The sequence below is a fragment of the Lepus europaeus genome, chromosome X, assembly GCF_033115175.1.
Source record: "Lepus europaeus isolate LE1 chromosome X, mLepTim1.pri, whole genome shotgun sequence".
Lineage (NCBI taxonomy): Eukaryota > Metazoa > Chordata > Mammalia > Lagomorpha > Leporidae > Lepus > Lepus europaeus.
Genome location: NC_084850.1, coordinates 131,833,650 through 131,955,545, shown reverse-complemented (window position 1 = coordinate 131,955,545; position 121,896 = coordinate 131,833,650). Strand labels below are relative to the sequence as shown.

Genomic DNA, 121,896 nt, shown 5'->3' with positions numbered 1-121,896 from the left:
TGTCCCGGTTGCCCCTCTTCCAGGCCAGCTCTCTGCTGGGGCCCGGAAGTGCAGTGGAGTATGGCCCAAGTGCTTGGGCCCTGCACCCTATGGGAGACCAGGAGAAGCACCTGACTCCTCTCTTGGGATCAGTGCGGTGTGCCGGCCGCGGCGGCCATTGGAGGGTGAACCAATGGCAAAGGAAGACCTTTCTCTCTCTCTCTTTTTTTTTTTTTGACAGGCAGAGTGGATAGTGAGAGAGAGAGAGAGACAGAGAGAAAGGTCTTCCTTTGCCGTTGGTTCACCCTCCAATCAGCTCCGTGCTGATCCAAAGGCAGGAGCCAGGTACTTATCCTGGTCTCCCATGGGGTGCAGGGCCCAAGGACTTGGGCCATCCTCCACTGCCCTCCCAGGCCATAGCAGAGAGCTGGCCTGGAAGAAGGGCAACTGGGACAGAATCCGGCGCCCGACCGGGACTAGAACCCGGTGTGCCGGCGTCGCAAGGCGGAGGATTAGCCTGTTGAGCCACGGTGCCGGCGAGTCCTTTCTCTCTGTCTCTCTCTCTCTCACTGTCCACTCTGCCTGTCAAAAAAATTAAAAAAAAAAAAACTTTCATTAGAATTCCTCAGGGAGCCTGTGCTTGGGTTGTTTGTGCATGTTGCTGGTGGTTCCTCGCTTTTGGATAAAGGCATCTGGTTGGTGGCTGCGGCCTCTGGACTGTGATGTACCACGCTCCCGGTGAAGGCAGGGGAGCTGAGCTTGAGCTTGAACCATGGCCAGTACAGTAGTAGCAGCTGGACTGACGGCTGCTGCTGCAGGATTTGCAGGCCGTTATGCATTGCAAGCCATGAAGTATATGGAGCCTCAAGTAAAACAAGTTTTTCAAAGTCTACTAAAATCTGCCTTCAGTGGTGGCTATTACAGAGGTGGATTTGAACCCAAAATGACAAAACGAGAAGCAGCATTAAAACTAGGCATGAGCCCTACTACCAATAAAGGAAAAATAAGAGATGTGCATCGACAAATTATGCTCTTTAATCACCCAGACAAGGGAGGACCTCCTGATATAGTAGCCAAAAGCAATGAAGCTAAAGATTTGCTAGGAGGTCAAGCTAAAAAATGAAGTAAATATATGAATTTTCAGTTCATGTTAGCATGAGTACATGAGCACCAACTTTTTATTTTAAGATTTATTTATTTATTTGAAAGTCAGAGTTACACACAGAGAGAAGGAGAGGCAGAGAGAGAGAGGTGTTCCATCCACTTGTTCACTCCCCTGTTGGGCACAATGGCTGGAGCTGCGCCGATCTGAAGCCAGGAGCCTGGAGCTTCTTCCGGGTCTCCCATGTGGGTGCAGGGGCCCAAGGACTTGGACCATCTTCTACTGCTTTCCCAGGCCATGGCAAAGAGCTGGATTGGAAGTGGAATAGCCAGGACTCAAACCGGTGCCCATATGGGATGCCGGCACTCTAGGTGGCGGCTTTACCTGCTACGCCACAGCACTGGCACCTAGCACCAACTTTTTATAATACCTCAGAGGTACAATTTTTAAAAATGATTTAGAACAAGCCTAAATCGGATCCTTGGTATAATTTTTTTCTTTAAATTTGAAAAATTTAAATCAGACTTTAGCTGATTATCCAGTAATTATGGACAGATCCACACCATTTGAATTGGAATGTTGTTCGTTATTCATTTAGCAAATAATCTGGTACCTCTATGTACTCTAAAAAGCAATCCCCTCTCAAGGAGACCTCCAGTCCAATGGAAGATTAAGAAAATGGTAATTACACATGAAATATAATGATAGAATTAGCACAAGCTAATAAAGTATGGACTCTTAGAACTGGCCCAGCTACTTGGAACTTTAAAAGTGAATGTAGGGGGGCTGGCACTTTGCCACAGCGCCGGCCCCACAAGCCTCTTGTTCTAAGTTGAGGCATGTCCAATGTCTAATAATAAAGTGGTTTGAATGTAGTAAGTCCTCAGGAAATGCTTCACTGATGAATGAAAATTTTCTGTTGTCACCAAGTTTATCCCAGGGTAGTCTTGCTCCTGTGGCTGCCCAGGGTCTTCACAGTATTGCAGAGTGAACCCACTACCAGAAAACTCTCTGTGAGGCCACAGGAAGGAATATCACTTTGGCATGGAGGGTTTTGCTCTTATCTGAACAGATTCAAAAAAGTCATCAGTGCACTCGACGTATTCAGAGCGACTCTTTCTCAGAAAGTATGTATTGAGAGTTTTCTGTGTATCTGGCATTCTGCCAGGCACTGTGAATACAGCAGTTCTATGGGCATGTTCCCTGCCCTGACTTTGTTTACCACTTGGCTGAGGCAGAGTCCATTAGCCAAGCCACTACACTGAAGAGTGGGGACTGGCCTGGGACGGGAAGTCGTATAGTGTGCTTGGTATGTATACCAGGGGCAAGCCCGGCTTCCTGGGGGGCCTTCTCTGAATGCCCTCTCTCAGAGGTAGCTACATATTAACCAAGCTCTTAGTCCTGATGTATAAAGTCAAAATCCACTGCTACAAACAATGAGCAACCTAAGAGTCTCACAGCGTGGAAATGCACACATCTCTACATTCTCTCTGTGGTCAGAGCCATGTAGGAATCCTGATGACAATGGGGAAGTTGGGAAGAAGTCACAAAAACTGCTACTGATCAAAGGCATTAGGTTAACATAACTGGGGCCTCCACCCCCCACACAGGGTAGCTTATTCTTGAAGTTCTCTTTTTGACCAAGATTCTGAGTCTTCCAAACATTGCAGCCTGACCTTCCTGACCCTCTCCCCAGGTTTCTAGGTTTCCACTCTTTTGATGGCTACATTGCCTCTTTAGATATGCCAATACCTTTGATTTTGTTTTAGGGCATCATGAGGTCTGTAACTTACTGTTAGCAAAGATAGAGGAGGAAGAACAGAAGGAGGGGAAGGAGGAGGACAAAGAGGAGGATGTTGTATTAGGTCAAAGGCTGTTCATTATCCTTCTCAGGACTTCATATGCCAGGTGGTCAGCTAGTCACAGAATCCATATTCTATATTCTAGCCACTGCATATGCTTCTGTTAGCCATAGTTCAATCAACATCAGAGTCTTTGCTAAGTAGTAACATAGGTAGAAATATCTTTTTCATTGGTAAAATTAGTATTACCATTGTAAGTGGTGTTAGAAATGGGCTCGCATTAGTTAAATCAGTGATATTCAAAATATGTACATTGTTGGCTGACGCCGTGGCTTAACAGGCTAATCCTCCACCTTGCGGCGCCGGCACACCGGGTTCTAGTCCCGATTGGGGCGCCAGATTCTATCCCGGTTGCCCCTCTTCCAGGCCAGCTCTCTGCTATGGTCCGGGAGAGCAGTGGAGGATGGCCCAAGTGCTTGGGCCCTGCACCCGCATGGGAGACCAGGAGAAGCACCTGGCTCCTGGCTTCGGCTCGGCGCAATGCGCCGGCCGCGGCGGCCATTGGAGGGTGAACCAACGGCAAAGGAAGATCTTTCTCTCTGTCTCTCTCACTATCCACTTTGCCTGTCAAAAAAATAATAAAAATAAAAAAATATATGTACATTGTTTAAAATATGTGACAGTCTTGTCACCCTTGCATTAACAGAGTATAAGACTTGTAAATCTTCTGCTTGTTCCCTCTGGGATAATACTCTAGGCTAAATTTCTAAATCGCCCCTATGTCTAGCTATGAACTCTGAGGGTTCCAGTTCCCTGATACTGGCTATATGGCCAAAAAAACTCCTGCCTCAGTAATAGTGGTGAGTCTGCTCTGAGTGCTTTGTATTTCATGTAAATGAAGGTAGAACCACCTAACAGGTCAAGGAGTTGGGACATAATTGAGCTCAGCTTACTATTTATAACAGTTGTTTTGTGCCTGCTTGTTCAAGACTTTTTAAAAAATATTTATTGGGACTGGCATTGTGGCACAGTGCTTTAAGGCCCCAGCCTGCAGTGCCAGCATCCCATGTGGGGGCCAGTTAGGGTCCCAGCTGCTCTGCTTCCAATCCAGCTCCCTGCTGATGTGCCTGGGAAAGCAGCATAGGATGGCCCAAGACCTTGGGCCCCTGCACCCACGTGGGAGACCTGGAAGAAGCTCTTGACTCCTGACTTCAGATGGGCGCAGCTCCGGCTATTGCGGCCACCTGGGGAGTAAACCAGCGGATGGAAGACTTCTCTCTCTTTCTCTGCCTCTGCTTCTTTGTAACTCTGCCTTTCAAGTAAAAATTAGTGTTAAAATTTTTTAAATTTATTTTTATCTACTTGAAGGGCAGAATGACACACACAGACACATATACAGACACATACAGTAAGAGAAGTCTTCCATGTGTTGGTTCACTTCCTAAATGCCTTTGGGCCACACCTAAGCCAGGAGTCATCTTGGTCTCCCACATTGGTTGCAGGGACCTAATATTTGATTCATCACCTGCTGCCTCCCAGGTGTGTTAGCAGGAATCTGGATGAGAAGTAGAGTAGTCAGGACTCCAACCAGGCACTCCAGTATGGGATGCAGGCATCCCAAGCAGTGCCTTATTCTTAACCTGCTGTGTCAAAGTGCCTGCCCCATCAAGACTTTGATAAACAGTTGAATAAATGGACCCATAAGAATATTCAGGTTACAGGCCAAGCCCTTAGGGAGCTTGGAGAAACTGCCCCCTATTCAACAAGGAGCTGTTGTTCTTATGACCTTTACCCTCCTGGCAGGCACAGTTCTTCACAGAGATAATACTTCCTGAAGCAAAGGTCAGAACAATCAATAAAGAAAGAACATGGGGTGCCCCTTCAATACTTGAGAATAAGGAAACCATAGCTCTTGAAGACCTAAAATGTAACCCCAGCAATGGATCCTGGCTGAGATAAGCAAAGTGCTTTCCAGAGCCTTGGGCTAAGGCTTGACAGTAACCTCTCTGGAGGCCTGTAATATAACACTTTAATGAAAGAATGGGTCTATCAAAAAATCAGGATAGCCAGATCCAGGGAAGAAGAGAGTGATCCAAGACCCAGAGAGCCAGGCAGAAGCTATCCTTTCTCTCACTTTGCTTTGGAAGTTACTTTCCTGCATTCTTCTGCTTCTGCTATGCTGTATTTCTTAGAAACAAAATCTCTAAGTCTGGCTCACATTCAAGGCAAGGGGAATCAGACTCCATCTTTTGAATGGAAGAGCATCAAAGACCTTGTGAATGGATTTTAAGAGCAACAGAACCTATATTAAAGAAATTACAAGAGGGGCCGACACCTGCAGTGCCGGCATCCCGTATGGGTGCTGGTTTGAGACCTGGCTGCTCCACTTCTGACCCAGCTCTCTGCTATGGCCTGGGAAAGCAGTGGAAGATGGCCCAAGTCCTTGGGCCCCTAAACCTGCATGGGGGACCCAGAAGAAGACCTGGCTCCTGGCTTCAGATCGGCATAGCTCCGGCCGATGAGGCCATCTGGGGAGTGAACCAGTGGATGCAAGACCTCTCTCTCTTTCTCTCCCTCTCTCTCTCTCTCTCTCTCTCTCTCTCTCTGTGTATGTGTATAACTCTGACTTTCAAGTCAATAAATAAATCTTAAAAAAAAAAAAAGAAACCATGTGGGAGACCCAGATGGAGTTCCCAACTCCTGCTTTTGAGAAAAAGAAATTATAAGAGCAACTAGTTTTTGTTTTGTGATGTTTTGAATCAATTGGTAAATTGTGTTTTTTCCTATTTTCTCAGCTGTCAAGAAGCTCAGAATAAAAATTTGGCTCACCTCCAGCTTGTGTACAATCCCTTAAGATATGTATATAATGAATTCAACTTATCACGACACCATCTTGTTTTCCTATCTTTTCACTTCATTCTCATTTCTTGGTATGTGCACGCATGTGTACATGCTTGTGTATACACACATATGCATATATGACATGGTATTTATATATTTATCTATATATATAATATGTTAGGTCACTTGTATAGTTCTTTTGTTTTTTTTCCCTTTTTTAACAAAAACTTTTTATTAATATAGAGAACAGATTTCATGTATTTCATAGAAACAATTCTAAGCAGATAACCATATTTCCCTCCCTCTCTCCTTTCAATTCCTCCTTCCTGTCTTCCTTTCTTTTTTCCTTTAATTCTTGAAATAACATACTTTCAGTTTACTTTAAAATCACAGGCTTAATATACCACTAACCATCATGTTCAACAAGTAAAATGTAGAAAGATCACTGTTCCATGGGAATATAGACAAGGGATATAAAAATAATTTTTTGGTGAACATAACTATTCATTTTTTTTGTTCCATACATACTTAAAGACTGCCTAAACTCATGAAGTGAAAATATTTGCCATCTCACCACTCAGAGAAAACACTATGAACATTTTGATGAATAATCTTCTAAACATCTATTAACATAGTCTCAGGTAATTTTACTAAAAGGAATCTTTTTCTCTAGATCAATTAAAAAGTGCTTATCATTTTAGTAGTCATATGGTATTCTATTGTACCATCATTTAACTATTGTACATTTGGTCACTCAATTTCCTGGAGAAATGCGTTATGATAGATTCCTTCTGCATCTTGCTGGGGCTTATGTCTTTAAGAAGGTGAGACAAGGTGACAGAGACCATCAGCTTTATAGAGGCTGGTGTATGGCCACCTGCCTCAAAGCTGTACTGAGGTATTCTGCTCTTAAACAGATGAATGGTAATTTTTCCAAATTTATAAATGTGATGAAATTAATGGATGGAATTTCTCCAATGTTGAAATTTGCTCTCATATGTTATCAATTTTTTGGTGCCTGCTACCACTGTTTTGTATTCAATTGTTATAAAAAATGGCATAGAATTTGCACGTTGATGAAAAGTTATTTAAGACAATTCTCGTATGTTAGGATTTCATAATGGTGTGTGACTTTCAGAGGCTCTGCCATTAGAGATTTAATCCCATCATATGGAAACAGTAAATACTTCCGAGGAAAACTCTTCTCCTTCCCAATCATATCAAGAAAAAAAAAAACTGATTCAGCAAACCGAGTCTGTAGAAAAACTGAAGTAATGAAATGATTGGCAGAGAAAAGAGGATACAATCAACATGAATTAGGGTCCAGCTAAGTGCAGAGAACTGTGCGAGAAGTCCTGGGCTGAAGGCTCAGCCAAGGTGAATAGGAGGCAGCCCCCATTCTGTAGGAGGGGGAGACAGAGAAGCCTTAGTAACTCTGGTGGAAGGGCAGGACTCCAAGCCCCAAACCTCAAATTCTGAGATCTTTTACAGTTCCCGCCATGAAAATAGCGAAGTATCTTTCCTTATCAGCAAACCATTCGCACTCAATTTCAAAAAAACAGCAACAAAAACAAAAACACAACAAAGCGTCCCTGGCCCCGCTCCTTCTCAAATACTGGAATATATTAAAAGTTTCCCTGAAGGATAATGTGTACCTTCCGGGACCGGGACATCGCCCCCAGAAACTACAAGACCCATTAGGCTGTACACACAGCACAGCGCTTACTCTCCCATTCTCAGGACGCCGTGTTACGCTTCAGTGCCGTTGAGGGTCTGCGAGTCGTGGCTGCGCTGCCTGCTGGGATTTGTAGTACGTTTTCGAGTCCTTTTTCGGGTCCGCGCAGACTCTCATGGCCTCTGTCTGCCCTTCGGCCCTCGCAGAAGCCCAGCCCAGAATTCAATGCTCCCCACCCCCAACTCGCTTCATCCCCTCAGGGGCCAACCTCCTCCGGTCACGTGGGAAGATTACCATACGGCGATAGGCCGGGAGGGTTTGAGGGCGGGGCGCAAGGCCCTGAGAGGTTCCGTGCCTCTCGTCGGGCCGCTTGTTTGGCTGCTGCCGTCACCTCATGGCGACGCGGGTAGAGGAGGCAGCGCGGGGAAGAGGCGGCGGCGCCGAGGAGGCTATTGAGGCCAGCCGGGGTGGACGGCGACGCGGCCCGCGACAGAAGGTCAGTCGGGGGGACGCCCTCGTGGCTGGACCGAGGGCATGCTCGGGCTACCCTTTTCAGGATCCACCTCCTCACTCTCTCCGGTTTACCTTTAGCCATGGGGCGAACATCCGGCCCTTTTCCCTCCCGGGGTTGACGACAGTGGGAGCAGGTGCGGGGGAGGTGGGACCAGGATGGATAGGGGGGGAAGGAACGACTGTAAAGATTCAGGGGTGTGACGCGGAGGGGGGAAGGGCAGGGGCGCACCCGAGTCTGAGGGGTACGGAGTGCCAGGCAGGGGCGCGCCAGGTGTGACAGCCACGTGCGGGAGGCACTGTTGGGCCCCGGGCGCCAGGTGTTCGCTCAGCCCCTTTCGTCACCGTGCTCCCGGCGCCGGGCGCTGCCGTCTTGCGGCTCAGTGGGATCACGGCTCACCCTGCTTGGACCCGGCAGGTGCGCAAGGCGCGTTGCGGGATGTACGCGGGCAGCTCTGGTGAGGCTGTTGCGCAGTAAGATAACCGCGCGGGAGCCGGAGCTGCGCTTCGTTCTCCTTCCCCCGCCCTCTGCGCTCCCCGCAACTGCGCGGACAGCGGGCCGGTGAGTGCCGTGGGACCTGGGGGTCACTAAGCTGCCGGGACCCAAGCGCTGGGGCTCGCCTGCGTGCCACAGGCCTGAATGCACGTGGAGCCAGAGATGGAGAGGCGATGCCAGGGGACCTTGGTCCCGCAGACTTGGGAGCAGTGCTGCCTGATAGCTGTGTTCCCAGCTCTGCTGCCCTCCTCCCCACCACCCCTTCTTTCTTTCTTTCTTTTTTTTTTTTTTAAATTTGGTGAACGGAAACTTGAGCGCCTCCCTGACCCTGGCCTTTGGTCTTAATCTGGGAGACTGGCTGGACCGTTCCCCTTGCCTTACTTGACTCACGTCAAGGAGTTTTCAGTGTCTCCCTGGATACAGGAAAAATCGAGACCTTTTTCAGAATGGGAGAATTCCACTTGTTCTGGCGCTCAGTGGGTGGAGTTTGAAAAAGATTGCACAACGAATAGGGTATGAGAGCTTTCGGTGCCCAGGAACGGAGCCCTGCAGGGAATGGGGCTGAGAAGGTGGAAACACTGTTTTTCCTTGCAGGTGAACTTACTGAAACGTTCACCTCGTTGGATCGCCTGCTTGGTCGCACGGGGCTATGTAATGTTGCTTAATTACGTATTTCAGTACTCTTAAAAATCACTCCTGTATGAAATTACGAAATATTTTTTCTTAATGTGATTCATGAACTTCAAAAGGGAGAACAAAGGTCTGGTTTTCATCTGAGCAAAATGTCAAAAATTAGCTTTTGGGGGCCTGTTTCTAAGGTCAGGTATTTTGATGTCTGTGCACGAGTGTGTTGCGACTTCTCAATTACGTCTCTTTTCTTTCTCTCCCTCTCTTTGTATTCTAAAAGAAAGATCCAGTGCTTGCAGGACTGAAAAAGAAGCCGTGGACCGAATGTACTGTAGGGATTCAACTCTGACACTTTCGACACTTATTCCCTTGGGGGAGGGAGCCAGTCTCTGTCTGATTTGGTAGATTCCCCAGGGGAGAACTCTGATAAAAAGCCACTGCAATTGAGGACATAAGTTCCCTTTTATGCCACTGGCATAAGGACAAAATATCGGTGAATTAGGAATTGAGGTTTAATCAACTAGTATTTTAAATGACCAAGATAAGAGGAGGTTCAGAGCTCTGGTTAACAGCTGAAAATGAATAGTCATAAGTATCTCTCCGGTCTTAACTTTGCTTGCCTTACGCCTTCTTTCTTTGCTCATGCATTTCTGCGCATCTTTGTCCTTTTGACATAGAATTAAAAATACATCGTTAAATACTGGTTTTTGAATTTTCATTAAGAAATTGGTTGAATACATTGTATCTGCAAGAATCATTTTTTAGTTACTTCTTTATGACCCTTATTTTTTTTTTTAATTTTAATTTCCTCTCGGTCACTAGCTGGAACAAATTGTGTTTTGAAAATATTGAAGGAATTAATGGTAAAGTGACTGTTTTGTCATTATTTGGTTACATTATGGGACTTGAAGTGAGGAACAGTTGGTAATGGGATTTATTGGCTCCTGGTAGGTTTTTTTTGTTTTTTTTGACAGAGTGGACAGTGAGAGAGAGAGACAGAAAGGTCTTCCTTTCCGTTGGTTCACCTTCCAGTGGCCGCCGCGGCCGATGCGCTGCAGCCAGCGCACCGCGCTGATCCGAAGCCAGGAGCCAGGTGCTTCTCCTGGTCTCATTCGGGTGCAGGGCCCAAACACTTGGGCCATCCTCCACTGCACTCCCGGGCCATAGGATTAGCCTAGTGAGCCTAGTGGCTCCTGTTGGTTTTAAGCAGCCTAGTCACTCAGTTAATTGTGACATTGTTTCCCAACTATATCCATTTGAATGGTCTCTTTTTTTTAACTTTTATTTAATGAATATAAATTTCAAAGTACAGCTTATGGATTACAATGGCTTTCCCCCCCATAACTTCCCTCCCACCTGCAACCCTGCACTCTCCCGCTCCCTTGAATGGTCTCTTGAGGTAGCTTTTTTCTTCTGAAGGTAATATTACAGTAAATCTATAAGGATCTCTTTAGGAATTGTCTAAAACTGCTGGCATGGTAGCCACTAGCAACATGTGGCTAATTAAATTTGTTAAAGTTAAAATCTAAAATTCTGGGGACTTGCATTTGGCATAGTGTTTAAGATGCTGCTTGAGACACCCACATTCCATGTCAGAGCATCTTGAGTTTGAGTCCTGGCTCTATTCCCCCTTCTGGCTTCCTGTGTACACCCTGGGAGGCAGCAGTTGATGGCTCAAGTACTTAGATCCCTGCCACTCATGTGGGAAAACCAGAGAGAATTCCTTGCTCCTGGTTTCTGCCTGGTCCAGTTCTAGCTGTTGTGGGCATCTGGGGGAGTGAACCAGTGAATAGATCTCTGACTCTCCTTCTGCCATTCAAATAAAAACAAATTTTAAAAAATTAAAAAAAAATTCTGTTCCTGAGGCGTGCTAGTCAAATTTCAGAATTTCAGTTGTTCCAATAGGCAGTGTGTCTAGGGCTACTGTCTTAGAGCAGATCTTAGAATATTGCCAATACTGGGGCTGGCGCCACAGCTCAACAGGCTAATCCTCCGCCTGTGGCGCCGGCACACCGGGTTCTAGTCCCGGTCGGGGCGCTGGATTCTGTCCCGGTTGCCCCCCTTCTAGGCCAGCTCTCTGCTGTGGCCCGGGAGGGCAGTGGAGGATGGCCCAAGTGCTTGGGCCCTGCACCCGCATGGGAGACCAGGAGGAAGCACTTGGCTCCTGGCTTCGGATCAGTGTGGTGCGCCGGCCGCGGTGGCCATTGGAGGGTGAACCAACGGCAAAAGGAAGACCTTTTTCTCTGTCTCTCTCTCTCACTGTCCACTCTGCCTCTCAAAAAAATAAAGAATATTGCCAATACTGCATAAAGTTCTCTTGGACAACATGGGGAGAGAGATCTTCCATTGATGGTTCACTCCCCAAATGGTCCCGGGCACTTTTAAGAACATCAAGCTTGGGCCTGGTGCTGTGGCTTAGTGGGTAAAGCTGCTGCCTGCAGTGCCGGCATCTCACATGAGTGCTGGTTTGCATCTTGGCTGCTCCACTTCTGATCCAGCTCTCTGCTATGGCCTGGGAAAGCAGTAGAAGATGGCCCAAGTCCTTGGGCCCCTGCACCCACGTGGGAGACCTGGAAGAAGCTCCTGGCTCCTGGCTTTGGATTGGCGCAGCTCTGGCTGTTGTGGCCATTTGGGAAATGAACCAGTGGATGGAAGACCTGCCTGCCTACCTACCTACCTACCTACCTATCTACCTCCCTCTGTCTGTCTCTCTCTGCTTCAGTCTCTAACTCTGCCTTTCAAATTTACTAATCTTTTTTTTTTTTAAGAACATCAAGCTCTTGGGCTGGCATCCCATAATCGGAGTGCCAGTTCAAGTCCCAGCTGCTCTACTTCTGATCCAGTCTCCTGCTAATCAGCACTTAGGGATGCAGCAGGTGATGACTCAAGTACTTGGATCACTGCCACCCATAAGGGAGGCTTGGGCTGTTGTGGGCATTTGGAGAGTGAACCAGTGGATGGGAAATCTCTGGCTTTCTCTTTCTTTGAAATAATTAAAATAAGTAAATAATAACTAGGAAGAATTTAGGAATATATAATGACATATTTCTACCTTTATCATGCGTAATAGTTTCGTTGCGCTGAAAATCTATGCACCTGTTCATCCCTCTGTTTCTTCTCATGCTGAAGGCAATCACTGATCTTTTTACTGTTTCCATAGTTTTGACTTTTCCAGAATGTCTGAAGTTGATTTTTTATCAGACTTTTGCTTATAAATATTAATCATTTAATTACTATTAAGCTTATTTTTAGGACCTTGAACTATTTGAAAGGATAAAAATATATTCTACTTTGGCTCAAGTTTAAAAAAAAAAAACCTCACATTTACTTAGTGCTCTGTAGTTTTTATGGCATATTTGCAATTTAACTCTTTTAGCATCAGTCAGATGCTGTGGAAAGCCATCAGTTGCCCTCTTCACCCATGACAGACTTCTAAGCAAGGTCAAATAATTTGCCCAAGGGGTGAAGCTGAGTCTGGAACCCAATACCCTTTCATCTGCAATACAGTAATAAGTGGTGTAGTAGTGGGTAAATAGTATGGATTTTAGAGTCAAGACTCTTTGGCTCTCTGCCACCTAATAGCTGTGTAACATTCAGCAAGTTTCTCAATCTTGTAAGCCTCAGTTGCATCATCTGTAAAGTGGGGATGATGCTCATATTTACAACACAGGATTATTGTGAAGAGTAAGAGTTGATTTGGCACACTGCAGGGCTTTGGAGGAGGGAATATATGAAAGAAGCTTGTTTCTCTTGCATTAAGAATGCTATTAATTTTGTAAACTCATTTTCTAACCTTTGTGTTCTCCCCTCTTCTTAGAATTTCTCTGTAATAGACATACTGAGGAGAAAATAGGTCAGAGTTGGGCAAGAGTATAGGATCGAAAGAAACCATTTCATTAATCTGTTTTTCTCCGCATTTGTCAATTTGATGAACTACCTTCTGGCAGAGATGAAATAATAAGAAACAATGATCTTTTACTTAAAACAATGTTTTCTAATTATATTGCCAAACGTTGGGAAACTTCATTTTTTGTAGGAATCAAACAGGAAAAATAGTAATGAAAACAGACCAGATACCACACATTCCTTTATTTTTTAATTTTTTTTTAAGATTTATTTACTTATTTGAAAGAGTTAGAGACAGATGGAGTGACAGGGATCTTCATTCACTGGTACACTCCCCAGATGGTCATGATGGCCAGTGCTGAGCCAGGCTGACACCAGGAGCCTCTTTGATGTCTCCCAGCTGCGTAGCAGAGGCCCAAACACTTGGGCCATCTTACACTGCTTTCCCAGATGTGTTATCGGGAAGCTGGATGGGAACTGGCATCGCAGGCAGCAGCTTTACCTGCTGTGCCATAACGCTGGCCCTATACACATTCCTTTAATAATGCCACATTTTCATATCATAATATGCCACGTTTATCTGTTATTGGAAAGTTTTTTGTTATTTTGGAGATTTATTTATTTGAAAGGCAGAACAATAGAGAGGAAGAGACAGGTTTTCCATTTCTGGTTCATTCCTCAAGAGGCCACAACAGCCAGGCTAAAGCTAAGAGTCAGGAACTCCACTCTGTTTTTCCATATGAATTACCAGGGCACAAGCCCTTGGACTGTCATCAGCTGCCTTTCCTGGTGCATCATCCAGAAACTGTATCAGAAGTGGAGCAGCCAGGACTCAAACTGGGATGCCTGTGTCTCAAGCAGTGGCTTAACCTATTGCGCTGCAGTGCCAGTTGTATATGTTTATATTGGTCTTGACTGGAGAAGTGTCTGTTTTTAATTTGAAAAGCAGAGTGACAGATCTTCTGTCTACTGGTTCAGTCCCCAAATACCTGCAACAGCTGAGATTGGGCTGGGCAGGAGCCAGGAACTCAATCTAGGGCTTCCACATGGGTGGCAGGGATCTAAGTACTTGAGCCATCACCTGCTGCTTCCCAAGTTATGCATTAGCAGGAATCTAGGTTGGAAGCAGAGCTGGGTACTTGCAAAAAAAGCCACTCCAATTCGTGATGTGAGCATCTTAACTGCTGTGGCAACTGCTCACACCTTGACAAGAGTTTTATTTGGGAAAGTATATGTCCTACCTATATGACATAAAACTGTGTGATTTGCTTTTGTGGGATTCTTCACAGGATTCGCTATATAATAGGTTGTTCTGATTTATGCTTTTCAGAGTTAGGTTTCAAAGGAAAGAAATTTGAGGACTCAAATTTCATTTGTTTCGTGCACTTTATTAGGCACTTGTAAAGTATGCGTGCATTCTAATATCTCCTTAACTGCAAAGTTGATGATATTCCAAGGTATAAGAATAAAGATAAGATATCTGGGATTCAGTTAAAAACAAACTTGCTGGCCGGCGCTACGGCTCACTAGGCTAATCCTCCGCCTACAGCGCCGGCACCCCGGGTTCTAGTCCCAGTTGGGGCGCCAGTTCTGTCCCGGTTGCTCCTCTTCCAGTCCAGCTCTCTACTGTGGCCCAGGAGTGCAGTGGAGGATGGCCCAGGTCCTTGGGCCCTGTACCGGCATGGGAGACCAGGAGGAAGTACTTGGCTCCTGGCTTCGGATCGGCGCAGCGCCGGCTGCAATGCACCAGCCATAGCGGCCATTTGGGGGGGTGAACCAACGGAAAAAGGAAGACCTTTCTCTTGTCTCTCTCTCACTGTCTAACTCTGCCTGTCAGGAAAAAAAAAAAAAAAAACACCTTGCTTAAATAACAGCTCATAGTTGGTGAAGTGTGCCTAGAGTTGGTATATAATTGTGTATTTTTTTTATAACTGTGTAATTGATTGTACAATCATTGTCCCCTACTCCATGGGCAGCTTCGGCTTGCTTAGTAATTTTAACCTAATTTCCCCCCAAATTGCCTTTGCCTCTTCACAACCCTACCCTTAACACCTTTTTGTTAGGTTCCAGTGTGTTAAATAACTTTTAATTAACAAATATGTCAGGTTTTTTGAGGATTTATTTATTTATTTGAAAGAGTTACACAGAGAGAGGAGAGGCAGAGAGAGAGAGAGGTCCTCCATCGGATGGTTCACTCCCCAGGTGGCCGCAACAGCCAGAGCTGTGCCTATCTGAAGCCAGGAGCCAGGAGCTTCCTCCGGGTCTCCCACGTGAGTGCAGGGGCCCATTATCCCTACTTTCCACTGCTGCTCTACCAGGAGTAATATTTACTTGCTAACCCACCACTTTTTCATTTTCCTTTTACTCCTACTCTTAGAAAGGTCAGGGTGGAGTGGTTTGGTAAGAAAGATATTTTTTGAGAAGTTTTTGAGAAGCACATTTCTTAAATGATCTTTTGGGTTGAAGTTTGGGCCATATTAAAAGTGAAAATGTATACATTTATAAAATATCTTTATTCAAATGCTATTGTAACAGTTCTGTGTCAGCAACGAGCATATTTCAGTGGCTTTGGGCATTAAAATCTTTGGTTTCCTGCTCCTTTTGCTGCCCAAACAGGTATTTGGGCTAATATAGGTGACTCTTAGATTGCAGACGATTACTGGAGTACAGTTTTAGAGCTAGAAGTGATTTCACAAATCATGGTATCCAGGACTCTTCATTTTTGTAAAATGAACAGCCATAGAAGTGAAGTGTGAAATGTAATGCAGTCGTCATCTTGTAGTTTATATTCATTATATTTAATCTTACAACTCAAGAAGGTAGGTACCATATGTTCCCGGTTTATCGATAACTGAGAAGCTCACCTCCCTGTGGCTGCACAAGAGGTAGTAAGTGATATAGCCAGAGTTTGGGCTCTTTGGGCTCCAAAAATAGATTTTTTTAAAAAGATATTACCCTATAGTTTTTAATGGCATGTTTGCACACGCGTAACCATTCCATGCATCTTGTGTTCCTACCACATTTCTTAAAAGATAATGAAGGTCAAAAATCTTGACTTTAAAGCAAAAAGCGAAAGAAAAAACCAAAAATGTTAACTGAGCAAAACTTAGTGGCAGATAAAATGAATAATAGTTTTTATAAAATTAAACCAAATTATGAAGAGTGGAGTTGGGTAATTAGAGAATATTGAAATGTATTGTGATCCAGGGACCAGGCAAGTTTGAGCCATACAAATTTCACTCAGGTCCTACATTGACCTTAAGATATATGATATAGGAGGTATGTTGTGCTGTAACTCCCTGCAAAGGTACCTCCCAGTGTAATTTTCTTTAATTGAGAGGTAGAGTGTAGAGAGACCTTTTTTTAACTTCTCTTGAATAAAGTCCACACAGCCTGGTGTTAACAGAGCTGGAGTAGTCTGGGTAAGTAGGACAAGTAAAAGACTGCTTAATGTTTCAAAGGTGCATCAGGATTGGTTCACATGGAGCTGGGAAAGGGTGACTTCATAAAATTGGGACAAGGATGTTCCACTTAGGTAACCCATAAATGTAGAGGACCATTTTACATACAGGAGTCTGTGGCTTGAAGATGCTGGTTTTGTGACCCAGCCCCTGCTCTGCAAAATAGGTCAGCAACGAGCATATTTCAGTGGCTTTGGGCATTACAATCTTTGGTTTCCTGCTCCTTTTGCTGCCCAAACAGGTATTTGGGCTAATATAGGTGACTCTTAGATTGCAGACGATTACTGGAGTACAGTTTTAGAGCTAGAAGTGATTTCACAAATCATGGTATCCAGGACTCTTCATTTTTGTAAAATGAACAGCCATAGAAGTGAAGTGTGAAATGTAATGCAGTCGTCATCTTGTTAAAAGAAAGGTGATACAGAGTCTCATAGAGTTGTTACCAGTAAATGCACAGTCTGAGCGCCTGCTGCTACCACAGAGACTCAGGCTCAAGATACTGTCCTCCTGAGACCTTTTCTCAGACCCTTTCTCACTCTCGGCTTTTTCACTAGTAGGGGAAATTAGTTTCCCTCATACCGTAGTTTACTATTAGTCTGCACCTCTTTTTTTTTTTTTTTTAACCATAGCTTTTTTTTTTTAATTTTTTAAAAATTTTTAAAAAAATTTTTGACAGGCAGAGTGGACAGTGAGAGAGAGAGAGAGAAAGGTCTTCCTTTTTGCCGTTGGTTCACCCTCCAATGGCTGCTGCGGCCGGCACACTGCAGCTGGCGCACCGCACTGATCTGAAGGCAGGAGCCAGGTGCTTCTCCTGGTCTCCCATGGGGTGCAGGGCCCAAGCACTTTGGGCCATCCTGCACTGCACTCCCGGGCCACAGCAGAGAGCTGGCCTGGAAGGGGGGCAACCGGGACAGAATCCGGCGCCCCAACCGGGACTAGAACCCGGTGTGCCGGCGCCGCTAGGCGGAGGATTAGCCTGTTGAGCCACGGCGCCGGCCTAGTCTGCACCTCTTTTTAAGTTCCTGTTTACCTAGTAATGCCTCTCTCTGCTCTTGGTCCTCTTACATATGGTGATAATCCCTTTGGATTCTTTCACTGCTAACCAGTAGTAGTTGGGACAACTCCTAGAATTCATCTTGCCTCCAGTTGATGTTTCTCTTCAAAACTCCATCATTGCTCTGGCTTCACTCATTTGTTTGTTTATTTTTTAGATTAACAACTTTATTGAGAAATATTTCACATACCATACAATTAACCCACTTTAAATTATACAATTCGGTGGTTTTTAAAATATTCAGTTGTACTTGTTTCTTTCTTTTAAAGATTTACTTACTTTCTTGGAAGGCAGAGTTACAGAGAGGCAGAGGCAGAGAGAGAGAGAGAGGTCTTCAATCCACTGGTTCACTCCCCAGATGGCCAGAATGACCAGAGCTGGGCTGATCGGAAGCTAGGAGCCAGGAGCTTCTTCCAGTTCTCCCATGACCATCCTTGGAGCAGCCGGGACTCGAACCAGCGTCCATGTAGGATGACGGCCCTGCAAGTAGCGGCTTTACCCACTCCGCTACAGCGCCGGCCCCAACACACTTGTTTCCTTTTAACATAACCTTTGGACTGTTACAGAGAAAGATAAGAATTCGGTCACTGTTTTCCAGGACTGTGGACATAGTACAGTGCTTAAAATTACCTTGTCATCAAGGTAGTTGGTCCATCACACCTATGTATAAGATAGTTCTGAGGATTAAATAAGGAAGTAGATAAAATACAGAGACGTCTGAATGAGTCAGAGCAAGGAAAGCCAAGGGAAAATGTTCATACCAGTTGTCTCTCACCACCCATTTGGGTTATACTGGTTGGTGCACTTGCCCTTTTAACAAAAAGGGGGAGAGAGATGCCTGCTTGTCAGGTGTAGTTTTTTATTTTTTTATTTTTCAATTTTGTTTGGTGTAGTTGAGCTAGAGGAAGTGATACTCTTCTTCCTCTCCCACCTGGGCACGGGGCATATGCTCTAGAGAGGGATCTGCCTGGTTATTGGTGCAAAGATACGGCCCCCTCTCTGATCATGATTTAAATGAGCTGGCCTTCTAGTCTCTCTCCATCATTGTTTCTACTGCAACCAGGACAGCAATTCTCAAACTTTTTGATTTGGGACTCATTTTACATAGTTAAAAATTTCTGAGAATCTCAAGTAGCTTTTGTTCATGTGGGTTATACCTAATATTTAACATTAAAAATTAGAATTATAAAATTAAAAAAATTAACTGATTGTACTAGTTTTCCATTGCTATGTAACAAATTACCCTGGAACTTAGTGACTTTGAAACATTTATGATTTCACAGGTAATATAGATTAGGAATCTGAGTATGGTTTAGCTGGATCCTCCACTTCAGGGTCTTTCGTGGACCACAGTCATCTGAAGGCTTGACTGAGAAGGACCTACTTCCTAACTCACTTGGTGGTTGTTGGAAGGATTTAGTTCATCATGGGTGTTTGGACTGAGGCCCCAGTTCCTCATTAATTATTGGCCTGAGACCTTCTTTGGTTCCTTGCCACAAGGGCCTTTCCAAATACATCTCACAACATGCAGCTGGCTTCATCAGAGCCAGTAAAAGAGTGCCAATGTGAGACAGAAGGAAGTCACAGTGATATCCCCCACTTTCTGAATTCTCCATTAGAAGATGGTCACTAGGTTCAGCCCACATTCAAGGGGAGGGGATAATACAAGGTTTTGAATATCTGGAGGATCATTGATATTTTGGGGGCCTATGTCACAAGCTGCCTACCATTAACAATCCCCATGAAGAACCAGAAAGAAGGAACAGGAAATTGAGACTTGATGTGTTTGAGATCCAGAAAGATTAATATTCGGTCTGGAAGAAACACTTTGGAGAGTGAATCTGAGCAGAATGACTTGAGATGCCAAGAGACATGCAGAAAATCCAAAGAAAGATAAGGATATTGTGTGCACCAAGAAGATAAGAACCAGAAGGCACTGGGATGGCAAACATATTAAACAATGAAATTGAAGCAGGAAAAATATGATAGTTGAGTGATAAAATTGGCCAGCGCCGCGGCTCAGTAGGCTAATCCTCCACCTTGCGGCACCGGCACACCGGGTTCTAGTCCCGGTCGGGGCACCGATCCTGTCCTGGTTGCCCCTCTTCCAGGCCAGCTCTCTGCTGTGGCCAGGGAGTGCAGTGGAGGATAGTTGAGTGATAAAATTAAAAATAACTGGTTTCCAGAATAAAAGTTTGTTAGAAAAGTGTTTTTTTTTTTTAAAACATGTTTGTCCATCTCTTTAATGAATGCCTTACTAGAAGGCTGGTAAATCTTTTTTTTTTTTTGGACAGGCAGAGTGGACAGTAGAGGGAGACAGAGAGAAAGGTCTTCCTTTTTGCCATTGGTTCACCCTCCAATGGCCGCCGCGGTAGGCACGCTGTAGCCGGCGCACCGCGCTGTTCCGATGGCAGGAGCCAGGTGCTTCTCCTGGTCTCCCATGGGGTGCAGGGCCCAAGAACTTGGGCCATCCTCCACTGCATTCCCTGGCCACAGCAGAGAGCTGGCCTGGAAGGGGGGCAACCGGGACAGAATCCGGCGCCCCGACCGGGACTAGAACCCGGTGTGCCGGTGCCGCAAGGCGGAGGATTAGCCTACTGAGCCATGGCGCCGACCAAGACTGGTAAATCTTTTTGACTGCTTCTGCAATCAGTCTCCTGTAATTTACCAGTTTAGTTCAAGTATATGAAGACAGTATGGCTCACACCTGTATGTATTTTGAATAGGGAGCGGTCTTTTTAAATAATTGTGGAAATTCTTTGATTCTATTGATCTGTCTTGCATCTTTTAAAGAATCTTTTTTCTTATGCTACATTTTGTAATATCATCTATTAGTCATTTGGAAAATACTAGTTTACTGAATTGTGTTGGTCTTTTAAGTGTTGACAGATTTCATTATAAAAATCATATAGGGACCGGCGCCATGGTTCACTTGATTAATCCCCCGCCTGCAGTGCCAGCATCCCATATGGGCGCCAGTTCTAGTCCTGGCTGCTCCTCTTCCAGTCCAGCTCTCTGCTATGGCCCAGGAAGGCAGTAGAGGATGGCCCCAGTGCTTGGGCCCCTACACCCACCTGGGAGACCAGGAAGAAGCACCTGGCTCCTGGCTTCCGATCGGCGCAGCGCCAGCCGTAGTGGCCATTTGGGGGGTGAACCAACAGAAGGAAGATCTTTCTCTTTAAAAAAAAATTATATAAACACAGTTAATAAATCACCACTGATCACATCAGAGAGGTCTTTTTAAGAGTTGAGAAGCTGTCAAACTGATGGTAGCAAATAGTTTTCTCTCTTTTTTTTTTGACAGGCAGAGTGGATAGTGAGAGAGAGAGACAGAGAGAAAGGTCTTCCTTTTGCCGTGGGTTCACCCTCCAATGGCCGCTGCGGCCGGCGCATCTCGCTGATCCGAAGCCAGGTGCTTCTCCTGGTCTCCCATGCGGGTGCAGGGCCCAAGCACTTGGGCCATCCTCCACTGCCTTCCCGGGCCACAGCAGAGAGCTGGCCTGGAAGAGGGGCAACCGGGACAGGATCCAGCGCCCCAACCGGGACTAGAACCCAGTGTGCCGGCGCCGCAAGGTGGAGGATTAGCCTGTTAAGCCACAGCGCCGGCTAGCAGATAGTTTTCAGAAAGTCTATTTTTTGCTTGAAAGCTCGAATTGTATCATTGACAGTGAATTATTTTGGCTGTTTGCCTTGAAGTGACAGACTCTCTTCTTATATTTTGGAGAAAATGTTTGCAAAATAGCCAAGTCTGAGAAAACAATCATAGTTTATCTTTAAAACAAACAGGCCGGGCTGTGGCTCAATAGGCTAATCTTCCGCCTTGTGGCACCGGCACACCAGGTTCTAGTCCCGGTTGGGGCGCCGGATTCTGTCCCGGTTGCCCCTCTTCCAGGCCAGCTCTCTGCTGTGGCCAGGGAGTGCAGTGGAGGATGGCCCAAGTCCTTGGGCCCTGCACCCCATGGGAGACCAGGAGAAGCACCTGGCTCCTGGCTTCGGATCAGCGCGGTACGCCGGCCGCGGCTGCCACTGGAGGGTGAACCAACGGCAAAGAGGAAGACCTTTCTCTCTGTCTCTCTCTCACTGTCCACTCTGCCTGTCAAAAAAAAAAAAAAGAAGAAGAAGAATGTACCATCCTGGGGCCGGCGCTGTGGCATAGTGGATAAAGCTGCTGCTTGTAGGGCCAGCATCCCATGTTGGTGCCGGTTCGAGTCCCATCTGCTCCACTTCCGATCCAGCTCTCTGCTATGACCTGGGAAAGCAATAGAAGATGGCCCAGGTACTGGGGCCCCTGCACCCACGTGGGAGACCAGGAAGAAGCTCCTGGGTTCGGATCGGTGCAGCTCTGGCTGTTGTGGCCAACTGGAGTGAACCAGCAGGTGGAAGACCTCTCTCTCTTTCCCTCGCCTTCTCTCTCTGTAACTCTAACTTTAAAGTAAATAAATAAATCTTCCAAAAAAAAAAAAAAAGATTGTGGCATCCTAATTATTGATTCAACTGTTTCATTTTGCTAATGGAACAATTCAATAATCTTAGCAACCACTGTAGAGTTACACTTTTTTTTTTTAATATGGAATGCTTCACGAATTTATGTGTCATCCTTGCTCATAGGCCATGCTAATCTTCTCTGTATCATTCCAATTTTAGTATATGTGCTGCCGAAGTGAGCACGAGTTATACTTTTTATTTGCTAAAGATTGGAAGAACATTCTAAACAGCATGTTCAACATGATTTTTTTAAAGATTGATTTATTTATTTGAAAGAGTTAAAGGAGGAGAGGCAGAGAGAGAGGTCTTCTATCCACTGGTTGACTCCCCAGATAGCTGCAACAGCTGGAGCTGTGCTGATCCAAAACCAGGAGCTTTTTCCGGGTCTCCCACGTGGGTGCAGGGGCCCAAGCACTTGGGCCACCCTCTGCTGCTTTCCCAGGCTATAGCAGAGAGCTGGATTAGAAGTGGAGCAGCCAGCCTCTTCCGATCCAGCTCTCTGCTGTGGCCTGGGAAAGCAGTGGAAGATGGCCCAAGTCCTTGGGCCCCTGCACCCACGTGGGAGACCCGGAAGAAGCTCCTGGCTTCGGATCGGTGCAGCTCCGGCCGTTGCGGCCATCTGGGGAGTGAACCATTGGATGGAAGACTTCTGTCTCTACCTCTCTCTGTAACTCTGTCTTTCAAATAATTAAATCTTAAAAAAAAAAAAAAAAGAAGTGGAGCAGCCGGGACTTGAACTGGTGACCATACAGGATACTGGTGCTGCAGGCAGCAGCTTTACCCACTAAGCCACAGTGCCAGCCCCTAGCATGATTCTTTTGATATGTATTGTGTATGTGCTTGCCTGGGGTAAAATATACCTAATGTAAAATTTGTCATTTAACCGTTTTTAGACACATAATTCAGTAGCAGTAAGTATGTTCACTTGTTGTGCAACCATCACCACCATATATCTCCAGATCTTTTTTGTTTTCCTAAGCTGGAAGTGTATGCATTTAAAGGACTACATTTCTCCCTCCTCCAAGCCCCTTGGCTACCACTGGTACTCTGCTTTATTTTTTAAATTTTATTTATCTCATTTATTTGAAAGGCAAAAAAAGAGAGATCTGTTTGCTTATTCATTCCCTAAATACCCACAACAGCTGGGGCTGGGCTGGGCTGAAGTCAGAAACCTAGAGCTTAATCTGGGTGTTGCGTGTGGGTGACAGGGACCCAACTACTTAAGTCATCACCTTTTACCTCTCAGGGTGTGCACTAGGAAGCTGGATTACAAAACTAAGATTCAAACTCAGACATCCCAATAGTGTCTTGACCATTCTGCCAAATACCTGTCCCTGGTATTCTGTCTATCTGCTGTAGGTACCTTATATAAGTGGAATGGCACAATACTTGTCCTTAGATGTCTGGCTTCTTTTATTTAGCATTATGTCTTCAAAGTTCATCTGTGTTATAGCATGTGTCAGAATTTCCTCCCTTTTTAAGGCTCAATAATAGTTTATAGTTTACATAAACCACATTTTGTTTATTTATGGATGAACACTTGGATATTCCTCATGATTAACTTTATTTTTAAAAAATGTTTATTCCTTTATTATCTCTTTTTAAAATTTTTTAATTTTCATTTTATTTGAACGGCAGAGACACACAGATCTTCTATCTGCTGGTTCACTCCTCAGATGCCTGCAACAGCTAGGGCTACAGCAGGCCAAAGCAAGGAACCTGGAATTTCTTCTAGGTCATCCACGTGGGTGGCAGGAACCCCAGTACTTGAGCCATCACCTACTGCCTCCCGGGGTGTGCTTTAGCAGGAATGTTGGGTTCGAAGTGGTGGAGCTCTGACTCAAATCCAGGTACTTGGGATACGGGTGTCCTAAGTGGCATTGTGTCACTTACCCGTGCCATGATTAACTTTAAATGTGGTTCTTTAGGGCATCCCCTATAGAAGCATCTGCCTGCATACCAGATTCAATAAAGGGAGCTGTTTTCCCTATGCTGCTCCCTAGTTTCTTCTATGCAATGGGGTATTCTCACTATCTTAGAATTCTAAGTGTAAACTAAATAACATATTTGAAATGAGTTCCTGGCACACAGTAATTAGTCATGTTATATTTTTTCCTTCTTCCTTTTACTCAAAACTTAAGTCTTGTATATACTATGATAGCTCTCTTTTGTGTATTCCATGTGTCTCAAACAGTAAGCTTAGATACTGTACTTGGAAATAGTTAATTATCCATCATTGAATCCTTTTTTTAAAAACTAGTAATTTTGCAGATGTCCTATCCATATTCATAAATTGAGGCCAGTTTTTTTTTTTTTAATTTTAAAGATTATTTATTTGGAACCAGAGTGACAGGGAGAAACAGGGGGCAGGAGACAGGCGGCGGGGGATAGATCTTCCTTCTGCTAGTTCACTTCCCAAATGGCTGTAATGGATAGGCCAAAGCCAGGAGCCAGGAACTTCTTCCAGGTCTCCCATGTGAGTGCAAAGGCCCAAGCAATTGGGCGGACTGCTGCTGCTTTCTCAGGTTTATTAGCAGGGAGCTGGATCAGAGGTGGAGCAGCCGGAACTTGGAACTGGCGCCCATATGGGATGCAGGCATCTCAGCTGGTGGCTTAACCCATTCATTATACCAGGACACCAGCCCCTGGCTTTTTTAAAAAAATTGACACATAATAATTGTATGTATTTATGGGATACAGTGTGGTGATTTGATACATGCATAATGATCAAATCAGAGTAATTGACATATCCATTACCAAGGACTTTTATCATTTCTTTGTGGTGAGAGCATTGAAAAACCTGAGGCCAAGTTTAAATGGAATATTTCTGTTTTCAGAATTGATTTTAGCGGAGAAATAAATGAAGACTCCTTATAAAATGTCAAGCTTAGTAGTAGAGCCTACTTCAATTGTAATCTGGTAGAAGGACATGGGTGTGAAGATTTGGGGGAACAGACCAAAAAGACTTGTTGCCTGATACTGCCTTTGGAAAGGAGAAAACTCTTGAAGAATGCTTATTTGTTAGTGTATTTCCTATCAAACGGTTCTTTAACAAACTCAGACCTTTCCTTTCCACTATGCTTATAGTCAGGAACTTTCCTCCTCTACTCAGTGGTCAACTAATTTATTTAAAGGCATTCTACCTTTCTCCTAAAGATGTTTTCTTTACAGTCACGATTGATTAATTCTTCACCTACTGGGATTAGAGGGAAGGGGGTTGGTTATTTTCTCTGCTTATCAACTAATCTATAATTGGCATAGAACTCTGTCTCTCAAAGCCCATGCTATGCACTTGTTTTATATCCTTACTGCTAGCATTGCCTGTGGGACTTGTAGCTGATAAAAAGTTCAGTTTCAAATCTTGGCCCACATAACAGTTGACTGTTCTTGAGCAAGTTAGGGATTTCTATTATTAGGGATTCTGACACTCCTTGTGGTGAATTGGCTTGGTTGTATTTGCCATTGGCACAGAGCAAGGCCAAGGGAAAAGATGATGGGGAATGAGGTATAACGTCTGGCATCTTCAGATGCCGAGCTTGAACTAATATTGGAATAATGAAAAAGTAGGAGACTGATATCCAAGCCAAATCTCAACTTAAAAAGCCTTTGTGAAAAAATAAAAGTGGAGCTGGTGCTTTGGTGTAGCGGGTTGAGCTGCCGCCTGCAGTATTGGCATCTGTATGGGTGTTGGTTCAAGTCCCGGCTGTTTCACTTCTGATCCAGCTTTCTGCTGATGGCCTTGGAAAGTAGTGGAGGATGGCTCAAGTCCTTGGGCCCTGCAACCATGTGGGAGACCCACAAGAAGCTCCTGGCTTCAGATCAGCTCCGCTCCATCCGTTGCAGCCATTTGGGAATGAAGCAGTGGATGGAAGACCTCTCTCTCTCTCTCTCTCTCTCTCTCTCTCTCTGCAACTCGTGGTGAACAATTCTGGGATGTCCTTGTAGGAAAATTTTATCTATATGCTGGCTTATATATGAATTTTTTGATGTCATCTTTTACTAGACATTGGCCTTTTTTCCTTTTATATCTTGGATATCTGTCCTTGTCGACATGTAATCTACCATACTCTTTTGAATAGCTGCATAGTTTTACTTCATGGATGACTGTTACATATTTAACTAATTCCCTACTGGTGGACATTTAGGTTGTTTGTAGATTTTGCATGATACTGAACAATGGTTTGGTGAATACGCTTTTGCACTTGAGTGAGAATATCCATGGAATAAACTTGCAAGTTGTGGAATTGCTGGCTGAAAGTGAATGTGGATTCAGACATCGATAGAGATTGGACAATACCTCTGTAAAACCCACTCTACCAATTTAGAGTCCTCTAGGAGTATACTGAGTAATCTGTTTGCCCACACCGAGGAGGAGGTATTTTTAGATATCTGTGAAAATCTGAAAGATAAAAGATGATGTATTACTTTTTTTAAAAAAAGGATTTATTTAATTTAAAGGCAGAATTAGCAGAGGGAGGAAGGGAGGGAGGGAGAGGTGTCTTCCATCCACTGGTTCACTTCCCAAATGGCTGCAGTGGCCGGAGCTGCGCCGATCTGAAGCTAGGAGCCCGGAGCCTCTTCGGGGTCTCCCAAGCGGGTGCAGGGCCCAAGGACTTGGGCCATCTTCTGCTTTCCCAGGATATAGCAGGGAGCTGGATCAGAAGTGGAACAGCCAGGACTTGAACCAGCACCCATGTGGGATGCCGGCACTGCAGGTGGTGGCTTTACCTGCTATGCCACAGCGCCGACCCCAGTGCCTTACTTTTGCATTTTCATTTGTATTTCTTTCATCATAAGCAAGGTTGAGAATGTTTTACTATATTGATTATTTTTAGTTCTTTAATTATGATTTGCTTGTTCATAAATCCTTGAAAATGGAGTCTCTAGACTTATTTGGGAGAGCTTCTTACAGTCTTTTGGCCAGTCTGAAGGCTATGAAAAGCATTTTATTTAGGATTTCTTCCAGTTCTTTGTTGTTTTCATTTTTCACATTCGAATCTTGGTATATCTGGAGGAGTGAGACAGGATACTGCTTTGTTCCCCTCATGGTTATGGAGATATGACAGATCATTTATTTGAACATTTTGAAATGATACCATTTTTAAAAAAAGATTTATTTATTTTCAAAGTCAGTTACAGAGAGAGATCGAGAGATCTTCCTTCCACTGGTTCACTCACTTCCCAGGTGGTCGCAACAGCCAGCAGCAGGCCGGGCTGAAGCCAAGAGTTAGGAGTTTTCTTTTGGGTCTCCCACATGGGTGGCAGGGGCCCAGGTAGTTGGGCTATCATCTACTGCTTTCCCAGGCCACTAGCAGGGAGCTGGATTGGAAATGGAGGAACTGGAAGACAAACAGTGCCCATATGGGATGCTGGCATCACAGGTGGCAGCTTCACCTACTATGCCACAATACCAACCGCAACACCATGTTTAAAAACATTTATTTATTTGAAAGAGCAACAGGGAGGGGGAGAGAAAGATGGAGGGAAGGAGATCTCTGCTCTCTCCCTCTGCCTCTTCTCTCTCCCTTCTTCCTTTCCCTCTCCCTCCTCCCTCCCCCCTTTTCCCTTCTTTCCCTCCCCCTACTCTCTTCCTCCTCCTCTCCTTCTTTGTCTCCCTCTCCCCCTCTCCCCCATCTACTGGTTCACTCCTAAATTCCCACAGCAGCCGGAGTTGGTCCATGCTGAAGCTGGGAGCCTGGAATGCCATTTGTGTTCTCTGGTGTGGGTGGTAGAGACTCAAGTACTTCCATCATCTGCTGCCTTCCAGGGTGTGCATTAGCTGCGTGCTGGATCATAAGTAGAGCAGCTGGGACTTGAACTAAGCATTCTTATGTGGGATGTGGGAGTCCCAAGTGGTGGCGTAACTCGCTGTAGCACAACGCTCGCCTCAATGACAACAATTTTTAAAATATTTATTTGAAAGTAATAGAGGGAGAGACAGAGATCTTCCATCTGCTGGTTCACTCCCCAGATGGCCGCAATGGCCAGGGCTGGGCCAGGCCACAGCCAGGAGCTTCATCCAGGACTCCAGTGTTGGTGGCAGGAGCCCAAATACTTGGGCCATCTTTTGCTTTTCCTAGGCCATAGCACGGAGCAGGATTGGAAGTGGAGCAGCTGGGACACAAACTGGACCCATATGGGACTCTGGTGTCATAGAGGGTGGCTTTACCTGACACAACTCTGGCTGCACATGATTTTAATGTATAGTAAATTCCCATGTATGGGTATATGTGATCTCTTTTGGAAGACAGTGCTATATAATTAGGAAGTCTCAGGCAAGTATTTCATGCCTGAAATATAAATAAGTTCTCACCTTTGGAAGTTCATATTTTGAAGCACTAAGAATTTATTATCTTAAAGAATATAGGCATATTGTAGAGACACGTATACCACAATCTAATTATATACTAGTGCACAGCAGTATATCATTTTCTGTTAAAATAAAAACCCTTTGATTTCATTTCTTTGTTCTAACACAGTAAAACAGAGTGCTATTTAAGGAGGCATTGAATTATGTAATTACATATTTTAAAGACTTTGATCCAAAATATTTAAAGCAGGATTTTGAGATTAATGATTGATAAAGTGTTAACTGTGAGGAAAGTTTTGATATTTAGAATGATTATTTGAACATTAAGATGGCTTTGTGTATAAACCATTTTAAATGACATATAAAGGTAATGACATTTTTCTACTTTACGTACATGAAAATGTAATTCTTATAATAGGTGTGTTTGTGAAACTTTGTATTTGGAAATGTAAAAGCCCCCAAGTACTGGAAGAGTTTAGGATCTGGTTAATATTTATTTATTTATTTATTTTTAAAGATTTATTTATTTGAAAGGGTTACACAGAGAGAGAAGGAGAGGCGGAGAGGGAGAGAAGTCTTCCGAGATGGTTAATATTTAAAATTGAAAGTAAATAAAGGGGGCCAGAGCTGTGGCACAGTGGGTTAACACCCTGGCCTGAAGTACCAGCATCCCATATGGGCGCCAGTTCGAGACCCGGCTACTCCACTTCCGATCCAGCTCTCTGCTGTGGCCTGGGAAAGCAGTAGAAGATGGCCCAAGTCCTTGGGCCCTTGCACCCCCGTGGGAGACCCTGAAGAGGCTCCTGGCTCCTGGCTTCCGATTGGTGCAGCTCCGGCCGTTGCGGCCTATTGGGGAGTGAACCATCGGATTGAAGACCTCTCTTTGTCTCTCTCTACCTCTCCTTTCTCTATGTAACTCTCACTTTCAAATAAATAAATAAATAAATAAATCTTTTTCAAAAAGAAAGTAAATAATGCCAGTAGCCAATGTCCCCCTGAGAGATACAGGGTGTCTTTGATTTCTTTTACTACTTTCCTGTCCAATTCTGCCTTCACGGGCCTGCACCAGGCAATGCAAGTGTGACTGCTTATATATTCTTGTCTTCACGTTCCTGGTTAGTAGTTTACAACTCTTAGGGTAAACATTTAGAGACAGGGTTGAAGGGATTTTTAGAGATAATTTAGTTTATCCTAAAGCACAATTAAAAACAAAAATAACAAAGAATCCCAACCTCAGTCTCTCAAATAATCACTGCAAATTATTTAAAGATATCCCTACCCCAAATGAGATGTGTGTCACCTCCCTAAATCTGAGTTGATCACTGTTAAAAATTGCACGTCTTTGCCAGTGTTTTCCTAAATACATACTGGTATATCTAGCATACTATATCTCTTTAGTTATTTCTTTTTTTTTTATAAGCAAAGTTTGAAGTTCTTGACTTTTTTTTAAGATTTTTTTTTTTTTTAAGATTTATTTGAAAGTTAGAGTTACGCAGAGAAAGAGAGGTCTTCCATCCGCTGGTTCATTCCCCAGGTGGCTGCAACTGTTGGAGCCACGCCGATCGGAAACCAGGAGCTTCTTCTAGGTCTCCCATGTGGGTACAGGAGCCCAAAAACTTGGGCCATCTTCCACTGCTTTCCCAGGCATGTTAGCAGGTACTGGATTGGAAGTGGAGTAGCTGGGACTTGAACTAGAACCTTTATGGGATGCCAGCATCACAGGTGGCAACTTTACCTGCTATGCCAGAATGCCAGCTCCTAGATATTTATTTTTTTTTTAAAAAGATTTTATTTATTTATTTGAGAGGTAGAGTTACAGATAGTGTGAGAGGGAGAGACAGAGAGAAAGGTCTTCCTTCCATTGGTTCACTCCCCAAATGGCCGCAATGATCAGAGCTGTGCTGATCCGAAGCCAGGATCTTCTTCCTTGTCTCCCATGCGGGTGCAGGGGCCCAAGGACTTGGGCCATCTTCTACTGCTTTCCCAGGCCCCAGCAGAGAGCTGGATTGGGAGAAGAGCAGCCGGGACTAGAACTGGTGCCCATATGGGATGCCGGCACTGCAGTTGGAGGATTAACCTGCACCACAGCGCCGACCCTGAATTTCTTAGATTTATTTTGTAACTGTGTCAGAGTTCTGTTTGACTTTGGACTTTGATTTCCCAAGGCTCATTTATAAGTGAGGGAAACAGTGTAATAGAACATAGGCTCTTGAATTTCGTAGATATGAATTTTGCTGATCCCTTACTTTAATGTAACCTTGAGCAAGAGTTAATTAATCCCACCAAGTCTCATTTTCCTTATCTGGGGATAATTAGGCCTACCTTTCAATAGGGGAGGTTAAATGGGGTAACTTTGAGGGTGCTTTGCATAGTGCGTACTTGTAGGTACTAAAGGTTTCCTTTACCTGTTTGCTAAGTTCTTTCTGTACTCTTCAGGAATGTGAGGCAAGCTAAGGATCTCTGCCCAGGAAAATATATAAATGTCCATCAGCTCTCTCACTTCTCCCTTTAGGGCCACCATGGCCTTTGCTGGCTCATGCCTGCTACTGCTAGAGGGCATTGAAGCTCTTGTAAGCAGACAGTAGTTGAAATAATTGGGAAGCAAATGTGGGTGTTAACTGTTGTTTTCTTAGTTTACTTATACCAGTATCAGTAAAAGAACATCTATATTAAAAGCATTTAACCCTTTTAAACAGAGTAAGCCAAAGAAATATGGTTCTTTAGCTTCAACAATATTTGAAAAAGCATAAGTGAAAGTTTTCAACTTAAAAATTGTTCATCCATCTCTAGTCACAAAGGGGAAGAAACTTATTTCTAGAGGCTTTTAATTTCCATGTAATCTCAGTTTCAAAAAACTTATGAGTAGGGTACTTCTTCCTGTTTACTTGCAAGCATTTCTATAATAGTTATTCTTTGCTCCTACAATTTATTAATGGTAAACTGTTGGCTGCCCATTTTTAAGGCATTTCTTAGTTAATTAGGGATTTGTCTTAGCTCCAAGTATTGAGACAGTGGAAGGAAGACTATGAAATGTATCTTTAGACCAGACAGAGCAGCTGGGATGGGAGATGATTGGTATTTAAACCTCTTGTAGGCACTGTTGGAACACATGGTGTACTTCTGTAGCAGTGGCATGTTTCTTTAGTGTTTGTTTTTTTAAATTGTATTTAATTTATTTGAAAGGTGAAAAGACAGAGATCTCCCATCCACTCATTCACATTTCAAATTCACACAACAGCTGGAGCTAGGAACTCCATCTGCATTTCTTATGTGGGTAGCAGGGTCCCAACTACTTGAGCCATCACCTGCTGCCTTCCAGAGTGTATTAGCAGGAAGCTGGAATAGGGAGTGAAGCTGGGATCCAAACCAAAGGACTCCAGATATGGGATGTGGGGGTCCCAAGTGACATCTTTTTTTATTTTTTAAAATTATTTTATTTATTTATTTTTTTGACAGGTAGAGTTATAGAGAGACAGAGAAAAAGGTCTTCCTTCCGTTGGTTCACTCCCCAAATGACTGCTTTGGCTGGCACTGCACCGATCCGAAGCCAGGAGCCAGGTGCTTCTCCTGGTCTCCCATGCGGATGCAGGGCCCAAGCACTTGGGCCATCCTCCACTGCCTTCCTGGACTGGAAGAGGAGCAACCGGGACTAGAACCCGGCGCCCATATGGGATGCCGGCACTGCAGGATTAACCAAGTGAGCCACGGTGCTGGTCCCCCCAAGTGACATCTTTTAACCATTATGCAAAATGCCTTCCCACTGTAGTGACTTTTAGGCTACAGGAAGTACACATAATGCTCATAAGTATAGACTTGATAAACAAGATGAAAATGTGATAGTTTTTGTTTCACAAATCTGTTCAGATATTAGAGAACTATATTCACCCAGATGTTTAAGAAAAAATCGAAAGTTCTTGTCTTAGTAACTCATGGTACCTAATGACAAGCTTGCTGTGGAAGTCTTTCTCTTTCCCTCCTATTCCCTACCCAGCCAGTTTCCCTCCACTATATTCTCTGTACCTTACCAAAGATTGTATGTGCTTCTCTGCTCATAAAGTTATACAGTCCTACCACCAGACAACCCCAAATCATGGTGTGCAGTACATACTATAGGGTATTTTTCTTTTTTCAGTCTATTCTTAGAGACCAGGAATTACATAACTGCCTCCTGTATTTTATTATGTGCTTGTTTGTGTTTCTTTGAAAGGCAGAGCAACAAAGACCATCTGCTAGTTCCCTCTCCAAGTGCCTGTGACAGTCAGCAGTGAGCCAGGGACCCAAGTACTTGGTTCATTGCCTGCTGTCTCCCAGAGTATGCGTTAGTAGGAAGTAAGAATTGGGAGCAGAACCAGGGCTTGAAGAATGTTTGGGCCAGCTGCACCACAACAGCAGCCCCTGGAAGTGAATTTTGACATTTTTTTAAAAAAAGATTTATTTATTTGTTTGAAAGGCAGAAATACAGAGAGAGAGGGAGGGACAGAGACAGAGAGATCTTCCATCTGCTGGTTCATTCCACAAATAGCCACAATAGCCAGGACTGGGCCAGGCCAAAGCCAGGAGCCAGGAGCTTCTTCTGGGTCTCCCATGTGGGAGGCAGGGGCCTAAACACTTGGGCAATCTTCTGATGCCTTCCCAGGCACATTAACAGGGAGCCAGAGTAGAAGTGGAGCAGCTGAGACCAGTGCCCATATGAGATGCCGGCATTGCAGGCAGTGGCTCTGCCTGCTGTGCCACAATGGCAGCCCCTAGCATTTTTTTCTTTCAAAGAATTTTAGGAGTCAGTATACTTTGTAAGTTTTTTCTGTCTGAATTAAGTTTAGAATGTGGAATCAAGTCAAAACTTGGGAATAGTCGATCCATTTCCTTTTAATAGATTAATTTTTTTTCAGCAAATCAACATTTTACATGTATTTTAAAAAGTATCATGAAAAGTAACATATATTCTTTCTCTTTTGAGGGAAATACTTGTTTTTTCTTTATAACTTTTTAAAAAGATTTATTTATTTATTTGAAAGGCAGAGTTACAGAGAGGCAGAGGCAGAGAGAGATCTTTCATCTGCTGGTTCATTCCCCAAATGGCTGCAATGGCTGGAGCAGGGCCAATCCGAAGCCAGGAGCCTGGAGCTTCTTCCAGGTCTCCCATGTGGGTGCAAGGGCCCAAGGACTTGGGCCATTTGCTGCTACTTTCCCAGGCTATAGCAGAGAGCTGGATTGGAAGAGGAGCAGCTGGGACTTAAACCAGCGCTCATGTGGGATGCTGGTACTGCAGGCGGTGGCTTTAACCACTGTGCCACAGCACTGGCCCCTCTTTATAACTCTTAAAATACTGTAAATTTCAACTTTTAAAATAAACATGTCTAGAACAGTATACAAATCATAAATGTTTAGACTTAGTGAATTTTTACAAAGTGAACACCTGTGTTATCTCGATTGAGAAATAGTGTATTACAACTACCCCAAAAGGCCCTACCCTTGTGGTAACCACTGTCCTCATTTCTAGTACTGTCCATTCACTTGGCCTATTTTTGAACTTTGTAAATGCTTTCCGAAGTAGGTACTCTTGTGGCAGCTTTCTCAAATCAAGTCTTTGAGACTCATCTGTGTTCCTACATGGCTGGATAGTGTGAACATGTTATAGTTTATCCACTGCTATGTTGATAGAAATTTGGGTTGATTCCATTTTGGGACTGTTTCAAATACTGCTGCTTTAAACATTCTTGTACTTTGGGTACACATATGTACGTACTTGGGTAAAATTCTGCAAATAGATGGGGCCGGTGCTGTGGTGTAGCAGGTAAAGACGCTGCCTGCAGTGCCAGCATCCCATGTGGGTGCTGGTTCATGTCCCGGCTGTTCCTCTTCCCATCCAGCTCTCTGCTATGGCCTGGGAAAGCAGTAGAAGATGGCCCAAGTGCTTGGGCCCCTGCCCCCGTGTGGGAGACCTGGAGGAAGCTCCTGGCTCTTGGCTTCAAATCGGCGCAGCTCCTGCCATTGTGGCCAATTGGGGAGTGAACCAGCAAGATGGAAGACCTCTCTCTCTCTCTCTCTCTGCCTTTCCTTCTCTGTCTTTGTAACTCTGACTTTCAAAATAAATTTAAAAAATTCTACAAGTAGAGTTAATTGGGTTGGAAGGTATCTATATTGCCAAAGAGTTTTTCAACATAGCCAATTTGTTCTTCCAAAAGCACAATTGCTGATTTCTCTGTATTAGACTACAAAATATAAGGCTTTAGTTCCCTTTGCCTCTCCATTCTTTTTCCATCCTGCTCTACTTTTATACTTTGAATTATGTTTAGTCCTTTAGTTGGATACTGTTGTAACTGGAAATCTAATCTGCTTTCCCATTATTTGTTGAAAGTAGCTTTTGTCTACTTATGATAGGAAGATAATTAGACACTTTCTCCCCTCAGGTATATTCTTAAGAAAAGGAAGAAGCCATCTTTCATATAGGGAAGAAATGTACAGAATTTACATTTGTGCCACATCGTATGACCAAGTAGTGTTACCCAGGTGAAAAACCTCACATAAATAGAGTTAACAATATGAGTAAGGTAAAATTTATGATTCCAGAATAAGATTTTAGAAGAAATGCCTCTGTACTATTTGTGTTAATTAGGTCAATAAGAAGAGATGCTCAAAATACCAGTCTCAATTTCTGTGGCTTAACATGAGAAGAATTGATTTCTTGTTCACCTTATAGTCCAGTATGGATTTTTTGTTTGTTTGTAGGTAGGAGGATTTGCTTGTATGTACATTGATTTAGGGACCTCGACTGGTTGCATCTTGTGGCTGTCCCATCCCTTGGGGTCTTGGAGACTTTTTTTTTAAAAGATTAATTTATTTATTTGAAAGTCAGAGTTACACAGAGAGAGGAGTAGCAGAGAGAGTCTTCCATCCACTGGTTCACTCCCCAATTGGCCTCAATGGCCAGAGCTGTGCCGACCCAAAGCAAGGAGCCAGGAGCTTCTTCTGGGTCTCCCATGCAGGTGCCGGGGTCCAAGGGCTTGGGCCATCCTCCACCACCCTCCCAGGCCACAGCAGAGAGCTGGATCAGAAGTTGAGCAGCCAGGACTCAAACCGGTGTCCGTATGAGATGCCAGCACTACAGGCAGCTGCTTTACCCGTTACGCCACAGTGCCAGGCCCCCTTGGAGACTTCTCCATTCACTCAGCATGGGGATAAGATGGTAGAGAAAGAATGTATACTTCTAAGAATAGCTTGCTGCAGAAGGGACTGTCATTGCCTCTGCTCACATTCCCTTTTGTGGGAACTTCACATAGCAGTCCTACCTAGATGTAGGGGGATGGGAAATGTAGTGCCTACCTGGGTACTTGTCCTACAGGCCAGCTCCACAGGCTATCAGAGGAGCTAGTTTTTGGTAGGTAGGTAGTTAGGTAGCCATCTCTGCTATACTAGCTCCTGGAAGATAAGACAGGAGTAATTAATGCTCATTACCTTGGGACAACTCAACTTCTGTTAAGGTCCCAATTATTATTTTAAATTATAGAATCACTAAAAATTTTTAAAATTTTATTTGAGAGGCACAGATATATATATATATATATATATATATATATATACACACACACACACACATACACACACACAGATTATATGTATATATTCTGTGCCTCTCAAATAATACACACACACAGATCTCCCATCCATTGGTTCACTCCCCAAATGCCTGCAACAGCTAGGGCTAGATTAGGTTAAAGTCAGGAGCCCAGAATTCAGTATGGGTCTCCCATGAGAGTGGCAGGGTCCCAAGTACTTGACATCACTGGTGCCTTCCAGGGTGTGTATAAACAGGAAGCTGGTATTGGAAGCAGAGCCAGGACTCAAACCCAGGTTCTGTGATGTGGTATATGGGCATCTCAAATAAGGGCTTGACCACTGTGCCAACGCCTGCTTTAGGCGCTAATTATTTTAAGTGGTGAACTTTTATAGGGAAGTCAATTTAGATTCATGATTAACTGGGACTTCTTACCTCCTTTGGTATTACTTAGTTATATGACTTGTTTTAACTTGAATTTTCTTATTTATAGTTAGGTCATCTCTCAGTGATACTGAGAAACTGCCATATTTACGTTATTTTGCAAACTACTGAGGAAGAAAAAAAGCTGTCACGCTGTGATGTGCCATTGGTGTAAACATTGATTACATTTGATTTAACCCCTTCTCCCATCTTTTTGTTCCTTTCCCCTCCCTCTAGTTTGAAATTGGCACAATGGAAGAAGCTGGAATTTGTGGGCTAGGGGTGAAAGCAGATATGTTGTGTAACTCTCAGTCAAATGATATTCTTCAACATCAAGACTCAAATTGTGGTGGCACAAGTAACAAGCATTCATTGGAAGATGATGAAGGCAGTGACTTTATAACAAAGAACAGGAATTTGGTGGGCCCAGCCTACTGCACACAAGAGTCAAGAGAGGAAATTCCTGGGCGAGAAGCTCGAACAGATCCCCCTGATGGTCAGCAAGATTCAGAGTGCAACAGGAACAAAGAAAAAACCTTAGGTAATACTCTTTCTTGGTAGTTGGGTGTTTTCATGCACTGCTCATTTTATTCCTGTTTTGTGCAGCACAGATGATTATGAACATAGCCAGTTTGGAGGTTCCTACTAATACACCTGTTATCTTTGGTGAGGTGGGTCTGCTGTCTGCTGTGGTTATGTGCAGGAGGCAAGCACAACAGAGTAGGAAGCCTAGTTATTGCTAAATAACCAGGAATTAGCTTTTTTGAAAAGATTTGGGTCCAGTTTGACAGAAGTGGGGTTTGACCTGCCTTGATTGCATCTTTAATGTAGTCTGTCTGAAAAATAACTGAAAACTATATATTAATTTGATAGTTATTAAAAAATGAAGCACATAATGTTATATAACAACATAATGTTATATAATTCACAAAGTAGGTTAAGACTGCCCTTCAAGGATAGTTTGAGATTTAGGACTAGGGATGTGATATGTTAAATGTCATCAAAGAAGTTTGATTCCCCCTCCTTGCTATTTAAAATATTTATTTATTCATTTGAAAGGCAGAATTATATATAGAGAGATCTTTCATCTGATGGTTCACTCCCCAAATGACTGCAATGGCTGGGACTGGGCCAAGCGGAAGCCAGGAGCCTGGAACTCCATTCAGGTCTCGTATATGCAGGGGCCCAAGCACTTGGGCCATCTTCTACTGCTTTTCCAGGTCTATTAGTAGGGAGCTAGATCCAAAGTGGAGCAGCCAAGACTAGTATCAGCACCCATGTGGGATGCTGGTGTCGCAGGCAGTGGTGTAACCTGCTGTGCGACAACACTGGTCCCCAAACTCCCTTTTATTTTAGCCTTACTAAAACTAAACCGAAACTGCCTATTTTTTATATTTATTATACTCAAGATTTACAGGTTTGATTTGTGTGGTTTTCTATGTGACTATAAGTTGGAATTATCTTTCTTATTAAATTCATTTTCATCTACCCTGGAAAAGGTAAAAATATATATATGAATATGAGAAAAATAATTCTACTTCCTTATAGACCAGGCAGATTTCTTCAAAATTAACATCCTCAATGTTGTGTAAAAGCATGTAGTCTTAAAAAGTTATACATAATGTTACCATATGACCAAGAAATTTTATTTCTAGGAATATACCCAAGAGGATTGAAAATGAATCCACACTCTTTATAGTAATCAAAAAATTTCTTAAAGGGAAAAAAAGAAAAAGACTTCATACAGAAGCATATACACAAATGTTTGAATGTTCCTAGCAGCATTATCGGTAACAGCTAACAAGTGAAACACCACAAATATCCACCAGCTGATGAATGGATAAGTAAATTGCCTGTCTATATATATGATAGAATATTAGTGAGCCATAAAAATGAATGGAGCACTGACACATCCCATGTGGACGAACCTTGAACTTATTTTGCAAAGTGAAAAAGCTAAATACAAAAGGTGATGTGTTGGATGATTCCATTTATATGAAATGTCCATGGCCGGTGCCGCGGCTCACTTGGCTAATCCTCCGCCTGCGGCGCCAGCACCCCAGGTTCTAGCCCCGGTTGGGGCACCGGATTCTGTCCCGGTCGCTCCTCTTCCAGGCCACCTCTCTGCTGTGGCCCAGGAAGGCAGTGGAGGATGGCCCAAGTGCTTGGGCCCTGCACCTGCATGGGAGACCAGGAGGAAGCACCTGGGTTCTGGCTTTGGATCAGCACAGCGGGCCAGCCGCAGCGGCCATTTGGGGGGTGAACCAACGGAAAGGAAGAAAAAAAAAGATATGTTCAGAATTGGCAAATCCAATTAGACAAAAAGTAGATCTGTGGTCTCAAGAGCTGGGGAACATGGAAGAATGAGGAGTGACTATTCATAGGTTTTAGTTCATTTTGGGGTGATGAAAATGTTCTAGAATTAGTGGTGGTTGCATAGTTTTGTGAATATACTAAATTGTATATACACTTTAAAAGGATGAATTGTATGGTGAGTAAATTCTATCAATTAAAAACATTGTATTTGAGTTTTAAAATTGTCATAAAGTTGTAAATTGTAGTTATTTCTGGTCATATTCAATAACGTTAAATTATCTCTTAAAGTTCTTATTAACCTTGAGCTGAATGACAGCAGGTTTTTTTTTTTTTAGTAAGATTTTGTGTTGATAAAAAGGTACTGTTTTTCAAGCATTTTTTTTAACTTGGAAGGCAGAGAGAGAGAGATCACCCATTTGCTGGTTCACTCACCAAGTGCCCACAATAGCCAGGCTATGCCAGGCCATGCCAAAGTCAGGAGCCAGGAGCTCAATCCAAGTCTCCCACGTGGGGTGGCAGGGACTCAACCACTTGTTATCACCTGCTGCCTCCCAGAGTGCACACTAGCAGAAAGCTGGAATTGGGAATGGAGCCAGGACTTGAACTCCCACACTCTGATATAGGATGCCAAGGGACATCTTAACAACTGTGCCAAACACTTGCCTGAAATAGTATTTTTTGAAGTCAGCCTACCTTTTCCCCCCATAGCAATCCGTATAGCAGATACTAAAGTCATTTTAAGAGAGGAATTTTAATGAAATACCTTACATATGAGTGAACATTTCAAAAAATAAAAATGATTCCTGCCACCTAGCTTAATAAATAAAACGTTACAACTTACTTGAAACTTGAAACACCATTTGTCTACTCCTGTCTCCGCCACCTGCTTCTCCGTGCTGCCGAAGTCCTTAAAATACTGTTGAAGCTCTTTTCTCCAAGGAAAGAACTATCTTATCACTCCTTTATTTGCATTAACCTTGGGTAATACATGGAATATGTTCAGTAAGGCATCAGAAAATCATGTTATTTAAATTGCTCTTAGGAAAAGATATGTCACTGGTACTTATGTACATCTTAGGCAGAATGTAATACCAATTGAAACTCTTTTTGAAGTTCTTTAGTTGAACTTGGTCAGGAGGAAACTTTTAAAATTTTTCTCTGCCCTTTGAAACTTGTTCTTTGTCTCAACTTGGACATCAGTGGATAGGCAAGGGAATTTTTAAGCCTTCAACAAGAGTTCTTATAAATAGCTAGCAGTGTTAGTGAAGAAATTAGGGGAGGGGCTGGGGAAAGCAGGGAGACTTGTTCAGTCAGAATTCAAAAATAGCTTTCTTAATTGAACTGGATACATCTCATTTCTAGTTATTAAGTATAAATTATTTTACTTTGGATGTCAGAACATGGAAAATGTTAGTCGAAGTCACAGGTTAAATTTGATCTTCTGGGACTTATTTCTTATCTTGTTAATCATCAGGAAAAGAAGTTTTATTACTGATGCAAGCCCTAAACACCCTTTCAACCCCAGAAGAGAAGTTGGCAGCTCTCTGTAAGAAATATGCTGATCTTGTGAGTATTAAATCAAGGGTACAAGGGCAATGTAAAATACAGCAGAATGTATATGTGCTTGATAAACTTTTTTAAAGTATAATTTTGATACAGCTTTAAATGTAAAATTATATTTTATTTCAAAACTGAATGGGTGAATCTGATGTCTTGGGGGCTTTTTGTTGGTTGCATACTTTTATTTTCCAAGATTATTTATAGAGAACTTTTTAATGCTAAGATGTGGCATAGGTTTTCTAAAAATCAGTTGTAGAGAGTATTTCTAAGTCAGCCTTTTCATTGCTGTGTTGTGATGCCTTAGAGATACCAGTCAGTTGGGTATTTAGTGGTTCCTGTGTTTAACTTTTCCTAATAGAGATAAAAGCTGTAACCATTTTGATTGAAATTGTGAGTTAGAGAAAGTCTACTAAAATAGTACTATCTCAGAAAATGCTGTTTTACATCTACTATGTGCCAAGCATTCTTTTTCCTATCTTCCAAAGAAATTGACCTCATTGAAGAGTTTGTTCTGTGCCTGTGTTAATTCAAGTAGTGTTAATTATCTTTTTGGTATTATGACAGCAGTCTCAATCTGGAAGCCCTCTCATCCTATTTAAGTTGAATGGGAAAATCATAGAATTATCTGAAGGAAAAATTGTGGGAAATTTATAGAATAAGTGGTTCTAATTATTGCCTTTTGTGAAATACTTAGATGAAGCATCCTTTACCAGTTTGATGTATTTTCATTGTATTTTCATCTGTTATTAAAGCAGTTATTTCATATTACAACCCCTTACTTTTTATCAGTGACCAGCTCTTAAGCATGAATTCTATTTGTTACTCGAAGAATGACAGTTACTTTTCCCTTAGTTGATACAGTGGTCCATGTATATCCCATTTAGCTGGCATTCAGCACCTTGTATTTGGAGCAATAGACAATCCAGTGAAAATGGCCTACAAGAGTTGTAAATGCAAAGGTGGCAGAAAACAGTGTGGTTGGATTGCTGGCTTCAGGGCATGAGTACTTCCACTGGCTCTATATGAGTAGAATCAGGCGAGAATTGGTGGAAAAAAAGGAAGAAAAGGACAAAAGACTAAAAATATCAGAAAATAGTGTGTAGAAGGTTAGGCACCTGACCCAGTGATATAACAACAGACAGATATGAGTGGGTTAGAAGAAAGAGCAAAAAAAAATAGTCATGTGGGGCAGTTCTTTTCAGACACGCAGTCATCACAACTTTTATTAAAATGTACTAGGTCTGGGTCAAGGCCTGAGACTGTGCATTTTAGAAAACTTCAGATGATGAGGCTGCTGCCAGACCTTGGACCCCATTTTTAAGTATCAAGGGTGTTTCTATTTGTGGCTTTTAATTATGTGTGTTTGTGTATGTGTATGTGTGTGTGTGGATATGGTTATGAGTAAACTCTATAGATTTGTGCTGAACATATGAAAAAATGGAACAGCTACTATTTTTAGAAAGTGTTCTGAAGCTTTATTTCTTGAAACAGCACTCACTCTGATTAAAAGGTAGAGTATAGGTTACATAGCAGTGAGACCATGAAAGGGAATAGCTTTTTCTTTTTTAATAATTCTTTTTTTTTAAAGACCTTTATTTTATTTTTTTTTAAGATTTATTTTATTTATTTGAAAGAGTTAGAGTGAGGTAGACAGAGAGAGAGGTCTTCCTTCCGCTGGTTCACTCCTCAGATGGCCGCAATGGCCGGAGCTGTGCCGAACCAAAGCCAGGAGCCAGGAGCTTCCTCCGTGCCTCCCATGCAGGTGCAGGGGCCCAAGGACTTTATTGCTTTCCCAGGCCACAGCAGAGAGCTGGATCGGAAGAGGAGCAGCCGGGACTAGAACCGGCGCCTATATGGGATGCTGGGACTGCAGGTGGTGGCTTTACCTGCTATGCCACAGCACCAGCCCCGGGAACAGCTTTTTCCTAAGATTTATTCCAAGACTTCTGTTCTGCCATCACTCTCCTCTGCCCTTTTATGACTTTATCATCTTACATCACTGTGCTTGTTGTATTGATATATATATATATATATAACTGTTCTGTAGAACAAATGCAGGGAGTCCTGTGTGTTGTCTTTAGGATTGTCCATTGGGGAGACCTTGTGGTTGCCACATTCAATAGATCATATAGGTTCGTCACATTGTAGCATTTTGCTTTTAGGTGTGGATACTGTTAACATCCTTAAATACTTTATAATGCTGTTCTTTCTCCTGTAATCAGTTTGTGTAGGTTATTATAGTGTAATCCTAAATCGTAATATGTGGTTGGGTAGATATATTGTCCATTTTGTCAGAAGTATCTTGACAACTCTTCACTCTATAAATATTAGATTCGGCTTAGTTCCAGTGAGGGATAGGAGGGGGACACCATTTAGAATTTCTTTTTTTTTTTAAAGATTTATTTATTTTTACTTGAAAGAGTTACACACAGAGGGGAGGAGCAGCAGAGAGAGGTCAGTCTTCGATCTGTTGGTTCACTCCCCAATTGGCCGCAATGGCTGGAGCTCCACCGATCTGAAGCCAGGAGCCAGGAGCTTCTTCTGGGTCTTCCACATGGGCGCAGGGGCCTAAGGACTTGACCCATCTTCCACTGCTTTCCCAGGCCATAGCAGAGAGCTGGATCAGAAATAGAGCAGCTGGGACTTCAACAGACTTGAACCGGCACCCATATGGGATACCCGCACTGCCGGTGGCGGCTTCACTTGCTATGCCAAAGCGCAGGCCCCACATTTAGGATTTCAAAGAGCATTTTATAGAATCTATAGATTGTTGGCAGTGGGGGATAGGGATTGTCATTCTGATGATGTTAGTGGAATTTTAAAAAATGGTTATCCTTAATGGGGAAAAAATGAAATTAGATTCTTACTGTATGCAGTCAGCAATTAAAAATGGATTAAGGGCTCAAAGGTAAAAAATTAAACTTTAAAAGTTATAGATTATTTATCTCTCTCACTGTCCACTCTGCCTGTCAAAAAAAGTTATAGATTATTTAGATATATTAATAGGTAAATATCCTTGGGTTAAGGAAGTATTTTTATGATATTAAAAATACCATGAGAAAAGATTGCACAAATTGGCTTTATTGCAGTTAAGACTTCTCTTCATCAAAAATACCTTCAAAGAAAGTGAGAAGATACCACACACTAGGTAGAACGTATTTCCAAAAGATATAACCATTAGGGTTAATATCAATAATAGTTTTTAAAATTTTTTTTGAAAGATTTATTTATTTTGGAGGTGGAGTTACAGACAAAGAGGAAGAGGCAGAGAAAGAGGTCTTCCATCTGCTGGTTTACTCCTCAAATGGCCACAATGGCTTGAGCTGGGCCGGTCTGAAGCCAGGAGCCAGGAGCCAGGAGGTTCTTCTGGGTGCGGGTGCAGGGCCCAAGCACTTGGGCTATCCTCCACTGCTTTCCCAGGCCATAGCAGAGAGCTGGATTGGAAGAGCAGCCGGGACACAAACCAGCACCCATATGGGATGCTAGCACTGCACGCAGAGGCTTAACCTACTGTGCCACAGCACCAGCCCCAGCTTTTATTTTTTAAAAGATTTATTTATTTGAATGGCAGAGTGACAGAGAGAAAAGATCTTACATCTACTGCTTCCCTCCCCAAATGGCTGTAATGGCAAGGTCTGAACCAGGCCAAAGCCAGGAGCCAGGAACTCTATCCTGGTCTCCCATAAGGGTGGCAAGGGACCAGGTATTTGGGCCATCTTCTGCTGCCTTCCCCAAGTGCATTCACACGAAGCTGTGTCAGAAGTGGAGGTGCTGGGACTCAGCACTCCAGTGTGGGATGTCGGTGGCGCAAGCTGCACCTTAAGCTGCTGTACCACAACACCAGCCCCAAGTATCAAGAATATCTAAAGGATACCAACAAGTGAATACAAAAAGAACAAATAATCCAGTGGAAAGTTGGACAGGAGACAAGAGATACCCTAACACATAGGCCCATAAATACAGAAAGAGATGTTTTATAATAGAGTGATTAGGGAAATGCCAGTCAAGATCACAGTGAGATGACAGTTTAGATCCACTGTAGTAACATAAATTAAGAAACCCGATCATACTATGTTTTGGAGAAGATGTGGCTCTAGTGGTGTTGGGAATATAAATTTGCCAGTCACTGTGGAAAATAATTTGGAATGTCATGTGAAATTGAACATTCAGAAATTGCCTGGTATAACCCCAGTTCTAGGTAACTTTTGCACGCGTATACTAAGAAACACAAGTGTGAATGTTCATAGCACTGTAATAAAACTGGGAAACAACCCAAACACTCACTGACATAGAAGGGATCAATAAAGTATGTTTTTTGTGCGTGTGGTATGTTTTTAAAAAGTGGACTATTGCATGTAGGTTAAGTTCAGCTGAAGTCTATTTTTGTGTTATCCATTTTAAAAGTGTTTGTTAAAAATAAGAATATTTGGGGGCCGGCGCCATGGTGCAGGTTAATCCTCCGCCTGCGACGCTGGCATCCCATATGGGCGCTGGTTCAAGACCCGGCTACTCCACTTCCAGTCCAGCTCTCTGCTATGGCCTGGGGAAGCAGTAGAAGATGGCCCAAGTCCTTGGGGCCCTGTACCCACATGGGAGACCCAGAAAAAGCGCCTGGCTCCTGGCTTCGGATCAGCACAGCTCCGGCTGTTGCGGCCATTTGGGGAGTGAACCAATGGAAGGCAGGCCTTTCTGTCTCTCCCTCTCACTATATGTAACTCTCAAATAAAATAAATAAAATCTAAAAAAAAGAATATGTGACAAGGACCAACTGTGGTATGTGATGCCTAAAGTATTTACTTGCTGGCTCTTTATAGAAACAGTTTGCTAAGCCCCAATCTTTATCTATGTATCAATAATATGGGTGAGTCCTAGCAATATAATGGAGCATTGGTTGTCCAGGACAAAAGCCATCAGCTACATGTGGCTGTTTCAGTTTAGATTAATGTAAATTAAAGAAAAAAATATTCCTTCAGTGTCACTAGCCAAAAGTGAAAAAGTAAAAACAATTAAAAACAAAAACATCCTTTTTTTAGGACTACACACAGATGAAATAAAGTAACATAAAAAGGGAAGCAAAGGAGTGAACACAGGCTTCAGGATGTGGTACCCAGAGTCAGAGAAGGCAGGGGAGCCACACACTCAGGTGAAGCCACAGCTGGTTATGTGCAGAACCTACAGCCTTTTAAACTGTGCTGCTGGCCTGCAGTTCATAGTAAGATTGCAACATTGTGGTTATGCAAAAACAATGAGTTTTCCTGTCAGAAATGCAGTGTAGTTATTTTTAAAATCTGTAAGCATACTGCCTTTAAGGATGCTTGATGTTTCCATTGGCCACAAGATGTCACTCTTGCTCTTGAATTTGTGACTCAGCATCATTTCTGATCTGTGAAAGCTTTATTGAAAGGTTAGTATGGCTGCCATCTTATCTGTTAGTGTTGATTTAACCTTGAAATAGATTCATTTTTTCCAAATGTAAAATTGCAATCATTCTTCTCACAAAGAACCTTTTCAGTGCAGTATCCTGTGGATGTTATTTTAGAAAAATAAAACCTGATGGTTTTGATTCCTGAAGCATCAGCATTTCTTTAAATAAGAAAAGAAGCACAAAGCACAGTAAACCCATATTTTATATTTCGATTTCAGCAGGTCTTTTTTTTTAAGATTTATTTTTATTTATTTGAAGGTCAGAGTTACAAAGAGAGGTAGAGACGGAGAGGGAGAGGTCTTCCAGCTGCTGGTTTACTCCCCAGATGGCTGCAATGACCAGGGCAGGGCCAGACGAAAGCCAGGAGCTAGGAGTTTCTTCCAGGTCTCCCATGTGGGTGCATAGGCCATAGTACTTGGGCCATCTTCTACTGCTTTCCCAGGCATATTGCAGGGAGCTAGATCAGAAGAGGAGCAGCCAAGAGTTGAACTGGTACACATATGGAATGCTGGGGCTTTAACCTGCTGTACCACAGTGCTGGCCCTTCAGCATGTTTTTTTAACAGGAAGGAAATGTCTGGATAGACAATCACCCAGCAAACAGCAATTTAGGACATTCCTGGCTTTACAGCTTAGTTGGTCCTGGTCTTCAACATTGGAATAGGTTTCAGTTGGGACAGGAATTAGTTCATTTATTCCAAGGATAAAACACAGAACACGTGGACAGCATTGCCAGTAGGCCTCAGGAAACTTCTGGGGCAAGAGTTATCCAGTTGAAGGGTATCTTCTGTTCAACAAAACAGAACTGTGGCTGGGAACTGGGGACCCCGCACTACCTGTGAGTCATTGAGTTGAAACCAGGAAGAAGAGCTGAGATCAGTGCCTGCAGTCAGACAAGGTGGCAAAACTAAGCACCCCAACTTACGATGGAAGTCAAGAATGCCAATGGCTAAGGCTGCTAGGTTCAAATCCATACTTCAGTGTATACCAGTTAGGGAATCTTGGGTGGTTTGTTAATGTCTCTGGGGTGATAAATTTCTTCTGTAAAACTTGAATAATAAAGAGTTGTTATTAAAAGAATATGTAAAAGGCAAGAAAACGAGATTTTTTCCTCCATTACCCTAAGTTTGCTTATTTTCTTGTCATGTTGGAAAACACAGGAGAGAGTTGGTGGTGCACTATGGCATGAAATAATTTAAATGAACTATTAGACTATCGTTTTTGGCTTTTTAAAAATGTGCTCCATAGCTCTTATTGTAATTCTTCCAGCCATAACTCTAAGGTTTTTCTTGTACTTCCTAAATGAAAAGTGCTTGTCAATTTTAGCTGGAAGAAAGCAGGAATGTTCAGAAGCAAATGAAGATTCTGCAGAAGAAGCAAGCCCAGATTGTGAAAGAAAAAGTTCACTTGCAAAGTGAACACAGCAAGGCTATCTTGGCAAGAAGCAAGCTAGAATCTCTTTGCAGGGAACTTCAGCGTCACAATAAAACGTTAAAGGTTAGTTGGTTCATTTATCTTTTTCAGGAGATACTTAGCTGGTTTATAATTACCTTGAATATACTTGAAATAAATCCTTGCCTCTATTTGGAGACAGAGTTACTACCTGCTTTCTGTTTTACTTGGGCTGATGCCACATGTAAGGTCATTATAAATGTAAGACCAGCTCTTCTTTTTTTTAAAAAAAAGATTTATTTGAGAGGCAGAGTTACAGAGAGATAGAGGTCTTCCATCCACTGATTCACTCCCCAAACAGCTGCAGTGTGGTTGGAGCAGGGCCAATCTGCTATGCCACAGTGCAGGCCCCAAGACCAACTCTATCTTTTCTTTCTTTCTTTTTTTTCCTTAAACAGACATCTTGTGCTATGATTTTTTTTTTACCTTTTTAAAGATTTATTTATTTATTTGAAAGGCAGAGTTACAGAGAGCCAGAGCCAGAGGCAGAGAGAGAGATTGATTGCTGGTCCACTCCACAGATGGCCACACTGGCCCTAAGACCAACTCTTTCTATGTAAAGTTTGCCTTTTTATTCAAAGTAAAGCTCTATGGTTACCTCAGACTTGGTCACACGGAATCTAGATGTTTATGCCCAAGGTTCTGCTCTTAGAACTAGGGCTTAGGAGGCTCCAGGTTGCCAGTTTTCTACGAGCACTGATATAGCTGATCATGACATATGAAAAGTCGCTCAGAAATGAGAAGCTAGTAATAGACTGAATCAGAGTGAGTCTTAGAAGGAACTACTCCTGCTGAATCTTATGTGGATATCATAGCTGCCATTGCCCATGTACCCTGGCCAACCTCCAGCTGTTGGGTTCCTAGGTATTTTTATTCATTCACTTATTTATTTGAAAGTCAGAGTTACACACAGAAGGAGAGGCAGAGAGAGGTCTTCCATCCGCTAGTTCATTCCCCAGTTGGCCACAACAGCCGGAGCTATACTGATCCGAAGCCAGGAGCCAGGAGCTTCTTCTGCTTTCCCGGGCCATAGCAGAGAGCTGGATCAGAAGTGGAGCAGCCGGGACTCCAATTGGCATCCATATGGGATGCCAGCGCTGCAGGCGGCAGCTTTACCCGCTTCGCCACAGTGCTGGCCCCTTTCATTTATTTTTAATTTTAAATTTATCGAGGCCGGCACTGTGGTGCAGTGGGTTAAAGCCCTGGCCTGGGGTGCCAGCATCCCATATGGGCGCCGGTTCTAGTTCCGGCTGCTCCTCTTCCGATCCAGCTCTCTGCTATGGCCTGGGAAAGCAGTGGAGGATGGCCCAGGTCCTTGGGCTCCTGCACCCATGTGGGAGACCTGAAAGAGGTTCCTGGCTATTGGCTCCAGATCGGTGTAGCTCCAGCCGTTGACACCATTTGGGGAGTGAACTATCGGATGGAAGACCGTTCTCTGTCTGTAACTCCACCTGTCAAATAAATAAATAAAATCTTTAAAAAATTTTTTGAAATTTTATTTATTTATTTGAAAGAGATGTTCCATCTACTGGTTAATACTCCTGCACCTCTAAGTACTTGCAGTAGCCAGGGCTGGGCCAGGCCAGAGCCAGGAGCCCAAAATTTCATCCAGGTCTCTCATGTGGGTGGCAGGGATCCAGGTACTTGAAGCATCATTCACTGCCTCTCAGGGTGCACATTAGCAGAAAGCAGTATCGAAAATGGAGATGGGACTGGAACCAGGCATCCCTGTAAGAGATGCAGAAGTCCCAAGCTTTGACTTAACAACTCCAGCATATGCCTACCCTGCTAGGTACTTTGAAAATAGCATTTGTACCTTGGATTATTTGAAAGGAAAGCAGAGCAGGTACGCAAAAATAAATTGGTATGAACAGAGGAGAAGGGAGAAAGAGCAGAGCCACAGGTAGGAATGTGCCTCTTCTAGTGGGGTGGACCTGCCCATGTGTGTAGTTGAAGTTGACTTGGAGCAGGATCTCCAATCAAATGCCAACCTCCACCCCAACAAACCTTCAAGGCCGTGGAATCTTTACCTCACACTGGAGCTGTTAATTTCTTTGTTCTTGAACCCTAGGATTTAGATCTTAAAGTTGGTGGCATTTTTTTTCCCAGAACAAATCAGTGTTTTAATCAAGTGGTAACTGTTCAGTCATGTAAAGGGCTTTTGACACTTGTATCCTAGCAAGAGTTGAAAGTAAGTTTTCTACAATGAAGATTCCATTTGTTCCTTCCTCTAGAGCATGCAAAGTGTAATTCAGGTATCAAGCTAGCAAGGAGGGGACTGGCTGACTGGAGAAGCCCCTTCCTTGTATTTCAGTACAGTGAATTTTCGACAGTCCTACAATGCTTTTTAGCAGGAAAGTTTATATCTCTCCAATATTCTACTTAGGCAAAGGTTCTTTGCTGTAAATGAGAACCTTCCAGTCATAACTTAGGGGGAGAAACTGAAGTTCAAAAGCAGCACGTGGGCCTATAGGAAATGAATACAAATTGCAGCAGCTTCTTTCGTGAACATTTTCTCTATGGGCCTATATGATTAACAAATTATTTTGGATAATAAGGAAGAAAATGTGCAGCAGGCACGAGAGGAAGAGGAACGGCGTAAAGAAGCAACTGCGCATTTCCAGATGACTTTAAATGAAATCCAAGCCCAGCTGGAACAACATGACATACACAACGCCAAACTCCGACAGGAGAACATTGAACTGGGAGAGAAGCTGAAGAAGCTCATTGAACAGTATGCACTGAGGGAAGAGGTAACAGTGTTTGGTTTGCATTAGCAGAAACGTCACCATTCACTATTAAAGCAAAACTTCTGTCACAGGATGTTTAAAATGGGAGTAGAGAATGCCCAGCTTGTGGGCTGTATAAGGCCTGTGAAGTAATTTGGTCTGGCCATGCCAGGGCAACTACAGGCAGGACTTGAAATTCAATAAATCTATTGCAGGCTCATTTTTAATGTGATAATTTTGTTTGGGCTATACATACTCAAGTGGCCCTTGGCAGAAAAAAAAACCACCTGTTTTATAACTTTTGTATTGGCATACTAGAGATCACTAGTTGATTATGAACGAATCAAGCATCACAATCAGAAGCATTAATTGGGGTCCTCACGTGAAGGGCCAGGAATTGCTGGATTTGGAGAGGTAAGATAATTTTTAGGAGTCATGTTAAATACTACTTACCTTCCATGGGAAAGATTGCACTTTTAGCGTACAGGTTATTTTTCCTTACCCAGACTAATGAATAAATGTTTGCCCCCGGAATATCCCGTATCAGACATCTGTGGTAATCACACCTGTGTTTCAGATTTAGTTTTTTTAAAATGGGCATTTTATACTATTTAAGAGGAAAAAAGAACCCGCTTCTCACACATCACACGTAACAGCATTGAAGTAAGAAGTATACCGAAGGGATCCATGGCTGTTGATCTTGCCCATTGCCCTCCATTAAGACTTCTACACATTTTTTTTAAAAGATTTATTTATTTATTTGAAAGTCAGACTTAAACAGAGAAAGAAGGAAAGGTGTGGGGGAGGGAGAGGGGTCTTCCATCTGCTGGTTCACTCCCTAGTTGGCTACAATGGTCAGAGCTGTGCTGGTCCAAAGCCAGGAGCCAGGAGCTTCTGGGTCTCCCATGTGGGTGCAGGGGACCAAGGACTTGGGCCACCTTCTACTTCTTTCCCAGGCCATATAGCAGAGAGCTGGATCGGAACTGGAGCAGCTGGGACTTGAACCGGTGCTCACCTGGGATTTTACCACCACATACACCCTGCACATTATTTTACAAGCTAATCTGGAAAATCTGAGCTGATGTCCAAATAAAAAGCAAATGGGGTGGGGGGCGGCGCTGTGGTGTAGCGGGTAAAGCCTGCGCCTGCAGTGCTAGCATCCCTTATGGGACTGGTACGAGTCCGGGCAGCTCCACTTCTGATGCAGCTCTCTGCTATGGGCTGCGAAAGCAATGGAAGATGGCCCAAGTCCTTGGGCCCCTGCACCCACGTGGGAGACCTGGAAGAAGCTCCTGGCTTTGAATCTGCACAGCTCCAGTGGTTGCGGCCAACTGGGGAGTGAACCAGCGGATGGAGGACCTCTCTCTCTCTCTCTTTCTCTGCCTCTCTTTATCTGTGTATCTCTGACTTTCAAATAAAATAATAAATCTTTTTTTTTTTTTTTTGACAGAGTGGACAGTGAGAGAGAGACAGAGAGAAAGGTCTTCCTTTACCGTTGGTTCACCCTCCAATGGCCACTGCTGCCGGCGCACCGCGCTGATCCGAAGCCAGGAGCCTAGTACTTCTCCTGGTCTCCCATGCGGGTGCAGGGCCCAAGGACTTGGGCCATCCTCCACTGCGCTCCCGGGCCATAGCAGAGAGCTGGCCTGGAAGAGGGGCAACCAGGACAGAATCCAGCACCCCAACCAGGACTAGAACCCAGTGTGCCGGCGCCACAGGCGGAGGATTAGCCTATTGAGCCGTGTCACCAGCCCAAATAAAATAATAAATCTTTAAAAAAAATAAAAGCAAATAGATCCTAGCCTGTTTTTTTACAGTTCTTCACTTCTAGAGGTCAGATGGGCAGGGTTAGAAACATTAGGCATTTAAAAATGTTGCAACTCCTGCCTTTAAGGTTAGTAAAATATTGTATCCTTTACATACAGAGATTAAAATAGCTGATTAAAATTTAAACGATGACACTTCTGTGTGTTACTTTATCTAGTTTTCAATTCATTTTTTTAGCTTACTATGGAAAAGTGCACACTTAAAAAAGAGACTGTATTACCTGGCTTCAGCAGGTGAAACCACAGCTTTATCTCTATTCCCCTGGATTATTGTGACATGAAGCCAAGGAATCATATTACTTCGTTGATGGATATTTGGATGTGTGGCTCAAAAAGATAGGGATTCTGTTTAGCATGACCACAGTACCATTTTCATACCTAAAACATTAATGGTTATTTAATAGTAAATATCTATGTGTTTGCATATATTCTAGAGATTGTTGAGTTGTTGATTTCTAGTTTCATTCCATTGTGGTCAGAGGTGATTCATGTATGATTTTTATTATTTTGTGAATTTTCTGAAATTTGCTTTTATGGCCTACTCTACGGTCTATTCTAGAGAAAGTTCCATATACAAACACATGGAAACTGAACAACGTGATGGTGAATGAACAGTGGGTCATAGAAGAAATAAAAAGAAATAAAAATATTGAATAGGAACAGGTTTTTTTCATACTGTTTGTTGAACTCTTAGTATAGAGCTGATCTTCTGTGTATAAAGTTAATTGAAAATATATTTTAGTAAGAAATAAGAATGGGAATAGGAAAGGGAAGAGGAAAAAGGATGGGAGGGTGGGTACAGTGGGAAGAATCACTGTGTTCCCAAGTTGTATTTATGAAATGCATGAAGTTTGTATAACTTAAATAAAAGGTTTCTGGAGAAACACACACACATATACACACACACCCAAAGAAAAAATAATATCTAACCATTGTTTACATTTTCGTGATTGTCTCCCTGTGTTAAAAAATTACTTGAATGAAGATCCAAATAAAAGCCATCTATTTTACTGGTTTGTCTCAAGTCTCTAAAAATAATAAGGTTTTCCTTTCATTTTTTTAAAAGATTTATTTTATTTATTTGAAAGAGTTACAGTGAGAGGTAGAGACAGAGAGAAAGGTCTTCCTTCCGTGGGATCACTCCCCAAATGCCTGCAACGGCTGGAGCTACGCTGATCCAAAGCCAGGAGCCAGGTGCTTCTTCCAGGTCTTGCACGTGGATGCAGGGGCCCAAGGACTTGGGCCATTTTCCACTGCTTTCGTAGGCTATAGGAGAGAGCTGGATTGGGGGAGAGGCAGCTGGGACTAGAGCTGGCACCCATATGGGATACCAGTGCTACAGGTGGAGGATTAACCCAATGGGCCACAGAGCTGGCCCGTCCTCTCATTTTTTATTCTTGCAATATATTTTTAAAGAAATTTCTTTCTTCTAGAGCTTTAGAATTTATTCAATCTTAAAATGATTTAGTTTTGTTTAATTGCTTTATCATAGATATAGCAGATTTGAAAATTGTATGTTCAAATCATATTGTGAGTCTTACTTTCTATACAAGAGTACATAAAAAAATTCATGGAAGATAGAATTAAAGTATGTCAATTTTGGTGCAAAGAAATTTGAAATCGAGGGCTGGCATTGTGGCACAGCGGGGTAAACCACCACCTGTGATGCTGGCATCCCGTATGGACACCATTTTGAATCCTGGCTGCTCCACTTCCAGTCAAACTCCCTATTAATGCACTTGGGAAAGCAGCAGAGGATGGCCTAAGTGCTTGGGTTCCTGCCATCCACGTGGGAGACCTAGGTGGAACTCAAAGCTCCTCATTTCTGCCTGGCTCAGCCCTGTGCATTGCATCCATATGGGGGAGTGAACTAGAAATGGAAGATTTCTCTCTCCCTCTCTCTGTTAACTCTGCTTTTCAAATAAATAAGTAAATCCTTTCTAAAAAATTTTTGAAGTCCATGCATATAAGAATCTTCAAAAAGTTCATGAAAATGCATATTATGAAAAATTATGGATTTCAAAATTTTTTGCACTAAAATAAGCTCATCTGCTTATTTTGTTTTCTACAAACTTTTGGAAGTACCGTTGCAGAATATTCTTTCTTTGGTCAGGATATACTTAATGATCATATTATTTTCAAGTGAACACAAGTCATTTTCTGTGTTCTCTCCATACTTAGACTACCTTCTTACCAACCAGCATTTTCTCCCTCTCACACGGGGTTTTATATCTAGAACAGTTCTACTTCTACAGCTGGAAAATAATGTTCTGATGAATTTATTGAGCATAAATTACCAATTAGTAGTTTTGTTTGGAAATAATCAGACTTTTACTAAATGCTTAGTATGTACCATGCACCAAGTGCTTTATTTTTGTAGTTTAACCACTGAATTTATATTACAGCCCTGCAAGGTAGGTGTGGTCATCCTCTGGTACAGGTGAGGGCACTGACATTTGGCTCAGGGAGGAATTGGCTCAGGACCATTCACTGGCCAAGGTTTGACCCTGGCCATTCCAGCTATCTCATACTATTGCCAGCTGAGAAATTTGGGGCAGTTTAATGGAGAGAATAAAGATGGAATTACATGTGTGTTTTATGAGTTTAATAGTTGGCCTCCTTATCCATCTTTGTCTGGATGCAGTTTGAGCATTGTTTTCAGTGTAGGATAGAAACAAGAAGCACAAAGATGGTGATGGGGACAGCCCACCTCTGACAGGGCAGTGCTCCTGCAGATGTATGGCAGTTTGCCAGGTGTTGGGGATTAGCCACTCATGCAAGCACAGGGACAGAAAAACCCAGTTTTCTTGGTCCTAGTTGTAGTAGTAGAAAAACTGGGTAAGCAGGGTGTCATGGCTGGTGCTATTTCTTCCCCATTGTGTTTGTTTCTTCACTAAGTGATAGAAGGAATTTTGCTTTTCCCATAGCATATTGATAAAGTGTTCAAACACAAGGAATTGCAACAACAGCTAGTGGATGCCAAACTGCAGCAAACGACACAGCTGATAAAAGAAGCTGATGAAAAGCATCAGAGAGAGAGAGAGTTTGTAAGTTCTATTTCCTTTTTTAAAAATTATTACCAAAATTGTAACCAAAGCCTTTTAAAACATGTAAACTTATTCTACATTTAATACAGCACTTGTGGCTCACTAGTTGGTTTTGTGGGGGTGGGTAGTGCTGATGCTGGTGTTAGAAAGCACTTGTCTGTTTATTTAACTCTTTATACAGAAATCTGGAAAGATTAGAGCAAATTCACAGAAACTCATGCACTTGTTTGATTGAACTGTGCTTTTAATACTTATTTCTCTTCTTGGGTAATGGCTGTCAGGTTCAAGAACTGTGTAAGAGCTGGCGCCGCGGCTCACTAGGCTAATCCTCTGCCTGCGGCGCTGGCACACCGGGTTCTAGTCCCAGTCGGGGCGCTGGATTCTGTCCCGGTTGCCCCTCTTCCAGGCCAGCTTTCTGCTGTGGCCAGGGAGTGCAGTGGAGGATAGCCCAAGTGCTTGGGCCCTGCACCCGCATGGGAGACCAGGAGAAGCACCTGGCTCCTGGCTTTGGATCAGTGCGATGCGCCGGCCGCAGCGGCCATTGGAGGGTGAACCCACGGCAAAAGGAAGACCTTTCTCTCTGTCTCTCTCTCACACTGTCCACTCTGCCTGTCAAAAAAAAAAAAAAAAAATGAAAAAGAAAAAGAAAAAAATAAAGAACTGTGTAAGGATTTAACACATCAACTTTAGCAATCCAATTTAACATTAAGCTTACCAAACAGAGGTCTCCTATATGCAGTTACATTTTGTTTTATCTTTATTTATTTGAAAGTTAGAGTTAACCAGAGAGAGAGAAAGAGAAGCAGAGAGAGAGAGAGACAGGTCTTCCATCCGCTGATTCAATCCCCAGTTGGCTGCAACAGCCGAAGCTGTGCTGATCCAAAGCCAGGAGTGTCTTCCAGATCTCCCATGCAAATTCAGGAGCCCAAAGACTTGGACCATCTTCCATTGCTTTCTCAGGCCATACCAGAGAGCTGGATCTGAAGTGGAGCAGCTGGGATGTGAACTGGTGCCCATATGGGATGCCGGCACTGCAGGTGGCAGCTTTACCTGCTACACCACAGCGCCAGCCCCTACATTTTTTAAACAAGTGACTTGGAACTAACCACCAAGCCTTGTTCCCTGAGTATGCTCAGGTTGTATTGCCTGTCAGTAACTGAATACAGTAAAATCCCATTGGGTATGTTTATTGAACATATGCAAATCCAACTATATGTTCTTAGCCAAAGAATAAAAGTGAGAATGGTTATAATTGGACTGCTCCATTCACTATTCCCTCAAGTAGCCCAATCCCAATTCCTGAGTGGTCCTGGTGCTGAGAGCTTGACTCACTGGCGAAGAGGGCTAGACACAGTTTTCATATAGCCGGGCACTGGTGTCCAGTGTTTATCTGAGAGAATGCTTCTCATTTCAAAAGTTGCCTGTATATATGTTTCTCGTTGGCTCAACAGGACTTAGCAAGGCTTTTTTGGACTATGTGTGACAGTTTACTTCAGGGACTGAATTTCATAACTGCCTACTATGCAACTTCACCATGTAATTTTCTTGAAATGCTGAGTGTATAAATTAAAAGCTCCTACCCCATCTCCCCTGGCTTTTTTTTTTTTTTAAAAGATTTATTTATTATTTAAGAGGCAAAGTTACACAGAGTGGTCTTCCATCCGCTGGTTCACTCCCCAAGTGGCCACAACGTTTGAGCTGGGCCGACCTGAAGCCGAGAGCCAGGAGCTTCTTCCAGGTCTCCCATGCAGGTGCAGGGGCCCAAGCACTTGGGCCATTTTCCACTGCCTTCCCAGGCCATCAGCAGGGAGCTGGATGGGAAGTGGAGCAGCCGGAACTCAAACCAGCACCCATATGGGATGCTGGCGCCACAGGCAGATGCTTAACCCACTATGACGTAGTACCACTCCCCCACTTTAAATATTTTTATTTTGTTTACTTGAAAGGCAGAGTTAGAGAAGGGGAGAGAGACAGATCTTCCAACCACTGGATCTGCTGGTTCACACCCCAAATGGTTGCAGTATCTAAGGCTGGGCCAGGCTGAAACCAGGAGCCTGGAGCTTTGTCTGGGTTTCCTATATGGGTGCAGGGGGCCAAAACTCGGGCCGCCTTCTACTGGTTTCCCAGGCCCATTAGCAGGAAACTGTATCGGAAGTGGAGCAGCCAGGATTCTAAGTGGCACCAGTGCACTGTACCACAATACCCCTCCCCCCCCCCCCGCCCCGTGTTTTAAAATACACTCTCAAATCAGGTTTTCGATACACTCCATTATCTTCCTTTTTGGGGAATAGAGAGTCTTCCAACTGGATAATGTCAAGATTCTGAGCCATGTTAATCTGCTGATACTAGACATCTATTTTCATTTAATTTAACCTTGAGTTTTGTAAATCCTTTTAGGCCTCCAGGGTGCTTTTTCAGCTTAAGCAGTAATAGATTATTCCTATATTCCTAAGTATTAACTAGTACAGTAGTTCGAAGAAATAGGTAAATGGCAATCAATGGAATGGAATCTTCCATCTGTAGACCTGTGGTTCTTGCTGAAGTAGAAGGATGAAGCCTAACTATAGTCACTGGACATTGTAGTCATGTTTGTAACTACTATTAGTTTTTTGCCAGAATGTTTCTGTTTTCTAGTTATTAAAAGAAGCTACAGAGTCAAGGCACAAATATGAACAAATGAAACAGCAAGAAGTACAACTGAAACAGCAGGTAACTTCACAGCAGGGGGGAGAGTTTATAAGAAAAATCTGTGGTTTATTTGATACATACACTTTGGATCTCCTCTAAGATGGGTTTTTGTGTTCCCAAGCAGAGCTGATGAAAAACAAGGAAAAGGTCAGTAGCACTCTTGGATGGTTGGTCACCCTGTCTTCAGTGCCCTCTTCCAAGATCTCAGATACTTCCTGCTTTTCTCAGTCTGCTCCTACACATTCACCTGGTTTCCCAATAAAGGAAAACTGGAAACATCTAGACTTTAGTTGTTTTGTATCAAACTGAACTATATGAAATTGCTGAAGAAGTTAAGGCAGACTTTTTTGAAATACAAAATAACATTTTTTCATAGAGTTTAATCTGGTATCTGTTTGCTGTAGAATTGTATTCTTTGAGCACATAACCTGTTTTTGAAACTGCATGTGACCACAAAGTTCTCCCAGGTAGAGTTTTTTTTGTTGTTGTTGTTGGGTCCTACCCTCCTTTTCAATCCAGACCCCATTGGTGTTCAGTTACAATCGATATGGTTGCCTCATCAGGAATGAGAATAGCAGGTGCTGTCTCCTTACTCAAAGAAAAAGTATAGGAAACATTTTCCATGTCTTTCTTGAGAGGTGAAATTGGGTGTTCATACCCATTATCATCCTTTTCCAGTTAACTAGATTACATTGTTATTTTAGAAGTTTATTATATAAGTTTCTTTTATTTGTAAAGGTACTAAATTAGTTCTAGAGTATACCAGTACATTAAGACTGGGATGAATATTCATTGGTACCGCATCTGTCCTCTGTTCTCTTTAGGAATGGTTCACGAGGTAGTGCTATTAACTGCCTATAAAGCTAGCCTAATGGCGAAAAAGAGGCATGAGATACCAGAAATCCTTGATACAATGGGAGATCTGAACCCCTTTTCAGCACTATATAATCAGTTGTCCATAGATGGCTTCAGAACATATTTTTGGATGGGGGACTCACTTCTGATGCTGCAGAATTCACCAAAGGGCCTTCTGCCAAAGCCAGAGGCCACCTCCGATTCTCTTGTGCTGTCACCAGTGTGGCTTCTGCTTATCATTTGTTCCACCCTAATCCCCTTACCATATCTGGTCATTTAGTGTTTTTTTTTTTTTTTTTTTTTTGCGTCACCTGTTCTTTTTCTGCTACCTAAATGTGGCTGTCCTTCCCAAGAGTCTGTCTCATTCTGCGCTCTTACCATCTCACTTCCCAGCATTTGCCGTTGACTGCTGTGTCTTGGCCCACTGTTTTGAATCTACCCTCCTAGCTCCAGGTGTAATGGTACTTACCTGCTTATTATCTGTCTGCTCTGGGCCAGCCTGGGACTCTCAGATTTTACCTGGATGGTCCATCTTCTGTAAAAACAGGCCGTGCTGAAATGGTCATGTTTCTAATCTTCATGTGCTAGAAGTGCTCTTATGCTCTGAGTGCCACCATTGTCTCTGACCCCAGGCCAGTAGCCTCTGGTACTGTTGGTGTATGCCACTTCTACTGGTAGGGTAGGGGTTCAAAAAGTTCATGGAAAATGTGTTATGAATAAACTATGGGTGGATTTCAAAATTATTTTGCACCAAGATTTTTTTATTTTTTGTTTAGTTTTTTATGGGTTATTGCTGTGGTGCAGTGGGTTAAGCCACCATCTGCAGCACTGGCATCCTATATGGACACCAGTTCAAGTGTTGACTGCTCTACTTCTGATTGAGCTCCCTGCCAGTACACCTGGGAAAGCAGTGAAAGATGACCCAAGTGCGTGGGCCCCTGCCACCCAAGTGACAGACTCAGATGAAGCTCCTGACTCCTGCCTGGCCCAGTCCCAGCTGTTGCAGCCATCTGGGGAGCGAACTAGCAGATGGAAGACCTGTCTGTCTCTTCCTCTCTGTCACTGTAACTTGTAAATAAGTTTATAATTTCAAATAAATATATCTTAGATATATATAATTATTTTAAGATTTATTTATTTATTTGAAAAGCAGAGTGACTGAGGGAGAGAGATTTTCTATTTGCTGATTTGCGGGTTCCTCAAACCAGGAGCTTCATCGGAGTCTCCCACTTGAGTGGCAGGTGCCCAACCACTTGGGTCATTTTTCACTGCTTTCCAGGTGCACTGGCCGGGAGCTGGATTGGAAATGAGCAGTTAGGACTTGAACTGATACCCATATGGGATGCTGGTGCTACAAGCTTAACCTACTGCACCACAAAATAATTTTTAAATGTATTTTCTAAATTTATTTGAGAGGCAGGGCAAGAGAAAGAGCTCCCATCCATTGAATTACTCCCTCAAATGCCAACTTACCTGCTGCCTCCCTGGGTGCTCATTAGCAAGAAGCTGGATTCAGGCATGGAGCCAGGGAGTGGAATCCAAGCAATCATAGGTTATGGCCACCTCAACCACTAGGCCTCATACCTACCTTAAACATTTTTTTTAATTAAAGATTTAGTTTATTTATTTGAAAGAGTTACAAGAGGTAGAGACAGAGAGAGGTCTTCCATCCACTGATTCACTCCCCAGATGGCCACAACAGCTGGAGCTGTGCCAATCTGGAGTCAGGAGCTTCTTTCAACTCTCCCACGCAGGTGCAGGGGCCCAAGCACTTGGGCAATCTTCTGCTTTCCAGGCCATAGCAGAGAGCTGGATCGGAAGAGCAGCAGCTGGGACTAGAACCAGCGCCCATATGGGATGCCAGCGCTTCAGGCCAGGGCTTTAACCCACTGTGCCACAGCGCTGGCCCCAACATTTTGTCTTTTAAGAATTTATTTATCTAAAAGGCAGAGCTAGAAGGAGAGACGCAGAGAGAGAGATCGAGATCGATCATACATTCACTGGTCCACTTCCCAAATGGCCGCAATGGCTAGAGCTGGGCCTGGATGAAGCCAAGAGCCAGGATCTTCATCTAGGTCTCCCACATAGGTGGTGGGGGTCCAAGCGCTTGGGCTATCTTCTGCTGGTTCCCCAGCACATTAGCAGGGAGCTGGATTGGAAGTTGAGCAGCCAGGACCTGAACCTGTGCCCATATGGGATGCTGGCTCTGCAGGTGGCAGCTTTACCTGCTGTGCCACAGTGCCAGCCCCAGAAAGATTTTTCATCCATTCCCCAAGTGCCTACAGTAACCAGGGCTGGGCCAGGTCAATGCCAGGAGCCAGGAACTCCATCCATGTCTACCAAGATGATGGGTAGGCATCCAAATGCTAGGGCTGTGTTCATTTCCTTCCCAGGTACCTTAGCGGGAAGCTCCATGGGAAGCAGAGTAGCTGAGGCTTGGATCTGCACTCTGAGAATGAGATGTGGACATCCCAAGCCGTGGCTTAACCTGCTGTGCTACAGCTCCCACCTCTTAGCTCTTTTTCTCTTTACTCCCACTGAATTCTTTCTCCCCAGCCAAACCAATTCTTTACCTTCTGTTGCATTTTTCTGCCTCTATTAAGCCAAGAGACATCCTTAATGCCAAGCTAAAAACTATGCTGGTGGTATTCTAAATGCATGATCTTTTCCCAAGGACAGTTGTCAGATAAATGTAAGGAGCGGGGTAGTTTATAAATCATTACACGTGTATGGAGCAAATAGCGATACCACATTCCTTAGGCTTTCTTATAGTCGGTGGGATGGAGCTTATCTAAGTTCTAAGGCATTTCTTTGGGTTCTTAGAACTTCCACTATGTCTAATATACAAGGATTGGTGTGGCTGTTTACATTTCCCACAAGTTACTCTTGCTTAACATTATATTCATTTGAATGTTTGGGAATTTGAATTATTTACCTGGATCTCAGAACATTTCATACTTTTTTCTGTAGCTTTCTCTTTATATGGATAAGTTTGAAGAATTCCAGACTACTATGGCAAAAAGCAATGAACTGTTTACAACCTTCAGGCAAGAAATGGAAAAGGTATTTGCATATTTTTAGGAGTTTTTTACATAAAAGGGAATTTATCATATGGGCTGTTTTGAGCATGGAAGAGATTCTGTTGTTAGAGTACTACCTTGAGTTTTTTTGACCGTCCAGTGACAGTATTCAGCCATTTTGCCCTCCATGTACTCCCCAGTAGCTAGTGGTCTCTATGCCCTCAGAATTGTCACAGTGAACTCCTTTGTTAACCATTTGTTACAAATAAAGCCGTGAGTTTTGTTTGTTGTTTAACCCTGGTCCTTTCACAAAATTCAATGTCCTTGGAGATTGAATTATTTAGAGACACCTAAACCCAGAAGAGTAATTATACATTTTGGTGGGTTGAGATATCTGGGTAGATGGATATTGGGATATTGGTGTTTCTGCCCTTTTTAAGTTGTTTTCTCTGAACTTTACTCCTGCTGAATTCTTTCTCCCTCAACCAAACCAATTCTTTGGGTTCTACTTCATTTTCCTGCCTAAATTAAGGGAAGAGACATCCTGGATATCAAACTAAGAACCGAAATATGTAATTATATCCATATATATTCAGTTTTTACTTCCTGCCTTCCCCTTAAAGCAGGATGTTTTTTAAAAAAATGGTATTGGCTTGGAGACAAGTCTAATAGTGCCTGGCACTCTGTGAGCATTCAGTAGGTGTTAGTCACGACTAGTATTAGCTCTTACCTAGTCGTGTGCTCTCTGGGTTAATGTCCCAATTGTTACAGTGTATGACCAGAGACAACCTGTTAACAAGATTTGCCCTTCATAAAACAGTAATTCAGACTTTGCTTGGCATATTTACTTTGCTCAATTACCATGTGCTGAATGGTGCTCAAGTTACTACCTTTGGGTATTTTTAGACCTAGTAGTCTGGAGAATTCCATAGGCAGATTAGTTCTTTCAGTGGAAGTTCCAACTGAGGGGCAACATTAGGCACAGCCAAAGGGTCATTAGCACATGTATGCTTTGGACTGGGAGAGAATTCAAGACCAACCCCCTAGTCTGCTCTCTGGAGAATCTTCTGGGACTGGAACACGTTCCTCTTCAGTGTAGTGGCTAAAGAGATTGTTGTGGCTCAACATGCAATTCAGATATCTCACAAGCTCTTCCCACAGCCCTTTGTCCCATATTGCCTGTGTTAGTTTTGTGGGTGATTACCTAAGGCACAGGGCATGGCCCTGTCTTATCGTTTCTCTGACCAGCACCTGGCTCAGTGCCCTGACTCGGATCAGAGCTGGTGGACAGTTGGCAGTGGGTAAAGGAATATTGAGAATATGCCTGATTGATGGCCACACACGAGAATTTCTAAAAAAATAAAGGAGTTCCTGTAGCATAGACTTATGAATGCGCCCAAGTTTTGGACCCACTTTAGCAAAATCTGAAGTAAAACAGCCTTGTGATTTGTGAGAATGGACCAAAGCATTAGGACTATTTTTATCTTCAGTGGAGGCTTACCTAAATTATGCTTTCAGTTTCAAAACCCCTGTGGTCTTATTAGAGGGCAGGGAGGAGCACCAATTCATAGTCCTCGGTCAGGCTGAAAATCTGTCCTTGCAAGATTTTGAAGAGTGAGCTTCATATAGCTTTTCCATACAGTATGGGGAGAAGAGGTCTTGTCCCCTGCGCCCCTGGTGGTAACACGGTTGCACTTCAGCCTTGCCTTGGGATTTCAGAGTGACGTGGCTGTCGGCTCCCTCCATGTGCTGCTGCCTCTGAAGTTAAGATTCCATTTCTCTCAGGGGAAACCTCAGCTTTGGTTCCACCCTAGCAGCTTCAGAGAGCAGCTCTACTACCGAAGACAGCCGTCAGCTGGTCTAGATGGAGGTGGGGTTGGGGAAGGGACATCAAAACTTTTGTTGAGGAACAGTGGGAAGAAATAAATGTAATTGTGTTGATTCACAGATGACAAAGAAAATTAAAAAACTGGAAAAAGAAACAATAATATGGCGTACCAAGTGGGAAAATAATAACAAAGCACTTCTGCAAATGGCTGAAGAGGTGAGTTAGTTTCCTAAGATGTATTCTTAGTCATGGGGACTCAGGAAGTTGGAGAATGAGGGTAAAGGACACTGTGCTGGGTGAAGACTCTGCGTGGGGTCAGGGTGGGGAGAGCAGCTGAGAAGGGTCTGTGATACTTTACCTGGCAGTTGGGTTAAGTTTAGGTGTAAGTGAAGTTAGAAATCTTCCATCTGCTGGCTTTCTTCAGATGGCCACAAAGGCTGGGGCTGGGCCAGGCCAAAGCAAGGAGCTTCATCTAGGTCTTCCACATGGGTACAGGGGCCCTAGCACTTGAGCCCTCTTCTGCTGCTTTCCCAGGGAGCTGGATTAGAAGCAGAGTGGCTGGGACTTAAACCAGCATGCCAGTATGGAATACCAGCATCCCAAGTGGCAGCTTAACCTGCTATGCCATGATACTGGCCCTGAATTTTAAGAAACATGACTAAGAAAATTCAATTATGTTATCCTGAACAGTGTTTGAGCATGCGCATGTATGCAATGAAGCCAACTATAATGCTAGGCGTCACAAAAAATTGAACATTCAATAGGTATCAGATAGGATGTGGAGCAGCTAGGATTCGAACCGGCGCCCATATCAGATACCAGTGCTGCGGATTTACCTGCTAAGCCATAGTGCTGGCCCAATTTAACTTTTCTTATGTACAAAAACCTGATATGTATTTCATGAGGCTTTGTAAATCTTATCCTTCCCCCTCCCAACAGAAAACTGTCCGTGATAAAGAATACAAGGCCTTTCAAATAAAACTGGAACGATTAGAGAAGTTGTGCAGGGCTCTTCAGACGGAAAGAAATGAGCTCAACGAGAAGGTGGAAGTCCTCAAAGAGCAGGTCTCTGTCAAAGTTCCAGACGGGGAGTTGGCCATGCCTGTGATGCAGCCCTCCAGCGGCCCGGATTCTCCCAGGGAGCTGTATACTTCCTGCAACAGAGCCCTGGGGGTACCCCTGGAGGCTGCACCCGAGGCAGTGAGCGAGCAGAGTGCTGCCCAGGAGCCCCCTTCCTCCGTCTCCGCCCCAGGGGTTGAGTCAGTTGACTAGGAGGAAGTGTGATCACTGTATTGAGAGGTCTATTTTGTGTATAACTTTCTCTGTTAGTAGTAACTATTGGTTTTGTGGTGAAAATTTTCTTACTTTTTCTACCATATCTGTATTTTCTTAGAACTACTGGACTTGTGTGGTACAGGAGGCTGCTTAGCAGTTCTGAATAGATTTAATCTCTTCATTTTCCTCAGCTGTGTTGCACATCCACCTCATGTCCCCCTTCACTGGAATGCATGTGCTCATTGCCTTGTCCTTTCTCTTCCTGCTCCGCATACACGATTATCCTAGTGAGTTTCACTCAAGACAGGGCCAACTATTTCACATTTTATGTGAAAATATTAGACTCAGCCCCCATTAATATTATTCAAAAAAAAGGGAAACTATCAGGATTAGTTTTGCCTAATAGCCATCTGAATGCCAAGTAAAAACTTGTATTGGTTCAAAACCAAGCATAGCATATTTGATTAAGTTTAGCTTTTTGATAATAGGTACATCACTCGAAGAATTGAGATGGCTGTAAGCCTCGAATCCCTGTAAGTTTTGGCAGGATACGTATACAGATGTCACTTGTGAACAAAGTAGTATGTACAGGCAAAGCACTGGACAAACAGGCTGGCTGTGTATGTGACTAAAAATAATTGTCATACTGCTTTGAAGTTAGAATCCATGTGTGGAATTTGCACCACCTGATTCTGTTTGTGGATGGTAGTTTGTTTCGTTCCCATTTGGGTGCATATTCTCCACTTCCCACAGAAAGCTGGTTATTCTGTGAAAGCTGCTATTGATGTGTGCAGTCACTCAGTCTCTTGTTAAAAGTGATGAGGGCATAGTACCTGTAGCTTTCATTAGGCAGAAGTTCTTCTGCCTTCTGGCTACTTGAAAGTTGGTTTCAGTTGTTAAAAGGATCCCACCAGCAAGTACTCAAAGTATTTTAAAAAGGGAATTTTTAATTTTGGATCAGTACTATAGCTACATGAAACTGCTTTCATTTTTAAAACACTGGAGCAAACATGTTTTAAGTTTGGGAAAATCTGACAGAATGTTAAGTGGTCAGGAACTATTATGCCTTCATTGTTTCTCACCACTCTGTTCTAAGCTGTCCACCCCACCCCACCCCCCAGTATTAGCCAAGGTCTCCACACTTGGAATGGGGGAAATTTTGAAATTAAGCACATAACTTTTGAATTAATTCTTTAACTTCCCCCCTTTTTTTTTTAAATATTCAGTGGTGGCTCAGTTATGTTATGCAAATGATTAATCAGGCTACACTATAGACTGTCCCTGGTGTAATCTGCATTGAAATGCTTTGAAATAAAAAAGGTTTTTTTAAATTAGAAGTGATGTTAGCAAATTCCACAGAGCAAAACTATCAAACTGATACTTGTTAAATTGCTTACTGGACTGAATAAACTCTTTGGTCCAGTTAAAAGGGTTTTCTCTTGAGTTTACTTTGTAAAGTCCTGTCACAGTTATGGTCTAAACTGGGTTGGATTAATGGAGAATTGTTCAACAGGTAGGAAATCCAAGTTCCCACCATCAGTAATCAAAGGGCCACACAGTGGGATCAAAGTAGGTTATCTACGCTGGCAAAAGTGAGTTGGAGGTGAAAGCAATGCCCTCTGACAGACTGACTTTTATACTCTCAAACCCACTTCAGCTACTAAATGAAATACTGGACTCACTTCCCTCAAGGGAAATGAAGGTATATATCTGAAATATAATCTACTTTAAAATTAGTACTAATCACACTTTACAAGAACTCTGCTGGATATACAGCTCTTAACATTTTATCAAGCCATTTGTGTAACCCACCACGTTTCTTTGTGGTGCTTGTCCTATGTGGAAGATTGTAAATCTTGGACCTGTTGCATATTTTTAAGGGCTTTATAAAGCAATGTGACTAACAGTACTTGGCCTGATGCTTTTGGCTTGCTACGTATCTTTAGGTAGATGCTTTCATGGTGTTTAAAAGGATATGGATTCTGTCTGGGATGCATTTGGTGTCCTTTCAGAATCCCCTCCCATTACCCTGTGAATAAAAAAAGGGACTCTCTGGGAAGGACACCCTCCTAAAAAAACGATCACCTCACTGGCCCAATGTTGTGGCTTTGTAGCACGCCCTGTATCTACCATATTCTAGAACACTGTAATGCTACTAGGCTGGCCCAGAAAAGTTTTAAATGTTGAATTCACTTAAATTGCATTTGTTGCACCACCATGGGATCTTGATGTGTATTATTTAATAGTGGCAGTAGACTCCAAGGTGTAGCAAAAACTTGGGTCTGGGTTAACAGACCACCTACTTCATCCTCGGACTTGTAGGAGTACATTTCTTGGTCTTAAGACCAGTGTTTTTAGTTATGTATGCAACTGCCTTTATTACACCTGGTTATCACAATTCAACTCTCAGGTGTTGCAGAAAAATCTACCTCTTTCAGACTGTAGATGGAAATAACTGTGAAAAAAAATGATGCAGATTATCTTCTAGTTTGTGCTAAACACACTGCTTTATTTTTACAGCCCACGTCTTTCATGAGGATATGAATTGTTAAGAGGCAGTCTTGTTTTGCTTTTCAAAAACATTTTGTAGAGATTTTTCACTAATGTGAATCTGATTTTATCTACTCAATTCTGTATAGATTAAGTAAATATGTATGATAAATTTAACAGCTTCTGCGTATTCTTTTGTTGTTCATGAGACAACTGTGTAGGAAGTCCATAGGTACCCATTGTCCTTTCTGCTCAAAGATGTGAGCACTCACCCTGACCTTTTAAAAGAATGAAACAAAGTTTATTTTAAAACTTTATTTCTGCAAAGCCAATCAAGAAAGTGTTGGAAGGAAAAAGTGTAAAAGTTATTGTTGCATATTTGGGAACAGCAAGCACTTAGTTTGAGAAAATGAGGACTTAAACAGTTGAACCCAAGGCAGTAGTACCCTGCTACTTAGGATCTTAAAACAATGGTGATGTTCTTTCTTACGCAACATTCTTTTCTTCCCTAACAGCTACAATATGATACAGTACGCAATAGCTCACTTGAAAGTGCTAGAATCAGAGGGTGAAGAACGCCATAAGCCATCCCACTTAACAATTCTTACTATACAATGCCTTTTTGGTGCTTGTTAAGTCAAGCATTCTTTCATGTTACCATTACATTCAACAGAAAACTTCTCATACTTTGGGTTTAAGATCCTTGTCCCTCCAGTTCCGATGTTGTGACTTCTGACTCTTCATCATTGTAAATATTTTCGGCCTGGAGATAACAACCAAATAAAGTCACAGGTAAAACTCTTCCACAATGTCTTTACAAAATCACCAACAAAATTTAGTTCACTGATCAATGTATTTCAGTGTTGGAAATTAAAAATGTGTCCATGTTTAAGATATTGTAGTCTGCAATATGTAATTCCGCTTACATACCTAGCCATCTTGTGATCACTGTTCATTAAAGTGTTTTCCGGCCAGCGCCACGGCTCACTTGGCTAATCCTCCGCCTGCGGCGCCAGCACACCGGGTTCTAGTCCCAGTTGGGGCACTGGATTCTGTCTTGGTCGCTCCTCTTCCAGTCCAGCTCTCTGCTGTAGCCCAGGAAGGCAGTGGAGGATGGCCCAAGTCCTTGGGCCCTGCACCCGCATGGGAGACCAGGAGGAAGCACCTGGCTCCTGGCTTCTGATCGGCGCGATGCGCCGGCCATAGTGGCCATTTGGGGAGTGAACCAACGGAAAAAAGGAAGACCTTTCTGTCTAAATCTGCCTGTCAAAAAAAAGTTTTCCAAAAGTCCTTCAAGCATCATTTAGAGGGAGCTATAGCCATGTTATTTATGAAAGACTTGGTCAAGTGCTCAAAGAACTCAGCATGACTTGAACATCTTGATGTTTCCCTTTTGTCTCCACACCTATGACAGAGCACAGGTATCAAGCCAGCCTTGGATGAAGAGCACAACAATCACAGCAGGTGCTGCATCTGCAACCAGTGTGTTCATATACAGACATTACAGAAATTACAGAAACAGGTGCTACAAACCGCAGATAAAGAAAGCACCAGTATCGAACTAAAGATTGTGCTAATATGGAAAATATTCTTTTGCAATGTTTCAACACTGGTTTTGTAGAATGTGCATCTTTTATATCACTAGCAAATCTCCTTTATGAGACAGTTGTGAAAAAGCATTTCAGCTCACCATTTGCCATATCTGCATGATGTTATCCTCAGACACGGAGCAGATGACCCAAGGCTCATTGGGGTTCCAACTAAAATCTGAGATCTTGGCAGTGTGTCCTCCATGAATAAACTGTTAATAAGAACAAAAAAAGGGTCCTGGTTTCATGTCATCGCCTATTATTCCAAATAGCTAAAAATTTTAGTTTTGAGAGCATCATTTTTTGGAGGTGGGGAGAACAACTCTGTCACCAAATTGAGAGGGAAGGCAGCAACAGGCTCAGTCTGTCCCACACTAGGCCCAAGGAGTCTCCTGGGTCTCTACCTTTACTAAAAGAAATGCAGACCACATACCCTCTCCTAGTCTTGCCAAAGGTACATGGTCCCAAGTTGAGAAAAAACCTCAAACCCTGGGGCTGTAAAAGCCTATCTCCAGGGTTTCCCATGGAGGCCTAAGCAGAGCGCTTTGCTGAAGGGGCAGAGTCTGCTTTCCCACAGGAGAACCTCACAGGAAGGCCCTGTGTCTTATCTTTGCATTAAGATTCAGAGCAACAGCTCTTGTCAAGCACAATACAAAAGGCACACTTTCTGACAAAGTCTGCTTTGACTGCTTAGACAATAAGGTCTCTGTCAATTAGGCTACATACGATGTAACTATTTTAGCTAGTATTCTGTCAGTTTACAAGGTACAACAGTTTCTCAAAACACTTATGGGGTATACAAGTAAAAATATTTTTAGGCCACTGGCTCGAAATATGGGTCACCAGAGCAAGACACTGTCATATTGACATCATGGTATACAGTTTACTAAAATGTCCCCTGATTTTTTGTGTGTCTGTGTGTTTGTGTGCGAAAAGAACAAACTCCTAGAGGATTTTCAAGGACCTCCAGGAAACGGTTGCAAAGCCATGATATACAAAGTAATAAACCTTGCCGTCTCTGTGCTATTAAAAAAAAAAGCTGGAAACCTTGAAAACATCACTCTAAGTTAAAGAATCAGTCACAAGGAATGCATATTTTATGAGTCCATTATATGAAATGCCTACAATAGCCCAATCTTAGAGCCAAAGACAGATGGTACCTGGGAGCCATGGAAAGATCAGGAGGTGAGTATTAGGCAGTTTCCCTTTGAAGGGACAAAAATGTTCTAGAATTGACTTGTGAAAATGGTTGTACAAGTCTGAATATACTAAAAACCACTGAACTGTATAAATAAGTGAATTGTATGGTATGTGAATTATAACTCAAAGCTGTCACTAAAATAAGTGAAAATAGCAGGACAAAAGTAGCTGGGAGCAATGCCTTTCCTAGAAAATACTTAAAAACTATGAAGCACTGCTTCACAAAACAGATTCTTTGGAATACGTTGCCCAATACAGAATAAAGCCCTTGTATGTTGTCGTCTGGCTAGTGCCACGGTTTACTGAGAAGTACACCCGGAGCTGCTACAGCATGGTAACTAGCTGCCTTAAAAGGACACACAAGGTAGGACCTACTGAGCACTTTCTGTGCAGTTTACTCTCAAGGGCCTTCTTTACCTTTAAAAACTCATGGGGAAAGCAAAAATGTACTAAAAATTAGTGCAGGTATAAGAGCTAAATAAAACATACGTTACAGAGTGATGAGTGAGTCTCAGCCAAATGGCTGGAGTAGACAAAGCAAGGAGAAAGACCCATTGCCGAGTCTGGCTCTGCTTCATAGATAAGCAAACTGAAAAATCAGGTCATTCAGAATTTTCTATACTGTTAGAAAGTGCTAAGTATGGCTAACTGAATAGCAGTGATACCCCACTGCAAACAAATATAGTTGAAATGGGTGAGGAATTGCTACATACTGTTTTCCAGGAGCTAAAACTACTCTCAGTAAAACATTCATAAAAAACCTACTGGGCTCCATTTACTATTTTCAAAGAATGTCAAAGCTTAATTACAGTAACCTCCAGACTTCCATTTTGAAATCTGCAACAGCTAGAATTTGAAGTGCTGACTCATTCTCAAGATAAATGGATCAATGACAAGTAATTGAACCTGCACATGACATTTCATTTTTTAAGAACGCCAATGTGTACCAGGAGTTCCGGAGGCCCATCTTCTGCATCTTCTGCTGATTGTTCTTCTCCAATTTTACTATTGAGAAAAAACATAATGCTTTTATTACCTCAAATTCTTATAGCATGAATGTACACTAAACCATCATTAGTCCAGAAAGCTGTCACACATACCCCCCCCATTTCACTATAGTACAATCATCAGGATTTTAAATTATTCGGTAGATTTATTGGAAGTTTATTTTATGGAAATGAGTTAGGGCTATTCATAACTGAAGTTGTAAAGTGGGGAATTATTGTCAGTAACAAACTCAAGATTCCTGAAATTTAACTATGCCGTTAGAACAAGTAGGGGTGAGTGGTTGTGGGGGTTAAGCTGCCACTTGGAATGACTGCATCCCATACTAGAGTGTCTTACTCACTCCAGTGCCTTGCTAATGCCTGGGGGACCCAGGTAGATGGGATTCCTGCCCACCGTGTGGGCAACTCAGATGGAGCTCCTGGCTTTGGGCTGGCCCAGCCCTGAGTGTTGCAGGCATTTGGGGAGTCAACCAGCAGACAGAAGATCTCTGTCAATTGGCCTTACAAATAATCAATCTTAAGTGGGGGTGGGTAGTATGAGCCCAGTATGTACCTGCCTTCCCAGGTACATCAGCAGGAAGTAGGATTGGAAGAAAGCAGCAGCTTAATCCACTGCATCAGAATGCTGGCCCCTCAGCCCTATATTTTATGTACCTCAAAGACAGACTGTGCTATTGATAACTGCTTTAAAAAAAAAAACAGCCAAGACACACAACCTTCCAAGCAAGATTTTTTTCCCCTTCCCATAAAACCAAACCAATCAAGGAAAGCCAAAATGTGGGATTGCTAGGTAATTATGTCCCTCAACCTCCTGTCAGAAACACAGTTGCTAACACCATTTCGAACTTGAATTTTATCTAATGTAATCTTAAGTTATGAATGAATTATAAGAGGTCACCTATAATACCCAAATACTAGCACCTTTAGGGGCATTTCAGTTGCCATGGCACCAGACTTCCAAACTTTGTATGAGTGGCTGCACCACTCATACAACCTCAACAGCTTTTAACTGTATGACTAAAACTCTTTTCAACTAAAATAGAACACACTGAAAATATCTGCTTAAGATTTTCTCCAAGCATCTCTAATGGCATACGTTGGTTTCTGAGAACCCTGATGTTTTACAAGTTTGACATACAAGTCTGTCATTCTGCAGTGTCTCTAAACAAATCTGAAACTTTTAGAAAGGAGACTCTGAAGTCAAGGAACTTGAATTAAGGGGCAGGCATTTGGCCTAGTGGTAAAGATTCCTCTGTTCTACATTAGAGAAACTGGGTTTGATCCCCTGGCTCCTGATTCCAGCTTTCTGATAATGTGGACCCTGGAAGACAGCAATGATAGCTTGAGTGACAGGGCTCCTGCCACCCCCATGGGGCACTGTGTTCATTTGGGGCGTGAAGCAGCAATAGGTCAGCTTTATGCATCTCTCTCAAATAATAAAATTAAAAAGTCTGAGAAAGAACAGTTCTGCTAGTATTCTAGAGGAACCAATGAGACATGAATGGTTACCATCTTTATCCCTTTCTGTAGCCTTTTATTTTTTTAAAGAATACAATCATTTGGATGGAAACACACAAACACATAACTTCTAGGCTATCAGCAGGCAAACAATACTCAAATCACAGAAGTTTATTTTATGGTCCATTTACCAATTCACTTCCATTTTAAGGAACAAAGACTCAGTTACGTTAGTATTAGGTTTACTGAAGTAGGATTAGCAAATTGTTTTTCTAGTTTATGAACTACTATGTAATCTCGCCATTACCATATTTATGTAGCAGTACTCTGTCACCAGATTCTAAATTACCTTAAATCCCATACATTCAGGCGGCGATCAGTACCACTTGAAGCCAGAATAGTTTCATTATGTGGAGACCAGTGGACCTAGAAATAAAGGTTTTTAAAGTAAATGTTGTAAAGGTAAAGAATTATCTGCTTCCCTGCTTATGCCTACTGTCCCAAGTTATCTTCTCCATCTTGCACTCTGTATCTTGTTTTTGGGCCAAAGGCCTTACACCCTTTAAGGGCCCCCAGGAAGGTCACACACCCCAGTAAGAAGGAACTGAGCTAGGCAGTCCCAACGAACTTATTCAGTGTCATAATCACCATCCCAGATACTTTAAAAATTTTCTATCAGGTATACATCTTAAACCTATGTCGATCTCTATGTTAAACCATGCCCAAGATTTTTTTTTAACCAGTGGACCTGCTCCAGTGGTATATCTGAACTGAAGATTCTTTGGATTTCACTTAAACTGATTATGTTTTAAGAAACTTTCTGTTCTAGTTCTGAATTAAGAGCCTCTCCAAAAGCTGCAAGTTATTTCTTACTAATTTACTTATGCAGAAGAGAAGCTAATTTTTAATACAACATCCCATGTATGCCTTATAAGAGAAAAAAAAAGCCTGACATACAGACAACAGAAAACTGTCATGTACCTGGAAAATTTCATCCTTATGAGATTCGAAGGTATGAAGTTTTAATTTCAAGTTACGCAGATCCCATAAAGCTACAGTCTGAAGTGACAAATGAAAATGAATTCATTTCTGCATTTTACAAAAGAATTTCAGAGTATCTGATTAAAGCACAGTAAACAAACTGGGTTTTGTGAACACCAAATACACAGAAACTTTGAAACCTTATCCGCAGAGCCAGTTGCTAGAATGAACTCGCTGTAGGGATTGAACGAGAGGCAGTTGACCTCGGCGGTATGTGCATCCACCAAGTGACTCGGCTTGGAGGTGGTATTGGACCTGGTATCCCATCTAAAACACAAAGGAATAAGCACACAGCACTAAGGAGCATACCGAGTCTCCCAAACCTCTTGCACAGTCATGTTGGGACCATGTCAACACAATTTGCTGGTAAGCTCTGCTATTCCTGTTCCTTCATCAACATACCAATCACGCATCAAGTTGGCAATTCAGACTTCGATGATCAAGTGACACAATCTAAACCTACAGAGAACTAGGATTATTTCTGGTTTCTCTGTAGATCCTGTCTCAAATCACCAACTATCTAAAGCATACACAAAATATAGATTATACAGACAACAGTATAACAGTCATACCTAATTAGCCTTGTCAAATGTCACTATTTTCCCAATAGTTTTCTCAGATATTAGTTTCTTTATGAGATAGGAGACAGAAATGTATAGGTGGTTGGATGCAGCAGCTCTGTAACCACACCTACTGGAATCCTCCTCCTCCTCCCGGATCTCCAGTGGAAGTCACTGTGGATCCTAACTTTGCTCTTTATCAAGTGTGTACCTTTGTACTTGTATAACTGTTTTTTTCTCTCCTTTTAAAACAAAAATATCTGTATAGCACAGTAACTCTTTTGTAAAAAGACCATTACATATGTGAGGTTTATTATGTCAAGTGTACCTCACCTAAAGCCAGAACCTAATTTTAAAGAAATAACCAGTCACTGATGGTCACTCAAATCACCCATCCAACAAGGCTGAACTTGCCACCTTACATCATAAGTTTCTGATCATCAGCAACAGATCCAAACAACGACTCATGGAGCAGGTGCCAGGCCACATCCTCCACAACAGCCGAGTGGCCAGTAAAGATTGCTTTAGCATCCACAATTTTGCCTTCCTTTGGTCCTGCATTTATATCCCACAGACAGACAGTCTGAGGAAGAAGGGGGAACATAAGAAAAGATATGAGAAACTGAATTTAAATGCTAACATCGTATTGAAAACACCTTTGTTAAAAACAATTATTATACTCGTACATTCAAATATCCAGAACTGATCCAAATGACATCATCAAGAGCTTGATATCTATACAACAGAAATGCACATCCTAAAAATTTGCAGTGGGTTGAGAAGACTGGGAATTAAAACTAAAATATTCCTCTGAAAAAGCAGAAGCCTTCTCATTTCATAGCAGAAACTACCACAGATATGAGAAGTCAAAGCTTGGAGCCTACCTACAGGCAATTCCCACAGCGGGTTCCTCCAAATGTCAGAAGAGCCCAAGAGGCCACAGGGCCTTCCTCAGCCCTCAAATACCTCAGCAACACATAAGTCACAAGGCTTCTGACCTGGCTCTTATCTTGATATCACATCACAGAAGTAAAGCCCTGAAGTTTTCATGGAAAAATATTACAAGATATAAGGCAATGTTTCTCATTCCCTGGTATAAAAATAAGAATACCATTACAGTATATCAGCACTAATTATAGTTAAATGACACTGGGCTTCATCTCTTCTAAATCACTTCCTTATACAAAGGGGTTTCTGTAACAAAGCCATTTCCCAAGTATCAAAACTGTCTTTACACAATAAATGTTTCTACTCCCCACATCTCAGAAGGACCCCAAGAAGATTAGCACAATGTCTGGCAAGTGGGGAGTCCTTGGTAAACGCCACCTAGTATTACTAGGAATTCCCAGATTAGACTTCTCAAAAGGTCCTCATAGTTAGGTTACTGAGTACAGCCCACCTTCTCTATTCTGGAAAGAGGGAAGCAGAGAAAAGTTTCCTTTCAGAAAACCAATGCAGATCCTTGTTTCTACAGTCTCCAGAGTAGTCAAGCTACAAGAAAGCTAACAAGCTACCATGGTTTCCTCCTGCCCCAGCCTTTCAATAGTAAACAGCAAGAGGAGAACCTATTCTGATGATGGAGGTGTGTGTGTGGGGGGCAGCAGCACTTACTTTCTCGGATAGCAACAGTGATGCTCTCGTAAATATGGCTTCTCCTCTCTCGTGGCAGTTTTCTAGTCTCATATCTATCACAGCAAGTCTGTGGGCTACCCTACGCAACACCCTTCCTTTGTTGAAATCAGAGTTGGTTTTGGTTGCTTGTAACCAAATAATCTAGACTGAGGCAATCACCTACATCCAAAATTTAAAAGACCTCCACAGAAACTGTGACCAACCGAAGTATGCAGAGGTATGGCACATGGTAAGCTCTGTTCGAGGCATCTGGGATACACTTAGAAGGCAAGGAACCTGCTATCGTGAAACGGACATGAATTGCTAACCAAGGCCAAGTTACATGAGCTTTGTTAGAATTTTTTTAGAAAAATAATTTTGGGAACAGCTTACCCAACTGCACTAAATGCCAGCCCCTACGTGAGTTTTCAAAAGCTTCAGTCTATTCTCAAATGAAACCTTACCAACTGCTTTTTGCTTGTAGTTAGAGAATCCATGGAAGAAAGTATTAGTTTGTTAGTGGAAGAATGGTACAAACAACTGACTTATAATAAATTAACCCCAATCAAGCTGGAATCAGGAGCTTCAGACAGGTATTGAACTGCTGCTGCTGCCTGCAGCACTGCACCCAACAAATACGCAGGTTTGTGCCCAGATTGCTCTACTTCCAATCCAGCTCCCTGCCAATGTGCCTGGGAAAGCAATGGAATATGGCCGCAGTACATGGGCCCCTGGCACCCATGTAGCAGACCTGGAAGAAGCTCCTGGTTCTGGCCTGACCCAGCCCCTGGATGTTGCAGCCATCTGGGGTAGGTGAACTAGTGGATGGAAGAGCTTGCTCTCTGTCTTTCCTCCTCTCTGTTAACTCTTTCAAATAAATACATAAATCTTTAAAAAAAATACTGGATACTCACATGTAAAAGAATTATATTGGATCCCCTATTTTACACCATAAATAAAAATAAATAGGGGCCAGCGCTGCTGTGGCGCAATGGGTAAAGCTGATGCCTAAAGTGCTGGCATCTCATATGGGCACTGGTTTTAGTCCTGGCTGCTCCATTTCTGATCCAGCTCTCCGCTATATGGCCTGGGAAAGCAGTAGAAGATGGCCCAAGTCCTTGGGCCTCTGCACCAGTGTGGGAGACCTAGAGGAGGCTCCTGGCTCCTGATCGGTGCAGTTCTGGCCCTTGTGGCCCATTGGGGAGTGAGCCAGAGGATTTAAGATCTCTCTCTGCCTCTCAAGCAAGTAAATCTTTAATGAATCTTAACAAATCTTAAAAATAAATAAATGAAATAAATGACTTGAATGAGGGGATAGCCCTGTGGTGTGGCAGGTTAGGCTCATGCCTACAATGCCAGCATCCCATGTGGGCACTGGGTTGAGTCCCAGCTGCTCCACTTCTGATCCAACTTCCTGCTATTGCACCTGGGAAAGCAGCAGAGGATGGCCCAAGTGCTTGGACCTCTGTACCCACGTTGAAGATCCAGATGAATCTCTTGGCTTCAGCCTGGCCCTGCGCTGGCCACTGCAGCCATGTGGGGAATAAACTAGCACGTGGAAAACTTCCCTGTCTCTCTCTGTGACTTGTGCGCTTGAAATAATAAAGAATTAAATGTAGGAATTAAAACTGTAACCCTTAGAAGCCAATATAGATGTAAATTTTTGTGATGCTGAATTAATATACTGGTTTCTTAAATATGGTGCCGAAAGAACAAGAGACAAACTTAATAAAAAAATTTTGTGCAAAGGACACCATCAGGGAAGCCAAAAGAGAGGCAGTTGTTCGGCCGAACGCTTCAGACACCAGTTAGGATGCCTGTGTGCCATATCAAATTGCTTAGGTTCAATTCCTGGCTATGGCTCCTTACTTCAGCCTCCTGTCTGGGAGGCAGTGGTGATGGCTCAAGCAGTTGGGTGCCTACCACCCACATGGGTTATCCAGAGGGTGTTCTTGGCTTCAGCCTTGCCCAGACCTGGTTATTGCATGTATCTAGGGAGTGAATCAGCAGGTGGAAGCCCTCTTTTTCTGTTGCTCTTTCATACACACAAAAATAAACTAAAATTCAAAAAGTTTATGGAAATGGAATTAAAGGCAAATTTACATTGGTGCAAAAAATCTTGAAATCTATGCATGGTTCTTTCATAGTATGCATTTTCCAGGAGTTTTTTTTTTTTAAAGATTTATTTATTTGAAAGAGTAACAGAGAGGCAGAGGAGAGATAGGTCTTCCATCCTCTGGTTCACTCCAGTTGCTGCAACAGCTGGAGCTGCACCAATTCGAATCCAGGAGCCTCTTCTGGGTCTCCCATGTGGGTGCAGGGGCTCAGGGACTTGGGCCATCTTCCACTGCTTTCCCAGCCCATAGCAGAGATCTGGATTGAAGTGGAGCAGCTGGGACTCAAACTGGCACCTGCTAGGCTACAGTGCTGGCCCCTCCACTTCCGATCCACCTCGCTGCTATGCCCTGGGAAAGCAGTGGAAGATGGCCCAAGTCCCTGAGCCCCTGCACCCACATGGGAGACCCAAAAGAAGCTTCTGGCTCATGGCTTCAAATTGGCCCAGGTCTAACCACTGCAGCCATTTATGGAGTGAACCGGCAGATGGAAGACCTCTCCTTCTCTCTGTAACTGCCTTTCAAATAAATAAATAAATCTTAAAAAAAAATAAAGACCTCTTGTGTTTAGAGTACATGAAGAACTTTTACAACACAATGATAAAAAGACTGAGGTTTGGGGGCATGGGTTTTGGCATAGTAGCTAAGTCATTGTGTGGGATGTTTGCTTCCCACAGAGTGCCTGGTTCATGTCTTGTCTACTCCACTTCAGATCCAGCTTCTTGCTAATGCGCACCCTCAGAGGCAGCAGTAATGGCTCAAGTACTTGGGTCCCTGCCACCCACATGTGCTCCTGGCTTTGCCTGGCTCAGCCCCAGCTGTTGTGGGCATTTTGGGTGGTAAACCAGTGGATTGGCGATCTGTCTCTGCCTTTCAAGGAAGAAAAATAAAAAAACCAAAAATTCTACATAGACAAAGGATTTGAAAATATATTTTCTCCAAAGGAAATCTATAAATGGTCAATAAGCACAAGAAATGTTCATCACTAGTCTTCACAAAATGCAGATCAAAATCACAACAATCCTATTCCACATCCACTAGGGCAGCCATAATCAAAAAGATAGCAAGTGCTCTGGCTAGGATGTGGAAAAATTTCAACATTTATGTTGCTGGTGGGAATGTAAAATGGGTAGCACTTCTCAATACAGTTTGGCAGGTCTTCAAACAGTCAAACCCTATTTATTAACATATGAGCCAGCAATTCCTCTGCCAGGTAATTATCCAAGAAAAATGAAAACATACCTCTGCACAAAATCTTGAACATAAAAGCACATTAATTCAAAATAGCCAAAAAAGTAGAAACAACCCAAATGCCCAACTGGTAAGTGGAAAAAACAAATCGTAGTATAGTCCATACAATGATACATTAAAAGAAATGAAGTACATGTTACTTGAAAACATTACCCTAAGTAAAAGAAACCAGACACAAAAGACCACATATATAACATGATTTACATTTATATGAAATACCGAGAACACACAACTCTATAGACAGAATATAAATTAGTGGTTACTAGAAGCTAGGGGAAGGAGAGTGGGGAGTGACAGTTATGGAATTTCCTTTTACAACATTTGATAAAAATATGCTAAAATTAGTGGTTATGGCTACAAAACTTTTGAGTATACTAAAACCCACTGAATTGCATACGTAAAAAATTAAAAATTAATAAGGTTCCCAAAACACTTTGAGTTTCCATTTTAAGGACATAGAGGTACTCTTAAACAACGGGAGGCCTTTTGCCCACCCTGCATTCTAACGTTGCTTCCAAACAGCTTTGTGAAATACTAAGGCTCCAACAGAGCAAACTGAAGATCATGCTCTAAAACCTGGGAAAATATTACAACAATCAGTGCTTTCTGAGATAGTTGCTTTTAAGTCTCACTATATGAGGTTAGGAAGAACACGTTTCTTACATGGTCATCAGATGCACTTAGGAGATGTCCACTCAAATTAGAATTCCAGGACAGACCATAGCCTTCCTTTTGGTGACCTCTTAACCTAAGATCAGGGTTGCATTCTCCACTTGGGTCTAAGAAAAAAAAAAAGAAATACATTAACTACTAAGTTATTATCGTTACCAGAACTGATGACAGCAAGTTCTCATTCTTTACCATGGAAGCCCTAACACCAACTGCACATGAACAAGAACTTAGTCTGACTCACAATGGCTTTGCAAAGCTGGTTTTTTCCTGCTTAATTTTAATTTTAAATACTCAATGCAAACTGAGTCTGATAACCATTTAATTACTGGTGTCTTTGGAAAACCTAATACCATCCCCCAGACAAAAATACCAAACTATAGCTACCCCACAAATTTGTATAGCAGCAACCCCATTCCCCCGCCTTCAGTCAATTTCTAGAAATATTTCTAACAGGGCAAGTCTGGTTGCATAGTCCTTGTATGGCTTTAGGGTACCCAGCAATCATGACTGACCCTTGGCCAACCACTGTGAGACTGTGACCCTCAGAAAGTTCTTTATGTCACTGACAAAGCTGTGTATACTGAGTGACTTGTCAAGACTTGTAGGATTGTCTAGCATGATTCATGACATGCTCGGTTTCAATGTTGGGGTCTTGAGTTTCCGTTACATGGCTGGTCACAGAGCAAGATATGTCTGTGTGAGCAGACCTCCAAAAAAACCGTAGACCCTGAGCCTCAAATAGGCTTCCCTCTGCTGAGACATTTGGAATACGTTCCTGTGGTTAGCTGCTAGACAGAACATTTGTCCTGCGTGGTTCCAGCAGGAAAGGACTCACAAGCCCATGCCTGACCTCTCTGGACTTCACCTTACGTCTATCTTCCTCTTCGTGCTTTTGCTCTGTATCCTTTGCTTTTCCAAACCTTAGCTATGTGTATAAACCTGTTAGAGTCGCAGGTGGTTATGGGTCTCAACCAAAATAAGTTTAAGTCTTTACATATTAGAGTTATACTACTGTGAATGACCTTAAAAATACTACCTTTTTTAAACATTACCATTTAATAAAAACAAATGCTCGAGTAAGGAGCTAACTTTATTATTACATACCTGGTTTAGCAGGGTGTTTTGTATAGTCAAAAACCAAGACATCAGAAGATGGTGTTTTTGTAGCAATGATATGAGGATTCTGTGGCATGTAACGGGCACGGTTCACTTCTCCTTCGTGATTAATTTTAATTTCACATTCAATTTTTCCTGTTACAGAACCAAAGCCACCAAATTCTAATGTGAGAAGAAAGAAACACAATACATTTAGAATTAAGTCACAAGTTCCTTGATCAGATTTTAGCTTGACAGAATATAACACAAACTGATGAGATGACCTAAAAAAACATAGGTCCACTCAAAAACATCTTGCCACTTAGAAAGCTTTAACTCTGGGGGGCTGCTGCTGTATCTCAGTTTAATCCATGGCCTGCTGTGCTAGCACCCCATGAGTCCCGGCTGCTCCACTTCCTATCCAGCCTCTGCTAGTGCACCTAATAAGGAAGCAAAGATGGCCCAAATCCCTGGGCCCTGACATCCATGCGGAAGACCTGGAAGAAGCTGCTGGCAGCAGCATCGTCATTGTGGCCACATGGAGGGTGAACCAGCAGATGGAGGTGCTCTCTCTCCCTGCCTTTCAAATAAATAAATCTTTAAAAAAAAAGCCTGAACTCTTTGAAAACTTCTTGAGGCTAAACTCAAACACTTTCAAATCATAAACTCAAACAACCAATCCCAACTCATCCTTAAGTCATACATACGGGGCACTTCAAAAAGTTCATAGGGAATAATGAAATTAAGCTTATTTTGGTGCAAAAATTTTGAAATCTATGCACAGCTCTTTCATAATACACACTTCCCTGGACTTTGTGAAGACTCTGCACATATGAAGACATGGATTTCAAAAATTTTTGCACCAAAATATACTTGCTTTTAATTCCATTTCCCATGATCTCTTTAAAGTACCTCTGTACATCTTGCTAGCACACTTGGTTCAACTGCAAGTACCATGCCGAAGTTAAAACAAGGGGGTTAACTTCTCTCTTTGGTGCATGAATAAGACTGTAGTGTTATAATTGTGAAAAAATGCCGCGTAAATAACAAAGTTGCAAAAAAAAAAAAAAAACCCATCATGATTAACTTCTAAGAAGTAGCAGAAAGAGTACAAGTAAAAAACATCTAAGCAGATATAATAAACAAGAACATTTTCTTTTTTGTGTGAATAGATAAAAATTTGAATTAATTGCTGACACTTAAAATGTTAGTAGGCTGGAGCGGGCATTTGGCCTAGCAGTCAGGATGCCCTTGGCCCATATTGGAATGCCCAAGTTTGATACCAGCTGATTCTTGATTACAATTTCCTGCCAATGTGGACTGTGGGAGGCAGCAGTGATAGCTTGGGTGGCTGGATTTCTGCCATCTGTGGGAGATGTGACCTAAGTTCCTAGCTCTGGCTCCCAGCTTCAGCTGAAGGCTGTGGGCATTTGGGGAGTAAGAGGATGGGAGCTCTGTCTACCTCTCCATTAAAAAAAGTTTTAAAAAGTTAGGAGGTTTCACATTACAATTATTTCATCCTGACCTACATGAAGCATTGTCTCTTCTTTGCACATTACTTTTAACTCACCCTTAGTCTCAGGTCAACGATCACTAATTCAAATGCCTAATGGAGCTGGGCAGGTAAGAAGTAAAATAGACTGGGGCCTGGGAGAAACTACACTGAAAGGAATAAACATCTTAGTTCTAACCAGCTTTTGCTACGTGGGAATGCTCAACAAACATTGGTTCCCACTTCTCAGCACATATATCTAGCCAGTCTTCCCTGCAGCAAACACAAATAAATTACTATCTCAGTGTGGCTGGAAACCACACCACATTCCACACAACTACTCCAAAGCTCTCCACCCACTAGTGTCACACAATCATATTCAAAGGTATTCATTTTTTCCTAAGTACTTTACAGAAGTACACTTCAACCTTTAATTTTTAAAGATTTATTTGAAAGGCAGAGTTACAGAGGTGGAAGAGTGGAAGATTTTCTGTCCCCTGGCTCACTCCCCCCAAATGGCTTTAATAGCTGGGGCTGGGTCAGATCAAAGCCAGAAGCTTCTTCTGGGTCTCCCACATGAGTTCAGGGGCCCAAGGACTTGGGCCATCTTCTGCTGCTTTCCCAAGCACATTAGCAGGGAGCTGGTTTGGAAGTGGAGTAGCAGGGATTCGAACAAGTGTCCATATGCGATGCCAGCATTGCAAGCGTTGGCACAACCTGCTATGCTACAGTACCAGCCCCATTCAATCTTTTTTTTTTTTTGACAGGCAGAGTGGATAGAGAGAGAGAGACAGAGAGAAAGGTCTTCAATGGCCGCTGCGGCCGGCGCATCGTGCTGATCCAAAGCCAGGAGCCAGGCGCTTCTCCCGGTCTCCCATGCGGGTGCAGGGCCCAAGCACTTGGGCCATCCTCCACTGCACTCCCGGGCCATAGCAGAGAGCTGGCCTGGAAGAGGGGCAACCAGGATAGAATCCGGCTCCCCAACCGGGACTAGAACCTGGTGTCCTGGCGCCGCAAGGTGGAGGATTAGCCTGTTAAGCCACAGCGCCGGCCCCCATTCAATCTTTCTAAGACCACCGCTACTGAAACTCCCAAACACACAATCCCATCTCCAGGGATTCCAGTGGTTCTAATCCTTTTCCTCCAAGACACTCAATTTTCCCAATTCCTTTAGTTAAAGCAACCTGACTAGCTCTTTAAAAAAATAAAAAACAAACACTCCTAGGTACAATTTACTTTGAATACAGGACTTTGTTTTCTCAAAGTGCTATAAATTGGCATTTGTTAGACTGTAATACACTGGATATACAACTTTAATAACTGAATATACCTACATATTATGCAGACTAATTTGTTAAACTGAAAGACCAGCAAGTATTTCAGAATTAAAATTTAAAGACTTCTGATTACAATATTTACAGAAATAAAGTTCAAGTTGTAGTGGAATGAACTAAACTGGGGAATTGCTAAATTGGGTAAATTTTTAGTCTTGTATTATTTTATAACCCAAATACTGCAATTTCAATAACTTGACAATGTAATATTTTCAATAAGTACGCATCAGAAAATGTTAAGGTTATCAAACTAGTTGAAGCTATGAAGAAAGAGTTAATTCAGCAGGTCTGGTTGCCTAGCCATTTTATCTCTGGAGGACACTGCGACCATTACTGACCCTTGGCCAACTCCTGGGAACATGGACCTCACAATGTTCTTTACGTTACTGATAGACTGATGGTTTTGTGGTACACACCTGGAGCAATGGACCATGCTGTACCAGTTTGTCAGGGTTGCTTTGTACAAATAGCAAGATTGACGATAATGTGCCTGCTTTCATTACCGGGGTCCTGAGTTTCAGCTGTCATGGCTGGTTACCAGCAAGATGTGCCTGTGCAACCAGCCTCCAAGAAAGCCTCAAACCCCAAGACTCACTTGGGCTTCCCTGGGCAGAGGTTTTCTATCCATGTCACTACAGTGTGCTGCCAGAGAAAGAGCACATCCTGTGTGGCCTTGAGTGAGACTTGTGCCTGACCTTCCTGAACTTGCCAATGGCTAGAGTCTTGTAGCTCCTTCTACGCAAATCACCAAACTAAGGGTGGTTGTGACAATACCAAAATGGGGCTGTGTGTATCTGACAACAAGGAAAAAGAAATTTTCAAAAGCTTCCTAAATTAACTCTACCACTGCTCATCTTCCCCATAAATAAACCCACTATTAACTCTTTGGTATACATACATCCTGATTTTTTTCTATGCACACATCAACACATATACATATTGCCACTGTTACCAAAATGGAATATTATAATTATTCATGCCAGTTACTCAGTTAAATTATCTTGGACACCTTTTCATACTGGTACATATATATTTCACATTCTCATTAACTGCTTAGTAGCATTTCAAATATACCATAATGTGTTCAACCAATTTCCGATGAACCAAATTCTGAGCTGCTGGGTTGGTCCTAATTTTTCAATCCTGTAAATAATGATAATGTGAAATCTCTGCACACATGTGGGTGAGCAGTTCTGTAGCACAAAGTCCAAGAAGTTAAGCTGCTGGACCTAAAATTAACAGTATAAGTATATTTAATAACATGCTTTTAAAGAGGCACACTTCTTTAAACATCAATGTTGGAATATATGATATACCTACCACCCTTGTCACTATCACAGTGGGAAGCATCAAACTGTGCATCATCATTGGGAATATGTACTCGAGCAACCACCAGATGATTCTGCTCATCAGATGTATGAGTCCCCAGGACTAGCCAATGAAGGGCATAATCTTTTCCTTCCGGTCTGTTTAAGAAAGAACATAAGTCACACTCATCCTACAAGAAATCTTCAGTTGCTAAAAAACCCAGTCTAGTTCTCTCAAAACATATTAAAATTTCTTTAACAAATATATGTAGAGATATATATAACACTGTCTATGTACCTATTCCCCCTCTAGTAACTAACTTTACAATCCCCACACATAAGAATACAAGGGCGGGCTTGTGTTGTGGTGTAGAGGGTAGAAGCCGCCACCTGTGACTCTGGCATCCCAGTAATGGCTGCTCCACTTCAAATCCAGCTCCCTGCTGATGCACCTAGGAAAGCAGCAGAGATGGCTCAGGTCCCTGGGCCCCTGAACCCATGTGGGAGACCAGAAGAAGCTCCTGGCTTGGGCCTGGCCGTTGTGGCCATTTGGGTAGTGAACCAGCAGATGGAAGATTTCTGTCTCTCCCTCTAACTCTGCCTTTCAAATAAATAAATCTTTAAATAAAAATGCAAGGAAATATTCTAACTACAACATGCAGAGGGTTTGCTGCTTTCCTAACGAGCCATCCTCTCTGCTTTAATTATCAATGTGAACACTTCCTTGTCTACAGCAGCACTCAGAAGGTAGGCAGAAAGAAAACACAAACACAGAAGTCTACTGCCCATCACTCATACATCATGACTTCCCATCTAAATGTATTTTCAGCCCATAGTCCTATTTTTCATATTAGATGTTTCTGGTTTCTTTATGAGAGGCAACCAGGTAAAATGGAAAGAATAAAGTGTGAAGTCAGAAAAACTGGGTTTAAATCCTCTCTGAAACTAAAATTAGCTTTGTCCAATGGCTTAAATCACAACTTCCCTGGGGCCTCAAGTTTCCTCACCTAACAAATAGGTAGTAACTGCAAATGGCCGATACAAAACCCCTTATTTATGTTTATGATTCCTCAAGGTTATGAAATGGCATTCTCAATTTTACTGAGGAGTCTTTGCTGCCTTGTTTTGTGAAAACTCGCCTTTAGGCTGAAGAATTTGCCAATACACCTCAGCACCATAGTCCAAGCAGTGATTTTTACATCATTCTCTTATCAACAATGTTTTCCCATTTGTACCATCTAGAAGAGAAACTTTAAATGGAGGACTGAGAAGTAAGGCTCTAGCCCCCAACGTCAGACAAATTAGACCACTTATCTGTTTGTTTCTAAATTTCACTTGTACAACACTGAATGCTTAAAAAAAGTTTGAAGGTTACTTCCAAGGCATGCAACTTACTTAAGAAATACGTGGGGTCATCAAAAAGCTCATGGAAAATGTGTTGTATAAAAAAAATCTATGCAGATTTCAAATTTTGCAAATCTTAAAGATTTATTTTATGTTAAAGTCACAGTTAGAGAGACCAAGATATCGCCCATTCCTTTGGCTTACTCCCCAAAGAGCTGCAAAAGGCTGGAGCTGGGTCAGGCTGAAGCCAAGAGCCTCTTTCACGTCTCCCACATGGGCGCATTGACCCAAGCATGTGGGCCATCTTGTGCTGCTTTTCCCAGGCCATTAACAGAGAGCTGGATTGAAGTGGAACAGCAGGGACACAAACTGGCACCCACATGGGATGCCAGCATCGCAGGCGTGTCTTTACCTTCTACCCACAATGCTTGCCCCTCCATGAACTTGTGTACACACACACACACACCACACTCTTTCCTTTTTTTGGAGATTTTTTTTCTCCTGCTCCTTGAACTTTCTGAAGTACCCTAGTACAAGCTGAAACTTGACCAAGATTTGACTCACTGGTAAAAAAAAAAAATAAACATACAACTCCAAAACCAAAACAAGGCAGTCATGGCTAAGCAATAGCAACTTGCGTCAAAAAAAAAAAAAAATTAATTTAATCTTAAATGGTCTTCTTATTGAGGGGGCAATGGGCACAAGCCCATTTATTTTTAATTGGCAAAACCACAATTAGAATACTAGGTTCATGGGGCCAGCGCAGTGGTGTAGTGGGTAAAGCCACCACTTGCAGTGGGAGCATCCCATATGGGCGGCGTCAGTTCAAGTCCTGGCTGCTCCACTTCCAATCAAGTACCCTGCTAATGGCTTGGGAAAAACAGAGAATGGCTCAAATGTTTGGGCCCCCACGCTCATGTGGAAGACCTGAAAGAAACTCCTGGCTGCTGCTTTGCCCTGGCCCAGCCCTGGCCTTTGTGTCCATCTAGGGAGTGAACCAGCACTAACTTTTTCAGATAAATTTAAAAAAAAAATTAGAAAATTAGGTTCTAATCAATGTACTTGGACAAAATGAAACTTCTGCAGGGAACAGTGGCTTAAAGTGAAGGGCAACATACATCCACACACACACACACACAATCTCACAAGAAACATTCAAACAGAAACAGGGATACTTGAGAAAAGGAGGCAACAAAGAACAATGTTAGGGCTGCCATAAAAGTGATCTGTTTGTTGTGGGGTTAAGCAGCAAAATTTAGACCACAGGTAATTACAGGTCAGTAATAGAATCTTTCTAAGAAGCACTGTCCCAAGATGGACTGGAGGATCTTAAAAATTCCTCTTGGCTCAAATTCAATTATTCTAGTTTTTCCTGACTTGACATCATAGGATTTTATTACAAATTCTTCCACCTCCATCGTTAAAACAGACTACTTTCCTAAACTAATCAATGACATTTTTCTTCTGATATCAGATGTACTTAAACTGCATGGGCACTAGTGGTTGAAGAACCTACCCATTTTTCAGTACAAGAATCCACTGCTAGGAAATTCACCCAATGATGACAAAAATGTAGTGTTAACAATTTTTGGCAGAAAAGTTCGCAGCAGCAAATAACTGAAAACCACCTAAATATCTATCAATAAGGAACTGGTGACATGAAATTATACTAAGTATAACCATAAATAGAATTCTATGGCACACTTGAAAAATGACCCAAACATGGCCAGCGCCGTGGCTCAACAGGCTAATCCTCCGCCTTGCGGCGCCGGCACACCGGGTTCTAGTCCCGGTCGGGGCACCGATACTGTCCCGGTTGCCCCTCTTCCAGGCCAGCTCTCTGCTGTGGCCAGGGAGTGCAGTGGAGGATAGCCCAAGTGTTTGGGCTCTGCACCCCATGGGAGACAAGGATAAGCACCTGGCTCCTGCCATCGGAACAGCGAGGTGCGCCGGCCGCAGCGCGCTACCGCGGCGGCCATTGGAGGGTGAACCAATGGCAAAAGGAAGACCTTTCTCTCTGTCTCTCTCTCTCACTGTCCACTCTGCCTGTCAAAAATAAAAAAAAAAGAAAAATGACCCAAACATGTACATAGGAAAGTCTCCAATATGCTTTTTTTTTTAAAAAAAAAAAAAGATTTTACTTATTTATTTAGAAAGCAGAGTTACAGAGAGACAGAGGCAGAGGAGTCTTCCATCCACTAGTTCACTCCTTAGATGGCTTCAAGAGTTGGAGCTGGGCCAATCTGAAGCTAGGAGCTTCTTCCGGGTCTCCCACCCGGGTGTAGGGGCCCAAGGATTTGGGCCATCCTCCACTGTCTTCCCAGGTCATTAGCAAGGAGCTGGATTGGAAGTGGAGCAGCCGGGACTGGAACTGGCGCCCATATGGGGTGCTGGCACCGCACACACCCCTCCAATATGCACTTTTACTAAAAAGTGAACAACTTGCTACCACAGAAATGATGGGGCTAGGTACAGCAAGCAGCACAGTGAGTTAAGCCATGGCTTGGGATGCCTGTATCAAATATAGGATTGCCCGGTTTGGGTCTGAGCTATTCTGCTTCTGATCCAGCTTCCTGCTAATGTGCTTGGGGAAGCCAGTGCAGATGACAGTTTAAGTACTTTGGTCCCTGCAACCCACCCGGGAGACCCAGATTGCGCTCCACAGGTGCCTGCCTTCAGCTTGGCCCAGCCCCAGCTGTTATGTATTTGGGGAGTGAACCAGCAGATGTAAAATCTCTCTCCCCCTTCCTCTGTCACTCTGCCTTTGCAACATTTTTTTTAAAGTGAAGACATGTGTATGCACATATGCTGGCTAGATAGATAAGGAATTGAAAACAATGACTGCCTCTGCTCTGGGGAAGGGAACTAGAGGATGCAGAAGGGCGATTTATTTTCCCCTCTATAAGTTTCCTTACTGTCTGAATTTGAAAACAAGGCTTCTTATATACAGAATAAGTTGGCTGCAATGTATTTAAGGAATCAGTTAACAAGCAATACAAAAATCACCAGGTAAAAAAAATAATTTCTAGGGGCTGGCACTGTGGTGTAGCAGGTAAAGCTGCCACCTGCAGTGCTGGCCAGTTCGAGTCCTGGCTGCTCCACTTCTGATCCAGCTCTCAGCCATGGCCTATGAAAGAAGAAAATGGATCAAGTGCTTGGACCCCTGCACCCGCATGAGAGACCCAGAAGAAACTCCTGGCTTCAGATCAGCCCAGCTCTGGCCATCAAGGCCAACTAGGGAGTGAACCAGCAGATGGAAGACATCTCTCTGCCTCTACCTCTCTGTAACTCTGCCTTTCAAATAAATAAATCTAAAAAGAGGTCACACTTAAAAATATAATTTAAGTTACCTAAATAAAAACTTTTGAAAAGCTACATCAATTATTTGGACAATTGCCCAATTGTATTAAAGGAAAATAGCATACAAAGTCCAGCAATCATTAGGAAACATGTTGTACATAGGCGGAAGAAGGGCATATGAGGTGAAGTAGAGTCCAGTTCCTCAAAGAGCTAGGCAGTGAGAACAGCCAACATTTCTACTGTTCTGTATGGTAATAACACAATCATGGTTCATTCATACCCAAACAGAATGCTACAAAGCACCACACAGCAGTCTTCAACATTCAAGAATGCAGGCCGCTTGGCATTTTCTTGCATTCTCCAAACCACTGCACATCCCACAATCCCTTTGTTTACAAGTAATACCAAGACAAAATAATTAATTAATTAATTAAAGCATTTTCTCTTAAGTTCCCATGTGTTAACATAAAAGCAACTCATCTATGATGAAAGGATCATATAGAACTACAGGCTAGGCACCCAAAATCAAAATTCTGAAATTCTGAATGCTGACCTAAGTGGAAAATTCCACACCTGACCTCATGTAATGAGATGCAGTCAAAAACTTAGACACACTAGAAATATTGTATATAATTACTCTCAGGTTATGTATACATGAAACATAAATAAATTCCGTGTTTAGATCTGGGTTTCATAAGATATATTATGTATATGCAAATATTCCAAAATCTGAACAACAGGAAGTCTAAAACACTTGTGGTCTCAAGCCTGCATTATCTTTAAAACCATTAAACAAGATATATATTATAGATGGGGCTGGCACTGTGGTATGGAGGGTTAAGTCACTGCCTGCAGTGCACATCCCTTATGGGTAGTGGCTCCTCCACTTCCGATCCAGCTTCCTGCTAATGAACCTGGGAAAGCAGAAGACAGGCCAAGTCCTTTGGCCCCTGCCTCCCATGTGGGAGATTTGGACGAAGCTCCTAGGTTCAGCCCGGGCCAGCCTGGAAGTTGTGGCCATTTGGGGAGTAAACCATCGAACGAAAGATGTCTCCCTCCTTGCTCTTTCAAATAAATAAGTAAATCTTTTTTTTTAAAGATGCATTATAGGTAGTGTTAAAAAAAAAAAAAGCTCCATTAAGTAGCTTTCATTGAAGCCCAAAATGAACAGTTCTAACAATTATTTCTGAACAGGAAGGGATAGAATAAGCATCAGTCACCACTTACTGAGTACTTATGCTGTGCCAGGCATGTTAACATCCATGATTTTATTTAATTCTCTTAAGTGTAGGCAGTCAGTACTATCAACATCTCTGTTTACAGAACAGATAACTTGATGATAAAGAGACTGAACAACTTGGCTTAGTTTAACAAAGCTGATAAGAAGCAGGGGCAGGATTCAAACTCAGGTCTTTGACCCTGACGCCCTCCCCCCTTTCTACTATATTACAATAGATAAAAAAGACATTCTACCCAAAGTAAATTTTTAATAAATTTTAAATCTGCTTAACAGGAAGATGCAATGAGGCAAATGTGAACAAGGCTCCAAACCAGAATCTGAAAACCTTTGGGTATATGATGCACAATCTATTTTTTTTAAAGATCCATTTATTTATTTGAAAGTCAGAGCTACAGCGAGGCAGAGGCAGAGAGGTCTTCCATCCACTGGTTCACCCCCAAAATGGCCACAACGGCTGGAGCTGGGTCAATCCGAAGCCAGAAACCAGGAGCTCCTTCCAGGTCTCCCAGGTGGGTACAGAAGCCCAAGGACTTGGGCCATCTTCCATTGCCTTCCCAGGCCATAGCAGAGAGTTGGATAGGAAGTGGAACAGCACAGGATGAGAATGCCGCCCATATGGGATGCCAGCAGTGCAGGCAGTGGGCAGCCTTACCCCCTATGCCACAGAACCGGCCCCACAACCAACCTACTTTTAAATCTGTTCAAAAGATACTTCTAAACATCAGTGCTCAGGAAATCTCCATTTTCTAGTTCATCAATTTCGTACATTTGTATGTTTAGATTTTTTGGAAATTCCAACAAGAAACTTCCATTTGTAGGGAAGTCAATGTTAGTATTATGGAGAATCTGGCCTAAGAGTAATTTCATATAAATTAGCTTATGCTTATAAATCACAAAATCCTCTTCCTGGATTAGAGTTTGATTTAATCCTCAAATATAAGCTCACTGGGGGCCAGCACTGGGCATAGCAGGTAAAGCTGCTGTCAGCAGTGCCGGCATCCTGTGTGGGCTCCAGTTCAAGTCCCAACTGCTCCACTTCCAATCCAACTCTCTGCTATGGCCTGGAAAAGCACTGGAAGATGGTCCAGGTGCTTGGGCACCTGCACCCACGTTGGAGACCTGGTAGAAGCTCCTGGCTTTGGCCTGGCCCAGCCCCGGTCATTGTAGCCATTTGGGGAGTGAACCAACGGATGGAAGACCTCTCTCTCTGCCTCTCTGTAACTGTCTTTCAAATAAATAAATCTTAAAAAATAAAGTGTCAGCTCACAATACCCACATGCAACACACTTTTAAAGTATGTGGTCAAATTCCTACTATTGAAAATGCAGAGCTTGGCCGGCGCCGTGGCTCAACAGGCTAATCCTCCGCCTTGCGGCGCCGGCACACCGGGTTCTAGTCCCGGTCGGGGCACCGATCCTGTCCCGGTTGCCCCTCTTCCAGGCCAGCTCTCTGCTGTGGCCAGGGAGTGCAGTGGAGGATGGCCCAAGTGTTTGGGCTCTGCACCCCATGGGAGACCAGGAGAAGCACCTGGCTCCTGCCATCGGATCAGCGCGGTGCGCCGGCCGCAGCGCGCTACCGCGGCGGCCATTGGAGGGTGAACCAACGGCAAAAGGAAGACCTTTCTCTCTGTCTCTCTCTCACTGTCCACTCTGCCTGTCAAAAATAAAAAAAAAGAAAAAAAAAAGAAAAAAAAAAAAGAAAATGCAGAGCTGTATGATCTTGGCCATGGTACTTCTCAGGACATTTCCTCATTGACAAATCAAGAATGATAACAAAAAAGGAGAGACAGATATCTTTAATCCACTGGTTCACTCCCCAAATGCCCACAAGCCCCAGAGCTGGGCCAGGTGAGACCCAGGATCTAAGAACTCCATCTCAGTCTCCCACATGGGTGATAAGGATTCAAAGACTTGCGCCACCATCTTGCTGCCTTCTCAGCTGCATTAGCAGGAATGCTGGCTCTGAAGCAGAGTAGCCTAGGCTCAGAGTAGGCCCTCTGCCATAGAACAGAGGCATCCCAAGCAGCAGTGTAACCTGCTGCGCCATAACTCCTGCCCCAAAACAAAACAACACCTTTTCTGTGGAGAACTGTCACAAAATTCTTTTTCCATTGGCCAATTAAAACTTACTCATCATGGGTGCTGATTACATGTGCGTCCACTATGTAAAGATTCAAACCAATGCTTAACTATTTGTACATCTCTAATGTATACTACTTGTCAATAATTTTAAAGACATGTGTTAGTCTGCAGCCCAGAGAGATTGCAATCTACATTTAAGTCTAAGCAGTGTAAAACATATTCACATCCAGTACTTTCTACAAATGTCATTAATCTCACAACACTGTCCCTCCTTTATACCATCGCACTTACTTGCCAGAAATCATCCACTATGTCACTTAGGCTTTGAAAATAAAAACCACCTTCCACCTTTTCCAGGGGCTGATTACCTGCTTATGTTCCATGGAGGGTCTTAAAAAAAATTCTTAGAAAAACTATGTGTGGATTTCAAAATTTTCTGCACCAAAATAAACTTATCTTTTTTAAATTTCATTTTCCCACAAACATTAAGTACAACTGTAGGCATAAAATACTCCAAAACTAGAAAATTCAGAATGATAAATTTACTCAAAAATAAAAGTAACCAGAAATCCTTACTTAGTCACTTCAGGAAGCCACTGAACTGTAAGACTGGGCCACTGAAGAGCATGGGTCATAACCAGGTCATATAGAAACGGTGTATTCTTCTTCCAGATTTTATACTCTTCGTTGATGACACGCTCCTCCACAGTATCTTCAAACACTGAAATTTGGAGAAAGCCCATACGATTAAGTGGTTGAGAGGGATCGAAGTCAACAATCTGTACAGACATGGAGGTCACCTCGTGATTGCCACACCTAGTCTACTCTTTCCTTCTGCCTCTAATTTGGACACGAACAACTAACTACTCTTCCAAAACGTGGTGAGAATATTACCACTGGGAAGCTCTTTTTTTTCCATTTTGAGATTGTCTTCTGCGTATACAGAATTGGGTAACTACACGGACACGAATTGTTTAGCCCGTTACAGCTGTTCGCACCTGTTCCACAATGACTACCTGTACGTAGAGGGGCTCCACGACCCACCCAAGGAGACAAATCCACGTGTAGCAGAAACCCATCGGCCTGCTCCCTCCATCCCCCGCCACGAGAGGCCCCAGCTCCCACGACGCCGGCGATGGCAGCCATAGGCCGGCGGACTCCACAACCCCCCTCCCCCGGACAAGGGCCGCGACCCCGAGGCGGCGGACGTGCGCGCGCAGAAGCCGCCGTGCTCGTTTCAGAACAGCGGAGACCGCCTCCGCCCCGGGGCCGAGAGCGCCGGAGGGAGCGCAGCCGCGAGCGGGGAGGGGGGGGGGGAGCGGGAAGCAGGGGGGAGGGGGGCCCACTCCTCGGCCCCGCGCCCGGCTCCGGAAGTATTCCTAGCCCTCCGCGCGGCGGTCCCATCCCGCTCAGGCCCCCGAAGGCGCGCGCCCGGCCCCGCCCCCTGCTCCTCACGCCAATTCGCGCCTTTCGCCGGCGCGTGCCGCGGCCTCGCGCGCCCGCCGCCCCCCGCCGCCACGGCGCGCGCCGCCCCGCAGGGCCTCTTACTCTCTTTACTCGCCATCTTGCGTCGGGTCGTTCGCCCCTCGAAGCCGCCTCGGACTCCCCTCGCTAGACAAGCGCAGCCCGACCGCTGGCGCTCCTGCCTTTCCGCTGGCGCGTCACACAATCTTAGCTTTCAAAGCCTGAGCTCCGTCTCGCTGCCTGGGTTCTTCCCCAGACGCTGCGCCTTTCTCTTCTGCCTCTCCTCGCTCACGGATACCGAGGTCTGAGGCGCTCTTCTCTCTCTCTCCAAACTTGGAACGAGACTTTTCAACCCGCGCCTCACAGCCCGCCCAGGCAGCTGAGCGCAGGCGCAACCGCCCTGGGAAAAGTGAGAGGCGGTGGAGAGGCGGGCCTGGGAGCCAACGGCGCCGCTGCCTCGACCAATGACGTACGACGGGCGTGTTTCACGCGGCGTTCGGAGGCGGGCTTCTGGCGATGGGCGGGGCATCCCACGGCAGGAAGTGGGAGCGGCGCAGGCGCGCGGACTCGCCTGGCGCTCCTAGGGACGGCCGCGGGGGCGGTGGGGTAGCGCGGGGGCGGGGCGAATGCAGGCGCGGCGTGCGGGCTGCGCGGGGGCGAGAGCCCCGGGGCGGCGAACCCTGAGGCCCACGGGGCGTGGTTGCTTGAAGCAGCAGCGACTGTTGGGGTGGAGTGGGGGGCAGGGAGACTACCGCCGCTTAGCCAAGCAAAATCTCAGAGCAAGAGAAGAAAATGGTTCCTATTCTCGAGAGATTACTGTGCCCTCAAAGTCTCCCCAGTAATCACGGACATGGAATTTTCTGCACCCCAGAAAGGTTCCCATCCAGCTGACTGCCTTTCTTGGGGACCGTTCAGGTCGAGGCAGGGTGTGTCGGCAGTGAAGGGGATCTTTTGGAGAGGCTGCGGGCGTTTTCTGCCTGCAGAAGCCGCCGGGCCACTGTTAAGGTTAAACGTGAGGCCTGTGGTGGTTTAGGCCGCTAGGCCGCCTTAAATCACATTTGCGTTTGTTCGCGGGTCTAGGTCTTTAAATTGGTTTGCTGCCTCTTTGTGCTGTGGGGGATTTTGTTTTTCCATTGGCGTTAGGTTAGTCCCAGCTCTGACCCCTGCTGAGTCATTCTTGCTCCCTGCAGGGGTCCCAGGGCGACCCCACCCCAAGCTAGGGAAGCTGGAATGAGCTGGGCTGGGCTGACTCGAACCAGTTTACCTGAGTCCTGCTCTGTCTGGGAGCTTCGTGGTCCCTGAGGAGTGAGAGAAGGTGAGGAGAATGGGGGCTGTGAGGCCAAAAGGTGAACGGAGACAATGAAATGGAGGGCCTGGAGCGGAGGGCACGGGGTTGAGGGGGAGGCCACAGGGTGCCTACGTGCCCAGAGAACCGCAATCCACAGCCAGCCTGCAGCGAGGCTCCCCTTACAAAAAAGCACCCCCGGAACATTTGCTGCCTTGATAGCTTTCCAAGTGTTTTCATGCTCAAACGCAAGTGTGCGGACTATAGTGTGCGGCTATGGTACCTACTTTTCTGATCCGGTAACAAACCCAGACGTTACCCCTAGTCAGTGGCAGAGCCAGTCATATTCCCTTACATAGAAATTTACTGTTTTGTGTCTCTGGTTTCCCATACGATACAGTTCGTTATCATAACGCCCTCCCTCCATGTCAGGTCCAGGAATCTTGTTAGTGCGGACTGGCTAGAGAGAGAAGAGGTTTGGAATGGTGTTTCAACATACAGCCCTCATCTTCCAGAACACTGGTTGGTGAACTTTTTCTAAAAGGGACAGATAGCAAATATTTTAGGCCCTGAGGGTAACTACAAGACTCCGCTGTGTTGTAACACAATAGCAGCCACAGAATATGGACGAACCTGGCCGTGTTCCAGTAAAATTACGGACCCTGAAATGTGAACTTCTTGTCGTTTTCACGGGACACAAAATACTCTTTTGATTTTTTTTTCAACCTCTTGAAACTGGAAAAACTGTTTTCAGCTCTAGGGTCATTCAAAAACAGGTTGTGAATTAGATTTAGCTCAGGGACTGCGGTTTGCTCACCTGGTTCTGAATACTCAGCGCTCACGGCTCTTCTTATTAGGAGCCTCATGTGCAAGAAAAGGCTAGAGAGATCATTTCTTGTCTCTCACATAATTTACTCACTTCGGAAGGTAGACATGATTTCCAGAAGGACAGAGAGAAAAAGAAATCTTCCTAAACAACATGGCTTTGAATTCTTTATACTGCCTACCTCACTAAGTGCCAGAGAAGGAAGTATGGAGCAGATATTTGGGGAGTTTCTGAGAATATTCGGGCATATCAGATACTTACCGCAAAAGTATCATGTGAAATATGTTTTGTTAGCTTTCAGTGTTTGTTTTTGCTGTTAAATTGAACTTGTCAATTCCATTTCTGTAATTGTTTCGGTCTTTTTTTTCCCTCATCAGGTACTTTTTTATGTAAAAAAAATGTGGTAGCAGTTTTTCCTCTGTTGAATTGTTTCGCTGTTCAGTTCTGTTTTGCCTTTCTCCCCAGCCTCATAGCTTTGGTGCTTGTTCTGTGGTTGTCTTTTTGTCTGTCCAGCACTCAGCTAAGTCTACTAATCAAGGAAGGTACAGATACAAGGGTATGTAAAAAGCTCATGGAAAATGTCATTAAATATGTTTATTTTGGTGTAGAAAATTTTAAAGCCATTATTTTTTCATAATATCCATTTCCCTAAATTTTGTGACGACCCTTGTCTCCATGGATTTCAAAAAAAAATTTTGCACCAAAATAAACACCATTTTTCCATGAGCTTTTTTTTTTGGTTTATTTATTTGAAAGGCAGAGTAATAGAGAGGGAAAGAGAGATCTTCCATCTGTTGGTTCACTCTCCAAATGGCTGCAACAACTAGATCTGGGTCAGCCTGAAGCCAGGAGCCACGAACTCCATCCTGGTCTCCCATATGGGTGGCAGGGGCCCAAGCACTTGGGCCATCTTCTGGCTTTCCAGGCACAATCAGCAGGAAGCTGGATTGGAAGCAGAATGGCCAGAACTTGAACTGGCACTCGGAGATAGATGTAGGCGTTGTCAGTGTCAGCTTAACAAGCCGTGGCACATAGTGGGCCCCTTTCATGAGCTTTTTGAAGTACCCTCATAGGTGTACACACAAGGCATGGGTTACCTGAAGGAAGGAAGGAAAGGTGCCTTTCACTAAGACTGCCTTCCTGAAAGTTGCTGTAGCATTAACCACCGCTTTCTCGAAGTCAGACGGTCTATTACAGACTAGCACATACCACACACACACACTGAAATAAGCTACACGAAACAGTGTTGACCTTTAATATGTGTGATGCACTCTGGTTCTTTATTTCGTTTTTTTAAAAATGCAGATCACCCTCTAAATTGATTTTATAATTGCATTTAGTCATAACTTAAAGTCTGAAAAACACATTAGGGTATTTTTAAAACCCTTAGCTGTCCCTGACAACCCATTTATAAGATAACAACACACCTTCATCCACCCCAGCAGGTAATCAGTTTCTATCCTTTTTTTGCATAGTACTTATCACTACCTGACAAATGTTTGTTCATAGGCTTTCTCTACATTAGACTGTTATATTTTAAAAAATTACTTGAGAGGTGGGGTGGGAGGGCAGAGAGAGATATATATATATATCTCCCCCATCCACTGATCCACTTCCCAAATGTCCATAGTTGTCAGGGCTAGGTCAGGGCCAGTCAGGGAGCAGGAATGCAACCTGTGTCTCCCATGTAGGTGGCATGAATCCAATTACTGAAATCATCAATGCTACCTCCTGGGTTTTCTGTTAGCAGGCTGGAATTGGGAACCAGAGCTGGAAGTTGAACCTACATACTTCACTGTGGAATGCTTGCCTCCTAATGAGCATCTTAAACATTGGGCTAAGCACTGTCCTCAGACTGTAAATTTGAGGGCAAGATCTTCGTTTTGTTGGAGCCCCAGCACCTGGACCAGTGCTTACCAGATGAGGAAGCTGAGACACAGAGTGGTGAAGTTTCTCGCCAATGTCATATAGCAAGTAAGTGTTGGAGCTGGGGTTTGAATTCAGTCTTCTGTTAGGACAGCAAAAGTGGTCATACGTGATAGAATGAACTATTTACTAAAAGCAGTGACAGAGGAAAAAATACCTGGACATACCTGTGTTTGTTAGGAACTGTGTCTCACTAGTTTGGAGGTGAAAATATTTACCATTCAAGGGAGTTTTTGGAGTACCTACTGTGTGCCAAGCAGTGTTTTGGGAACTAGAGATACTTGGATGTGCAAGATTAACCCAGATCCTGCTCTTTTAAAACATTATTTGATTTTTTGTTTTGTTTCTCTTGTTATAAAAAGTTCATTACAGAAAAAATTTGCAAACTATACAAGCCAAAGAGGAGCATAAAAATAATTGGGGGTAGGGAATGTGAGGAGAACGGTTGACTTTGCTGCTCCTGGCTTCAGCCCCAGATGGGGGCCATGGAGGATATTTGAGTAATTGAGCCAGCAGGTGGGAGCTCTCTGCTCTGTCTTGCTCCATCTCTCTACCTCTAATGTTAATTAATATTAATTAAGTTTTTAAAGAAAAATACCAATTTTGGGGCAGATATTTGGCCTAGTGATGAAAATGCCTGTGTACCGCATTGGAATGCCTGGGTCTGATTCCCATCCCTGGCTCCTGATTCCAGCTTCTTGACAATGCAGACCATAGAAGTCAGCGGTGGTGGCCTTTGCTCCAGAGCAGTGAACCAGTGGATGCATGCTTTCTCTCTCTTGTCTCTCTGCCTCTCCAATAAGTAAATAAAAGAATACTAGGGCAGGTATTTGGCCTAACTCTTTGAAACACCCTCGTCCCATGTCAGAGTGCCTGGATTCAAGCCTCGGCTCTGTTCCTGATTCCAGCTTCCTGCTAGTGTACACCCTCATAGGCAGCAGCTTAATGGCTCAGGTACTTGGGCCCAGCCACCCACATGGGAGACCTGGATTGAGTTCATTGGCTTCAGCCTGCTTCAGCCCATTTCAGGCATTTAAGGAGTGAACCAACAGATGAGAGCTCACACCGTCTTTTAAAAAATGCCAGTTTTGGCTGGTGCCGTGGCTTAACAGGTTAATCCTCCGCCTTGCGGCGCTGGCATACCGGGTTCTATCCCGGTTGCCCCTCTTCCAGGCCAGCTCTCTGCTATGGCCCGGGAGTGCAGTGGAGGATGGCCCAAGTGCTTGGGCCCTGCACCCGCATGGGAGACCAGGAGAAGTACCTGGCTCCTGGCTTCGGATCAGCACGATGAGCAGGCCGCGGCGGCCATTGGAGGGTGAACCAACGGCAGAAGGAAGACCTTTCTCTCTGTCTCTCTCACTATCCACTCTGGCTGTCAAAAAAAAAAAAAAAGCCAGTTTTGTTTGTGACCAAATTCTTTTTTTTTTTTGACAGGCAGAGTGGACAGTGAGAAAGAGAGACAGAGAGAAAGGTCTTCCTTTTGCCGTTGGTTCACCCTCCAGTGGCCGCTGCGGCTGGCACACTGCGCTGATCCGAAGGCAGGAGCCAGGTGCTTCTCCTGGTCTCCCATGTGGGTGCAGGGCCCAAGCACTTCGGCCATCCTCCACTGCACTCCCAGGCCACAGCAGAGAGCTGGACTGGAAGAGGGGCACCAGGATAGAATCCGGCGCCCCAACCGGGACTAGAACCTGGTGTGCCGGCGCCGCAGGCGGAGGATTAGCCTAGTGAGCCGCGGCGCCAGCTGTGACCAGATTCTTTTATCCAGATAATTAGGAGCAGAAGAAAACACACTAAAATATAAATAACCTTTGTTTCTTGGCACTGGTTGATGAATGATTGTTATTTTATTCTTATGTATTGTCCTATTGGAAACTTTTCTTCAATAGGCACACATCACTTTAGTAAACAGAAAAAAAATACCCATACACCTTAGAAAATGGTCTATCAATAAATGGTAGAGAAGTACTACAAATGAAAAGAGCTGCCCTAGTGTGATAGAATTAAAATAATTTCTCCTAAAATGTTGTGTCATGCAATTGTGTGATAGGGAATCGAGGCAAAATTATAACGAGAACAGTATACTTGTTTGAACTTTGACTTTCATTGATGATTCTGATATTTTATTAGGCAAAGTGAAGTAATTGTGTTCTATTTACAAGTGCATTCATAGTTAACCTTTGTGGGTTGTCGCTCTGGATTTCTGAGGCCAGCTTACCCCTTCGTGTTAACAGGAGCTCTGCATGGGTGACAGTGAGTAAAGGAAATGACCTCGATCAGAACCACTGGGGCTTGGACTTAGAATCACTGGGGCATAGAAATAAATATTTGTCAAGTGAAAATAATGAAAAAGAAACTCCTCCTGGGCTGTGAGGAGATGGCCTCACATGTAAAACTTTAAGAAATTCTTATTTTTAATTGACAAATAATAATTGTATATGATTATGGGTTATAATGTGATGTTTTGCTATATGCTTACATTGCAGAAATGATTAAATCAAGCTAATTTTAACAACCCTATCACCTGACATAGTTATAATTTTTTGTAGTGAAAACATTTAAAATCTAAAATCTACTTTTGAAATATGCAATGCATTATTATTTACTATAGTCACCATTCTTTGCAATAGATCACTAAAGCTTATTCCTCCTGTGGAACTGTGGAACTATATAACTGTTCCACCTCACATACATCGTTCTTTTATTCCAAGTTTTCATATATAATGCATTCCAATTTGCAACTGAAGACCCCCTTTGAAGTTCACTATAGTGAAAGTTTGTTGAAATTGCTGGCTGTTGTTCATTTTTCCTTCTCCAGAAAACAACATACCAAATTTCGAAATTTCTGTTTGGGAGGACTGTCCTTCAGGATATCTCCCTCTCCAAACTGCAGGCACCTGACCCTAGCAGGTCATGCCTTTGCAAGAATGTGGATTCCATAGATTCATGCTGGTGAAGCACCTGGAGGTGAAGGTGGGGTCCATTAGTTACTGCTTCTTGGATCTCTGGAATGGCCATCGTTCCCACCCTTCCCCAGTCATCTCCTTTGATTGTTTGAGCTCCTCACATCCTTCCATGGATTCCCTTTTTGTTCAACTTAGTCTCAGTCCATTCATTGCTTAATACCAAAGAACTCTGATATTCACCCAAACCTATAACCCTTCCTTCTCCAAAGTCCTGAATTGATCCACAGATTATCCTGAGTAAGAAACATGACCTTTTGCAGTTGAGAAGATCTAGAAAAGATACTAAAAATGTGTAAAATTTTGTTTGCAATTGTATAAAAAAGCTGTGAGACTCTGGAAAAAAGAAGACATGCTATATGTTTCAAATGGAGTGCATTCAATACAGGACATTGGGTACAAAGGTGGTTGAAGGGGGACAATAAGGTAACTCAGATGTTTATCATGGCTTCTTGTACCCATGGGGCCGATAGTTACAGCAAGAAGTAGCACTCCCTGTAGTCACTACCGAGAAATCTGAAGGGCATATTGCGGAGCTCAGAGCTTGGGCTCAGGCCACCAAGAAAGGTGAGGCTGGCTGTGGAAGCCATGTGTATACAGGAGGGAGCTGTTGAAGGAAGCTGGTCACAGGAGTCCCTTTACCCCACTTGCAGTCTCCATGAGAGACTTACATTGTCAGGATCTAACAGGGAGGCCAGTGACACAGGAGGAGCAGTTTGCAGAGTCCCATCCCTACCATCACAGAACGTAATAAAATAAGCACTTACAACTCTTTCTGCTAAGATACAGCAGGTAAACAATCACGACAAAAGAACAGGTGGCTTTTAAGAGGATCAGAAATGGTTTATGAAAATAGAATTCCCGAGTAAATTGGAACGTTTCAATAGATCTGTGGCTGAAGGAAAATTACATCGTTATTGTACTATGCTGAAAGACCTAAGGGCACAAGTTTCACACCTGAAACATGTTCTCTGGCCCTCAGTGATGGCATATGGATATAGTAGTTGGAAAATTTGCTTTCCAATACATATTTATGACGTGGAAGGCGATACAACAATGTCGTTCAGTTTGTTATTACAAAGAGGAAACTGATGTGGGTATAAAGCTATTGTAGTCACCACAGGTCTGAAATTGTACCACTCAATTACAATTGCTTTTCAAAATGTTAGAAGAAAAAGCAGAGAAATTGATTATTTTATTGCAAAAATATTTCTCAAGCTCTTAAGGGAACTTATACTGGCTTCAAATGTATAGATCTGTTAAGCAAACAGATTTGATTAGGAAAGTTTGCAAAATTACCGATCATCTGAGATTCATCACTAGAAGGGGAAATTATTATACTAGTACCAAAACAAAATGTTAGATGAAGAAACACATCTGTGAATGTTCATGGCAGCTTTATTTGTTTTTTTAAAAGATTTATTTTATTTGAAAGGCAGAGTTACAGAGAGAGAGAGAGGAGAGACAGAGAAATCTTCCATCCACTGGTTCACTCCCCAAATGGCCACAACGACCGGGGCTGGGCCAGGCTGAAGCCAGGAGCTTCTTCCAGGTCTCCCATGTGATTGCAAGAGTCCACTTGGGCCATCATCTGCTGCTTTCCCAGGTGCATTAGCAAGGAGCTGGATCAGAAATGGAGCAGCTGGGACTTGAACTAGCACCCGTTTGGGCTGCTGGCACTGCAACCCCAGCAGCTTTATTTGTAGCAGCTAAAACCCAGCTCAAGAAGTCCTTTAATCTGCCGAATGGTTCAGCTGTAATGCATTCATATCATGAACTGTGATGGAATTCCAGGGATTAAGCTGAGCTAAAAAGCCCATCTCAGGGCCAGTGCTGTGGCATAGCAGGTAAAGCCACTGCCCGTGATGCTGGCATCCCATATGGGCATTAGTTTGAGTCTTGGCTGTTCCACTTCCAATCCAGCTCCCTGTTAATGTGCCAGGGAAAGTAGCAGACATGGCCCAAGTCCTTGGGCCCCTGCATCCACATGGGAAATCTGTAAGAATTTACTAGATTCTGACTTCAGCTTGTCTGTTTTGGCCATTTGGAGAGTGAGCCAGCTGGTGAAAGAGTGCTCTCTCTCTCTCCCCCTTTCTCTCTGTAACTCTGCCTTTCAAACAAATAAAATACATCTTTTTTATTTTTTATTATTTTTTTTGCCAGGCAGAGTTAGACATTGAGAGAGAGAGACAGAGAGAGAGAGTTATAGACAATGAGAGAGTGAGAGAGAGAGAGAGAGAGTGAGAGAGAGAAAGAGGTCTTCCTTCTGTTGGTTCACTCCCTTAATGGCTGCTACGGCCAGCACTGCGCCAGTCCAAAGCCAGGAGCCGGGTACTTCCTCCTGGTCTCCCATGTAGGTGCAGGGACCCAAAGCACTTGAGCCATCCTCCACTGCCCTCCCGGGCCACAGCAGAGAGCTGGACTGGAAGAGGAGCAACCGGGACAGAATCCGGCGCCCCAACTGGGACTAGAACCCGGGGTGCTGGTGCCGCAGGCAGAGGATTAGGCAAGTGAGCCATGGCGCCGGCCAATAAAATACATCTTAAAAAAATAATTCCATTCTTCTGGCATTTAAAGAAAAGATTAATTAATTTATGTATGTATGTATTTATTTGAAAGAGCATCAGAGAGAGAGAGAGAGAGAGAGAGAGAGAGAGAATGGAATATTCCACCTACTGCTTCACTCCCTAATTGTCTGCAACAGCCAGGGCTTGGCGAGGCCAAAGCCAAGAGCAAGAATGCCATCCAAATCTCCCACATGGGTGGCAGGGACCCAAGTACTTGGGCCATCATTCATTGTCTTCCCAGATGCATTAACAGGAAGGTGGATTGGAAGCAGAACAGCTGGGACTCTAAAGGGCACTCCAAGTCACAAGCAGCCACTTGAACCCACTGCACAAGTTTTGAAATGATAAAATTTTAGAAATCAAGGACAGATTAGTGGCACCAGGCATTAGGGATGTGTGTATGTGTAAGAAGGTGAGTGTGTTTACAGTAGGGCAAAATGAAGAGTTCTTGTGCTTGTAGAATTGGAACTATTCAGTATCTTTTTTTTTTTTTTTTGGACAGGCAGAGTGGACAGTGAGAGAAAGAGAGACAGAGAAAGGCCTTTCTTTTGCCGTTGGTTCACCCTCCAATGGCCGCCATGGACGGCGTACCGCGCTGATCCGATGGCAGGAGCCAGGTGCTTCTCCTGGTCTCCCATGGGGTGCAGGGCCCAAGGACTTGGGCCATCCTCCACTGCACTCCCGGGCCACAACAGAGAGCTGGCCTGGAAGAGGGGCAACTGGGACAGAATCCGGTGCCCCGACCGGGACTAGAACCTGGTGTGCCGGCGCCGCTAGGCGGAGGATTAGCCTGTTAAGCCACGGCACCGGCTTCGGTATCTTGACTGATAGCAAATATACAAACCTGTACAGGTGGTAAAATTCTATATAGCACTTCACACACACACACACACACATACACACACAAACTACAAATAAAACTGGGGAAATGTTAATCAGATGAATGGATTGTATTGTATCAGTGTTCTGGTTGTGATATGGTACTGTAGTTTTGCAAGCTGTTATTTTTGTGGGAAACTGGGTGAAGTGTATACAGGATCTCTGTATGATTTCATTTTTTAAAATATTTGCTTTATTTATTTAAAAGACAGAGTTGCAAAGAGAGGTAGAGACACAGAGAGAGGTCTTTCATTCGCTGGTTTACTCCCCAAATGGCTGCAATGGCCAGAGCTGAGCCAATCTGAAGCCAGGAGCCAGGAGCTTCTTCTGGGTCTCTGATGTAGATGCAGTTTCCCAAGCACTTGGGCCATCCTCTGCTGCTTCCCCAGGCCATAGCAGAGAGCTGGATTGGAAGTGGAGCACCTCGGACTCAACTGGCACCCATATGGGATGCTGATGCTGGAGGCCAGGGCTTTAACCCGCTACACCACAGTGCTGGCCCCATCTGTATGATTTCTTACAGCTGCATGTGAATCTACAATTACCTCAGTATTTTTAATTAAAAATTATGATTAGGGGCTGGCACTGTGGTGCAGTGGGTTAACGCCCTAGCCTGTAGCACTGGCATCCCATATGGGCTCCGGTTCGAGACCCGGCTGCTCTACTTCCAGTCCAGCTCTCTGCTATGGCCTGGGAAAGTGGTAGAAGATGGCCCAAGTGCTTGGGCTCCTGCACCCGTGTGGGAGACCTGGAGGAAGCTCCTGGCTCCTGGCTTCAGATTGGCGCAGCTCTGGCTTTTGCAACCATCTGGGGAGTAAACCAGCAGATGGAAGACCTCTCTCTCTCTCTCTACCTCTTCTCTCTCTGTGTAACTCTGACTTTTAAATAAATAAATAAATCTTTTTAAGAAATTATGATTAAAAATGGTATGGGAGGCAACTATTTAGCATGGCAGTAATCATTACTTGGGACATTGGCATCTCGTATCAAGAGGGCCTAGGTTGGATCCTGGCCCTGCTCCCGAATCCAGCTTCCTGTTAATGTGTTCCCTGGGAGACAGTAAGTGATGGCTGAAGTACCTTGGGTCCCTGCTACCCTTGTGGGAGACCTAGATGGAATTTCAGGCTGCTAGCTTTGGCATTTGAGGCGTGAACCAGCAGTGGCTTAACCCCACTGCACCACAAAGGCAGCCACAGGATTCTTTTTAAAAAATTTAAAACTACAATACATTCTTTTTAAAAATTTATTTATTTATTTGAAACATAGAGGTAAAGAGAGGCAGAGAGAGAGGGACAGAGGTCTTTCATCCTCTGGTTCACTCTCCAAATGGCTGCAATGGCCGTAGCTTGTGCTAATATGAAGCCAGGAGCCAGATGTTTCTTCTGGGTCTCCCGTGCGGGTGCAGGGTCCCAAGGAGTTGGGCCATCTTCTACTGCTTTCCCAGCCCATAGCAGAGAGCTGGATCAGAAGTGGAGCATCTGGGTCTCGAACCAGCACCCATATGGGATGCTATCACTGTAGGCCATGGCTTTACCTGTGAAGCCTCACCGCTGGCCCCTATGATACATTCTTACATACAGAAAAAAAATATAATAATTCCTGGATATCAATATCCAGGTACCATTTGCATTTCCTGGTTTGTCTGAAAAATTCAGGTATGTTTTGGCATTACTGAGGAATAATTCATGTATATATTTTTTTATTTTTTTTATTTTTTGACAGGCAGAGTGGACAGTGAGAGAGAGACAGAGAGAAAGGTCTTCCTTTTTGCCGTTGGTTCACCCTCCAATGGCCGCCGCGGTAGGCGCACTGCGGCCGGCGCACCGCGCTGATCCGATGGCAGGAGCCAGGTGCTTCTCCTGGTCTCCCATGGGGTGCAGGGCCCAAGAACTTGGGCCATCCTTCACTGCACTCCCTGGCCACAGCAGAGAGCTGGCTTGGAAGAGGGGCAACCGGGACAGGATCGGTGCCCCGACCGGGACTAGAACCCGGTGTGCCGGCACCGCAAGGCAGAGGATTAGCCTATTGAGCCGTGGTGCCGGCCCTAATTCATGTATATTAAACTCTAGCCATTGAAGTATAAAGTTCAACATATCTGGAAAGATATAAACACCCATGAAACCACTACCATGATGAAAACCAAAACATTGCAGTCACACTCAGAAGTTTCTTTGTGCCCCATTCTCCTCCAGTGACCGCTGAGCAGCCACTGATCTACTTGTCATTATAGATAAGTTTGCAGAGAAAGTGGTTTCGAAAAACCCACCTACATGGTATATGATTTTATAAAAATTAGAAGGAAGTCTAGAGAATTTTTTTTTGACAGGCAGAGTGGATAGTGAGAGAGAGAGAGAGAAAGGTCTTCCTTTTTGCCGTTGGTTCACCCTCCAGTGGCCGCTGCAGCTGGCTCATTGCACTGATCCGAAGGCAGGAGCCAGGTGCTTCTCCTGGTCTCCCATGGGGTGCAGGGCCCAAGGACTTGGGCCATCCTCCACTGCCTTCCCAGGTGATAGCAGAGAGCTGGACTGGAAGAGGGGCAACCGGGATAGAATCCAGTGCCCCAACTGGGACTAGAACCTGGGGTACCGGTGCCGCAAGGCGGAGGATTAGCCTGTTGAGCCATGGCGCTGGCCAACTAAGCTGTTCTATAAACCTAAAAAAGTAAAGTCTGTTCATTGAAAAAGTCTTATGCTCTCCAAGCTTTAGTTTCTTCGTGTCTGGAGTGAGCACTTGGACCAGATTGCATCATGAAATCCTGCCCTTTTAAGTACAGGGAAATTGTTTCTTTATTCCTTTCCATTTCCCAAAGCATCCACTTTATTGTTCCCCTCTTTCCTGGCCATGGGGCTTTCAGTTATTGCATTGATGTGATTATCAGGCAAGCTGGCATCACTTGGCTGTGAGTATTCTGGCAAAGAATAGGCTCTCGTAAAAGGTTTAGAAGTTTTCTTTATCAAGTCTTTTTGGTGGCCTCTTAACTAAAACTTTGGGGAAAAGTTGTTTCTTATGTCTATCAAATGTTTCCTGTCCGTGTTAATTTGAACATTATAATTTTTACTTCATTGATCTGTAAAACATGATCATTTGAAGTTAGAGTAAATCTTTCGATGTTTGGTGGAAATCTTAATTTTTATTTTACTAAAGTCCTTCATTAACCATACCGTGTAGCCAAATATCAAAACAGGTTAGTCTTAAATGAACAGGAAAGATTTATAGTATAATGTAAAGTAAGTTGGTCATGTGGAACTTCTTGTGGTATGCTGGTATGAAATAAAAAGACATTTAAGAACACCAGGGCTATATCAAGTCTTCCCCTCTAACTTCTCTTTGCTGAAGGGAGGTACAACATTTGTAAGCCACCACATTCCATGTTCCCTACAGGTCATCATATATGTTTGCTGACAATGTTTAATGAGTCAAACTGAATGAAGAAATAGGTGAAAGAGAACTAAATTGAAGAACATGAGTAGTCATCTTAATGTTTACCATAATGTTCTTTGAGTTGTAAATGTTTAAAGTATTGTAGATGATTTTTTTGGAGTCATTTAATTCCTAAGGAGTCAGGGCAACTTGAATTGAGGGAGCCCTGGCCTTAAATTTACATCAAATACTATTTAGTACTGTAGAAGAATTAGTGGTGCTTTTCTGAAGAGTGGCTGTTGGACTAAGTAGTTTTGCTTTATGTTATATTAATTGTTCTATTTTAATCATGAAATGAGAGACTTGCTTCATCCACCACTTCACTCCTATTATAGAAAGGAATGTTAAATATATATTTAGATTGCTTACAGCAGTGCCTTTGAAATCTTTCCTGGCTGCAGCCCACAGCAACGCACACATTTTACATCTATCTATCCATCTGATACTGAAACAACATGTTCACACAGTAGTACCTAGGCTTATTATGTGTAATATGCTCTATTCTATTCTGTTCTATTTCATGAAAAACTGCTGGTCATGACCCTCTAATTTGATTTCATGAATGTGCCAAGATTGACAGTTCGAAAAATGTAGCTTGGAGAGCTCCAGATTGAAGTGCAGCAAATAGACCAAATTATCACATGTGATGATAACAAATGCACTGAAAGAAGGTATTTTCCATTTCACTTCTGAATAAGTGTAAAAATTTAAAGCTGACATACCATAGACTCTTTCTGAGGAGTGGGATTGAGAGAGAAACTTTTTTGATTTTTATCTTCCAAATTGCTTAAAAAATAATTTTCACATGTATAACTTTTATAGTAAAAAAAAAATCTAGCAAGATGTAGCTATTCACCCTGAGGAACTCACGTCATACTTTCTAAAAGTTTAGAAAAATTGTGCCCAACAGGAATGTGCAATTATAGGGTATTAGTTGCCTAAATTGTACATTCTCCTTGGGATATGCTATGCAATGGTTAAAAAATGATTATGTGAGGTCTAACACAGTGGTTCTCAATTAGGGGTGATTTTGCTTCCCAGGGGATATTTGGCACTGTCTGGAGATATTTTCGGTTTTCATTAACTGGGGGAGAAAGGCTGCTGGAATCTGGTGGGTAGAGGCTAGCGATGTTGCCAAATAGCCCACCACACGCAGGACAGCCCCCCCCCCCCATGACAAGGGCTAACCCTCCACTGTCAGTAATCCCGAGGCTGAGAAGCCCTAGTCTAACTAAATGGCTGTAGCAACATGGAAGCCTCACCTCATTCCTCATATCTGTAAGCAATTTTTCTTGTAGCATTTTATCTATACCTCTCATACTTGGAATACAGTTATTTGCAATCATTTTTTTAAAAAGATATATTTATTTATTTGAAAGGCAGAGTTACAGAGAGGCAGAGGTGAGAGATCTTCCATCCACTGTTTCATTCCCCAAATGGCCACAACAGCCGGAGCTAGGCTGATCTGAAGCCAGGAACCAGGAGCCTCTTCTGGGTCTCCCACAGGGGTGCAGGGGCTAAGCACTTGGGCTATCTTCTACTGCTTTCTCAGGCCATAGCAGGGAGCTGGGTAAGGAAGTGGAGCAGCAGGGACTCGAACCTGCTCTCATGTGGGATGCTGGCACGGCAGGCAGTGGCTTTACCCATTATGCCACAGCACCAGCCCCACATGTTTTATTTCTCTTCCTAGGTAGAAAGCTCCTTTTTGTAGGGGTAATACCAAGTGTCTTCAAAAAGTTCATGGATGGGGCCAGCATTGTGGCACAGTGGGTTAAGCTTCAGCCCAGGACACTGGCATCCTATATGAGTATGGGTTTGAGTTCGGGCCACCTTACTTATAATCAAGCTTTCTGCTGATGTCCCTCAGAAAGCAGTGGAAGATGACCCAAGTATGTGGGCCCCTACCATCCCTGCGGGAGACCTGGATGGAATTCCAGGCTCCTAGCTTTGACTTCACCTAGCCCTGGCCGTTGCAGCAATTTGGAGAGTGAAACAGTGGATGAAAGATCTCTCTTTCTCTTTGTCTCTTCTTCTCTATAACTCTGTCTTAAATAAATAAATAAATATCTTAAAAACTTCATGGAAAATGCTTATTATGAAAAAACTATGCACGGATTTCAAAATTTTCTGCACCAAAATCAGCTTATATTTTGATTCCATTTTCCATGAACTTTTTGGAACATCCTTATACATTTCTGGTTCATCTAATTGTAACCATAAGCCAGGCCAATTTATGCCATGTAATTGTTCAATAAATATTTGTTGAATTATTTTGCATAATAAAAAGATGAACTCTGTAATTATTGCAATTGAAGATGTTCACAATATACTTAACTGATAAAAGTGGTTATAAATAGTAAGAGTGATCTACAAGTTCAGTGCAATCCCTACCACAATCCAGCTAACTTCTTTGAAGAAATTGATAGGCTGATTTTTTTTTTTTTTGGTAAGGGGAAGGGTTTATTGGGGAAAACCCAGCAGGCTGGAGGGAAGGGGCAAAGAAGGAAAAAGAGAAGGAGAGTGTAAGAGAGAGAGAGAGACAGAGAGAAGAGGAGCTAGCGAGGAGAGAAGAGAGAGAGCAGAAAGGAGCCAAGAAAGAGAGGGAGAGGAGAGAGGAGAGCGAGAGAGAAGCCAAGAGAGAGCAGAGAAACAGGGAAAGAGAGAGTGAGAGAGAGCCACGAGTTAAGAGAGAGAGAGACAGAGAGGAGAGGAGCTAGTGAGGAGAGAAGAGAGAGAGCAGAGAGGAGCCAAGAAAGAGGGAGAAGAGAGAGAAGCCAAGAGAGAGCAGAGAGACAGTGAGAGTGAGAGAGCAAGAGAGACAAGCTGATTCTTAATCCATATGGGAAGTCAAGGGACCTAGAATAGCCAAAACAGTCTTGGACGTCCCACACTTCCCTATACCAAGACTTGCTACAAGGCTACAGTAATCAACATAATGTGATACCGTTTTAGATGGATAACCATCTAAAACAATGGGATAGAGTTGAGAGTCCAGAAATAAAACCTTATATTTATGGTTACTTGATTTTCTTTTTTTTTTTTAAAGATTTATTTATTTGAAAGGCACAATTACAGAGAGAGAGGGAGAGAGGGAAAGATAGATAGATCTTCTACCTGCTGGTTCTCTCCTCAAATGGTCACCATGACCAGGGCTGGGCCAGACGGAAACTAGGAATCAGGAGCTTTGTTTTTGGTTTCTCACATGGGAACAAGAGCTAGAGGAGTTGGGCCATCTTCTCCTGCTTTACCAGACACATTAGCAGGGAGATGCATTGGAAGTGGAGCAGCCGGAACTTGAACCTTTGCCCATAGGGGACACTGGCATCTCAGGCAGCGGCTTTATCCACCACAGCACAATGCCAGCCCCAGTCACTTGATTTTCAACAAGAGTGCTAAGACAATTTAATGAGAGAAAGAACAGTCTTTTCAACAAATGGTGCCAGGACAATTGGATAGCCTCATGAAGTTGTGTTCTCCATGTTATGCACAAAAGTTAACTCCAAATGGATCATAGATCTAAACATAAGAGCTGAAACTGTGAAAGTCTCAGAATAAAGTATAGGAGTTAATCTTCATGACCTTAAGTTTCTCAGAAATGACACCCAAATCTCGAGGGACTATGTGTGTATATATATACACACACACACACACACACTGGATTCTTTGAAGTTAAAAGCTTTTGTGCTACTAATGATACCATTAAGAAAGTGAAGGCCGGCGTCTCGGCTCAATAAGGCTAATCTTCCACCTTGCCGCGCCGGCACACCGGGTTCTAGTCCCGGTCGGGGCGCCGGATTCTGTCCCGGTTGCCCCTCTTCCAGGCCAGCTCTCTGTTGTGGCCTGGGAGTGCAGTGGAGGATGGCCCAAGTGCTTGGGCCCTGCACCCCATCGGAGACCAGGAGAAGCACCTGGCTCCTGGCTTCAGATCAGCGCGGTGTGCCGGCTGCAGCGTGCCGGCCGGGGTGGCCATTGGAGGGTGAACCAACGGCAAAGGAAGACCTTTCTCTCTCTTTCTCTCTCTCACTATCCACTCTGCCTGTCAAAAAAAAAAAAAAAAAAAAAAAGAAAAAGAAAAAGAAAAAAGACAACCTACCAAATGGTAGAAAATATTTGAAGTCATGTTTGGTAAGGGAATGTTTTCAGAATATATCAAGAATTCTTACAATAATGAAAGACAATTGGACAAAAGGATCTGAATAGACATTTTTCTATGATGATGCACAGGGAGCAATAAGCACCTATAAAGGAAAATGCCAATTAAACTCATAGATGTCACTTCGCACCCACAAGGATAGCTATAATAAAAAAGATGACAATAACAAGTATTGGCGAGTATGTGGAGAAACTGGAACCTTCATTCATTGCTGGTGGAATGTAAAACAGTGCAGCCAAATTGGAAAAGAGGTTAGCAGTTCACCAAAAAAGTTAAACAGAGGGTTATCAAATGAGCCTACAATTCCAGTCTTAGGTGGAACTCTCCCAAGATAAATAAAAACATACGTTGACACAAAAGTATGTGCCTGAATGGCTAGCAGCATTATTGAATAGCCAAGAAGTAGAAACAACTATAAACTGTTAAATGGATAAATAAGTTGTGGGCTATCCATACAATGGAATATTCTTTGGAAATAAAAATGAAGCACTGAAAACATGCTACAATATAGATGAGCTTTGAAAACATTTTACTAAATAAAGGAAGCAGACATGAAAAGCACGTGTATGGTTCCATTTATATTAAATGGCCAGAATAAGCAAATCCACAGAGACACAAAATAGATTAATGATTGCCTAGGGTTGGGAGGTTTGGGAGGAAGTGGAAAAGAGACTGGTTATTTAACCATGTTTCCTTTGGAGGGAATGAAAATGTTCTAACATTAGATCCTGAATGTGCTAAAAGCTCCTCACTCGTATATTTTATGTGGGTGAATTTTATGTTATGTAAATTGCATCTCAATAATTTTTTTAAGAAAAGGAAAAGCAGGCCGGCGCCATGGCTCAATAGGCTAATCCTCTGCCTGTGGCCGGCACACCAGGTTCTACTCCTGGTGGGGCGCCGGATTCTGTCCCGGTTGCTCCTCTTCCAGGCCAGCTCTCTGCTGTGGCCAGGGAGTGCAGTGGAGGATGGCTCAAGTGCTTGGGCCCTGCACCCGCATGGGAGACCAGGGTAAGCACCTGGCTCCTGCCTTGGGATCAACTCAGTGCGCCGGCTGGGGTGGCCATTGGAGGGTGAACCAATGGCAAAGGAAGACCTTTCTCTCTGTCTCTCTCTCTCTATCCACTCTGCCTGTCAAATAAAAAAAAAAAAAAAGAAAGAAAAAAAAAAAAAAAGAAAAGGAAAAACAACACTGTGTATCTACTCCCAGAATGTAGTGAGCTCAGATAACTGTGGAATGTTGGTGGGTCAGCTTGTACCTGTTTTCTGCAAGCATTCATTGTGAAACCCCTGATGAACTGCAGCTGCACTAGGAGGGATGCGTTAGCACTTGCTCCCAGAGACAATGCACAGAGCCCAGTATACATGAAGGTGCCCAAGCAAAGGGGTGGCTCTGCACCAAGTCCAGTGCAACTCTTGCAGGGAACATGCCCTGCGCGGTGGCAGGTGGAGGGACCTGGAAACTGCGCCTGACTGGGGCCAGACCCCAGGAGGCCTCCACTGTTTGGCCATGTGCACTGAGTACTGCATCTCTTCTAATGCTGAGTAAACCAGGGTAGGGGCAAATGTCACTGTGTGCTAATACAGCCTTCTGTTTAGCTACGTTAATTGATTCTCTTTGAGTTTCAGGGTTATGGATGACCTTCTTTTTCTTTGTATTTCTTGGTGTTTTTTGATTGTTTTCATGGGGGAACGACATATTAATGTTATCCTCAGGAAAAAAAAAAAAAACAAACGTTTACAAAGAGATATAGTTCTGCCCCCACCCCCAACACCACGGCGTCATCGGGGAGGCCGAAAGCCTAGGCAGCAAAGTCCGCGGCCGCCAGGTTCCTTTTGCTCTGATCATCCCGTGGAGGGGGTGCTTGGCGGGTGCAGCACTCAAGCTCCGATGGCTCCACGGGAAGCCCCGCCTCACTGCCACGGGTCTCCATTTTTATTGCGCAAGCGTGAGAGCTGCCGTTCACGGGGATTGGGAAAGTGGGCCATAAACTTTGGGCTCAGACACTAGGCGGCTGAGCTTAGGTGTCAGCTGTGTAGGGGAGTGCCAGGAAGGGCCAGGTGTCCGGCACACGGAAACAGGAGTCCCCTTCGTCCAGTGGTAAGGGGAGCCTCAGATTAGCCTACCCGCTCCCCACAAGGGGGAGCCACAGGCCCCAGTTTGTTGCCAGGTACCACCGAGAGAGCCCCTGGGATCATTCCTGCTTGTCTCCCTCCACTTTTAAGCAGCTCTAGAATATCTTTTTTTTTTAATTAACAATTTATTTATTTACCGGAGAGGCAGAATTACAGACAGATGTAGAGACAGAGAGAGGTCTTCCGTCTGCTAGTTCACTCCCCAGATGGCGCAAAGACCAGAGCTGGGCTAGGCTGCTGGTGCAGGGGCCCAAGCACTTGGGCCATCTTCTACTGCTTTTCCAGGTACATTAGCGGAGAGCTGAATCAGAAGTGGAGCAGCTGGGACATAAACCAGCACCCATATGGGATGCCGGCACCACAGGCAGATGTTTAACCTACTACACTACAGTGTGGGCACCTCTATAATACCTTATTTTGTTTGAACCGGGAATGTCTTTATCCCACAAGCGTAGGTAGTTCATGACGTATTGAGAATTTAAGAATCACATGATTATGTCATCAAAGCTTCCCAAACAGATTTTCCTTGGTAGCCTCAAGCATTCCAAATGCAAATACTATTTTATGTTCCTTTTCTTTCTAGTTAAGACCGATGACTAAAGATTTCCAAGCTATCCCTTCACCTTCACAAACGCACACTAATTCGCACCTCTAGCCACAGGAGGGCGCACGAAGACATTAATCAAGTGAAGTTTGGCATAAAATGTTTGAGCCATCCTTATTTGGGATCAGGAAAATAGTGTACAGAAGTCCTGTCCAATGGAACTTTCTGTGATGATGGAAATGTTCTGTGTCTGTGTTGTGCAGCACATCAGCCACTAGCCACATGTGGATAGCAAACAATTCAAATATGTCTAATGGGACTTTAAGAAGTTAATTTTTAGTTTCAGTTAATTTATTTATACATTTAAATAGCCACATGTGGCTATTGGACTGTGCATTAGAGTCTATAGGGATACTGGTTTTTCTGAATTACTTTACGAGGTTAGCATTGCAACAAATCTAAAAACAGTAACCTAACAGGTGAAGGAAACCAAGGCTAATGTTCCCACCATTGGCTGGTTTCTGTGACAGGCATACTTATCTACTCATTTCATTTAACCTTCACTATGCACTTGAGAGATGAATATTAGTATGCCCATTTTGATTAAATAACTGGTCCAAAGTCATCGGGATAGCTGTTGAGCCAGATGTACTCATCTAACATTTACTGAGAACCTACAATATGCCAAAATATATGTCAGCCAGGCTCTATTGTAAGCACTGGAAATCAATAATAGAAACCAATGCTTCAGATGGGTACCTTTTCAGCAGATTCTACCATCCTATCCTATGTAGCATTTTGTGATTCATCTGAGGATGATTCATACATTTTAGCACATCATATTCTAAGAATTGAGAGGAATTTGCAGACTAACCCTTATAACTGTCTCTAGTGAATGAAATTTTCTAATCACTGTGAGCTCTGATCTAGGTAGGGAGATAATTGGGTTCCATTTTCAACTAGTCACTAACTAGGCCTATGCCCTTAAGTGGATGGTTTGCATTTCTACAACCATAATTTCCTCCTTTTTCAAGCAATACTTTTAGCCTAATGGATCTCCAAGGACTATTTCATGTTTCAGTGATTCTGAAGCTCACTTCTTTCCCCTTACATTTTAACACTTCTAAATTCAGGTTTCATCTGGTAGTCCATAGCATGTCACAGAATAGTTGGCAGCAATATTTCTTAGTTTTATATATAAAATATTGATGTATTTTATAATCATGACATACTAGATGAAATATGATCTGTGTAATTTATCAGTGAAAATAATTATCTTGGTATTTATTTTAATTTAAAATTTGAAATTCCCCCAGACCTAGGGTAGGCATTTTGTGCAGTGGCTAAGTTGCCACTTGGGAAGCCTGTACCCCATATCAGAATGCCTGGGTTCAAGTCCCTCCTCAGCTAGCTGGCTTTCTTTCTTTCTTTTAAGGATTTATTTATTTATTTGACATAGTTACAGAGAGAGTGCACAAGAGAGCGCTTCCATCTGCTGGTTCACTCTCCAAATGGCCACAATGGTCAGAACTGGGCCAGGCTGAAGCCAAGAACCAGGAGCTTCATCCATGTGGGTGGCAAGGACCTAAGCACTTAGGCCATCCTCTGCTGCTTTCCCACACACATTAGCAGAGAGCTGGATCAGAAGTGGAGCACCTGGGACATTAACTGACACCCACATGGGATGGCATTATCACAGGCAGTGGCTTAACCCCCTGTGCTCCACGTCCACTTTTGAACCAGCTTCCTGCTAATGCTCATTCTGGGAGGCAGCTGATGATGGCTCAAGTACTTCAGTCCCTGCCACCCAGGTGAGAGACCTGGATGGAGCTCCTGGCTCCTTGCTCTGGCCTGGCCCAGCTCCAGCTGTTGTGGGCATTTGGGGAGTGAACCAGTAGATGGAAGATCTCTCTCTCTTTCTCTGTGCCTTTCAGGTAAAATGAAAATAAATGAATAAAAAGATTTTAAATAACATTTTATGGCGACTATAAATCCAGATTAAATGCATCTGCCATAACCAGTGCCAACCAAATGGCCAAAGCATGGCATGCAACACACAAACTGAACATAGCTCTGTTGCATTGTTGCGCTTATGCTCATAGAGAAGAAATAAAGTCAGCAGAGTTCATCCCAGGCAAAATGGAAGGTGGGTGCAGTTTTGTTTTGTCTTGACAGTCTCCCATCCTTTTTCTTTATTTCTCTCCTTCAGATACTGAAAGCTTTTAAGCACCTTCTCCTCTGTGATGCCTTCTACTTTGTCTTCCCTTTCTAACTCCTGTCTCCATCAGCTACACTGGAGAGTAAATTTACTATAGGGCTAGTTTCTTATAAAGATTTATGGGCAGGGAAATTGCTTGATATGAGCCATGTACTGGTGTGTTTAACAGCTGACTCTCTGGAGGCATTGGGGAGGTCTGATTTGTAGCATTTACCAAATTCTGTGGTATAAATACACTCACAGTGGCTGATTTCAAGCCGCTTATGTGACATCAGCTACCTTTTAAAAGTCCTGAAAATTTCATAGTCTGATCTTTTTTTTGTTAAGATTTATTTATGTATTTGAAAGGCAGAGTTACAGAGAGGCAGAGGGAGAGAGAGAGAGAGAGAGAGAGAGAGAGAGAGAGAGAGGTCTTCCGTCCGTTTATTCACTCCCCAGATGGCCACAATGGCCGGAGCTACACCGATCCGAAGCTAGGAGTCAGGAGCTTCTTCCAGGTTTCCCACCTGAGTGCAGGGGTCCAAGGACTTGGGCCATCTTCTACTGCTGTTCCAGGTAGAGAGCTGGATCGGAAGTGGAGCAGCCGGGACTCAAACTGGTGCCCCTATGGGATGCTGGCCGGGACTCGAACTGGCACCCATTTGGGATGCTGGCACTGCAAGTGGTGGCTTTACCCACTATGTGACAGCACTAGCCTCCATAGTCCGCTCTTGTGAGTCAAACATAACCCTGCTTTAGCACAGGATCACTTGGTACAGATCTGATTATTCTGTTCTTCCAGACTTCTGTGATGGGTCCTGATTGCCTCCAGGGTTGAATGCAGTTTCTTCAACTTGCTACCTAAGAGCAAAGGATATTCTAGGTCTCATGGGTCCTTAAGCTTATGCATTTTAGGGATCCCCTATAAGAACAATAGTACAGGGACCAGCATTGTGGAGTAGTGGGTTAAGCTACTGCCTGCAGTACTGGCATCCCATCCAGTTCCCTGCTTATGGGCCCAGGAAAGCAGCAAAGGATGGCCCAAATCCTTGGGTCCTTGCACCCATGTGGGAAACCTGGAAGAAGCTCTGGGCTCCTGGCTTCGCATTGGCCCAGCCTTGGTCATTGTGGCCACTTGGGGAGTGAACCAGAGGACGGAGATTCTCTCTCTCTCTCTCTCTCTCTCTCTCTCTCTCTCTGCTTCTCCGTCTTTCTCTGTAACCTTGATTTTCAAAAAATAAATCTTTTTGTAAACTTTTCTTTTAAAATATTTATTTACTTATTTGAAAGGTGGAGTTACAGAGAGGCAGAGTTGCGGGGGTGGTGGGGAGGTCTTCCATCTCTGGTTTACTCCCCATTTGGTCACAGTGGCTGGAGCTGTGCCAATCTGAAGCCAGGATCCAGGAGCTTCTTTCAGGTCTCCCATGCAGGTGCAGGAGCCCAAAGACTTGGGCTATCTTCTACTGCTTTCCCTAGCCCATTAGCAGGGAACTGTATGGGAAATGGAGCAGCTGAGACTCAAACAGGAGCCCATATGGGATGCCAGCACTGCAGGAGGAGGCTTAACCTACCATGCCACAGCGCTGGCTCCTAAATAATTTTTTTTAAAGAACAATACTACAAACTTAATAGTACAACATTTGATCCAAATATGAGTAATTATTTGCAGTGAGAAAGAAGTTGTAGCAAATGATAAATGTCAAAAACCTTACAAATACCAAAAATATCATAAGCTTTGGAGAAATTGCATGATATGATTAGAAGAACTTTCCATAGACTTCTGCCTCTGTACATTTTGAACCTTGTATTTTGTCCACTACCCACATACTTTTGATGCCAGATGCCCTAAGATATGCATGTACTCTGTTATGCCCTCTGGCAATGGGCTGTAGGAGAATTGCTGGGAGCTGTTCCTATTTGGGGTGGCTAGCAATGATGTAGCCATTCATGGTCGTGATATATGCAAATATACTTCTGTGAACCCTACCTACGGGTATCTCCAACTCAACTGCCCCTTGACTGAGCCCCAAAAGGCCTATGGCTACTCCAATGCCACAGGACACAATGGAAAGTTGATCAGACAGGATTCAATCTGAGAAGCAGAGCTGCCATACGTGATGTAGAATAAGGGATTCATTATAGGGATTCGATTTTATGCTGCCGTGGGAGTGTGCACAGGCTGTGACCTCTGAGTATGTCATGGAAACAGAGGTCACTAGAGGTCAGCCAGACCAGCAGTTGGGAAGGAATGCTGAAAGCGACAAGAGCAAACATGAACTGGGGCCCACAGGACAGTTGGAATTCTTAACAGGTACACTGGAGCCTGTGGCCAACCTCTCACCTCCTTCTGCCATGGTGTTTGGGTGACCTGCATGCAGTTTGGCTCCCTTGGCTGTGGAGCTGCAAATATATTTAGCCCAGGGTTTGGAGTTGCAGGAAGAAGAGCTCTGGCAGGAACAGAAGGGGCTGTAGGCCTGACTTCTGCCCAGAGCCAGCTGAGGAAGGGATCAGATCAGTGACACTGTGTGTGAACTGCCACAGTACCTGGCCCCCTGAACAAACCTTCAGAGCTACAAAAATTTACCTGTTTCCTGGTGTAGAACTACAGAATGTCTATAGTGGTCTGCACTAACCAGAATCTACACAGGGCAGAGAATTCTGGGAAAGAATTCCTGCTAAACTACAAGTTCTAGCTAAGCTGAGATACCATAGGAGGAGTGATGGAGGGGAAATCAAGAGTGGGAAAGAGACATTATTCTTAAGCAATCACAGCTGAAACACTTCTTCAAATTTAAACCTATGGCCATGTGGACATGTTGCTAGGTCCTTTCATTCAGGTTCATTAAGTTCAGTCTAAATCCATCCTGTAAGAGCCACTAGAAGCTAGCCTTGTCAGCCTTTTGTAAAAAATATTAAAAAAAATGTTTTTTGGGGGGCCAGCATGGTGGCATACCTGATTAAGCAGCTCTTTGTGACACCAGCATCCCATATCAGTGCGTGTTTGAGTCCTGGTTGCTCTACTTCCAATCCAACTCCCTGCTAATGCACCTGGGAAAGCAGCGGAGAATGGCGCAGGTGCTTGGGCCCCTGCACACATGTGGGAAACCCAGAAGAAGTTCCTGGCTCCTGGCTTTGGCCTGGCTCAGCTCTGACTGTTGTGGCCATTTGTGGAGTGAACCATTTGGGAGGAAGATCTCTTTATGTCTTTCCCTCTCTCTTTAACTCTGACTTCCAAATAAATAAACAAGCCTTTAAAAATATTTATTGTTTATTTGAAAGACAGAGTTAGAGGGAGAGAAGGGGGACAGGTAAATTGAAGGGATATGTGGAGCATGAGTGAGGAGGCAGGATTTTGGTAGGGGGGTGGTGGGTGAAGTCATTGCACAAGGCCTCCTTGAGAAGACTGAACAGAAATCTGAAGGAGGGGAGGGAGGGAGGGAGCCATGTGGGACACTATGTTCCAGGCACAAGGAGCTAGGGGCTGAGTCCCTGAGGCAGTCAAGGAGCATGAGCTTGCTTTGTTCTTTCGAGATGGGAGCAGGGCAGCCCAGTGAGGCAGTGAGCTATGGCATGCACTAGGTAAAGGGATCAGCAAGGTCACTCAGAGTACAGCGAGGAGTGGCGTGGTAGCCCTTTGATTTGTGAAGAATCTCTCAGGCTTCTAGGTTGAGACATACTGGAGGCAGACAAGAATGGACATGGAGGTCAAGTTCTGAGGCCTTCACCACCAGCACGCTCTTCTCAGCACTATGACTTTTAACCCAACATACACTGTCTTTTCCTGCTTGCATTGCTTATGTTATCCTAATCTCCATCCACCTGCATTGCTCTTCCTGCTTCCTCTTTTCTTTTCATTTAGACCAAACTAGATATCATATTTTGATTTAAATTTTCTTTTTTAAGCATTTTAAAGCATGATGTTGTTTTTGCAATATTTCCCCCTGTGTTTGGCAAGAGAGTTCACGTGAATTACTAACATGATGAGATGTTTTGCAAAAGGAGACTGGTATCTCCCCATCAGAGCCTGGACTAGTGCTTGCATGTCCCTGAGTGCCTCACACACCTTAGCCTAGGCTGCACCCTGCGGGTCCCTGCAAGTGAAAGGACAAAGGGAAATAGTAGAAATCTGGCAAACACCAGGCACCATCTTAACCAAATGATCAAATTGAATGTCACCTGTAATGGGACAAGCAGACTTCATGAATGTACTGATGCCATATCCTAAGAAGGACACAAGATTTCTTATGTGGTGTCCTTATAAAAAATGTGCAACATGGGGCAGATATTTGGTACAGCATTTAAGAAACTGTGTGGGACACCCGCATTCCATTTTGAAGTCTTGGGTTGGAGACTCAGCTCTGCTTCTGATCCAGCTTCCTGCTAATGTATACCCTGGGAGGCAGCAGGTGATAACTCCAGTACTTGGGTCTTTGTCATCCACATGGAAGACCCAGGAAGATTTCCAGGCTCTTGGCTTTGACCTGACAGTCCTGGCTCTTGCAGGTATCTGGGAAGTGAACCAGTGGATAGGAGATTGTCTCTCTGCCTCTGCCTCTGTCTCAAGTAAATAAATAAATAAATAACGGAATAAATAATAGATAAGTAATTTTTTAAAACATGTAACAACTTAATCCTCAAAAACCATCGCCCCAACCCAGATTTTTTTAAAAAGATTTATTTACTCTAATCCTCTGCCTTGCGGCGCCCGCACACCGGGTTCTAGTCCCGGTTGGGGCACCGATCCTGTCCCGGTTGCCCCTCTTCCAGGCCAGCTCTCTGCTATGGCCAGGGAGTGCAGAGGAGGATGGCCCAAGTCCTTGGGCCCTGCACCCCATGGGAGACCAGGAGAAGCACCTGGCTCCTGCCATTGGAACAGCGCGGTGCGCCGGCCGCAGCGCGCTACCGCGGCGGCCATTGGAGGGTGAACCAACGGCAAAAGGAAGACCTTTCTCTCTGTCTCTCTCTCACTGTCCACTCTGCCTGTCAAAAAAAAAAAGATTTATTTACTTATTTGAAAAGCAGAGTTACAGAGAGGCAGATTTGTTGGAGGGAGGTCTTCCATCCACTGGTTCACTCCCCATTTTGCCACAATGGCCAGCGCTGGGCCAATCTGAAGCCAGGAGCCTGGAGCTTCTGAGTCTTCCACGTGGGTACAGAGGCCCAAGGG

General features: G+C 43.5%; 3 protein-coding genes and 1 non-coding gene across 5 annotated transcripts; 2 read left to right on the top strand and 2 right to left on the bottom strand.

Moving 5' to 3' along the window:
• Nucleotides 1-751: 751 nt before the first annotated feature.
• On the top strand, nt 752-1,102 carry LOC133753762 (mitochondrial import inner membrane translocase subunit TIM14-like). The gene has a single exon (XM_062184487.1). The coding sequence runs from the start codon at nt 752-754 to the stop codon at nt 1,100-1,102; it is 351 nt and encodes a 116-aa protein (XP_062040471.1).
• Nucleotides 1,103-7,757: 6,655 nt separating this feature from the next.
• TXLNG (taxilin gamma) lies at nt 7,758-68,372 on the top strand. 2 transcript variants are annotated; one of them, XM_062183882.1, is made up of 10 exons: nt 7,758-7,895; nt 36,404-36,707; nt 39,957-40,048; nt 46,793-46,963; nt 49,477-49,671; nt 54,401-54,520; nt 57,155-57,229; nt 61,034-61,126; nt 63,032-63,127; nt 68,091-68,372. In XM_062183882.1, exons 1-10 carry the CDS (start codon nt 7,794-7,796, stop codon nt 68,295-68,297), a joined length of 1,455 nt encoding a protein of 484 aa, XP_062039866.1. In that variant the 5' UTR covers nt 7,758-7,793; the 3' UTR covers nt 68,298-68,372. The 2 variants fall into 2 exon arrangements, with proteins under 2 accessions (XP_062039866.1, XP_062039865.1); XM_062183881.1 differs by lacking the exon at nt 68,091-68,372 and adding an exon at nt 63,851-67,652.
• On the bottom strand, nt 21,955-22,061 carry LOC133753861 (U6 spliceosomal RNA). Its single transcript, XR_009865102.1, has one exon. It is a non-coding gene; the product is annotated as a U6 spliceosomal RNA (small nuclear RNA).
• On the bottom strand, nt 67,350-94,245 carry RBBP7 (RB binding protein 7, chromatin remodeling factor). The gene is made up of 12 exons (XM_062183883.1): nt 93,921-94,245; nt 92,949-93,093; nt 84,421-84,566; nt 80,284-80,457; nt 79,171-79,286; nt 73,954-74,114; nt 73,112-73,238; nt 72,912-72,989; nt 72,280-72,356; nt 70,413-70,470; nt 68,367-68,477; nt 67,350-67,439 (listed from the first exon to the last, which is right to left on the bottom strand). Exons 1-12 carry the CDS (start codon nt 93,934-93,936, stop codon nt 67,371-67,373), a joined length of 1,278 nt encoding a protein of 425 aa, XP_062039867.1. The 5' UTR covers nt 93,937-94,245; the 3' UTR covers nt 67,350-67,370.
• Nucleotides 94,246-121,896: the final 27,651 nt, after the last annotated feature.

Bases quoted from the DNA above. Each gene is read 5' to 3' on its own strand.
- LOC133753762 (XM_062184487.1), top strand. From the start codon at position 752: ATGGCCAGTACAGTAGTAGCAGCTGGACTGACGGCTGCTGCTGCAGGA.
- TXLNG (XM_062183881.1), top strand. From the start codon at position 7,794: ATGGCGACGCGGGTAGAGGAGGCAGCGCGGGGAAGAGGCGGCGGCGCC. The intron at 46,964-49,476 runs GTTAGTTGGTTC...TTGGATAATAAG, and splicing joins GTCACAATAAAACGTTAAAG to GAAGAAAATGTGCAGCAGGC. The intron at 54,521-57,154 runs GTAAGTTCTATT...TCTGTTTTCTAG, and splicing joins ATCAGAGAGAGAGAGAGTTT to TTATTAAAAGAAGCTACAGA.
- RBBP7 (XM_062183883.1), bottom strand. The intron at 80,458-84,420 runs GTAGGTATATCA...TTCTCACATTAG, and splicing joins CTGTGATAGTGACAAGGGTG to AATTTGGTGGCTTTGGTTCT. The intron at 79,287-80,283 runs GTATGTAATAAT...TTTTTTTCTTAG, and splicing joins AAAACACCCTGCTAAACCAG to ACCCAAGTGGAGAATGCAAC.